Consider the following 144,179-nt stretch of genomic DNA (forward strand, 5'->3'; position numbering starts at 1 on the left):
CGGTCACACTACACCTCTTCAAATCCAAAAGTTCAGGCTGACCGCAGTGAAGCATGGGTCAGATACAGGAACCAGCCTTGGCCCACAGAAAAAAGTACCTTTGTTCTCAGTTGCATCAACGTTGAGGAGGGGATGTGAGGAGCAGAGGAGACAATGCATCGTCGACAATCCCTTTAGCTGTAGGTGATGCACTGGTTCTGATCTGGTCAAGGCAGAGATACATCATCATCAAACCCCAAGATGTAGGCAATGAGTCTGCTCAGAGCGGGGCAGATTTGAAGATGCGTCGGAAATGGAGGTGAAGCACTACACCGTTTGTGATGCGATGCCCATCAACGTTGATGGAGCTGTGACAGTTCCGAGTGGCGCAATGGTGTAGATGAGGGGATTTCTGCTGGAGCAGCACTTTGTACCCAATGACCAAGGGGCCAGGACTAGATTGGCACCACTTGACAGGGCAAGACTCACAGATTGCAGAGTTCAGGTGCTGTAGAAGGTTTGTTGGAAGTCTTTGATGTCCCTGAGACAACAGAACAGGAGGCAAGAAGACAAGCCCTTGTAATCACTGTGGGTTCAAGTGGTGTAGGTCCAGTCCTTCTCACCCAGACAAAGATGGCAGCAGGCAGCAGGCAGTTCAGCACAGCAGAAAAAACGTTCTTGGAGAGCATTAGTCCAGCAGAGTGGCAGTCCTTCAGCAGCACAGCAGTCCTTCTTCCTGGCAGAGTAGCTACACGTCCAGAAGTCTACTGAGTTGGTAGGGTCAGATGTCCAGTTTGTATATCCAGTGGTGACTTTTGAGTGCGGGAGACTTCAAAGGGAGGCTTTGAAGTGCACAGAAATCCCTTCTTCCTACCCTGGCTCCAGCCTCACTACAGGGGGTTAGGCAGTCCATGTGTGAGGATAAGACACAGCCCATTTAGGTATAGGTTTGAGGCTGTGCACAGCTCCCCCTTCCCCTGCTCATGGTGGCACATCAGGATGTGGATGGCCCATCAGTCACACTTAAGCTCCCTTTGTGTGTGGCGGTCTAGAGGGAATTTACAAGGCCCAGCTTTCACCCACCTCAGACGCGTATTGGAGACAGGTAGCAGGCATGCAGGGCCTTAAAGCAGATGCATGCCCACTTTCTAAATGTGGCATTTTTAAAGTTGTAATCATAATTACAATGTTGCCATTAAAGGGGATTTATGATTACAAGTCCATAGGTACCAAACATGACAGATATACTCCTTTCAATCAGGAATTGTAATGTATTCAATGTAATAAGAAATCCCTAATGTTAACCTATGGGAGGGGTAGGCCTCACACTTGTGAAATAAAATGTATTTGGGAGTTTTTCACTACCAGGACATGTAAAACTTAGAAGTACATGTCCTACTTTTTAGTTACACAGCACCCTGCCCTAAGGGCTACCAAGAGCATACCTTAGGGGTGTCTTATATATGAAAAAAGGGAGAGTTTAAGGCTTGGTAAGTTGTTTTAAATGCCAAGTCGGAATGGCAGTAAAACTACATACACAGGCTCTGAAATGTCAGGCCTGAGGCATATTTACAGAGCTACGTAAGTGGGTGGCACAATCAGTGCTGGAGGCCCACTAGTAACATCTAATTTATAGGCACTGAGCACATATAGTGCACATTACTAGGGACTTATAAGTAAATTAAATATGCTAATTGTTGATAAACCAATGTCACCATGTTTAGGGAAGTAATCACATGCACTTTAGCACTGGTTAGCAGTGGTAAAGTCCTAAAGCCAACAAAAACAGTTCAGCAAAAAGTGAAGTACACAGACAAAACATTTGGGGGAAGACTACCATAAGGCTGACAGGTCTAACAATATCTCAATGCATAAATTGACGTTTAGCCCGCTTGAGAAAGTTTTTTGTGTAAACTGTTCCTGTGGCCTCCTGCTGACTGGACAACCTTTGCCCAAGAGTTGCGTTTAAATTGTTGATAACAAGTCTCAAGAAGTGATAACTCCCTTTCCTCCTAGAGCCACAATTGCACAGTGAAAGGTATGTCCCTTTTGATTTTGTGAGGCGCAGCTCTAGGCTGGAGGTGTCAGCAGTCCTCACATTACCAAGCAAATGGATATTGCTACGCCACTGCCCCAACTCAGCCAAGATTACCACATTCCTTGTTGAGTGGATGCGCACGCATAGTTATGTGGGCAATGGCCGTGGTAGCACTGCTGTGCTCAGGTCTCGCTCCTCATGGTCACATTGCTCTTGCTTCGCTGAACTTACTTCAGGCCTAATCACAAACCCCTTAGTCAAACGAAGCATGGAAGCCACCCTGGATGGCAGTGGTGATGATAAGGTGTCAGTGAGTAACTTATATGACAATGGGGATGTTTTGGCACAGCACATACTCCAACAGTGCAAATTAAAACCACTAAAAGTGACCATGCTGCTTTCAGTGCCTCACACTTTTAGGCACTAGGATTCTTTAGCAGTAAAGTCAATGAAATAGCTAGTAAGAGTCCCAAACATCACAGGCTATCCACCTTCTGATCCTGGTGTCCCAGACCTAGACCTCTAGTTGAGGAGTACAGCTCTTCCCTGCGAGACCATGGCAGTTTTAGTTTGTTCATTCTCCAGACAATAGGTGACTTTCCCTGGTAGTTGACTAGGAACAATCCTGCCCTGCTACTATAAGCAGGTGCAGCCTCCACTCCTAGTCCTCAGAAGCCTGCTGAGCTGGTGGTAATGGTACTCAGCACAAGATAGGGGTACATGTTGTACCCATCTATACCACAAAGCCCCACTCTGTTTTTTATGATTGTAGTGTGTACTAAGGAGAAAAGTCACAAACCCACAGAACATGCTATGGTCAGCTTGAGGCAGGAATGCATGCTTATCCAGAGCCATGAGGGGATCCCTCTCCATCCCAACTATAGTCTTTATTTTGTTTGAGAACATTTACATGGTATAATATGATATTAATGGTGTACAACGCCACATTTGGGGTGTGTTATTGACCTGCAATGTACTAGAAAATAGACATATAGCTCTAAGCTGAACAGCACTGTTGGGCCTGACCATTTATGCAGGTTTATCCCTAAACTTTTTGCCTTCTTTCCCCTAATTGTTATGGCTTGTTTTTGCTGACTTTAGAACTCTGGACACTTTATGCTCTCTGTCTAAATTGTGATTGCGACTGGTTATCCATCAGGGCCAGACTGGCTGTAGTGGGCACCGGGCATTCTCCCGGTGGGCCGCAAGGGTTGGGGGCCGGTTTTGGCCCCTGGGGGGCGATTTTGTTACAGGGCTGTTTTTGCAGCAATCTCAGCCGCTGTAACTAAATCAGCCGCAACTGGCTGTGGCAATCAGCTCAGCTGCACCCCCAACTCCCCCCCCACCCCGGGGGGGGCAGCTGAGCAGTTTGCCAGGGCCGGTTTTGGTTCCCAGTTATCCATGATTGGCATATTTGATTTACTGGTTAGACCCTATTAAAGTGCACTGTGCGTGCCCAGGGCCCGTAATTCAAATGCTACTAGTGGGTCCTACAGCACGAATTGTGCCACTCACATGAGTAGCCCTGACATCATGTTTCAGCCATGCCACTTCAGTGTCTGTGTATGCAGTTTGGAACTGCCATGGCGACCTCACTAATGCACCCACTTGCCAGGCCTAAACCTTCCATTTTATTACATGTAAGGCACCCCAAGGTAGGCCCAAGGTAGGCTCTATGGGAAAGGTGCAGTGTATTTGAGAGATAGGACATATACTGGTGTTTTTTACATGTCCTGATAGTGACATACTGCCAATTTAGTTTTTCACTATTGAAAGGACTATCTCTCCCATGGTTTATCATAGGAGCTGCCTTGTAACTTCCTACACGTGTAACTTCTGATTGGGAAGAGATAGAGATTTGGAGTTTGGGGTCCCTGAACTCACAATTTAAAAATACATATTTTAGTGAAGTTGGTTTTTAAACTGCATGTTTGAAAATGCCCCTTTAGGAAAGAGAGTCTTTTCTTGCTTTACCATTCTGTGCCTAAGCCTGCCTGAAGAATCCACGTCTGAGTGAGGGTGACAGTTGGGCTGCTTGTGCATTCATATTAGACAGTCACAAAAAGGGAGCTCAGGTGTGGCATGCATATCCTGATGGCCCATCACCAGATTGAGATAGAGTTGTGGGAGGAGTTGTCACTGGAACCGGAATAGGGTTGTGCCTGTCCTCACACAAAGCTGTCTCCACCCCCTTGTTATGTGTCTGGAACCAGGTCAGGGAAAGGTAGGGTCTTGTGCACTACAAAAACTTTCCTTTGAAGTTTGCCTACTTCAAAGGCAGAAACTGGTATAAGTACTGTAAGTACATTCTTTATTGTTTGATTATTTAAAATCTTACAATATTTCCAATACACAATCATATTCAGTTTATATAGTACGATACAGTAAAAAAATAAAATAGACAATTTTGTCCTTAAAGTTGAGATGCTTAGATCTTAAAAACATTATTCAAATTTAAAAATTATTTATTTGTTTATTTATTTATTTATTTTAAAAAAAATCCTCATCTATTTTTCTAGTTCAGTAGTTATTATCTTTAAAAATTTCACAAAGGCAACGTTCGTGACTATATCATTTGGATGAAGACACATTTTCAGTGCCTGCCTGCATGTTCTTATACCCCGGAGATTGAGGTGAGGTTTGAGTAATGCACATCTTTCCCTACGTAGTCCAGGACAGATACATAGGAGGTGGACAATATTTTCTTCTCCACCTTTGCAGAGTCTGCACAATAGACTGGAGTTAGTTTTTTTCCATGGCAGAGCGTGACTAAGGCCTGGCAGAATTCCAAATCTTGCGTTCATAAACCATTGTTTACTTCTTTCGGACCATGGTATCTCCAGGTATTCTTGTACTTTCTTTTTTTCGTATCCATTTATTACTGTCCACGAGTGTTTTCTTTTTGCCAGCACGTTTTTGTCATGTAAAAGTGATAGGTAGTTGGTTGTTCGATTCACTATTTTTTTTAATGATCCATTGTTTATCATATTGTTCCATATGGGCATCAGCGAGAACTCTTCTAATGCCTCGTGAAGATATCTCCAAGCAAGTGATTTTTTGTTGTTTTTTACTTCTTGCCAGAGTATTTGTGGAATTTGATTGTCATGGTTATTCTTAAACCTATACCACATTTTAATAAACTGACCTTTTCTTGCTAACTCTTGATTGTTCAAACCGAATTCCAGTCTCATTTGTGCTGGCGAAGCATTGTTTGGGAGGTGGAAGAGAGATCTATATACTCTAGAAAGTACCTTATTAATTAGTTCCGCATCCATACCCATTAGTGCCTCACTTCCATATGTAATAGTTGGGAGCAATTTAGCTCCTATGATTTTCAACAGTGGCCCATATGTTAAATTCCCAAGGGATTTTTGTGCTATCTTAAATGCTGCTGTTAGTTGGTTGGCTTTCCTTTGGATGTCCTGTTTCTGAAGGAGATAAGTTCCCTTCTGGTCAAACTGTACTCCCAGGTACTTGTACACCTCTATTTGTTCAAGTTGATTGTTTCCCATGAACCATTTATTTTTTTGTCTCACATTTTTGTTCCTAGACACCACCATAATTTTTGTTTTGGTTTCATTAATAACTATTCCATTTTCATTTGCATACAAAAGTGTTCTGTTGATTAAGCGCTGGAGACCTATTTTAGTGTGACTTAGTAAGATTGCATCGTCCGCATACATCAAGTTGTATATCAGCTTATCCCCCAGCTTAGGAGGACGTGCATTGAGGTCATCCAGGTTGACTGATAAGTCTCCTAAAAATAGATTAAAAAGGAGGGGGGCCAGTACACATCCCTGTTTCAGCCCTTCAAATGCAGGAATTTCCTTTGTTAATGATTGACCATCCCCCATCCTTACTCTTACCCAGGTTTTGTTGTGGAGCAATTGTATAAGATTTAATAGCACAGCTGGGATGCCTTTTTCCAGAAGTTTTTTCCACAATAAGTTTCTTTGCACATAGTCAAAAGCAGACTTAAAATCAACAAAACATAAATATAATGGCAGTTTTATCCTCAGTGATTTTTCAATTGTTAGTGCTAATGCCATGATGTTTGTCATTGTTCCAAGCCCTTTAATGAAGCCAGTTTGATTAATTGGCAAAATATTATTTTCTGTTACCCATTCATTTAGTTTGTTTAATAGTACTCCAGCAAACAGTTTGGCATCTGTGTCTTGTAAGGTAATAAGTCTATAGTTCTCAGCAAGAGACCAATTACCTTTCTTATATATGGGAGAGATTAGAGATCCTCGCCAGGAATCAGGGATTTTTCCCGTCTCTATCACTTCTTTGAACACTTTTACCAAGTACGTCGACCAAAAGTCAGGATTTTCTTTGTATAGGGCAAATGGTATCCCATTAGGGCCTGGCGCCCCATCTTTCTGCTTCTTAATTAATTTTATTAAGTGCACTTTAGAAATTACAAATTGTTCTTGCATCTCGTCGCTAGCTGTACAACTGTTTTGCATGCTCACAGTGATTTTTGCTGCACCTTTGTTGCTTAGATGTTTTTCTAGGAACATTGCCCATTCTTGTTCTGTTAATGTTGATGAAACTACCAATTTGTTTGGCCGTACTAGTTTGTTTATAATTTTCCAAAATTCTCTCGCATTAGCCTGCTTACTTGCATGCAATAGTTTGGACCATAATTCCTGTTTTGCTTGATATTTCTCATTCCATATAAGTTTTTTTAGGTGCTGGTTCAATGTTTTTAAGTTAGTCAGGGTCTCTTCACTAGTCGATGTGGAATTTAGTTGTCTTCTTATCCTATTCCTTGCTCTTTTTAACTTTGTTATTGTGTATGGAAGATTCATATATGAGTCTTTTTCCTCTGCTTCACGCTTCAACCTCATATTGCTTGGGTTACTCGAGGATTGGGGTTTCACTAGTTTTTTAGTACATTCCACCCACTGGTCAACTGCTGACTCCTTCCTATTTTCAATGAAGCAGCTCCTTATAATATTTTCGACCGTTTCGTTCATGCTGTCCTTATTGAAATTAGTCCAAATTAATTTTTTGTAGTTTATCGTTCCAGTGTATCCTGGCACAGTATAGTATTGTTGGTTAATATTGTTTGTAATATTGGTGGTTATTATCTGCTGACAATGGTCACTGTCTTCGACTTTAACCAACCTATAAGAGATTATGTTTTGAAATATATTCAATGAGACCATTGTATAATCAATCCTGGAGCTTGCATTATGGGCTATATATGTGTATGCAGGCGGTCTATCGTCTTTAAATTGACCATTAAGGACTCGCAAACCGAGCGCTTCCATATCCTTGATGAATGTCGTACCTATTTGGTTTCGCCCCTTGTTGCTCGTAACTCCTTGAAGCTCTTGCTGCGGTATTGACCATTGTTGGTCCTGGGATTGTGATACATCGTCCCTTATAAATGGTATTAATAGGTTCAGATTAAAATCCCCAGTCATCACGTAGTCTACTAAAGGATTATTTATCATTTGTTCCAATAGTATAGTATTAATGGTAGCACATATATCAGTTCTGCTTGCTTTTGTTGGCTGGATATATACATTGATCAGAATTATTGACCTATCCTTTTGCTCAGTATTTTTGTATTTTAATTTTACTATGAGAATGTTTTTACTATTTGTTGCAATGTTTTCATGTTCTGCTTGCAGACTGCAGGAGACAAAAGTTGCTAACCCCCCACTTGATCGACCGTATCTGTGATTTTTGCTTGCATTTTCACAATAACCTACATACCCATTCAGTGCAAACGGGTGGGGTTCCCAAGTTTCTTGTAGAAATAATATTTAACATGGTATGGGTATACACCTTATATGTGCGTTGGATAGTTTGGGCCCTACTCCATTTATGTTCCATGAACACATTCTGAACTCAATTGCTTTTGGTTCGGAGATGGGACTTTTAATACTTCATTGTTTATCATTGTTATGCAGAGCCTGCACAATCCATTTTTCGTTTATTCCTGATGTAATTTCATTTGCGGAAGGTGGCGGTGCCACTCCTGACGAACTAATGGATCTACCCCGAGCATTCCTAAGTACAGTTCCTTTTTGTTTGGTAATTTGCTCTGTTTGAACCAGATTTGCCTCTTTTATGAATGGAATTGGGTACACTTTCGGGGCCTGCTTTGTAATAACTATCCCCCAGGCCTTAAATGTCGGAATTTCTTTTAAGATTTGCTCCGCTATTGGCATTGAATTAACCGTGACCAGTGTCATTTCTTGGGAGCTGTTCTTATCAGTAATAAATTCGATGGAGTTGATGTCATCGTTCTTGATATTGATTAATGCTGGGATTGATTTAAATAATCTGAGGATGTTCCTTCTATTCAATATGTCGTATCTGCCTCTGGATTCATATTCAGGGTTGAATATCAGTTGAATATTCTCAGCAACTACTTGATTTTCTTTACATGGTTTTACCGTTATTTGATTTTTTTATATCTAATTGTTTTTTCTCCTTCTCGTTTCTCAATTACTAATTGATCCCAATGCGGAGATTTAATTTTATGCTCTACTATAGCTTCTGAGTTCCGTCTAGGTACGTTGTTCTTGATTTCCCTCAGGCATAGCTCTGTGTTTCCATTGTAAAGCCCTTCTTGTTGATCGCAGGATTTACTCATTGTTTTTAGGGACTGAGGCATTCCATTCCTATGACCCTGTTTAGAATCGTTCACCAGGGCTTCAACTTTCTCCATTCTATTTTGTTTTTTAACTGGAGGGTTCGTTCTAGCCATCTCATTTAATTTTATTTCATTTTGTCCATTTTTATCCACATTATGTAACAGTTGTTCCTGCAATGGTTTTTGTGTGAAAATTGAGAATACTTTCTTAGGCTCCTTGGTGGAAAGAGGAGAACTTTTTCTTTCCTTACTTGGTTCTTCTTGTTGCCATACTTATTTTTTTGTTATACCATTAGATTTTATTGTTTCCTCATGTTCCTGCTGATTAGACTTTATTGTTTCCTCGTTTTTATGTTGGGTAGATTTTTGATTTTTCCTTGCTTTGCGTAGTTTTTTCTTTTGCCTTTTTGACATAGTATAACCGTATGAATCTTGTCTCTTACAATCATATTCTTCTATTCCTGCTGTATTTATATCTTCTTCGTGCATTGCATTCCTTTGGTTGATTTCAGAAAAAAGGTCACTTACATCTTGTGTTTCTTCATTGTCCTCTGATAACCTCACTATAATTTTTTCTTCTTTGTTCGTTTTAGAGGTGGTTTTTTCATCCTCCATATTAACTATATCCCTATCTTTATATTTCCTGGTACCCACTTCCTGCCCAGTTTCTTTCTTTAGAGCATTTTTTGTGTCCTCTATTATAGTATGCAAGACCTCCGGTATTGCTGCAAGTTTCTCCAATAGGGGGGAGCAGATACATTCCATGTCTGTTTTTTGTTTATCATTTTGGACTCTGGTTATCAGATTGTTAAGCTGTGCGAGTTTGTTATCTATCCCTGCAACTGCTGTTGCCATCATTGTGAGGAGATCAATCTGAATGTCCATCTTGTTCGATTGATAATTTAATGCCTCTAGGGTTAGCGTTGATGTTTGATAGAATAGATCCCATTTTATTCCAACAGTTGGCATGTCTGTTCCAATTGGGTTGTTTTCAAGAGGAGCTTCATTTATAGGATCTGATAGAGAAGCAAAGTCTGTCTTATGGATGAAATTTGCCTTTGAGGGCACATTCTCTCTTGTGGTGTTATTTTGCCACATTTCCAGCTTTTCTTGGTTTCCATAATCATTATTGTGAACCAGTGTATTAACCAGTGTATTAATTGGTCCGGTATGAGTATCGTCATTGTATAACTGAGGTTTCTTCCTAATTTTTACATTTACTTCCAATGGTATTACTGTCAGTTTTGATTCCATCATGCTGCTGGCAGTAAGTAGATTTTGTTTTCCTAGCATTTCTGGATCCTTTAGGTTAGCTAGATCGACATTATTTGAGTCTGGAGTGGTGGTTACATTTAGGATATCGTGATCATTAATTTGGAACTCATAGTCCTTCATTTGTAAAACACAATCTCCTTTGAGGGGGGTGCTTTCACTGATTTGCCTCTTGTGTTTTTCAGTTGACATTGGGTTTATTGGGTTTATTGACGTTTGTAGATTGTCCTTTTCCATATCCTTATGCATAATAATAAGAGCACCAGCCGGATCTTTCAGGAACTCAAACTTATCCGGTATTTTTCCTGATTTTGCAAACATTCTAGCTATTGGTGAGATTAAGGTTTGATTTTGTCTTAAAATACTGGCTTTCACATTTGGCTGCTGTAGTTTCTTTGTACGTCTGTCAGTTGTCCCCGCTGTTCTCACTTTGTCGGAGCGCATTCTTACCTTGTGTTTTATCCTGTTTAATCCTTACTGCGCACTATTTATTTCCTTTTCCGGGTCCTCAAACTCAGGGATAACACACTTCCAATTTTTTTCGTCATTGCAAACGTGCAGCCTGTGCACTGCAGCCACAACGTTTATTGACACAGTGCTTCTCACGCTTGCATTAGACCCACTTGCAGCAAGATTCCCACTTGGATGGTATAGAGTTCCGGGGAGTTTTTTTTTTTTTTTTTTTTGCAGTGGCGTTATTTTCCCGGTGTGGATCTCTGCGTGTCTCCACACTCGCACACTCACGCCCAAATACAACAATTAATCCACTAGCCCTCAAACTCACAATTCTAGATCTTTTCGTCCTCTCTCTGGGCGGGCTTGCCCCCGGTATTAGAGATTATCGCAAGGAAGTGAGTTTGTATGAGTTTGTATGGGGCCGGGTTATAAGGATACCTCCTCCTAATAACTGCTTTGCATTGCCGCACTTCTATGCCTTCTATGCCTTCCCCCCCACACCTTGGGCGTGCCCTCCCAAGCCCGTCTGCCCTATCAATAAGGGACAGCTGCCGTGAGGAAGGAACAAGGTCCAGAGCAAGGAGGATGGCTAAGCAGCAGCAGTTAAAACAATAAGGCAGCAAAGCAAGAGACCTTACCTAGTGCCCAGTGTCCTCGTGTGCTATTAGTCTTATTCACTAGCATTCACCAGCACCAACACACCTCTTTACCTCTTTACTTCCTCTGTAGGTCCACAGTAGGTCCACAGTACTATCAAATGATTCAAATGATTCAATCGCCTTGGATCAGTATTAGCCTTGTAACAACAGTCACCTTGGTACAATAGACCTCCTCCCAGTACACAAGTCCACAGTACAGCACAGCAAGCTGCAGCAAGGCAAGCAGCACAAGCCCCTGCTGAGTCAGGAAGTCAGCTGGTCGGCATCTACGAAACTGTAATTCCCGACCACCCGGCAATGCTTATTGGAGAGGGGTGCTGCCGGCTAACTTGCCCCCTGAGGGGAACTGGTACAGCTGCCGTGGGTTGGGCAATTAGGGGGGTCAGACCAGCACCAGCGCGCCCACGCCGCCGCCCGGTTCCTGGACACCAAGCCTGCCCTAGTGCCCTAGTGCCCTAGTGCCCTGCAAAGGAATAGATGCCCGGACGCCTGGGACGCCTGGTGGATGCCTGTGGGCAGAGAGCGACTCGGGTGCAAAACCGCTGCAGCAGTGTCACTGAGGCGCTGCCTCGGTTTTCCGCGGACTCCCGCGGGTCCTGTATCACGAGAGCCGCACGAAAGACAGACTTACTGCGGGTCTGCGGATCTGCGGGTCTGAGGGTCTCTGTGGTTTTTCGGAGTCAGATCCGGTCCTGCACGGCTTTGGTTGTGGGTCAGATCGGCTCAGCCCCGCGCCACCCCACGCCACCGCAGCCGTCCGCTTCGTGGCTCTCTGACTCTCTGGTCAGACTCGCTGCTCTCGCTCTCGCTGCTCTAGCTCTCTAGCGCCACCATCAGTCGAAGGGCTCCGAATAATGCAATAGTCTCAGAACCAAGTCAATGGAATATGAATGTTGGCATAGTGATTACAATAAGTACTGGATATGTAACACTATAACTTCAGAACACTTCTGGACTAAGAGGAGATTTTGCCAAGAAGAAGAGCTGGATGCTTTAGGAGGGGAACTGCCACTCTGCTTGTCGCTTTGCTGTGCTGGCCTCCTGCTTGCTGCTTTTGTCTTGGGCAGCGAAATGGCTGGAATTTTGCTTTCTACTTCCTGCTTGCCAATGTTCTCCAGGGGCTTGTGTGTGCTGGCATCCTGTTAAGAAGTCTCAGAGCCATCAAAGACTTCATCTGCAGCCTCTCAACTCCTCTGCTGGGAGTTCTGAAATACCAAGTGGTGCCAATTCTAGTTCTAGGTCCTTGGAGGTGGCTGTTTCTGCAAAGAACTAAGAAAAATCATGCACCAAATTCCAGTACCACTTTTTCCTGACAGCACCGCAGTGTGGCTGAAAAATCAACTTATCACTGTGGTGCAGCTGAAGAATTGACACAGCGCTTGCCGTGCAGTTGAAAGGTCACCGCAGCCGGAGTCCAGAGTACCGTGTCTCTGACGGTTCACTGACAGAATATCGACACCCAAAATATCCCCATACAACAATATCGAGTTATAAATATCAATGTCAAAAACATCGACATCCTATATTTATAAAGGTAAGTACATAAATACCGGGAACAAATATCGAAGTCATTAATATAGTTGTACAAAATATTATTTAAATAAAATATCTATCTGTATATATATATATATATATATATATATATATATATATATATATATATATATATATATTCACTGAAAAAACCATAGGTTATAGACCATATATAGTTAGGAATTAGCATTTACAAAACCTTGAAAATTCACTGAAAAAACCATAGGTTATACACCATATATAGTTAGGAATTAGCATTTACAAAACCTTATTTTACTCACACAAAACCATTGAAATTCGCATATATAGTTAGTTGCACTAACTATATATCGCGCACCCGCAATCCACTGCTGATCATGTCACATATTACATCATTCATGACATGGTCAGTGACATCACTGATGACATCACTGATGACATCTCAAATGACATCACTGATGACATCACTGATGACATCTCAAATGACATCACTGATGACATCACTGATAACATCTCATTTGAAATGACTGATCACATCACTGATGACATCATTCATGTGATAATACGATGAACTTCTTCAGACTGTAATATAACCTTATATACACTCAGTGTAAACAGACACTCACAGACTGTCACTCATCCATGGAGTTACTCACACACCTAGTCAGTCATGCAAAGAATCAATCACACCTCCATTTCCTCAACTATACAGTTATACACACCTTACTTATTCAAACATATACTAACACATATTTACTCTCTTATACAATCCCTGATACAAGCTCACAATGATCCATACAGCCACTCACACATTCACTGGCTCTTATGCACAGTTATTTATATATGTCAACTCTCACATGTACTGTGTTTTACATATGTACTTACTTTGACATGTAGCACTGAGATATCCATTCACTCACCAATACACTCATGCACACAGTCAACCGCCCATACAGCTGTTTCCACGTGCACTTTTGAACCCATACATCTAGTGAATCAACTGCTCACACATCTATGCACAGAGTCATACACCTCCCAGCCACCCACACACACACTCAGTCTCCCATACAAATTCTTGGGCAACCAATTAATAACCCATATAGTTACTCATATAGCTACTGATCAACACATGCAGCAGTTTACAGAACAACAGACATAATGATGCACAAATTAAGACAGTTTAGTCACTAACCCATGCACTCAGTGAGACACATTTAATCACTCACTCATACAGTCAGTCATGCACCTACCAAATCCTTCATCCAGACACTTATACATCCACTCATTCTTCAATATGTAAGACATATTTTAACTTTACAGAAACATACAGTCACTGGATGTTGTCATCAGTGATGTCATCAGTGATGTCATTTGAGATGTCATCAGTGATGTCATCAGTGATGTCACTGACCATGTCATGAATGATGTAATATGTGACATGATCAGCAGTGGATTGCGGGTGCGCGATATATAGTTAGTGCAACTAACTATATAAGCGAATTTTGTGTGAGTAAAATAAGGTTTTGTAAATGCTAATTCCTAACTATATATGGTGTATAACCTATGGTTTTTATATATATATATATATATATATATATATATATATATATATATATATATATATATATCCCAACAAAATTGCCTCGCAACTTAAACCGGGACCCAGAAGGGCGGTCAGTGTGACTGGCGCGGGGCTTCCAGTTGTAAATACCATCAAATCCCTCCTTGAAGCAAAGAGGCACACCAAGTCTGGCTGGATTGTTGTAATTTCATTTAATATGTGGAACAGCACGAAGGCAGTAGGCGTCCTTTCCCTAACGTTTCTGCTTCTGCAAGCCTTGGTCACGGGTGGAGTCTCTGACTTTCAAATGACCCAAGTGATTCTTTTAATCACCGCAGGTCGTATTCTTTTGCAGCGAGCGAAGGGGGAAATAAGTTGACATTATTTAAAGGGAAGCGCTTCAATCTGCGTGTAACTTTCCTCTTTACTTGTCTGTGACACTAAACCACACCCTCCCGAAAGGAGTGCACATGCGCAGGGGGGGCCGTTTACCGTGGGGTTACTTGCCCTCCCCGGTTACCCCTGTACTCCCTATTAACCACGCCCTCCTGTTGGAGTGCGCACGTGCATTAGGGCCCGTTTACCGTGGGGGCACACCCCCTCCCCGGTTACCCCATTACGCCCTATTAACCACGCCCTTCTGTCAAAGTGCGCATGCGCAGAGGGCCCGCTTACCGTGAGGGTACTTTGGCCCCCCCAGTTACCCTGTACGCTCCATTAACTCAATTAAAGGGGGCCCTTGCATCTCTGCGCCGTTTACTGGCGTCATTGTGCACGCGCAGGCTGGCCAAACAGCCTAGAGAAATCGTGACTGTCTCCCCCGCACCCATGTATCCAACAGGCTGTACCTGCCCCTGGAGTTCTATGAGAGACCACTTGTCTCTCCCTTTGGGCGACCCCATTCAAGAATGGCGCCGCCCCCTAAGGACCTTAAATTAACTGCTCACCAATCATGACCTTACCGCCTGACCAAGGAATAGTAATAAATACGACGATTGATGACCTGAAAACGGGAGAAAGTTCTAAGAAACTTAGGCCTAGATGTAGGTAATTTTATTTTACCACTTCTTAAATACCGAATTTTACCGATTCGGTATTTAAGAAGTGGTAAAATAGAGGGGGGGATGTAGGTATTACAGATTCGGTAAATACCGAATCGTTAAGATTCGGTATTTACGGATTCTGTAAATACCGATTCGGTAATGCCCATTGATTCCTATGGGCATTGAAGCCCATAGGAATCAATGGGCATTACCGAATCGGTATTTACAGATTCGGTAAATACCGATTCCAGCAAGGGTGCAGGGGGTGTCACTTTGACACCCTCTAGCACCCCAAATACAGGCATGTGTGCCATGTGGCACACAGACATGCCGTAAGGGCATGTCTGTCTGTCACATGGCATAGGTGCGCATGCACACATGTACAAGCACACCTGGATTCAGTATATTACCACCCAATTGGATTGGGTGGTAAAATACCGAATCTGAAAGGCCTTTGGGACTCAGAAGAGTCCCACCTACATCTAGAAGTTACCGAATCGGTAAAAATACCGAATCGGTATTTTACCGATTCGGTAAATTTACTGAATCGGTAAAATTGGCCCCCTACATCCCAAAAACCCATTTACCGGTCGGTAACGGCCGAAATCGGCCGTTACTAGCCGGTAAATGGCCACCTACATCTGGCCCAAAATGTATTACTCAGACACTTTGTCATACATAAACACTTGTAACCAAATTGTGAAAACCTTCATAACACACAATAACAATCATCTGCTGTAGGGGATGGTGGGTGGATAAATTAATTACAGCCTCCTAGAGGCTGGAAGGGTCGGGCCGTGGCGCGCAGGAGTCAAAGAGGCCGACTCCCGCGCTGCACGGCCTTCTAACCCTTCGCAGGACAGGCCGGATGTAACCGGACTGGCCTTTGTTCCCTTCGTGACCTGGAAGTGATTCAGTCAAGTTGACAAACAGATTTTCTTTTGTATAAAAGCACCCATGCCACACTTTCACTTTAATAGCAGATACGCCCCTTTCTTTAGACGCTGCTTGTCAATGAATATGAAAAGGCTACATGGGCGCTAGTAAACAAACAAACAAAAACTAGCAAGTAAGCACGTCGGCTATAGGTAAAGCGGCCCGCCATTAGTAAATAAAATGAAAGCGGGTGGCGTACTAGGATGTAGCGGATGGAAAAGAGAAAAATAATTAAACAAAATAGTACTCACAGCCAAGTTAAAGCAGACCGTGTAACAAGACAAGTTTAGGTCGTTATGGGAGGTAACAAATGCAGTCAAGGCGGTATGAAGGAGGGACTAACAAGCCTAATAACTACTCGGAAGCCAGCGTTTACGAAAGACAATGAGACAAGCCAATTAAAAATGTGGGCGGACAGTGGGCGGGGCTTCAAAGCCGTACTCCAATACTGCATGCCTCCCATGCAGGGCCGGACTGGCTACCGGGCAGTTGTGTGTCCTGCCGAGCAGGGGGATGGTTTAGTTGATGGGGACCTGTGTGTGCAAAACGAAATTCGTTTTGCTTTTTTTATTTCAAAGCGCACGCACGTCCCCATCAACGAAATAGGCCCACACCACAGAGAAATCATCCCCCTGCTCGGCAGGACACACAACTGCCCGGTAGCCAGTCCAGCCCTGCTCCCATGCGCTGCCCAGGCTCGACCTAAAAAAGAAAAGTATGTTTACTGATTAGTAAAAGTATCAACGCATGTGACCAGATTGCCTCCTATTGTTTACATTTCATTGCACGCCTCGCACAAATAAAATGTGTGTTGCTTATTTAATGTGAAAATAAGTAAAAAACGTTATTTTTTTAAATCTCCGCATATTGCAGTGGTCCTTTTCAGTAAATCTGGTTACATATGACTGTCATAGTGGTACTTCTCTTCTGTATATTCTTTTTTGTTTGCCTGGTTGGTGTATCTTTTCCTTCTGTTGAAAGACGAGTTGCAATAGTGGTTTGGAAAAATGCCTGGTAAAGAAAAGGGTCTGGGTTACGGTAAGTAATGGGAATCCTACAGTTTAGGTGCTGGGGTCAGTTTAGGTTCACCAGGGACCCATTTGAAACATAATCCCAATTTGTCTGTCAACTCCCATCTGCAGCAGATTTAGGAACTTTAGTAAGGCATTATTAATATTATTATTACTATATTAAATGTATAAGGCGCACAGCTACCCGGAGGTTTCCCGGCGACCCAGGACAGATTGCAGACAGAGCAGACAGCTTTTTTACTGGCTGAATAGCCAGGTCTTGAATACTTGTGATCAAGAACAATTTAGGAACATGATAATTCTCATAGCGGACCTGAAGAGCATACACAAATTGACATACATGTACCAAGTATTCCAAAAGTATATGTTTTTTATTTATATTATTTTATAAATTAGTCATATTTAAAAAAAAAGAAGAGGGGTGTTTTCAAAAAATACATACAAAATGGCAATGACCTCTGTGTCAGATGATGCAGAATTATTTGCATGATTAATTACTTCAATTGTTTTGTTACAGAGGATATAGTAATTTGTTTACTTTTTCTAAAGTTCATCAAACATTTACTAAATCCTATACAAAGTGCAAAATGCTACAAAAAAAATGAGAACAACATGATTTTAGGCATGGCTTTTCTATACAATAATTCCTACGCACGTTTCGGCTGGAGCCTTTATCAGGATGCCACATACATATGTGATTAGAAAGCTTGTTTTCTCAGAAAGGATCATTTGGCTTCTTAGATATTTCTACAGGAAACCGTTATATCATTCCTCAGGGAAATTCTGTAGACTCAAGACTGAACGTGATGGATCAACCATACATATATATATATATATATATATATATATATATATATATATATATATATATATATATATATATATATATTCACTGAAAAAACCATAGGTTATAGACCATATATAGTTAGGAATTAGCATTTACAAAACCTTGAAAATTCACTGAAAAAAACATGGGTTATAGACCATATATAGTTAGGAATTAGCATTTACAAAACCTTATTTTATGTTATGTTATGTTATGTTATGTTATGTTATTAGTATTTGTATTGCGCACGGCTGCTTCAGCGAAGGAGCGTCCAGTTTGCTCGGCGGCCGGCCCACGTGGTTGTAGGCCCGTATTTGTATACTGACATTTTTGCAAAAAAGAGTTTTCGAAGGAAGTATGGAATCAGCGTCATAACAATCGTCTAGGTTGGTAGGATTTTAGAATAATGGCTGTTATTCCCAAACAATAGAAGACAGATAATGCAGACCCTTTGCCTGAATTTTGGATTGATTGAAATTTGTATCCGTCACACCTGCCCTTTTTCCAGAATTGTTAGAAAATGGTCGACCGTAGCTTAAGGTATATGCCGAATGTAAGGTGTGGTATTTTGTCCCATAAAATAAGACTAATTGAGAAACAAATACACGAAGAGGGAACTCGAATTTAGAGACAAACAAAATGAAACATTTTTTGGCATCATAAGAAGGGGAGGATATGTTACACAGAAAAATAATGCGAAAGGGATAGCCAAGATCTGTTGTATCACACGTTCCTGCAGCTATTCTGATACATGGTAAGTAGAAGCTTTTTCGTGTTTGCGCGCGCTGACATCCTCTGAATGCTGTATCCCCCCCTTTCTTTTCTCCTCTGTAGGTTACATCGGAGTTCCGACTGAAGAATGGAGTGGACATGGACCGCACCGTGCTCCATGTAGGGAAAGACATAGACAAGCGCTGTGAGATATTGCATGGAGTGCAGACCATCACTGTGAACGTGAAAAATTGTATGGTGTGACTGTGCGTACATGCCCTGATTGTATGGTATGAATGTGTATGTATTCCATATGCCCGGCCGATAAACGTTCTGTTTGCGCAACTGCCGCGTTAGAAAACAACATCGTGACGCGTCGCGTAACCGCGACGTATCGCGTTGTCGCGTAATGCATCATATGACGCGCCGCGTTAGCGCACCCGGAAGTGCTCCGGTGCGCGAGGCGCGAAGCGCAGCTTCCCGGAAGCGATCCGGGGCGCGGCGCGGAGCGCGTAACGTAAGCATAACAGGTCATGTGACTTGTTAATAAAACTTTTCATTGGTTCATTTCACTTTTGGGTTCCTAATGATGTAAGGCTAGGTCATGTGACCTAAAAATAACACTTTTCATTGGTTTAGAACTATTTTTTGTCCCAAATGATGAAAACCCCTCCTTGTTTCCTCACTCTGACTTTCATCTTTCTGAGAGGAAGACCTTTTTGGCAAGTGTTGTAGCTTCAGCTGGTGCATCCCCACCACCACCACCACCTCCTAGGAAGAGAGTACCACCTCCTTAGGTGGTGGTTGAGCAAGAGGTGCCCCCCCCACCTTCTTGTTGCCTGATTCGGCCAGCTCAATCGATCGAGCATGAGACTCTGTTGTGATCTGAAGAACCGCTGCCTGCGGTGCCTCCCAGAACCGCTTGACGGAGGCCCCCGAGGGGCGGTGTGGTGGCGCGGACTGGGAGGGGGCGCTTGGCTCCTGCCCCCTCCCCAAGTCTCGCTCGGCCAGCTGAGTTGCGCCCACTCTTGCGGCCTACGACATGGAGAGGCCGGGGCATTGACTAGGCGGGGCCTCCGGCCGCAACCACAGCGCCAACGATCGCTGCTGACGGAGGGGAGCCTTGCCGGTGAGAGCCACTGATCTGAAGAACCGCTGCCTGCGGTGCCTCCCTGAACCGCTTGAAGGAGGCCCCCGAGGGGCGGTGTGGTGGCGCGGACTGGGAGGGGGTGCTTGGCTCCTGCCCCCTCCCCAAGTCTCGCTCGGCCAGCTGAGTTGCGCCCACTCTTGCGGCCTACGACATGGAGAGGTCGGGCGTTGACTAGGCGGGGCCTCCGGCCGCAACCACAGCGCCAACGATCGCTGCTGACAGAGGGGAGCCTTGCCGGGGAGAGCCACTGATCTGAAGAACCGCTGCCTGCGGTGCCTCCCTGAACCGCTTGATGGAGGCCCCCGAGGGGCGGTGTGGTGGCGCGGACTGGGAGGGGGCGCTTGGCTCCTGCCCCCTCCCCAAGTCTCGCTCGACCAGCTGAGTTGCGCCCACTCTTGCGGCCTACGACATGGAGAGGCCGGGGCGTTGACTAGGCGGGGCCTCCGGCCGCAACCACAGCGCCAACGATCGCTGCTGACGGAGGGGAGCCTTGCCGGTGAGAGCCACTGATCTGAAGAACCGCTGCCTGAGGTGCCTCCCTGAACCGCTTGACGGAGGCCCCCGAGGGGCGGTGTGGTGGCGCGGACTGGGAGGGGGCGCTTGGCTCCTGCCCCCTCCCCAAGTCTCGCTCGGCCAGCTGAGTTGTGGCCACTCTTGCGGCCTACGACATGGAGAGGCCGGGGCGTTGACTAGGCGGGGCCTCCGGTCGCAACCACAGCGCCAACGATCGCTGCTGACGGAGGGGAGCCTTGCCGGTGAGAGCCACTGATCTGAAGAACCGCTGCCTGCGGTGCCTCTCTGAACCGCTTGACGGAGGCCCCCGAGGGGCGGTGTGGTGGCGCGGACTGGGAGGGGGCGCTTGGCTCCTGCCCCCTCCCCAAGTCTCGCTCGGCCAGCTGAGTTGCGGCCACTCTTGCGGCCTACGACATGGAGAGGCCGGGGCATTGACTAGGCGGGGCCTCCGGCCGCAACCACAGCGCCAACGATCGCTGCTGGCGGAGGGGAGCCTTGCCGGTGAGAGCCACTGATCTGAAGAACCGCTACCTGCGGTGCCTCCCTGAACCGCTTGACGGAGGCCCCCGAGGGGCGGTGTGGTGGCGCGGACTGGGAGGGGGCGCTTGGCTCCTGCCCCCTCCCCAAGTCTTGTTGCCCTGGTGTGGCCTGAGATCGCCCCCGACATAGGCGGCCGGCTCCCGGGGTCCGGCGGAACTTTTTGCCTTTTGGTGACTCTTCCATTCTGGACCTTGTCCCACAATCCGTTTGACCTGAAGACACGTCCTGCGGTGCCCTTGCAATGCGGCCTGGTCCCTGAATGTGTGCAGGGGGACGGTATTGATTGGATCAAGATGGCGGCTTCACACAAAGCTGACTCAAGTGTTGCTGCTGATGCTACGCAGACAAAAACTGGTTTTCAGTTTGTATATTCTTCAGGATTTTTCCATCCAAGGCTGGTTGAGAGTTTGTAGAACGATGGCTTCAGATTTTCAACATACTACTCTTCAACATTCTTCATAAATGTAACAATGTGAGACTCACTAGTAGAACGGCCGTTTATCTTTCCTTTCAAAATGCTGCCAACAATATTTTCTGAATGGAAGACACCATCTTGTAGACTAAAGGGCTGCGTCAAGGGTGGTATTGCCCAGAATGTCTTGTTTTCTAGTGCTCGTATTGACGAAGCCAGAACTGCCGAAAGGGATTCTGGTCCTGCCGCTACTTATTGGAGACATTGAACTATACTCTGGACCTGCCTGGCCTCGACCAAAATGGCGCCAGTATGGGAGCAACTTGCAACTCCTTATGACGTTCTAGTTACTTAGCCTTGACGTTATGGGGGATGTATGCGGTCTTTGTGCACATGGCGGGCGGGGAAGGGTACTTACTGGGAATACGGACAACCCTATTGATGTCGATTTTTCATTATTGATTATTGATTATTGTGTTAATAAAGCTTCGAAGTAATGTTACCCAAGATACTCGCCCATGGTGTGCGTATGGACGATTTTATTGTAACTGATCCTGTTATACTTTCAATTATAAAATCAACCTTCACTGATCCTGCAACCGTTTGTCACGTTTAGTTTTTTCAATTAAATGGCTTGCTTGTTACATACTCCTTTACCCCTGGCTTTTGAAAGACACCATCTTGTAGAATAAAGGGCTGCGTCAAAGGTGGTATTGCCCAGAATGTCTTGTTTTCTAGTGCTCGTAATGACGAAGCCAGAACTGCCGAAAGGGATTCTGGTCCTGCTGCTACTTATTGGAGACATTGAACTATACTCTGGACCTGCCTGCCTCGACCAAAATGGCGCCAGTATGGGAGCGACTTGCAACTCCTTATGACGTTCTAGTTACTTAGCCTTGACGTTATGGGGGATGTATGCGGTCTTTGTGCACATGGCGGGCGGGGAAGGGTACTGACTGGGAATACGGACAACCCTATTGATGTCGATTTTTCATTATTGATTATTGTATTAATAAAGCTTCGAAGTAATGTTACCCATGATACTCGCCCATGGTGTGCGTATGGACGATTTTATTGTAACTGATCCTGTTATACTTTCAATTAAAAAATAACCTTCACTGATTCTGCAACCGTTTGTCACGTTTAGTTTTTTCAATTAAATGGCTCGCTTGTTACATACTCCTATACCCCTGGCTTTTGAAAGACACCATCTTGTAGAATAAAGGGCTGCGTCAAGGGTGGTATTGCCCAGAATGTCTGGTTTTCTAGTGCTCGTAATGACGAAGCCAGAACTGCCGAAAGGGATTCTGGTCCTGCCGCTACTTATTGGAGACATTGAACTATACTCTGGACCTGCCTGGCCTCGACCAAAATGGCGCCAGTATGGGAGCGACTTGCAACTCCTTATGACGTTCTAGTTACTTAGCCTTGACGTTATGGGGGATGTATGCGGTCTTTGTGCACATGGCGGGCGGGGAAGGGTACTGACTAGGAATACGGACAACCCTATTGATGTCGATTTTTCATTATTGATTATTGTATTAATAAAGCTTCGAAATAATGTTACCCATGATACTCGCCCATGGTGTGCGTATGGACGATTTTATTGTAACTGATCCTGTTATACTTTCAATTATAAAATCAACCTTCACTGATCCTGCAACCGTTTGTCACGTTTAGTTTTTTCAATTAAATGGCTCGCTTGTTACATACTCCTATACCCCTGGCTTTTGACCCTTTCCTACGCGCGGTCTGTACTACCGCCCTCGGGCGATCTATGTAATGAACAGACTACCATTGCCAAAACACAAGGGAATGCATCTCAGAGAGATAAGTCAAGTACGTGGTAGATAAAAACATTTTCGTGTTTATGCACGCTGATGTGCTTTGAACGCTGCCCCCCCCCCCCCCTCATCATTTAGATTACCACCGCCCATTGCACAAAAGCGTACCGGGCGCTCCCCACGCAAAAAAAACGTTTTTTTTTTTGTTTTTTTTGCCCCGCGGGGCCCTTTTAAAGCCTCCACATCAAACCTAGGGGGTCAGGGAGGATCTACTATGCCCCCTTATGGTCATTTCCCCCTTTGTTTTGGCCTCCTCTTGTCTCTCGATCCTACCGAGAGACAAGATGGCGGCCGCTCCGGACTGTTTAGAATGTTGACAGACACCGGAGAGACAATCAGCTTCGCTTCGCGAAGTTCCGTTACGCGTCAAGTACGCGAACCGGAGCGCTACCCGGAGCGCTGTTACAGATATATATATTTTTTTGAACGTTCATTTATCAAAATCCACTGGAGCACATATATTGAGACCTAGCAAAGGCACATCGGGCTACCAGTCCCTACAATTTTGCCAAGTTTCGTGCAAATCCATTCAGCCGTTCGAGCTAAAAGTGAGGCCAACCGCCCTATGGAAATTAACATGGGAAAAACGCGTTTTGGGACCCCCCTTTTTTCTCGGCCCCCCCTTGACGAAACCCCCCCAAATTATATGAGGCTGCTCAGAAACAAAATGTTCCATTTTCCTGAAAATTTCAGCCAATTCCGTCCACAAACGCCAAAGTTATTAGACATAAAATTTTCTAAAATCCCATAGAGAAAAAATCCTAACTATAGATACCTACTGGCGACCGCCAGTAGGTAATATATATATATATATATATATATATATATATATATATATATATATATATATATATATATTCACTGAAAAAACCATAGGTTATAGACCATATATAGTTAGGAATTAGCATTTACAAAACTTTGAAAATTCACTGAAAAAACCATAGGTTTGAGACCATATATAGTTAGGTGAATATTTTAATCATACAAAACCAATGAAATTCCCATATATAGTTAGTTGCACTAACTATATATTTCGCGCACCCGCAATCTACTGCTGATGATGTCACATATTACATCATCCATGACATGGTCAGTGACATCACTGATGACATCACTGATGACATCTCAAATGACATCACTGATGACATCACTGATGACATCTCAAATGACATCATTGATCACATCACTGATGACATAATTCATGTGCTAATACGATGAACCTCTTCAGACTCTAATATAACCTTAGATACACTCAGTGTATACAGACACTCACACACTGTCACTCATCCATGGAGTTACTCACACACCTAGTCAGTCATGCAAAGAATCAATCTCACCTCCATTTCCTCAACTATACAGTTATACACACCTTACTTATTCAAACATATACTAACATATATTTACTCTCTTATACAATCCCTGATACAAGTTCACAATGATCCATACAGCCACTCACACATTCACTGGCTCTCATGCACAGTTATTTATATATGCCAACTCTCACATGTACTGTGTTTTACATATGTACTTACTATGACATGTAGCAGTGAGATATCCATTCACTCATCAATACACTCATGCACACAGTCAACCGCCTATGTAGCTGTTTCCACATGCACTCTTGAACTCATACACCTAGTGAATCAACTGCTCACACATCTATGCACAGAGTCACACACCTCCCAGCCACCCCCATACACACTCAATCTCCCATATAAATACTTGGGCAACCAATCAATAACACATATAGCCTCTTGTATAGCTAATGATCAACACATGCAGCAGTTTACACCACAACAGACATACTGATGCACACATTCAGACAGTTTAGTCACTAACCCATGCATTTAGTACGACACATTTATTCACTCGCTCATACAGTCAGTCACGCACCTACTAAATCCTTCATCCAGACACTTATACATCCACTCATTCTTCAATATGTAAAACATATTTAAACTTTACAGAAACACACAGTCACTGGGTGATGTCATCAGTGATGTCATTTGAGATGTCATCAGTGATGTCATTTGAGATGTCATCAGTGATGTCATCAGTGATGTCACTGACCATGTCATGAATGATGTAATATGTGACATCATCAGCAGTAGATTGCGGGTGCGCGAAATATATAGTTAGTGCAACTAACTATATATGGGAATTTCATTGGTTTTGTATGATTAAAATATTCACCTAACTATATATAGTCTCAAACCTATGGTTTTTTCAGTAAATTTTCAAGGTTTTGTAAATGCTAATTCCTAACTATATATGATCTATAACCTATGGTTTTTTCAGTGAATTTCAAAGGTTTTTTAATAGCAAATATCAAAAGCTGTAAAATGTATTCTTCTTTTAATCGTAAAATATATTTTATATGTTTTTAATATAATTTTTTTATGTATATATATATATTTTTTTTAATTATTTTTTTTTGTTTCGCTACCGGTCCGTGCACCGGGTAGCTTCCCGTTAGCTCAATTTGGTGCCGCGACCCAGTAAACGTTCCGTTAGCGCAGCTGCCGCGTTAGAAAACAACATCGTGACGCGTCGCGTAAGCGCGACGTATCGGGTTGCCGCGTAATGCGTCTTATGACGCGCCGCGTTAGCGCACCCAGAAATGTTCCGGAGCGCGAACCGAGGCGCGAAGCGCAGCGCTCCGGCTGCGTAGCGGGACGCGTAACGTAAGCGTAACAAGTCATGTGACCTAAAAATAACACTTTTCATTGGTTTAGAACATTTTTTTTCCCCAAATGATGAAAGCCCCCACCTTTTTTCTCATTCTGACTTTCAACTTTGTGAGAGGAAGACCTATTTTCTTTATTAAGAGATGGCTTCATTAGTAGCTGCAGCTGGTGCACCCCCCCCACCACCACCACCACCTCCTAGGAAGGAAGGACCACCTACCCAGTTCCTTCCCAACCCTGAGGAAGAGGAGGAAGAAGAGGAAGAGGAGGTAGAAGAGAGAGTTTTTTTGCCTGAACAGCCCCGGAAATCCCACCACAAGGACAATTTCATTTGGCAATTTTTTTCATTTCCTGAAGGGCAAAAAAAGTCAATGCCCGTCATGTGACATGCCTGATCTGCAAAGCAGTTCTGACCTGATGGACAGATAAAAAATATAGTTATGGGAACTATACCATGCATCGCCACATGCAAAGGTGGCATCCAATAAATTACAGCGTGGCTGAGGTGCGTGACCTCCGTGAAAACCCACGAACTCCTGTGGCCACCACCTCAACACAGGAAAGTCTTTCGGGACCAGAGGCGAGGGAGACGGTCCCCAATAGCCAAACCAATTTTCAACACATCAAGCTAGTGTGTAGATATTGTGGGGGACTACTTTGCTACGGGGAGATGAGTGTGATTTTAATGAACAGAGCATATGAAAATCACAAGTGCTCAAAACGCCCCAAAAAGAGATTTTTTTTTTTGCCCCTGTTGAGCCGTTTCTAATGCCTGTTTTTCGTTGTTCCCCCTCAAAAAAACCAAAAAATAAATAAAATTGTTCAAAAAATACAAAACAAATAAAAAATGTTCAGAAAAATAATACAAAAAATATAAAACAACAAAAACAATAAAAAAAGGTTCTTTTCAGAACTACATCCCATTTATAAAAAAATGCTAAAATGTTTAGCACTCTTGCATTTTCTTTTTTTTTGGATTCGCTTCCTGGTTCGCGCGCCGGTACGCGAACCGGAAGCGAACCAAAAAAAAAATTAAGAGTGAATATAAGGGAAGGAGACAGAGAGAATAATATTAAAAGAAAAACAGCTAGAGGGAGTAACACAGAGATACTGTATAATAGATAATTATACAAAGAAAAGTTATAAGAGGGAAAAATTGAGAAAAAGAAAATAGAAAAGGAAGTGAAAAAATAAATATGCCCCATGCTGGCTATAAAACTCTAGCAGTACATATCAAGAAACCTAAATGACTTCAAAAAACGTTTTTAAACACATCAAGTAAGCAAATTATTCTCCCTAAATTTTGTAAATGCTAATTCCTAACTATATATGGTCTTTAACCTATGGTTTTTTCAGTGAATTTCAATGGTTTTAAGTAATATACACACACCCTCCACACATACCTCACACACCCACACCTCCACCCACACCCAAACACCCCACACACCCACACACACACCTTACACACCCACACCCCCACCTACACCCACACACCCCACACACCCCTACCCACACACACCTCACCCCCCACACACACACACACACCTCACAGACACCCCCCACACATCCCCCACACACACCTCACCCCTCCCCCACACACACACCTCTGACACACACCCCACACCCCTCCCCCACACACACACCTCACCCCTCCCCCACACCTCACACAGACACACCACACACACACCTCTCTCACACACACACACTCCTCACACACACCCACACACACCCCTACACACACACCCACATACACACCCCACACACACACCCACACATCCTACACACACACACCCCACACACATACCACCCCACCCCCCCCCCATCCCCCCACACACACACACACCACACACACACACACACACGTATAAGTAATATAAGTAATGCAGTGTGTGTGACTTACAGGGAGTTACTGGGTGGAGGTCGGAGTGTGGGTGTGTAAGGTGTGTCTGTGGGTGTGGTTGTGTGGAGTGTTTTGGTGTGGGTAGAGATGAGGGTGTGTGAAATATGTCTGAGAAGTGTATGAGTGTGGGGTGTATATGTGTTCGATGTATGTGTGTGTATGGAATGTGTGTGTGTTTTTGAGGAGTGTGTGTGGGAGTTTATTTTGTATGTATAAGGTGTATGTGTGGTGTGTGTGTGGGGTGTATGTTACAGGTGTATATATGTGTTGGGAGGGGGATGAGGTATATGTGTAGGAGTAAGGTAAATAATTAAGAAAAAAATGAGTAAAGAAGCAAAGGAAGGGAACAGAGGGTAAGTGCAGTAAAGAATAGGGATCAAAAGAAGTTGAATAGGAGAGGGTAAATAATGAAAGGGGAGTAAACATGGAGAATAAGAATAAGTGGGAGAAGCAGAGTAAAAACACAGGAGTGAGGTAGATTGAGAAAATGTTAGTGACCTTAAAGCAAAGGGTGATAACAAACTACATTTTTTTAGTCATACTTACCATAAAATAAATGTAACTATAATTTTTTTTACTACAGTTGGTATCTGTGAAAGAGAGAAGAAAAAAAAAGTTATAATTAGTAAAATATGTATTTTAAATTAAAAGATACAAACGAAGAGCTAAAAACATCATAACACTCTATTTAGAAATAAAGTTAGAGTGAAGAACACAGAAAGGGAAATAAACTAAGGTAGAAGGACAAAAAGAGGCAAAAAGAAATAAAAGGAGAGCAAATTACAAAGAGTAAGGCATATAGATTCACTAAGAAAAAGAGAGAGAAGTACAGAGAAATGAACTGAAGGTAAGAAAGATATTAAAACAATGTGAGTTAGCAAAACTAAATCAGGAAACAGAAGTAACTAAAAAGATAATGACTGAGACAGAAAACAGTCTAATTAAGGATGCATTTAGAAGAATGAGGAATAGAAGATAACTGAGAGTAAGTGAAGAACAGTCATAGAGTGAAAGGATGAAGGGAGACAGAATAATATACAACAATTGAAGGAAATGGACTGTGGAAGTTATGAGGTAGACACACTAAGAGAAAAACGGAGTGAGGTGGAGTACAATGAGTGAGAAAAGAAAAAAAGTAAGTGAGTAAAAAAAAGCAAAGAGAGGAGAACACGACTAAAACAGTGCTGCTGAGAGAAAATAATTTGGTGATGAAAGTAAAGAGAAGGACATTGAAAGAAAGCAAATGATGGATAGTAATGGAACCAGAGTAAAAGAAATGGGATGAAGAACGACAAAAGAGGAGCAGTGAAGTTGTTGTAAAACAAGTGACAGAAGGTAGATAAACACAAGTGAAAATAACACAAGTAGAGTGAGACACTGAGCACAGAGAAGTAGTGAACGAAAAATAGAGAGAAGAGGTCAAAAGTAAGGAGCAAACAAAGATAAGCGAGGGAGAATGGATGTCAGAGAATGGGAATACAATTTAATTTACACAATCCAAAGTATAGAATAACTTCTACAACATGTTACATAGTTTATTTTTGCTGTTCTCAGAATATATTGAATTTCACTTAAAGCAGTGAGTTCAAATTACTCATCATATGACAGCGGGGAAAAAAAACACAATCTAAAAGATTGTGTTTTAAAAAAAACCTTATATACTGACAAATGACAAATGTACGCTAATCTTTGATTGACTTACTTTTCCATGAGGCCAAATAGTAAATCATGGAAGTCCTTTTCTCGTTGCATAGTATTTTGCTGTTCACTTAGAAATCCATTTAATCAACTTTCTACAAGAAAAGCTCCAAGAACATCTGAAATATTTTCTAAATTTTAATATACTCCTTTTTTTCAGTCATGACTCTTTGCTCATTCCTGCACCTCTCCATTTGGCCAAATAGTGTCAGATGTATGAGTGTATATCAGTACTCCTCCCGTCTTCATAGGCCAACTACCTTTACCTAAATTTTGGCTGTAAAAACACTAGGTATGAATTTATAAAGCCAAAAGGCAAACGTTGTTTGAAAGTCAAATGAGTGTCGTTACATTGGGTCCAACCTTTAGAAGTTTTTAAATAGCATGTGTAATGCCCTGATGTTGTAGAAGGACCATCATGAAAAATAATAGCTACAGTTGCAAAGGTTCTTCCTGATATCGATAACTGAGAAGCCACAACATTTTTAATAGAAGTTGTCAATTTAGTTCCATCAGGTCTACATCGTTGGAACATTAAAATGACATAGTGACCATAATTTTGTAGAAATAATGTGGACAGCATTGCAGACTTACATTGGGTACACACCATATTGTGATCCGCAGCTTTAACTAGATAATTGAAAGACACTGATTTGCAGTCTGGTAAAGTTAAATATATAAATCTTTCAGACTCTATTCTAGTAGTACTTGATGAAGCACAGTTATCACAGTCATGTTGCCATTGATAAGAAAGCCCAAATAGATTTTTTATATCTACTCCTTCATCTTGTAATACATCAAACATATATATTAAAAATTCCTGACAATCCTGCTGAATATTTTGTGAAAATTGATTTTGACCTGAACATATATCTAGAAGATTTCTAATTTCTGAAACACTTTCTATTTTAGCTCTATCACTACTACATTTGTCTAACACAGAATTCAATAAACAGCACAATGTTTGTTCCCGATTTTCAACAATCTGTCTTTGTAAATTTTGAAGAAAAAAAACAACATTAACTACTACATTAGCATAGCAGTTGACACCAGAACTGTTTTCAAACTGAAATCCAACAACATCTTCAACAGAATCCTTTTTGTTTCTCTTTACAATTACACTTTTACCTACTTTATGCCTTTTTGCTGATACCTCACTGCAATTACTCTCATTTCTTCTTTTTCGGCCTACCACACGTTTTTCAATCAGAGGATATTGGGGCAAATGTGGAGCATACTCTCTTCTTAACCTATTGTATTCTTTTACACAATCTAAATCTGCACAAATCTGTGTTTCATCAAACTCAATCAAGTACAATCCTGCTAAAGTTCAGACTCGTGATAATGCCACATATGCCATACCCTCTTTAAACACAGAACTTCCAATGTTCACCAAAGCGCTATCTACACTTAAACCTTGAGACTTATGAATTGTCACCGCATATGCCAAACAAATAGGAAACTGTATTCGGCGAACATATAAGTCTTTCACGAGCAAAAATCTAGCTGAACAACGACAAATTTGTTCTATTTCATCAATGTCATTAAATTTAATTTTTAAAATTTCAATTCCATCTCTATTTTTGTAATTCACAAAACCAACAACATGACCCATTGCTCCATTTACCAGACCTCTTTCAACATTTAAATTCCTTCTTAAAATGACACGACAATTCAAACACACATTCAGAGTCTTTTCAAAACCAGCAGTTTTAGATATAGTCTTCTCTAATTAATCCAATTTTGATTTCAAATTTTCAGACAAAATAATTGTTGCTCCCATATGCTCTATTTTATCTGTAGCTTCCAGTTTCACTATCTCTTCATTTTCTAACTGTAACATTTTGTTGTTGAACATGGAACATTCTTTCAGAGTTGGCATCAAACATATGCCAGATTTCTTCTCGTTAATTTTCTTAAAAATGTTCTCTGGAAGAATGTTTTCATTTGGGTACAAATTTGAAATTAATCGTGCATGTAAAGCTTCTTTCCCTTGCTGACTTACTTTTCCAATCCTTACATCTTGTAGAATATTTTTATAATCTTCATCCTTTGCCTGCCGCATATTTTGAAGCAGTTCTGCATATTTAAAGTTTAACCATATATTAACATTTCCAATACTCCCTAAGCACTTCCTGGTATCTTCATGAGTGAGTATTTTGAACACAGGTTGTCCTTTCACTGGAGTCAACTGCAGAAGATCTCCAAAAACAATATATGTTTTTCTCCAAATAAGACATCATAGTCTGTTCTAAGAATTTCTTGCATCCTCAAATGCACAAAAGCAAGCATTATATTTGACACCATGCTTACTTCATCAATGATAAGAAGGTTCATTTTCTTCAGGACTCTTGAAACTTCGGAACACGCATCTCCAGATAGCTTGTGATACTCCAATTTGTTATCATGCTCCACTGGCAGCATCAGTAAACAATGTAAAGTAATCCCTTTAATGTTATGTGCTGCCAGCCCAGTTGGAGCGGTAACAACACAAGACAGCGGTGATTCAGTCCTTTTCTGCAGATAAGTTGCAATGGCTTTAATCAGAAAACTTTTTCCAGTTCCCGCTTCTCCACTCACGTACAGTTGGACAGGCTTAAATGATGTACATGAGCACTCTTTTTTCTCATGACTTCTCCATGTTCAATCTGTTCTGTGACTTCGTCATATATCTGTTTCTGCTCAAGGTTTAGTTGTTTCACCAAATCTTGTAAGTTAACTTCATCGTCTTGAGCTTGTTCCATAGCTCTTTCCACCTCATCCATGGCAGTAGCAGCTTCATTTTGGATAATTGGTCCTCCTAGTGGATCCTGACTCAATGAAGCAGAACTCTGACTGCCTTGAGAACTGTCTCTCGCAATCTCTGCAGCAATTGTGGCTTCTTGCTCTATTTCTTCATTCAACATTTGCAGATAATTTGGAAAAACAGGACATTCTATGGTATCCTTCGTTGCATTAAAGGAGTCTTCATAACAGAGAAAATCTCCAAGAAGTTCCTCTTCTGTACGCCATGGCTTAAAGAGTTGCAAAAGAGCTAAATAATAAAATTCCCTTTTCTCTGGATTTTCACAACTCATTTTTCGATGATTAATCAAATGGCCTTTTCTCTGCTTCACTAGACATCCTTCACACCCAATGATAGCATATATTCCATTGTTGATATCTTCTCTGATGGTTCTCTTATAAATATAGTTTTGCAGAACTTCATAGAGACAAGCGTTCTCAAGGTGAGGACTTCTATTTGGATAGTATGTATCCAACATGTTTGTCTTCAAAATATCTGTACTTTCTGGTTCTTTCTCCGCCAAATACTCTATCTCTTGTACAGATTTCAAAACTCGATTTCGTGTTGCAGCAAGACCTAGACTTATCCAAATGATGCTTCTAGATTTGGCATAGAGACTTGCTGACGACAATCGATCAGAACATTCATACGCTCCAATTTCTCAATCCGACAACATCTTCAGACTGTAACTGTATAATTTCTTGCTTAGACTCTTTTCATGTGAAATGTCCTCCCACATTTCCTTTAGTTCTGTCTTTTCTTTTTTTGTGATGTAAGACGTCACATATCGAGCCACAGCAATAGAGTTGTCAGCAACGAATTGAATATCCATGTTAGCATTCCACATGGACAAAATCACTGGGTTGTAGTCGTTGATGTACTTGGACTCTTCATCTCTTTTTAAATTGTATGTATTTTTTGGTGATTTCCTCGTCACAGTATGTCGCAGAGAAGACATCAAATTATTTACTCTTCCTTTAGAAATCACTGGTCGTGGAAAGCCGAAACGACATTTTGTGTAGAACTTGTCCTTGTTTCTGAATTTTCGACGACAGTACTTTCCACAACGATGGGATTGAAAACGTAAAACTTGTTGCCTTAAACTGTTTTCTTCCGTAGTTTTCGGAACAGCATATGTTGAATACTCTTCAATGAATCTCATCACTGTCTCATCCGAATCTGTTCCAAATTTGGGTGCATCTTTAATCCACAACAACATATGTATATGAGGAGCACCTCTCGCTTGATACTCCTTTCTACAAAAGAAATCCAAAACCTCTCCAAGGGGAGGATTTTTTTTGTTGGTAATAAAATACATCATAGCTTCAAATCTATGATTGAAATATCTGCATACATTCACTGGATCCAAAGAACACAGTTCTCCAGGTGTTTTGAATTCTATATTTTGTATATTAGCATTGGCCTCTCGTAGAAATTGAAGTAAGTCGTCCCATGCATACTCGGCACAGCTAAGAGTGAGGAACCATGTAGGGGTTCCTAAGTTTCTCAGCATACATTTCAATTCCCCATGGCGACGGTACCAATACTCGTTGGTACCACGCTGACATGCCATGAGATTGATTAGATGAGATTCCAAAATATTATCTTGCAGATTCACTTTCTCCATAAAGTCCCTCGCCGAAACATTTTGCAGATGTCCTCCACTTTTCAGTATATGGTTTTCTGCAGAAGAAAGCCCAGACAAGTCACTTTCATACAGTAAATGAAACAAATAGGGAATGCATTGACGAAACCTTGGATCTTCAGCATATAATCTTACAGTTCGATATTCAGATGCAGGAATTTGAAGTGGTCGATCGTCATATCGTCCACCTCGACCTGTTGGAAATAGCTGTGGAAAACAACGAGCTTCCAAACTTTCTTCCTTTACACAAATAGGACTTCCTTTTGCTGCTTTCATTTGAAACAATTCAATTGCATTCCCCATTACTTCTTTGGAATGCAAAGCATGAACAGTATAATGTTCATATATTTCTTCACTTCTAGACACATCAACTTTTTCAATTTGGCCGCCTGAACAATCACTGTCTTCATCTGCAGCTGTTTCCTCTGCTGCAACACATACATCTTTGTAAAACTCATTGTTTTTGACTAAATACAACGTTGCCTTTTTGACTTTCCTAACATCCACTAAATCTTGCCAGATTTTTTTACTCTTTGTTGGAACCCCATTAACTAGAATAACTAAAGGTTCCTCTTCTACTTTTTCTATACCAATTGTATCAATATTTTTTTTCAAATCTAGGGGTAAATAAACAACTCTTCCCTTTAATCCTCTCTGCAAATCTGTAGGAGGCAATTTCCCTATCTTAGGCTCCATGCGAACAATTGCCTGAAAAGGATGGACACATTGAATCAAAATAGACTCATATGTGTTTAAATCCATCAATTCACGGGGAATGTCTACCAACTCCAGATTATTATGAACAGCTCTAGCAGGCATTCTGTTTTGATTTAATTTATCATAACAATATTTACAAATACGCTGATCAGAACTCAAATCAAAACAATTCTCCACCCACAAATATGTTGCAAAATCCTTCCACTCATAATTATTCATCTTTTCACTTTTTGCATATAAATCAACTAACCTAGTCTGAATCTTATAATGAGTCCGTCGACAACACACACAAGTAAAATTCGGCCTTTCACTTGATTTCACTTTAAACCTGGTAATTTCCTGCTCAAACTTTTCTGTATTTAAAATCTGTACATTGTCTTCCACATTACCTTGAATTACTGTCTCAATTTCTACACTGTCCTCTTGCTCACAAAAATAACAAATCTCAATTTCTTCACAAATCTTCTTCACATCTAATTCTGTTCCATGCAAAAGAGCACTGTTTAATTGTTTAAGCTTAAGTGCTGGACTTTTTGCATAATAAAACATTCTCACTAATTTCCTCATTTTGGTATGATGCACTGCTAACATCCTAAAATGATGAAAAACACTCTGACAGACTTCTCTAGAAAGACAAGCCAGTGAATGGCCTTGCAAACCTGTGATTCCTCTCACTCTGCAAGGATCTAAGTCTTGCAACAACTTCACTTTCTGCTTTATACTTTTTTTACTATATGTACGTAAGAAATTACAAAACAAATCAATTGATTCCTGTCGCACACTACAAATACTACTACACTTCCAAGTGTACACTGGACCCTTAGTACGTCTCCCTAAAACTCCATCAGATAACACCTCTTCTGGTTCTCTAGGCACAAGTTTCTCTTTTTCAATCGGACAACCGTCTTTCACTTCATACGCTCGACCACCGGTGTCAACTGCATGCACTAAATCATTCTCCTGGAAGTAACTCTCCTCATTAAAAAATGGCTCACAACTTGAACTGTGCATCCATTCTCCAGACAAAACTTTACAAAAATTAGTCTGATTAATTACTCTTTTCCATCTACTGTTTGATTTGAAAACATCAATTGTCTTGTTAAGTGTCCTAATTCTATTAATTACTAAAATAAATAATTTTTTCTTAACTTCAAAAGCCTGATCAACAATCTTCTCTACACTTTTCTTTTTCTTATAAAAAGCAGCTCTCTGTTTACCTTTCCTAATGTTTTTTAACAAATTTAAAACCACTCTATTACGAAACATTCGTCTACGAATGTCTCTAAACTGATTCTGCCTTCTATTCCTATACATATTATTCTCTCCTGCTCCAGTTTTAGGATTCTTTGAAGTTCTCTCCTTCCTTTTCAAATTTACTATCTCATTTTCTTTTTCTACAGGCTGTCCATTATTTTTTCGGGATGTACATATGTTACGTAAAAAAGACTTAGTAGTCTTACCAGGAGCTTTGTTCCTGTTTTTTGAAGTATCTGTTGTGGAAGAATGCTGTAATTCCGTTGCTGTTCTTGATTTTTCCTGGTTACGTAGTTTCTTTGTCCTTTCCTTTGTGGGCATCTTTGCTTTTTCTTCAAATAACGATTTCAATCTGTGTTAAAGAAAAACAGTAGCACATTATAGACCACTATTACCAAACAACAAAGCAATGACAAAAAGCAAACGATCAATACAGGGTTTCAGATCAGGTGAGGATTCTCCAGTGGTGCACACAAGGTGAGGCCTGTATTGAAAACTATAATAGAAGACAGCTCTGTCCACAACTACAAAAAAGATCAGACCTATGTCTAACTCCACAGCACTCTTATACACTGGCTTCACCACCTATGCTTCACAAGAAAATATTGAGTTATATAGTTATATAGAATTGTATTTTATAAAATTGTGAAGCTCCATGAGAAAGCGTTTGCCTCAGTCTTATTCCTGTTGTGAGGCAGGTGCAAGATTTTGCCTCAGTGTTATCCCTGCTGTGAGTCAGATGATTGTAAATAGGATATGTGCTGTGTTTCCTAAATGTGATGTCAAAAACGATTTTGGAGAAAATGATTGGTTTTTACATTTTTGATTATAATGTGGCGCAGAGGTTTAAAAAGTGACGCATCTACCTACATGCATCAATTTATAAATATGGAGCAAAAAGGTACTTGTTTGGGTTTTCCTGGGGAGCGTAGTTGGTGAAGCTTGTGTCTAAGAGTGCAGTGGACTAGGCTTCATGAAGCATATACCTATCTGCATTCTTAGACGCAGGTGTCAATTTGATTCTTTACATTGATGTTAGCTGTGTTTTAAATCAGTGTAGGAAGCATATTGAGTTTGTTTGCATAGAGGAATTGTATGTTGTAAAATTCTGAAGCTCCATGTGAAAACATTTGCCTCAGTCTTATTCCTGTTGTGAATCAGGTGCAAGATTTTGCCTCAGTCTTATCCCTGATGTGAGGCAGATGATTGTAAATATGATCTGTGCTGTGTTTCCTAAATGTGATGTCAAAATCGTTTTTGACATCACATTTAGGAAACACAACACAGATCATATTTACAACCATCTGCCTCACAGCAGGAATAAGACTGAGGCAAACGCTTTCTCATGGAGCTTCACAATTTTACAAAATACAAATCCTCAATGCAAACAAACTCAATATGCTTCCTACACTGAGTTAACACAGCTAACATCATTGTAAACAGTCAAATGTATTTCTATTAAACATGCACACATTCTTTATTTCTTTTAAAAAATGTAAAAACTATTTTTATGCTTCATGAAGCCTAGTCCACTGCACACTTAGATACAATCCTCACAACCTAGGCTCCCCAGGAAAGGCCAAACATGTACCTTTTTTCCCCATATTTAAAAAGTGACCAAGTATGCGTCATTTTTTAAACCTTTGCACCACATTATACTCAAATATGTAGAATCCATTTATTTTCCCCAAAATAGTTTTTGACATCACATTTAGGAAAGACAGCACAGATCATATTTACAACCATCTGCCTCACAGCAGGGATAATACTGAGGCAAAATCTTGCACATTAAGCTTCACAATTTTACAAAATACAATTCCTCTATGCAAACAAACTCAATATGCTTCCTACACTGTTTTAAAACACAGCTAACCTCATTACAAAGAGTCAAATTGACACCTGTGTCTAAGAATGCAGACAGGGATATGCTTCATGAAGCCTAGTCCACTGCACACTTAGATACAATCCTCACCACCTAGGCTCCCCAGGAAAGCCCAAACATGTACCTTTTTTCCCCATATTTAAAAAGTGACGCATGTATGCGTCATTTTTTAAACCTTTGCGCCACATTATACTCAAATATGTAGAATCCATTTATTTTCCCCAAAATCGTTTTTGACATCACATTTAGGAAAGACAGCACAGATCATATTTACAACCATCTGCCTCACAGCAGGGATAATACTGAGGCAAAATCTTGCACATTAAGCTTCACAATTTTACAAAATACAATTCCTCTATGCAAACAAACTCAATATGCTTCCTACACTGTTTTAAAACACAGCTAACCTCATTGTAAAGAGTCAAATTGACACCTGTGTCTAAGAATGCAGACAGGGATATGCTTCATGAAGCCTAGTCCACTGCACACTTAGATACAATCCTCACCACCTAGGCTCCCCAGGAAAGCCCAAACATGTACCTTTTTTTCCCATATTTAAAAAGTGACGCATGTTTGCGTCATTTTTTAAACCTTTGCTCAACATTATACTCAAAAATGAAAAATCCATTTATTTTCCCCAAAATCGTTTTTGACATCACATTTAGGAAACACAGCACAGATCATATTTACAACCATCTGCCTCACAGCAGGGATAAGACCGAGGCAAAATCTTGCACATTAAGCTTCACAATTTTACAAAATACAATTCCTCTATGCAAACAAACTCAATATGCTTCCTACACTGAGTTAACACAGCTAACATCATTGTAAACAGTCAAATGTATTTCTATTAAACATGCACACATTCTTTATTCCTTTTAAAAAAATTTAAAACTATTTTTATGCTTCATGAAGCCTAATCCACTGCACACTTAGATACAATCCTCACCACCTAGGCTCAACAGAAAAGCCCAAACATGTACCTTTTTTCCCCATATTTAAAAAGTGACGCATGTATGCGTCATTTTTTAAACCTTTGCGCCACATTATACTCAAAAATGTAAAATCCATTTATTTTCCCCAAAATCGTTTTTGACATCACATTTAGGAAACACAGCACAGATCATATTTACAACCATCTGCCTCACAGCAGGGATAAGACCGAGGAAAAATCTTGCACATTAAGCTTCGCAATTTTACAAAATACAATTCCTCTATGCAAACAAACTCAATATGCTTCCTACACTGAGTTAACACAGCTAACATCATTGTAAATAGTCAAATGTATTTCTATTAAACATGCACACATTCTTTATTCCTTTTAAAAAATGTAAAAACTATTTTTATGCTTCATGAAGCCTAATCCACTGCACACTTAGATACAATCCTCACCACCTAGGCTCCCCAGGAAAGCCCAAACATGTACCTTTTTCCCCCATATTTAAAAAGTGACCAAGTATGCGTCATTTTTTAAACCTTTACACCACATTATACTCAAATATGTAGAATCCATTTATTTTCCCCAAAATCGTTTTTGACATCACATTTAGGAAAGACAGCACAGATCATATTTACAACCATCTGCCTCACAGCAGGGATAATACTAAGGCAAAATCTTGCACATGGAGCTTCACAATTTTACAAAATACAATTCCTCTATGCAATCAAACTCAATATGCTTCCTACACTGAGTTAACACAGGTAAAATCATTGTAAAAAGTCAAATGTATTTCTATTAAACATGCACACATTCTTTATTCCTTTTAAAAAATGTAAAAATTATTTTTCCCCCCAAAATCGTTTTTTACATCACATTTACAAAACACAGCACAGGTCTTACGTAGAAGCATTCCATATCACGACTAAAAATTCACAATTTTACAAAATACAATTACTCTATGCAGTAAAAACTTTTTACCAAGCATTATCAAAAAGCATGACACAAAGCAACATGTAAAGACCACAATTTCCTTCCAAATCTTCTCCATAGAGTATACAAGTCTCTATGTATATTAAATGAATCATAACTCACCTTTACAAATGCTTTGGGAGATTCAGAACAGTGTCAGATGAACATACCTTTTGCTCTGCTAAAGAAATATTGGTGTAATATTTCTTTAGCAAAGCAAAAGGTATGTTCTCCAGGCACTGCAAACCATAAAGGCACAGAAAACCTCTAATTCTACACACATATTGCTCATGGTAACCAATCAAAACTCTTCCCTCTCTATTTTCAAACCAACACCCTTCCCCCCCTCAGCCCTTTCTACCTGTTACCATAGCAACTCCCTCCTCACTGAGCTCCCAGGGTTAAAAATGTATTCTACAATGTTGCAAATCACCTCTGCAAGGATGTTTGACCTGCAAATACACCAGCGTATCTGGTGTAAGGTTTCTTTAGATAACTTTTTTTTAACCATTCAAATTACTTCTTACACAGAACACAACCATGCACCCTAACTTTCAGTTTTCACCTATCTCATTCTACCAATCATTGCTTGTGAGCACTGAAACTCCACAGTTTTTTTTTCCAAACTCCTATTATTCCAACTGCCATTTCTTTTCCACACTTCATCTGACAGCACCAGAATCTCCTCTGACCATGTATTCTGTCTGGATTATTGGACATAGCTATATCCACTGGGCTCAAAAGTATGCTAGTACCAGAAATTTACACAACCTTGATTTATCAAACGTGAACATAAAATGGATTGGCCACAGAGGATTAAAATGTCACCAATTGATTCCATTGGTGAAAACCTTTTTGCATTTGCCACACCCTCACCTGTTAATTTTGCACTGTGGAGGAAATGACTTGGGCACTTTGACTGGAGTAGGTCTGGAAATGCTTTTAAAGGACACCTTTGAGCAATTGATGGCACTTTTTCCACAAACTGCCTTGGTATATTCCAATATATGCCAAAGGCAGAAATGGAAGTGGTCCAACCAATTTTGTCCACAATTTGAAAAAGCACGGAAACATGTGAATAAATCTGTTTCTGCTTACATGAGAGACTATGGAATAGGTTCAATATACAACAACAACTTGCGTTACAACATGCAAGATATTTACAGAGAAGATGGTGTGCACTTCTCAGATGAAGGGAATAGAATATCCCTCCTCAATTTAAGACTGTGCATTGGTACCTACTTGTAGGTACCTAAATCAGCCACAGAACCCAAAAGCCCTTTTCAGGGCTACCCTGTCTCTGATCACTCCAAATGATTATCTTTTTCTAACTTTTTTCACTATTTTTCACCTTAGTACGCTCCCCGGTATGCTTCCCGGTGCGCGTACCGGGCGCCCCCCCCCCCCCCGCGAAAAATAAATTAATTTTTTTCTTGTTTGCCTATTTTGGCCTCCTAAGACCCCCTCAGAAAACCTAGAGGGTCAATGAGTGCCTACAATGCCTCCTTATACCCATTCCCAACGTTGTTTGTCCGCCATTTTCTGTCTTAAATCTACGGAAAACAAAATGGAGGACTCCCGTAGCGCTGCCGGTACGCGTACCGGGGCGCGCATCGGGAAGCGCTCCCTTAAAAATTTTAAAAGTTAATTTACATAAAAACCACTGGAGACACTTTCACCAAATATAGAATAGCTCATACTACATACCAGTCCCTACCATTTTCCCAAATAAAGTGGAATTCCATTGAGCCATTTGGCCTGTAGCCCTGTCTAAATATCCTGAGGTAAATTACATTACAAAAACACATCTGAAGTGTTAGAATTGACAACCAATGAAAATGTTACTTTCATTTTCTATGTTTTTTTCTCCTGACATTTGATTGGTTATGTACATGAATATATATAAAGAAAGAGAGGGAAACACAGCCATTTTGACTACAACTACCTGAGGTACATCTTGAAAGGATTTTCGCATTTTGTCTTCTTCACCTCTCTGTAAAGTAAGTTGATAATTTGTAAGGGGCACTTTAAGTTATTTTTTAAAAACATTTTCTGATAGTTATTTACTGTCCCTCTGCTATACTTATAGATATAAAAAGGCTCCTCTGTTATATTTATAAATTAACTTAGGCTTCTCTGCTATAATTATGAATTTACTTACGCTTCTTCACAGGCACTTTTTAATATTTCTACTTCCTGCCTGTTACCATACATTGCCCAAAGTTAACTTCACTATTAAAAAATCGAAACTACCTGTCTGAACTTAAACCCAACAGTGCCATATTTCTACTGATTTTTTTTAATGCAAATTTCAGCACAAAAATGGAAGGAGAACAGAACATTTCCTTTGATATTGTCCTAGAGATGAACAATGAGGAAATCTCTGTTATAGTTATGGATTGAATTAGGCTTCTCTGGTATAATTATGAACTTACTTAGGCTTCATCACATGCACTTTTATATTTCTACTTCCTGCCTGATACCATACACTGCCCAAAAATAACTTCACTGTTAAAAACTCAGAAGTACCTGTCTGAACTTAAACCCAACAGTGCCCTAACTCTACTGATATAGGTATTTTTTATGCAATTTACAGCAAAAATGGAAGGTAAAGAGGAGAGCAATACAATTTCTTTTGAAATTATGGATAGAGATATTCTTAACGAAGACTTGGATTTCATGGATGAGTCTGAGGATCAACAACTAATTGACTGTCTTGAATCATTTGAATCATGTAATGAAAATTTGGAGGACATTCCGGATGATGTAATGTTAGAAGTGTTATTAAATTATGAACAATCTCAACAATAAATGTATATTTAATAATCATAAATTGTTCGAGACATTATTCATTATTATATGTAATTCATAAACTAGTACCAAATTGATTATAATATAAACTCAGACTTGTGCAACTTTTTTATGTTATAGTATACTGTGCAACTTTTTTATGTTACATAGTAATTTTGCTCATAGTTACTTCCTTTCTCCCACTATATTATCTCCAATGTGTATTTGACATCTCTTTTTCAACTCCTGCCTCCATGTTGTTTCTGCTTCCCTGACAGACTATGGTATAGATTCCATATACCACAATAACTTCTGTAACAAAATGCAAATTATCTACAGAGGAGACGGTGTACATTGACTTTAAGACTCAGCATTGGTACCTACATGTTGGTACTTAAAACACCCAAACAACACAACAAATCTATTCAGAGATACCCTACCTCTAAGCACTTTAAATTATTATTTTAGTGTTTCACTTAGTTTTCCCCATGTGTAGGCGTGGGGGAGGTGTGTGTGAGGGATGTGCGGGGGGTATCTGTGAGGTGTGTATGTGTGTGTGTGTGTGTCTACGGGGTATGAGGTGTATAGGTGTGTGGAGTATATGGATGTGGTTGGGGATATGAATATGTAAGGTGTGTGAGTGGGTGTGACTGTGTGGGGTGTTTGAGTGTAAGTGGGAGTGTGGGTGTGTGAGGTGTGTGTGGGGTGTGTGTGGGAGGTATATGTGTAGGATGTGTATGTATGTGTGAGATGTGTAGATGTGTCTGTGAGTTGTCTCTGTGAGTGTGGGGGGGAGATGTGTGTGTGGGATGTGTGGGGTGTGTCTGTGAGATATTTGTGTGAATGTGCATGTGTGTGTGTGTGTGGTGGAAGGGGGGTGAGGTGTGTGTTTGAGTGTGGGTGTGTGGGATGTGGGTGTGGGTGTGGATATGTAAGGTGTCGATGTGGGGGTGTGGGGTGTTTGACTGTGGGTGGAAGTGTGCATGTGTGAAGTGTGTGTGGGGAGTGTGTGGGTGTGTGGGTGTGGGGTTGTGTGCATGTAGGTGTGTGTGGGACACACTTGTAGGTACCTAAAAAAAACACAGAACCCAAAAGCTCTTTTCAGTGCTACCCTACCTGTAATTACTCAAAATGATTATTTTACACTATTATTTTCACTATTTTTCACCTAAGTACGCTCCCTGGTACGCTCCCCGGTGCGCGTACCGGGCGCTCCCCCCGCGAAAATTGATTTTTTTTTTTGTCCCACGGGACCCTTTTATGGCCCCCACATCAAACCTAGGGGGTCAGGGGGGGTATACCCTGCCCCTTTTTGCTCATTTCCCCCTTTGATTTTTGCCACCTCTTCTATCTCAATCCTACCGAGACACAAGATGGCGGCCGCTGCTGACTGTTTCGAATGTTTACAGACACCCGAGAACCAATCAGCTTGCCGTGCGCAAGTCGCGTAGCGCGCCCGGAGCGCTCCCCGGTACGCGTACCGGGGCGCGCTTACAGATATATCATTTTTTTTAAACATAAATTACTCAAAATCCACTGGAGCACATATCTTGAGACATAGCAAAGGCACATCGGGCTACCATTCCTTACAATTTTGCCAACTTTGGTGCAAATCCATTCAGCCGTTCGAGCTAAAACTGCGACAGACCGCCCTATGGAAATTAACATGGGGAAAACACGTTTTGGGACCCCCCTTTTATCTCAGCCCCCGCTTGACAAATCCCCCCCAAACTTTCAGGGAAGAAGCGGAGAGCCGCGAGGCAAATTTGCTGAAAAATTCAGCCTGATTGCTCAACCGGCGCCAAAGTTATTTCAAATAGAATGTTGCGATTTCCCTATGGAAATCGATCCTAACTATATATACCTACTGGCGATCGCCAGTAGGTAATATATATATATATATATATATATATATACATATATATATATATATATATATATATATATATATATATATATATATATATATACATACATCCACAGCAGTCTCCCACCACACCGCCACCGCGATAGTAGAGACCACGCAAATCCAACGTATTTCTTCGGCAAAAGGATATTTATTTGAGTAGAGTCACTAAATCTGACGCGTTTCAGGCATCCGCCCTTGCTCACAGATCGTCGGGTAATGAACCATACACCATTTAAATACATTTTTTTCACAGTTTTTTTCATCACATTTTTTCAAAACACCCCACGTGATAATGTAAAGCAAGGACACACTACAGGCTATGAACATAATAGTCTGTCTTCTAGTTATTCGTAGTTCCTCGTTGTGTTGAAATTCAAATGGGTAAAAAACAATTATTACATATTAAATCCATATTATTCTCTATCCGCTGAGCATTTGTAAGAATAAAATTGATAATGTGCTGAAAATTTGTATATATTTATATATATATATATAAAAGCATAAATGCAATGACCATCCAGAATACTGTGTAGATTGACACAAATATCGCATGTGCAACAATAGGCAATTTATATATTGGTGCAAATCCTGCAATAAAGTGCAAATAGATAATGTGCAAATTGCGCATCAATATGTAAACAGAGGAACAATGTGCAAATTAGCAAATGTAAACCTCAATCCTCATAACCGTATAAGGAAATGCCACAGTAAACTGCAAGTTTCTCTGCATAAATGCATAGAAGGTCATAAATATAAACTCACTGTAAGATGCTGGAAAATGAGAAAATAAAAAAACCAAATCCTGCTTACACTAACAGCCACATTAGAAAATCAACATGTTTCAAAAACTCAGGATTCAAATAGAAAAAGAACCACAACATCAAGGGTACTCTCACGAAAAGAAGACAAGGAAAAATGTGCATGCCAAAATGTCTATGTCCAAATTAAGAAGTGCCAAAAAGAGATAAATCCTAATAAATGAAATAAATAAATGAAACGGTGAAGGTATAAAAAAAAGGTGTAATATGAAGGCGAAATTCAGGAATTAATGAGCATAAAGACGGTTAGGCAGAGCACTCCACATAAATTTATCTTCCAAAAATAGCTAAATTTATAAAAATACATGTAAATCTTCTGTAGTATTTAACCCGTTAGGGAACCTGCTATCTAATTCTAGAATCATCTGTGATTCAAGTCTTCTGAGCATTTTGTCTCTCTCCCCACCTCTGCGTGGCTTAGGAACTGAAGCGATGACATAGTAATTAAGGCACTGTGGATTGTTGTTGTGTATGGCTTTGAAGTGCCTAGCCACCGGGTATGTACCATCATTATTAACGATAGCCCGCAGGTGCTGGAGAATCCTGACATGCACCTGTAGCCTAGTACTGCCAACATATCTAAGGCCACAGGTGCATGTAAGGACATAGACCGCAAATTCAGTTTTACAGTTAAATGAGCCCTTGATGTTGGTCATAACTGGGCTGAACGGTGTAGAGTATTGGGTGGTGTTTATCCCAAATTTACACGCCCTACAGTTGGAGGAACGTTTAAATCCCGGCCGGGATTTCAACCATTCTTCTTTTCTTTCAAGCTCAGGAAACTCACAACTTATTTGAGTTCTTAGAGAATGTCCCTTCTGAAAGGTAATAGTGGGGCCATCTGCTAGTCTAGGTGACAGGACTAGATCAGTTTTTAAAATGGGCCATCTTTGCTTCATAATGGACCTGATCTTTCTTTCCTGTTTACTAAAGCTGGTAATAAGTCTAGGAGCTTGGTCATCCATACCAGAGTCAGCTTCTAAAGGAGTGCTCTGAGTGGACAGTAGCAGTGACTCACGAGTTCTAGCATTGGTCTTTTTAACTGCTTGTTTCAGTATGGATTCCTTATAGCCCCTGCATCTAAACCTATCCAAGGCCTCATTGGTGCAGATTTCCAAATCCGTATCTGTACTGCAGATCCGTTTGAGCCTGAGAAGCTCTCCAAAAGGAATGTTATCAATAACATGCCTGGGATGGGCACTGCTGGCATGTAAGATGTTATTGCCAGCAGTGCTCTTTCTATGCAGTTTTGTGGCTAGATGACCATCATGAACAAATATTTTAACATCAAGAAATTCTGCTTCAGAATTGCTGATGGCAGATGTGAACTTGAGATTCTCCTGATTAGCATTAATAGACATTAGGAAGGTATTAGCACTGTCAGAATCCCCCTCCATAAAACAAAAACATAGTCTATATAACGCATCCAATGTACCACATGTTTGTCAAAGCTAGCCCCATGTGTGCGTCTGAGGACCTGCTCCTCCACCACCCTACGTGGAGACACGCATAGCTGGGGGAGAAGCAGGCCCCCAACCCAACACCACGTTTCTGGAGATAAATATCATTGCCAAATAGAATAAAGTTATTATTAAGACACCATGTTGTTAATTCAATTATCTTTTTATTGTGATTATAACAATTAATAAACCTTTTACCAAGAAAGTGTTCCAAGGCGTTTAGACCAGTTGTATGTACAATACTCGTATAGAGCGATTCAATGTCTAAAGTAATAAATAATAAATCATCAGTCCATGGAATACCCTAAATTTTTCTGATAAAGTCTCCGGTGTCCTTAATATAGGTTGTCAAGTCTTTGACTACATCTTGCAGAAAGTAGTCAATGTATTCGGTAACATGTTCTGCAACTCCAGCAATTGCCGAGATGATAGGTCGGCCGGGAACTGGGACAACTTTTTATGGACCTTTGGGAGGAGATAAAGCTTGGGCAACACAGGAAATTCCACATGTAAAAATTCAAACTCATGTTTGGAGATCATCCCCTCTCTTTTCCAATTATATATATAATTAAATAATAGTGCATATTAAATATATTAAATAATAATATACATTTTTAAAAATTAGATTTGATATACATTTAAAAAAAGGTAACCAATAAACTTAATTTAAAAATGTTAAACACACATATATAATAATTAATATATTCCAGCTACTCAAACCTCCCCTTTTAGCGAGAAGGAAGACAACACTCACGGGGAAATCAATATCAATGGCGTTTATTTCCCATTGATATTGGATTTCCCCGTGAGTGCTGTCTTCCTTCTCGCTAAAAGGGGAGGTTTGAGGAGCTGGAATATTCACGCGGAGCACCTACACGTCTAAGCACCCACCTGAAGAGTGACTTGTAACTTATGGTGCAAATGGAGCGATAATAATTAATATATATATATATATATTTACTTTCAAACCATGAATACACTTTTGTTTTTAATGTATTTTATAATTTTAACATTATATAAAAAATTTACAAATAAATATATAGAAATATACATATACCAATAACTTAAAATCTATTTTAAAAAATCTATTATAAATTAAAACATTAAACTATTTAAAAATCTTTCAACTTAAATGCCCCACTTCAGTCAGTGCACCAGTAGGGAAAGTGTTGGATAGCGGGGTGGTAAAAAATACTATTCCTACTCCAGTGAGTGCAACTGTAGGAAAAGTGTTGGATAGCAGAGGGATCAAATCTACTATTCCCACTCCACTCACTGCAACAGTAGGGAAAGTATTGGATAGCGGAGGGGTAAAAATTACTATTCCTACTCCAATGAGTGCAACAGGTGGGTAAGTGTTGGATAACGGAGGGGTAATAAATACTATTCCCACTCGCAGTCAGTGCAACAGTAGGGAAAGTGTTGGATAGGGGAGAGTTAAAATGTACTATTCCCACTCCAGTCAGTGCAACAGTAGGGAAAGTGTTGGATAGCAGAGGGGTACAATTTGCTATTGCCACTCCAGTGAGCGCAACAGTAGGGAACGTATTGGATAGTGGAGGAATTAAATTTACTATTCCCTCTCCAGTCAGTGCAACAGTAGGAAAAGTGTTGGATTGCGGAGGGGTAAAAGTTAGTATTCCCACTATAGTCATTTCAAAATTAAAAAAACCAAAATATCAACAATTTTTTTTATCAAAATATATATAAGTATGTTAAAAATGTAAATACAAATATGTTTAACTACTAGGACCACAATGAATTTTGTCCCATTGGAGAATCTCATTGGAGGAATGTCAATTAATTCAGGTGTGGAAGTCCTAGAAGCCATCTGAACAAACTGCCCCTAGTACCTGTGATCAAGGTGTAATGCTGAAACGTGTTGGGGAGGAATACATGATTTTTATAATCAAAGAGATTCTATCAAAAAAAGTGAAAAGTGATAATATTTATATTGGTTTTGGTTTTTCTAAATCGTGCTAGGCTCTCTCTTAAGGGTGGAAAGACGAGAGCACAATGTGCTTTTTAAAATACCCCTCACACACTAAAAAAATCCATTAGTGTCATGCTTCATCATAGGGGTCTTCCCGCCCCTATAACGGGACGGGGCGTGCTACAACCAAACGAAATACGCGGGAGCACTTATATTGTGACAGTGGCTATGTGTAAGTGCACGGGTGTCAGTGAAAGTGTAGGGACTTCAAAAAGTGAATATATAAAAAAAGTTTAAAAATTCCCTGGCATAGTAGAAAAAAATTAATTTTATTCACTTCTCTAGCTGGGAACATTAAGAAGGGGTTGTGAGGTAGAGCATTAGCTAGCTACCTAGTCGACATGTTTCGTAAGCAGTCCCCTACTGCTTACTCATCAGGACCAAATAGCGATCCCTACTTGTATGTACTCAGTTCTACAGAGATATGCCTACTGTCCTACAAACAGTACAGCAAAAATAAGCTGACTGTTTGTGCTTCGGGGCATGAGTTGGCCCAATGAAGCAAAAAATTGTACAAATAGTGCCAAAAAAGGACCTGTTGTGGTCTCTGTGGAGGAAAGAAAAAGAGAAAACCAACATATATGCGTAAGTTGACATCGCAATCCAAATGGTAAATGCAAACAATTGGTTGTGTACCATCATGCCTTATATATCTAAGGCGATCATGCCCCTATATGCAATGAAATAGGGAAGCATATCACATTAGTTGAGACCAGCTGTCTGTCGCTAGATTTGAACAGGGACCTCAAAATGTTCGGTTCCACTGTCTTCTCATCATACACACACACATTCACGACTCCATACATTTCCATCGAACAAGCAATTAAAAAGGGAAAAGGGACCTCCTTCGCCTTAGTTTCATGAAAACGAAGGAAAGAAAACGATAGGCGTTTTTGAGACTTCGTTAATAATACAATACGTACTCTTTTCAGTTATTCTTAGTGCCCCATGGGCTTGCAGGCGAGGGGTGTTCCGCGCGGTTACTGTAAAACAAAACCTCACCTTGGTTTCAAATACGGAGCAAAATCAGAGATCGTTGTTTGCCCCCGTGACCCGTTTATTAAAGACTCGAGGTCGGAGTCTATTACTCACATGTCCGGCGAGAGAAAGAATCATTATTCCCACCCCCGTGCTGCTCCGAGGAATGCCGGGCTTGTATGTCTCCTGTTACTTAAGAGGCGTTCATTTCCGCATTGTCATTGGGCACTTCTGTGTAGACTAGAGCGCCAAACTCCCCAAGATGGCCACCACCCAATGGCACAATGTGAGGACAAAAGCGAAAGTCTTTCTACACTTTCTTTCGCTAGATCGAAGGGACCTAACATATTGATTTTTATCGCACAAAATGCACAATCACCTATTAGGAGGCTGGCAAATTCCTAATCAATGTGTATAGTCGTGTTGCGACACTTGTTTGTTTATTTAAAAAGCTAAGGTCGTTCCACGCCCCATTGCATTAATTATTTCTATTCCTGCAAAGCTCAGAAATTGAAACCCAGGGTTCATAGGGTTTTTTTGGCCCATGGTCTGTATTGTGACAATAATAGAATTGTCGGAGGAAAAGCACACCTCTTATTTCCATGGTTGTTTTCGGCCGCCTGTATTGTAACATTATAGAGTGTTGAAGGAGAGTAAGACAAGGCACATGCCCTTGGTGGGGTAGAGGAAAATGTCTTGGATAGTGATTTATCAGATATCAGTTGGTCCACTTCAGAGGAGGTGCATTATAGTTGACCCCAGGGTATGTCGTCATTCAGCCCAATTTTATGTGACTGAATGCGAAACACCCATCTTTGTTCCTTCTCCAACAGGAATCTTTCATTGCTGACCGTTTCTATCACTGTCCATTGGATTTCTTCTGGTTTGTGGTTCTTTTCAAGAAAATGGTTGGTAAGTTTAGTACTAGATTTCCTGCATTTTATGGTACTCTTGTGTTCGCCTATCCTGATCTTTACTGCCCTGCTCATCATTCCCACATATTCAAGTTTGCAGGGACAGGTGATCATATATACGACGTTCACACTGTTGCAGTTACTGAAACTTCTCTGTTCCCAGACGCTGCCATTATTAAATGTTAGCTTTTTGCTCTTCTTGGTTAGACCACAAACTTTACACCCTCCACATGGGTAGTGACCTTGGACAAAGTTCGGGTCTCTTTGTGCACTGTTATTGTTCGATTTAGGTCTTGTGTGGACTAAGACGTCTCTCATACTCTGAGCTTTTTTGTGTGCAAACATAGGTTTCGGTATCTGCAGACCTCCACTGTTCAGAATCTTCCAGTTCTTGTTAATGATTTTAGTCACTAGATTTGAGCTGGTATTGTATGTGGTTACACAAATAGGTCGCTTCTCTTCAACTTTGGGTATCTTCGCATCCAGTAGGCTTTCGCGGCAATTATTTTTTGCTCGTGTGTATGCCTGGTTGATGATGCGATTGGGGTACATCCGTGCCTTAAGTTTCTTTTTCAGATCCTCCGATTGTTTTCTGAAATTTTCAATCTCTGTACAGTTCCTGCGTAAACGCAGGAACTGGCCATATGGGAGGTTATCCCGTAGGTGTCTAGGGTGAAAGCTATTGTACATTAGAAGACAATTCTTGGAGGTACTTTTGAAATGAGTTGTGGTCATCAATCTCCCATTTTTCGGAAAAATGTTAAGGTCAAGGAAAACTAAATTGCTCCTGGAGGTTGTACTGGTGAATCTCAGGAAGTCATCCTGTAGATTCAACCATGACAGAAACTGTTCGGAGTTCCTTTCATCTCCATCCCAGATGATAAGGATATCATCAATGTATCGTTTCCACAACTTGATATTGGACTTGAAGGGATTGTTTGAGTTCAGTATTTTAGTCATCTCTAGATGGTGCACGTACAGTCCAGGTATGCTAGTAGCAAATGTGCTTCCAATGCTGGTACCGTGTTTTTGTAAGTATATCGTGCCATTGTATTCAAAGAAATTCTCTTTCAATGCCAGAGAACAGCAATCCATCACCACATTGCGCGGTGTCTGATATTCCCAGAAGTCTTCAAAGAGCACATCTTCGATAATTCCTAAGGTTGCTTGATGTGGCAGGCTGGTGTACTGACTCTCCACATCACAGCTAATTAATAGCTGGGTGTTAGGATCGAAGGCCACCTCTTCTAGCAAATTCAGAAGGTCCTTGGTATCTCTCAGATAGGTGGAGGTCTTTTGAACCATTGGTCTGAGAAAGGCGTCAGCAAATCTAGAGACAGGCTCCAGAATGGAACCAATACCGGAGACAATTGGTCGCCCCGGGGGGTTTTGCATGTCTTTATGGATCTTGGGTAGAGTGTATAGATAGGGGATTTTAGGATCCTTTTGGCAAAGGAAGTCCCCTTCTTTTTTCGAGATCCAATCGTGTGCCAATGCCTCCTCTACCATAGTGCCAATCTTTGTTTTTATTCTTTCCGTTGGGTCTATGTGAAGAACTTCGTAGTTTCTTGTGTCCTGTAGCAATCTCATACATTCGTTGTCATATTTCTCTATGTTCTGTATGACAGTTGCACCGCCCTTGTCGGCAGGCTTGATTATGACCCTCTTGTCATTACTAAGGTCTCGTAATGCTTTCCGTTCTTCATTCGTAGTGTTATGGAAGACACGCTTCTCTAGCGGGTTTATGTTTTCCAACTCCATCATTACCGCCTTCTCAAATGTCAGCAATTCGATTGGAAGAAGATGGTCCATGGGGGTAAACCTAGACTTAGGTCGCAAATTGGTATCTCCATGCTCTGTCTCATCCTCCTTGTCTTTAAAGAAAACCTGCAATTTTAGGCGTCGCATAAATTCCTGTACCTCTTTGCAGAGATGGAATTTGTCCATGCTTGCTGTGGGTACATATCCCAAACCCTTTTCCAAGACTCCTTTTTGTTGCTCTGTTAGTTCGATGTCAGAAAGATTCACCACCAGACTCATTTCTGGTTCTTTGTGGCGCCTGTCATGCTCCTTGTTGATACTCGGGGTGTTTGTTCTTCTTCTGTATTCCAATGTACCGTGGTCCCTCTCCGGTTCCTCCCCTTCGTCCGTCCTTGGCGCGCCCCTAAAAAAGGAGCCGAAGGGTCATAATACCCATATTCTTGTGGTTGGTATCCCCAAGTAGGGAAAGGTCCCTGTGGATGTAGAAAGGGGGGTGGTCTATACTGTTGTTGAGGGGGGTACATCATGGGAGGGTTGAAATTGTTCCATCCTCTTGTGCCTCGAAAATTGGGTCTACGAAAATTCCTCCTGTTCCCCCGATATCCTGGACTTCTATTCCGACTGGAATTTGAGCTGTTGGATCCTGAATCAGATGTCTCGTCATCTGTGGCGTTGCCATTCGTTGATTTATAATCATCCTTAATATAAGGGTAGACTCTTTCTTTTGTCCACCGACTGTTATCTTTTTCGAAGTCCAGGATATCGGGGGAACAGGAGGAATGTACCCCAATCGCATCATCAACCAGGCATACACACGAGCAAAAAATACTTGCCGCGAAAGCCTACTGGATGCGAAGATACCCAAAGTTGAAGAGAAGCGACCTATTTGTGTAACCACATACAATACCAGCTCAAATCTAGTGACTAAAATCATTAACAAGAACTGGAAGATTCTGAACAGTGGAGGTCTGCAGATACCGAAACCTATGTTTGCACACAAAAAAGCTCAGAGTCTGAGAGACGTCTTAGTCCACACAAGACCTAAATCGAACAATAACAGTGCACAAAGAGACCCGAACTTTGTCCAAGGTCACTACCCATGTGGAGGGTGTAAAGTTTGTGGTCTAACCAAGAAGAGCAAAAAGCTAACATTTAATAATGGCAGCGTCTGGGAACAGAGAAGTTTCAGTAACTGCAACAGTGTGAACGTCGTATATATGATCACCTGTCCCTGCAAACTTGAATATGTGGGAATGACGAGCAGGGCAGTAAAGATCAGGATAGGCGAACACATGAGTACCATAAAATGCAGGAAATCTAGTACTAAACTTACCAACCATTTTCTTGAAAAGAACCACAAACCAGAAGAAATCCAATGGACAGTGATAGAAACGGTCAGCAATGAAAGATTCCTGTTGGAGAAGGAACAAAGATGGGTGTTTCGCATTCAGTCACATAAAATTGGGCTGAATGACGACATACCCTGGGGTCAACTATAATGCACCTCCTCTGAAGTGGACCAACTGATATCTGATAAATCACTATCCAAGACATTTTCCTCTACCCCACCAAGGGCATGTGCCTTGTCTTACTCTCCTTCAACACTCTATAATGTTACAATACAGGCGGCCGAAAACAACCATGGAAATAAGAGGTGTGCTTTTCCTCCGACAATTCTATTATTGCACAATACAGACCATGGGCCAAAAAAACCCTATGAACCATGGGTTTCAATTTCTGAGCTTTGCAGGAATAGAAATAATTAATGCAATGGGGCGTGGAACGACCTTAGCTTTTTAAATAAACAAACAAGTGTCGCAACACGACTATACACATTGATTAGGAATTTGCCAGCCTCCTAATAGGTGATTGTGCATTTTGTGCGATAAAAATCAATATGTTAGGTCCCTTCGATCTAGCGAAAGAAAGTGTAGAAAGACTTTCGCTTTTGTCCTCACATTGTGCCATTGGGTGGTGGCCATCTTGGGGAGTTTGGCGCTCTAGTCTACACAGAAGTGCCCAATGACAATGCGGAAATGAACGCCTCTTAAGTAACAGGAGACACACAAGCCCGGCATTCCTCGGAGCAGCACGGGGTGGGAATAATGATTCTTTCTCTCGCCGGACATGTGAGTAATAGACTCCGACCTCGAGTCTTTAATAAACGGGTCACGGGGGCAAACAACGATCTCTGATTTTGCTCCGTATTTGAAACCAAGGTGCGGTTTTGTTTTACAGTAACCGCGCAGAACACCACTCGCCTGCAAGCTCATGGGGCACTAAGAATAACTGAAAAGAGTACGTATTGTATTATTAACGAAGTCTCAAAAACGCCTATCGTTTTCTTTCCTTCGTTTTCATGAAACTAAGGCGAAGGAGGTCCCTTTTTAATTGCTTGTTCGATGGAAATGTATGGAGTCGTGAATGTGTGTGTGTATGATGAGAAGACAGTGGAACCGAACATTTTGAGGTCCCTGTTCAAATCTAGCGACAGACAGCTGGTCTCAACTAATGTGATATTCTTCCCTATTTCATTGCATATAGGGGCATGATCGCCTTAGATATATAAGGCATGATGGTACACAACCAATTGTTTGCATTTACCATTTGGATTGCGATGTCAACTTACGCATATATGTTGGTTTTCTCTTTTTCTTTCCTCCACAGAGACCACAACAGGTCCTTTTTTGGCACTATTTGTACCATTTTTTGCTTCATTGGGCCAACTCATGCCCCGAAGCACAAACAGTCAGCTGATTTTTGCTGTACTGTTTGTAGGACAGTAGGCATATCTCTGTAGAACTGAGTACATACAAGTAGGGATCCCTATTTGGTCCTGATGAGTAAGCAGTAGGGGACTGCTTACGAAACATGTCGACTAGGTAGCTAGCTAATGCTCTACCTCACAACCCCTTCTTAATGTTCCCAGCTAGAGAAGTGAATAAAATTAATTTTTTTCTACTATGCCAGGGAATTTTTTTAACTTTTTTTTATATATTCACTTTTTGAGGTCCCTACACTTTCACTGACACCCGTGCACTTACACATAGCCACTGTCACAATATAAGTGCTCCCGCGTATTTCGTTTGGTCGTAGCACGCCCGTCCCGTTATAGGGGCGGGAAGACCCCTATGATGAAGCATGACACTAATGGATTTTTTTAGTGTGTGAGGGGTATTTTAAAAAGCACATTGTGCTCTCGTCTTTCCACCCTTAAGAGAGAGCCTAGCACGATTTAGAAAAACCAAAACCAATATAAATATTATCACTTTTCACTTTTTTTAATAGAATCTCTTTGATTATAAAAGTTCCGTCAGGAGGGTGACTCTATCAGTACCTCTACTGAACTTGTATTGCTCCGTATCATGCTCCAAAGTAATCTATGGGGCAGAAGTATGGGGCTTTGTGAACACCACTAGAATCCAACAGGAAGAAAACAAATATCTGAAATCTATCCTGAGGGCACCACCCAGCACCGCTGGAATCATAGCTCATAGGGAGCTAGGGAGGCCATACTTGGATGACCTGTTAAAACTTAGGCCAATTGTGGCCTGGCTAAAAATATGGGTTAATCCGGATGCGTATCTAAGCAGAGAAATTTTATTGGACTGCTTAGATAGGACCAATTGTATGCGCATCCCCTGGCTTAAATACGTGAAAAACACCCTTGAGGATTTAGGTTTTGGAAACCTCTTCACGAACCCTACAACAATTTCAGCCCAGCACAAGAAACAAGTAGGGGAAATTTTCCTAGAGCGGAAAATCCAACGCAGAGCTGAGGCTGAAGGAGTTAAAAAGACTGTGAGGGCTCATAATCTGGTGAAGAGCGTGGAGGGTATGGAGCCTTATCTGTACCTCATGCATAATGCACAGGATAGATTTCTTATGTGCCGTTTTAGACTGAATCTACTTCCTTTTTTGTTGGCTTCACCAGCAGGTTTCACCACGTCAATTGAGCAGAAGGGACCCTGCGGCTGCGACAACAGGTCTCCACAGGATTCCCTCCATTTTGTTTTGCTTTGTCCCTATTTTTCTATGCCCAGGCGCAGATTTCTTGTAAATATTTTAAAAAAAGCCCAACAGGAACATGCCAGGGATGCATTAGTCTTTTTGCAAAAAGCCTCTGATCCCCTAACCTTGTGTTGTATTATGAATTTTATTAAGGTTGCGGTCCGGTTAAGGATGACTAGGGGTCAGGAATGAAAGATTTTGGATTTTCTATTTTAAATTTATGGACCTGTATGTCGGTATTTCTACTTGTATTAATTTTGTATAAGGATCTTGATTAATGTTTAATGACCTTTTATCTTTGTATATATATATGTGCTTTTATGGTGTTTTTCAATCACCGAATAAAGATTCTTACAACAACAGTACCTCTACGCTCCTCTTTTGTTTTGGAGGAATACATGATTCCATGTTTTCACCTTGATTATGGAATACTTTACCAGTGCTTCTTGGGGCTATGTGGGAATCCATTTGTCCATAAATATATTTAACATTAAAAATAAAAAAATAAAAACATGTACTGTTGAATATATATGACAAATACCTACACATATTACATTAAATAAACTCAAAAAATAATTCTCAAACAAATAAATAGTTTATTTATTTCCTATCCTATAACACCACACATTTCACAACCCACATCAAATTATAAAGAATGTACGTCCATAACTAACATAATTAATAATCAATTAAACAAATATTAATTAAAAAACAAATTAAAACATATACAAATTGATTTACTTCCCACCCTTTACTCCTGCAATCTCCACAACCTACAGCTTAAACTAAACTGTAAAAAAACGAATTACACAATTAAAATGTATTTTTAATTAAAAACTAATAGTATTTAACACCTAATTATAAAGTAAGTAAAAATAATTTACTCCCCACCCTTTACCCCTATAAAACCAAAACCCACACACAAAATAATTTAAACAATTACCCTAATTAATCATCAATTTATTATTATTAATGATCAACTAATTATTAATTAATTAAACATAAATTACTTCCCACTTTTTACCCCTAGAAACCCCACAACCCTCACCTGAAACTAATCATGCAATTGCCCTATTTAATTTTCAATTAATTAATTATTATTAATTAACAAATAATTATGAATTATTTAAACATAAATTTCTTCCCACCCTTTACCCCTATAAAGCCCACAACCCACACCTAAAATTAATTACACAATTTCCATATTTTATTTTCAATTAACTAATTAATATTAACTAACAACTAATTGTTAAATAATGTTTAAAAAATTACTTCCCATCCTTTAACCCTATAAACCTCACAACCCGCACCTATAATTAATTACACAATTTCCATATTTAATTTTCAATTAAGTATTAATATTAATTAACCAATAATTATTAGTTAATTTAAAATAATTTACTTCCCACTCTTTACCCCTATAAACGCCACAACCCGCACCTTAAAAAATTACACAATTACCATTATTAATTACCAATTAATTAATATTAATTAACAACCAATTAATAATCGTTTACAAATAAATTACTTCCTACAATTAACACTATAAAATCTCAATTAAATAAATATCAATAAATAAAAAATAATCATTAATTTATTATAATTCAATTACTTCCCACCCTATTCCCCTATAAATCCACATTGCACCACAGAACAAAAAAAGTAAAATGTAATTTAAAAATAATTGATAGCTACTAAAAATGTAACACATATATTAAAAAACATGAACAATACTTATGCAAAAAAGAATACATCACATACATTTAAAATATAAACTAAAATACATAACACTGTTTAAAAAAATCGATATTTTAAACAACTATATTTTTGCAAATTATATTAATGACTTCTATTTTTTTTTAACGTATTTCTTACCTTAAATTCGGTATTCTTTACCACGATATTGTTGATGTTGATATTTATGTGTCACAATATTTCCAACTCGATATTTGTGTAAGTCGACATTTCCAACTCGATATTCTGTCTGCATTCCGTCTGACATCCGAGGCACTCATTCTGACTCTGACGCAGGCCGTGCTGTACAGTTGATGAAATCGAGCCATCACCTGCTTTGCGGCTGGAAAATCGACACAGTGCCTGTTTCACCCCCACCTCCTTTGATCCAGCGCGTCTGGATTTTTGACACATTGCAAGTTCTTCATCGACATTACCCTGTAGTAAGGAAAAAAGGTCATGTGTACAGAGATCACAAATCACCTCCCCTGTGCTGCAGTAAGCAATTGACGCATCACCGCCCCTGAGAGGAAGGAACCAATGCATTGCTTTGCTTTTCCAATGCCTCACCTCCCCTGAGCCTGTTTTTGTCTTTGATTTTGACGCATCCCAGGTACTTTGTGATAAAAGTGATCCATCTATAGTTTCCTACGAACTGAACTATTTTGAACCTTTTAAAAGTGGTATTTTGAGTTGTGTAAGTGGGATTTTTGTCATTTTGGTCTTGTTTTATTCAGATAAATATTGGGGTTTTTTCTAAAGTGGCGTGGTGACCTTTTGTAGTGTTTTCACTGTGTTACTGTGTGTGTATTTGTATTTGTAATTGTTATTTATAGAGCGCATTATGACCTACAGGTCACTAAGCGCTATTAGAGAGAGCACCTATCCAAGCAAGTGGGTAGATGTCAAAGGCTAGATTGTGCCCCAGGCTTCTGAAAAAAGAACTGTCTTTAACTTCTTACTAAATTGGAGGGGGGCCTGTTCCTTCCGTACATTCTCCGGGTGGTTGTTCCAGATTTGGGGGATAGATGTTGAGAAGGCTCTTCCTCCTATGGAAGACAAGCTGAAGCGGGGGCAGACCAGTACGCTGACCTCTGCAGACCAAAGCACCCTACTAGGAATGTAGTTGACTAAGCGGTCTTTGATATATCTCCTGGCTTGGCCATAGATGGCTTTATGTGTGATGCAGCTGCCTTTAAACTTAGTTCTCTGCCTGACAGGAAGCCAGTGCAGCTGACGCAGCAGGGAGGGTGGCGTGAGCTCGTCTGGGCACTCTGAAGATTAATCTGGTGGAATCATTCATAATAACCTGTAATCTGGCTAGCAGTTGTCCCGGAAGGACGATATACAGGGAGTTGCCATAGGCGAAGGTGAGACGAGGGGCAAGTTTCCGCAGCTGTCTCAGCAAGCCGACACCTGTTCCCTCTACTGCCAACACCTATTGGGTCATGGAGAGCTTGGCATCAATTTTGATGCCCAGGCTTTTTACGGCCAAGGCCGGCTCCGGATAGGTGCCGAGCTTTTGTGGCCAGAAAAGATCGTTCCAGGGATTGGAATCTGTAGTGACGGCCAGTACCTCAGTCTTATCTGGATTAATTTTAGGGAATTGGCCATCATCCAGTTGACAGTACATTTTAGGATGTTTTGAATACTTGAGTAGGCAGTCGGCGAGCTGTCTATCTGGATGATAATTTTAGTGTTGTCTGCATAGTTATAGATCCGGCGCTCCATATGGTTCAGTGCAGCTTTCAGGGGCTGGAGGTAGGCGTTAAAAAGGAGAGGCGCTGAGCCCTGTGGTACCCCACACAAAAGTATGCCTGGGTCGGACACATGATCAGATAGCTTAACTCTCTGGGAACGGCCCCTAAGAAAAGATGTAAACCACGCAAGGGCCGTGCCCTGGATTCCCAACTCTGAGATCCATGACAATAGTTGGTCATGATTGACCGTGTCAAATGCCGCGGATAGGTCCAGCAAAACCAGGGCACATGAATTTTTCTTGTCAGCCCTCAGTCTTAGTCCATACAGTACAGACAACATGACCAATTCCGTGCTATGGTGGGCCCTGAACCCTGCCTGATTACATTGTAAGAGGTGGTTATCTTCTAGATGGTGTGACAGGGAATATAGCACATGCTGTTCTAGTACTTTAGCCAGGAATGGCAGCTGGGAAATTGGCCTGAATTTTTTTAGATTCTTCGTGTCAGCCCCAGGTTTTTAAGGAGCGGGATGATGCGGGCCTCCTTAAAGTTAGCAGGGACGTGCCCTACCTCCAGGGATTGATTAAGGAGCGAGAGAACCTTGCTTTCAATCCCGGGAAAAGCCACATTAAAGATCCTTGGCGGACAGGGGTGATCCTGACTTCACCCGCCCTATTAGGAGAGATAGGGAGTCATTGGTGAGCAAGGGGAAGGTGGTCAGTGGATTATCAAATGTAGGGTGCAGGAGTGTTGGCGCTGCAAAGGAACGTGGGGGTGAGATGAATTTCCATCAAAATGTCCTTTACTTTCATTGTGAAACAGGACTGGAACTTATTACAGTCTTCCCGGCAGAAGGAGGGCTTCTGTTCCTTATCTTGTCTTAGCTCTTTCAGGATCCGGAAGGTCTCTATTTGTGTGTTGTCATCAGCCGAAATCTTTGCTTCATAGAATTCTGATTACCTTGTAAGAATTGCCTTTTTATAGACTGCAAACATTGAGTGGTAATCTGACCGGGCACATGGGTCATAGGCTTTCCGCCAGGCTCTCTCGCACTGGCGAAGAGTTTGTTTCATATATCTTAAAGCATCATTGAACCAGGCGGCCCCTTTACCATTGTCCCGTATTCTTTCCCTGTGGGCTGGAGCTACCGTATCAATGGCATTCTTCAGCCTTGTCGACAGGGCGGTGCTTTCTACATCAAGGTTTCCCTGTATTGTTGTTGAAATGGCAGATTCAGATTTATGTAGAATAGTGACCAGGTTTTCAGCTCTGATCTTATTCCAACTCCGCAACACTTTACACTCCGGAGGTGGACTGGCTGTTTGTTTAGTGAGTGGGAGCCGGCCATAAATTACATAATGGTCCGACCAAGAGCAGGGACTAATAACTATAGGGCTGGTAAACGGATGGGATGACCAAACCAAATCGAGTGTATGGCCCTTCTCATGAGTGGGCCCATTCACTAGTTGGTGGAGTTTTAACAAGATCAGCGCCTCTTCCAGCTGTTTGGCCTGGCTGTCTTCAGGCGTCTGCTCCCAGTGGAAGTTGAAGTCCCCCATCACCACCATACATTGGTACCGTGAGCCGAAGTCGTGGACTAGTTCAGTGAAGAGTTCAACGAACCTGGGCGACGTTTGAGGAGGCGATACACTATCCGAATGGCCAGACAATCAGTCTGGGAGCAAAAGTTAGCCCCCAGTACATCAGCCCCCTTGATGCTTTCTGCACAAATAGTCTCAGCCTTTAATTGGTGTTTGTAAAGGATTGCAACCCCCTCCTAGAACTGCCAGGTCTGTTGTGGTAGAGGACCGCATAGTTCGGCGGCATAGCGGTTACCAGGTCCAGGTTGAGGACTCTTCAAGCCATGTTTCTGTAGTACCTAGAATATCCAAAGTGTCATCTTGAAGGAGCGAAAAAGCCTCAAGGTTATGTTTCTGCAGTGAGCAGGTGTTGAGTGTGGTAAACCTGAGTCCTCAAGGGCTAATGGGGCAAGACGGCCTAGAGTGGGATGTTGTATGATTTAGGTTCCCCATTCCCGTTTGTGGCCTCAACAGCCCTTCCAACCTGAGTGGTACCATTACATTGTTGTTAAGTGGCAACATACCTTGATTTAGGAGCAGGAGTTCCTCCATGGAATACAGGAGGCGGGGGCCAGGGGTCCTGGCCCCTGGTCCCGGTCGGGTGCAGACGGGCGCGGACAGGCGCAGGTGGGCTTGACTTTGGCGCGCCTACAGTGCGTGCGCTGAACGCTTGCTTCAGCTTGGTTATGAAGCCTGGGACTCCTCCCACCCACCACTCAGCCCTGCTGTGCAAATGTATGTACAAATGCTTTACACATTGCCTCCAAGATAACCCTGTCTGCTGGTGCAGCACTACCAAGGGGTGAGCAGGGGTTATCTTATCTGTTTAATCCCCTTACCCTGACTATAATAAGGGTCCCTACTTGGACAGGGTGCAAACCACTGCCAGATAGAGACCCCCATATTGAACAAATACAAAGGGCCCGATTCCGATGTGGTTAGGAAGGCTTCCTAAACGCATTTGCTCCTTCCGAATAGGATCCGGAACGTGTCTTCCCAACCCAATCAAAAAGGTTTCCGACTGACCGAGTACGATGCGATTTAGGTGTTAGGAATATCCCAATCTGAATCTGACGGCATTTGGAATGACCGAGCCGAAGTGAGCAGAATCGTACGTCTCTACGGGCCGCGTTTCTGAACTCCCGATTATGATGCTGGATTTGGACAGACTTTCCGAATCGTGCTGTACGACTCGAAACTGCAGTCTGAATCAGACTTTGGGGGCCCATAGAGGTCCCCCCTGCACCTGGAGCCTTCCCAATTGGGCCTGTGTGGGTACCCATGGGTCCCCCCTTATCAGCCATGTACAGTTTGGCAGGCACCAGGGGGTGCCCGCCACAGGGTGCCCAATTTTACCCAGCCACCCCTTTCTTCAATGGGAGCCTATTCATTTGGTCGGAACATTGGCTTCCATTGAAGTCAATGTGAGTACAACCAAATGGAAGGATCGGGATGCATCATACTCGATTGGTCAGACTCACCTGATCTGAGTCGGTCGTAAACCATTCCCAAACCGATTCGGTCTGGAAGATTTCTAAACCGCATTGGAATCGAGCCCTCGGTCAGAAAAACTCATTCCTGATCCGATTCGACAGAGCAAATGTCATTAGGAGGCCTTCCAAACCGCATCAGAATCGGCCCCAAAGTCTTTCATCATACTCTGCAGGAGTCCACCCAGGCTGTTACTTTAATATATTTCTAATTCTCTATATTCCTTTGTATTTATTCTAAATATTTTGTTTTGCAGATGGTGCTGTAGTTTCTTATTGAATTTGAGCAATTCTATTTCTTGGAGATATTTAACAATATCTGCTTGTTTTGGGTTTCAAGGCCTGATCATGACCTATAAATCGCCGGAAACTAATGGCAAAGACACATCCGTCATGAAGACAATGTCCTTAGGTTGATTCTAAACCAGAGGAGTTTCCATTACCATGCTGTTGTAGAACAGTATTATTTCAACAACAAGTCTGCTTTTGTGGAACAGAGGAGATATAGCAGATGCCACATTTGGAAATCAAACTTTTTTTGCTGCAAGAGAAACACAAAATGATTATTACACAGCAATGTTTCTCATTCATATCATTTCAACAATTTTTCAACAAAAGGCAAAATCACCTTAAATTACTCAATATATCAACAGAACATTAATTACCATCACACATCTTCATTATTACAAAAAAGTTTATCCACAATTAATATGAATCAAAGTTAGTCACAAAGTTACAAAAAGGTGCAATGTGTCTCAAGTGAAAAAACCATAACAAAAAGGACGTTAATAACAAATAGAGAGTGAATCAAAAATGCCTATGTGTTTGTCACAAACAACTTCCGAATTTATGATAATTCATTGGCCATAGTTGCAGAGTCATTTGTTAAGTATTATTCATTTATGGGTATGAAATTCTGTTCAGGGTTCTTTGGATGTAGGGCCAACTGCAATAGTCAATATGGTAGAGTTAGGTACAAATGAGTTGTCAATACGCATGCAGTGCGTACATGGTAAGGTAATTACCTGAATATTCAATGTCCTATAAATGGAAGAGGTGTGGTGCAGCGGCCAGGGTGCCTGACTCCGGACCATGGGGTTCACAGTTCGATCCCAGCACTGGTGGCAGGTTAGCCCAGCACCATGTGACTCTGGGCAATAGCTCACTTAGGGCCAGATGTAGGTGGCCCAATATCGGTCGGTAACTGCCGAAATTACCAAATTTCGGCCGTTACCGACCGGTATTGGGCATTTGGGATGTAGGTGGCCTAAATTGCAAATTTGGTAATTTACCGATTCTGTATTTTAAGGAATCGGTAAATTACTGATTCCTTAAAATACCGAATCGGTAAATAACAGAATTTGCAATGTAGGGAGCACTCAAATGAATGCTTTTCCCATTTTAGGATTCGTTATTTAGCACCAACTATAAGTTGGTGGTAAATAAGGAATAGCTTTGAAAATGCAAATCTGTGCATTTTCAACTGTGCCATGTGGCAGACATACATGCCCTTAGGGCATGTGTGCCACATCTGCACACAAGCACGATTCAGGGGTGCAACAGGGTGTCAAAGTGACACCCTGGCACCCTTGAATGTTTCCCCCATTTTACCGAATCGGTATTTACCGATTCGGTAATTGCCATTCATTCCTATGGGCCTCCAGGTCCATAGGAATGAATGGCAATTACCGAATCAGTAAATACCAATTCGGTAAATACCGAATCTTACCGATTCGGTAATTTTTACCGAAAATGTATCTACATCCAATTTACCTATTCTTAAATACCGAATCGGTAAAATTCGGTATTTAAGAATAGGTAAATTGGGATTACCTACATCTGGCCCTTAATCTTCCCAACGGCCGCCCGCGCCAGGACACCTCTCCGGAGGTAGATGTGCGCTTTATACATGCTGGTATTATTATTATATAAGAATGACATGACTGGTCTAAATAATAATTGGGTGACCCAAGGAAGTGCTCACCCTCGTACATTGGTGTCAAGCTTTGTTTCAAACTAAATGTGGATAAACACATTTGAAAATTAGGCACAAATGGGAGAGTTACTATGGCAATCATACAGTGTTCAGCTGAAGGTCTTCTTTGTGATACTAAGACAGGTATATTTCAGAATTTCTGGCACTTGCAGTGCTGGAGTATACATGCACATATGAGTACCAAGCCTCAAAGTGCTCCTGGCTTCTACCTCTAGATGTACAGCTGCACCTATGGCCATGATGGTGAAACTCTAGGGGGCGAACAAAGCAAACACAAGGAGAAACTTTTCAGACGCTCAACCCAGTGACAGATCTGGGTTGAATCCATCATCATTCTTTAGCTCACTTCGCTACCTCAGTGCAGACCCAGCTATATGCAAATCAGTCTTGACCCTGTGCCTCATGGGAACAGTCCAGCCTAAACTGCCAAGCCAGGTCTTCCCTGAACAGGAAACAAGCATCCTGGGACCAGTTTCTGGGTAACACCTTCATCAGCCATGCTAGCTTGAATCCAGTGGAAAAGTGAGCAAGGAAAACTCTAGAGGGATCATTTGCTTCTCCCCTCGCAGACAACATGCAGGGGAATGGAAGGAGGGCTAACATCAAGTGGAGAGACAGATGAATACCTACAGCATTGTTGGCCATTCAACAGGTTCTGATAGGTGGAGGTGGGAGGAACTGGCCTACTGTAGTCATAGATGTACCAAGGAACACAGAAGCAAATAGAGATATGGTGGACTATGCAACAGGAAGGTGTTACAGTGGGCTGTCCCGATTGTACATTAGTATACAGGCCTGCCAGCAATAAAGCTCAGCTACACTGTCTTGTGCACTTTGAGAGCTAACATCTGCATCTTGAGGATGTAAGCTACCAATAACTTTTCTAAAAACCACTGGGATCATCCTTTGGACTTCCAACACTATACCCATGACCAATGTGTTAGTACAAACTGTTTTGCATGTCCAACAGAGCTGCCTCTTTTGGATGTTCAAGAGTCACTCCTAGCCAACCCCAAATTGTCCTACCTTTTGCAGTCTCATATGGCTGCAAGGTCAGCAGCTATTAACCTTTTGACTTTTAAGGACCTCCTGTTAATCACTGGTGTACATAGGGACAAGCAGAGATGTTTTAAAGCATGGGCAAAGTGGGCTCAGGCCCAGGGTCTCAACCTTTCAGATAGTTAGCTCTGTTCTGTAGAATATTTCTCTGATAACCATGAAAAATTCTTTAGCAGATTGTTTTAAATCCTGTTTTCCTTTAATTTATTTTTAATGTGGGAGAGTCTATTACAGACATTTTGCAGAGAAATGTGTTTGTATCTTGCAACAGCTATAAAAAAAAGTTTATTTTAAATCGAAACAGGACCTCACACATGAGAAATGGGAGGGGGCCACAGAGATTATATGTAGTCACGTTAGTGAGGTGCTGCTCTGTTACAATATTGAAAACACTGGACACTTTCCCCGAATATTAGTCGTAAACACATTTAGAATTTGGATATGGGTGCCTGTGCACTCTCAGTGACTTGGCCACAGAGGTCTTGAAAGAGCTGAAATTGGATAATAAATTCAAAGCAGGTCAGAACAGGGGCTCTCAAAATACATTTAGCCCAGGGCCACCAAAATCCTTTAGACGTCCCTGGGGACAGGCCTATACATTTTCTACAGTTTGAACCTCAAATAGAAATGTAAACTACAGAAAAAAGGTATACTTCAAATATACAAATTATACAATTATTTATTCAATTGACAAACCAAACAATATACAAAAATCAATGTTCATTTTAATGGGAAGGTTGAAGGTTTTCAAACTGTGGTTTTAGTTGTAAAAGACGAAATAACATTCACACTCTAGCAGTCAGTTCACCCTGTCTTCTTTGCTCTTAATTAATTATCTCTTTTTCAAAAACAATGGCCCAGAGAGACTCATTTTTAGGAGACTGTATGCGTGTCTATCAACGGGGTCAATTATCAATTTACATTCTCTTCTCATAACAAAACACACAATCCAATTTCTGTATTCTTGTATTTCTTCCTGACTTATCACCTAGGTACAAGGCATGTCATGTCCTAGTGATACTAGTACACACGGCGTAGTGTGTGAACAAGGTGCAAAATGTGATTATGTACAGGCTAAAACAACTCTTCAGATAAGAATCCTAGTCTTGAAGCATAAACAATATTTTATCAATAAATCAAAAATATGCCACTGGGTATCTACAGGCCAAGATTAGGAAATCCTTTGATTGACGTTTTGTCCCCACAATTATTCATTGGTTCTCATCAGGACAAGCCAACTCACTAGTTAGCCCCCCCCCTAGTCAATATTAGTCCTGGTGTGTATAGTAATATACAGTATGGGTCACTATTTCAATAGCATCAATCAGTCACTCAGATATTCATTCCTCTTGGACTAAATCATCAGATATTTTTTTTATATAATATATTTTTATTGGTATTTTCACAATACAGAGATATAAAAGGAACACTGTGACACTCAACATAAAGACAGTTAAACCGGGCATGTCAGTGGCTGTACAAGGTTTATATTTGAGTCTGCCCCGCTATTCAAACGAGGTAACAGAGTTCTGGGATGGCTTCCTGTCAAGTCAAAGAACTTTATTTCAATTCGCTTCCGTAGTATAAAAAGTGCAAAAATGCATTTCGCAGCGCACCTAATAGCGAAACAACCTTAAGAACCGTACTAAAACTGAATAAAAATAGAAGTCTCATAAAAAAACTACAAATTGTGCAAAATAATAATTTCCTTAAAAGTAGCGTTTTACCAATGCATAAAATTAAAAACGTGCAATTCATCTTCCAAAACGCAGGACAAACAACTATCAATTCATATTCTTGCATGGCTTCCAGTCACTTCTGTGTCCTCTCCAGAAGTGTTGTCACTTGGAGTCGCCAATCATCCATATTAGATTATGTTTTATGTACTTGTGTTGCAGCCACAGCTCAATTTAAGGATACCAACATATTTTTTTAACCGTCAGTTTCAAGTTCCTTCAAATTTACAGAGCACTGTAAGCTTTTCAATTTTCCATTTTCATTTTTTTTGTAGATATACTTTATTAATCTGCTAATATTGATTACTTGCTAAAAAATTGCAGGACCCCTAAGAAGGAGTAACGTAACACCCAGGGGCTGCACACCACAGCTTAAGAAACTCTGGGCTAGGTCATATTGCCTGCATATAATGTTACTAATCATGACTATGCAGGGACATCTTAAGGATTTTCAGGGCCCCGGGCCAAACGTATTTGGGGGCCCCTGTTCGGAAAAGCTTTGAATATATGAACCAGTTTCAGCTCTTTCATGCCCTCTTTGGCCATGTCACTGACAGTGCATAGGCACCCTTCTCCACATTTTAAATGTGTTTGCATCTAAAATTCAGGGATATTGATGTGTGTTTTCATTATTGAAACACAGCAGCAGCTCACTAATATTACTGCAAATAATCTCTGTGGCATCCTTCTATTTCTCATATGTGAGGCCCTGTTTTGATCTAAAATAAACTTTTTTTATGGATGTTGCATTATACATAAACACAACATTACTCTGCAAAATGTCTGTAATAGACTCACACATTAATCACATTAAAAATAAATTAGAGCAAAACGGTATTCAAAACAATCGGTTTAAGAATTATTAATGGTCATCAGGGCAAGACTTTCTGCAGAACAGAGATGGCTCTATCGGGGCCCCCTGAAAGGCTGCGCCCATTTTGCCAATGCCTTAAAACGTCTCATGTTTCCACACATAACTTCACACATTGGTGTTGCGGAATAAGTGTGGCTAACCAATGGTGAAATCATCAGTGCAGCTAAGTACCCTGCTGGCTCCGCACTTCTGTCACACCCATGTGTCCAGTGTCCACCTGCGCAGGCATGAATGAATAAGTGAATGAATGAATGAATGAATAAATGAATGAATGAATGAATGAAAAGGTTTAGAAACAGAAAAAAACAAAAAACAGGTCATGCCAATAGCCATCGTCAAAGAGAGAGAAACTCAGATCAAAGTGACAGTAGGATCATTAAGTGACTAGATGAATTTTAATAGCTTTCCTATGAAGCAAAAAATTAGATTGTGAGCAAACTGAAAGACAGTTCCAGAATTGGGTACAAGATGAGAAAAGGAATGGACACCCAGCCGGGCAAGATGGAACTTGGGAACAGTTAAAAGTTGCAGAAATGAAGATCATAGTGAGCGGGTGGGATGGTCAGGTTGAAATCTGTCCTGGAGAAAGCGAGGCCCTAGACTGTCTAAAAGCGTGATGACACTGACAAGAGTCTTAAACAAAGATGGTTTGGCTATTGGGACCCAGTTTATCCTGGTTAAGTGATGTGAAATGAAAGCATAGAGGGGGAGATTAGAAAGAGACAGGCAGGAGTGTTCTGAGCTAATTGAAGTTGGGCCAATAAATATTGGGGTAGACCACAAAAATAAAATTCCCATAGTCCAGGCATAAGAGAATAGCTGCATAAACTGCGGTTTACTCCAAATGTGTAGGGAGAAACTTCCATTCAAGTAAAGTGGGATTACAGTCTGACCAGCCCCACCTGACTTGTAATCAGCCACAGTGAGATAACTTTTTTCTTTATCACCTGATCCTCCTTGATATGTCAGTGAGTTGATTTTTCTGCTGGTCACTGCGAAATGTGTCTGGAAGTAGATGAGGACTATGTGCCAGTTGTTTGGGTTCCAAGCTGAGGGCATAAGGGAAAATCAGTCCGATCGTGTACTATGTTCTGGAGAAGTGGCCCCTATGTAGAGGCTTACTCATAAGAATAAACATATCTTTATACCCCTTCCCCTTCCATGTTTCATGTGGATGTATGATGTTACAACGCAGGCTATTACAACGCCTGCCTTTACAACGCGGTTTTTACATCGCAATCCATTACAACGCATAGCGCTTTGGGGTGCTGGATAGTGAATAGTTTAATTTACTATTCCAACTCCAGTCCCTGTGGACACTAGGGAAGGTGTTGGACAGTAAATTAAACTTATTCCCTATCCTAGAGCGCCCCCCAGCGCAATGCGTTGTAATGGTTTGCGTTGTAATGACCGCGTTGTAATGGTAGTGCGTTGTAATAGTTTTGTTGTAAAGGTTGTTCACCGTTTCATGTGATGTTCTCTGTTGTGAACACAAATCAGTAGCATTCGTGATGAGTCCCTTTACTGCTACATTCTATTTTGAAGTTCTGTGTCACCCATCCCAAAACATATATGATCAGTTGAAATTGGTGTATTCATTCAGTGGCACATTCGAGCATTAGCAGATGATCACTTAAAGATTATTTCAATAGAGAATTCAAGAAAGTAGGTGATGGCTAGGTGAGCTGCTAAGTTACGTGCAATGTGAGAGGATATGGCCTAATGGCTAGAGCGACTAAAGCGATCAACCTTGAGGCTGGGGAACCGGGTTCGAGTCTCGGCAGGAACGCTCAAAATCCTATGATTCTGGGCAAGTCACAATTTCCCCTGTATAAAAAAAATTTATGTGTCAGTCTGTAAAGCAACTGGTTCTCGGTAAAGTGCTCTGATGCCCTCGGGTCGAGTTTGCGTTATATAAAACTCCAAACAAATGAAACCAGAATGTACTTCTCCATGACGAAGAGAAAACGGCAAGTGCATTTTGTCATCTAGGCTTCAGGGATGAAAGAGGCAGTTATGTTCAGGTCTATCCCTTTCTTCCCCAAAGCATTTAGGCATTTCGGGCCCCATTATGATCGTTGGAGTATCGCCACCGCTGGCCGGGCGGTTGCGATCCGTCCGCCCTCAACAGCCCATTTACCGACAGCCACATTAGCAGTGCGGTGGGTACCGCGGTGGACGGAAAGTCCATCCATCACTTTTCCCCCGGTCGCATTGCGGGGCGGGCAGAAAAGGCACACAATATGGTGGTGGTGCCTTGCAGGCACCGCCATCCATATTATGATGCATGCGGTGTGCATGCTTTTCCATGGCGGAGACTCCGCCATGGAAAGGCATGCGCTGAATGACATTAGGGGCCTCCGGGGTGGGGGGGCTGCACTGGGGGGTACCTATGGTACCCCCCTTCATTGCCATACACAAGGTGGCAGGCACCACGCAGTGCCTATTAAGTTGTGCATGGCAATGCACAACATGCTCCCTTAACATTGCGGTGGGTGCTGTTTACAGCACCGCCTGCGGCAATGTTAATGACAGGAATGCCATCCTAATTGGCCTTGCGGGACAGCCGCAACTCTGGCGGTCATTCTGTTTTCAGCTCGCCATCATGATGGGGCCCTTAGTTCTGCGAGAGTAATACAAAAATAGTTATTAGAATGCTTTTCTGAAGAACCACACCTGTGCTCTCGTTTTCACATGGATATACTGGATTCCAGGAATAATGATTTTCTGTTATTGCAAGAGCCATTTTTGGGCTTCAAATGTCTAGCATCCCCCATCAGTGTGGTTCTGCAGGGATGATCACACATTTTCCGTGAAGACCGAGAATGTATGGTTAACAGCCAGAATCATACATCCTACGGCCCAACCTTTTGGACCTGTGCATATCGTTTTTACACTGTGCTACTGCTGGTTACAGTGGTTCAAAAACTTTTAAATCAAGCTTGACGAATCTACAGCTGATTCAAAATGTAGAGTCGTCGGAATGGAGAAAGTGGAGAAATATACTCTGCTTTCAATGACATGACACACTTAAGAATAAATACCGAATACAGTGTGATGTCTAGAGCAGAAAATAACTATACAGTCAGCCAATGGAGTCAAGCCAAGAACTGCATTGCAAGATAGTTAGTTCTCAGTTTCTGTTGCCATTTATATGATTAGGTTAATATGATTAGTGAAGGCTAGCTGGGAAACCCTGAAAGTTAGAATTGTACTATCACCTGGTTGCAGTGTTGGACTGGTCTATAGGGCATTCTGGCAGTGCCCAAAGAGCTGATCTGACAGGTCAGTATGTGGAACAGTTTTTGCCTGCTTGTCAGTCAGTTTTATGGTCTGGTTGGCCGGTTTGGTTTTTGCTGTTAATTTCCCTGATATTACCACAAACATTGGCTGCTGTAAGCCCAAACAAATGAAGTATCTCATAGCTTGCAAAACACCTATATGACATGTTTTACGCACTCAAAACTGGCCGATTTGCAAACGTGGGTGACTTTTTTTAGCTATTTGATTCGCTAATGGTGGCCATTTTTATGCTGACACGCAGGACAGTTTTCTCTCCCACTCAAACCCAACTTGATATTGCACTGTAGCCGGAACAAGGAGAGAACTTTAGGCATTTTTAGAGTTTCGTAGTGGGACTACCCCATCACAAAGGTGTGGGTTGTCCCATCCGCCATATCAGAAGTGCATTATATGCCTATGGCACTTGAAAAACAGCGGACAGGATATCTGTCACTTTTCAACTGAATGTCCCGCCCTCCAAACTCTAAATAATGGCCGACGCATTTCAACAAAAGTACATTTGGCTTATGAGGTTCTAAAGGGGATTTGCTACTGTAGTGTTAGGTTCTCTGGGGTAATTTGCTGGTTGAATTCTAAGCATGAAATTCAGGGATGTTCCTACAGCATTATGCTACAACATCAACGTTTGTACATTGTGATTTAATGCTAAATCTATATAGCATTCGTCATTCATTTTTTCTCAGTTCCCATCCCCAGACTCTGAGTTGTAATAAAGCCTTGATGTCCTTTCCATTATTGCTGGTGCTTCTGAAGAGAAGCAGTGAGCTTGCTGTCTCCCCTACCACAATGTAAGCAGTTTGGTAACGTTTAAGAAGCCACTGTTCTGCTTTTGTGTTTTCGATCAAAAGTGATTTTTCTTTTTTAAAAAGAGTCTCTAAAGTCCCACCCAAGCCTTTGAGGATAAGGAAAATAATCATAATAAGTCGTTCCTTTTTATCTATTTAGTTTACATTTAAATTGCAGAAATTCCAAGCTGTCTCTATCAGATTGTGCTTAATGAGCCCAACATAGGATTTTGTTGCCCAGCTTTTCCAAATATTGCATTTTCCGTTTACAGAGATCACATAATTTCCCCAGATGCCTGCATTACTATGGTGATGCATGTTTAGAGTTTTCTCTTCATCGGTTACGTTAATATTCTTTTCGGATTTTGATCAATTCAGCAAGCCATGTGGCGCTTTGGCTGAAAGAATGAATACATGAATGTAAACATGTCTATGCCGCCGCTCAGTGCGGTAAGGCATCTCTAGATGTTGATCATCGCCACAGCCAGAACTTAATGGGGGAGGAAAATCTTCAGGCCTGTCAAGAAATGTCACTTCAGCAGTTTTCTATATTTTATGATGTACTTAGCTTTGTCTTAAGAGAGGTGGGCAATTAGATAGCTAGGATTATGATACATATTTATTACCAAAGGGGCATCTGGCCCTATTTATACCAGCATGTGCATGATATTGATGCACCTGGGTACACCGATGCACATGCGGTGGGTAGCCCTATGAGTGTGCAGTGGGTAGACCAATGCGCATTCGGTGGGTAGACCGATGCGCGTTCGGTGGGTAGACCCATGCGCGTACGGGTTCACACACACACCAGCGGTTCCTCCATGGGTAAGGGCAGACCGAGACAGAAAATAAGCTAGGGCAACAAGGTAAAAGTGGCCCCAACTAGTAGGTCACATAGCTAGAAAAGTGGCCCACATTTGCAAATTGGGGTAGTTTTGAACTTGTAAAGACGTACTGTACAGGTGTCCTGTGAGGAATGGGAGACTGCATGCATTTGTGCTTGCTGAAGGCAGTGCTTGTAATACTATTAGAGAAATCAACAATAAACCGGCCCACCAGACCATAAAACAGGGCTACAGACAAACACTGGCCCGTCAGGCCAGTGCATCAGGCATTGCCTGGTTGCCCTTCAGGTCAGTCTGACCCTGTCCATGAGAATCATTGCTGTCACTCTCTGCTTTCATCATTGTTGGGTATTTTACCGGGCCACCTTCAGGGCCAGAGTCCAGGAAGCGTCTGCATAGTATTGACTCGCTACATGTGTACCACCTCCAAGAGAAAATAACATAAACTATTCCACTGTGGGAGGTCTAGAAGATGAGGAGATTAAAATCTGGAACTTGCACATGTTTTTTTGATTTGACCAGTAACAATTGGTCTGAGGATCACAGATTTCTGGAGGGTGTGCAGAAGGTATCGCTGTATAGCATTTTGAGGAAATGATGGGGGTGCGAGATGTTGAGAAGATCAAAGTTGCAGTCACAATTCAGACATGTGTTGAGTAAAAAATGTAGTTAAGGTGAATGGAGGTGATGATGACATAGAAGAAATGTCCACGAAAAGCTACAAAGAGAGCATTTTGAAACCTGAATCTTATGGAACAGAAGGGTACAAGGGAAGCGGCACCTACATATTGTTAGCAGTAAGACAACATAATTGTCAGTGATATATGTTGATGGAGATTACTTGCTCTATCCTGGTGGGTACTGTTGCTGTTGATGTGCTGTATCAGGCTCTGGATGTGTCATCCGTTTTTGGGCCAGGCTAGAATGTGGGCTTAAAGGTACCTAGAGGTAGCAGAACACTAGACCTGGGACCTCCAACTCACAGGCCAAGATTATTTTCCTTGGATAATAGGAAAGTTGTTCATGTACAATTGTGCTGTAAATCTCTAAGTATGAATGATATTCAAGAGAGGGTTTATGAAGAGGTAAAAAGTGCAGGATCAAGATAGAAGCAGGGGACTTTTGAGAAACTGAACAGAGATACCTCTAATCTTCAGAAGCCATTTCAACATTTAGAATGAAGCACAGTTTGGAATGTAGTGGTGATGTCCCAGAGTACAAGGACAGTAAGGCTATCTCCAACTGCTTACCTCTGGGCTTTATTTGAGCTGGTGGTTGCGGGTGGGGGCCACTGGCACTGATTTTTGAAGACTGTTTTTCTAGATACACAAGGGGGAGAGTCGGAGGAAGAGAATGATCTGAAAACCACCGCAAAGGGAGAAAAAGCAAACCTGCAAGAGTGAGAAAAAGGGGAAGAGGATGTCTGTTAGTGGATTAAAGAGTCCTGAGGTGGCTTGAAGACTATGCGGCCTTGGTATTTGCAGTGCTGACATTAAATAGTGCCAGGCTTCTGAGCCCAGCTTTGGGCAACCACACTCAAAGTCAAGTCAAAAACCACTTTATTCGATTTAGTTAAAAATCATAAAAGCATACTATATTCAATTTAAAAGGGCGAAACGATTTCATGAAAAAATTACATACAGCAGTAACAATTATATACACAGTTTAAAAGCAGCTAAAAGAAGAAGTAATTATAGGCTTTAAAAATTACATAAACAAAGAACACATTTCATCCTCCAGAACGAATCGCCTTATTACATTTGCAATCGTCTCCTCCTAGTCCTGACAGCAGCAACAAGATAGTTGGCCACACTAAACATAACTAAAGGTGAATCCAACATTTGAAGATACAGGAGGGCTGGTTTTGCCTGATAAAAAGCGTTGTCCTTCAATAAGGGCTTCAAATACTTCTGTCTGGGGATAATGTAGAAATGGCAAAACAGCATTAGGTGCATATTATCTTGCAATGAGAAATTATCACAGTTACACACAGGTGCATCCTCCTGCTTATACCAACCTTGACTATCACAAAGAACTGTATAAATCTGGTTGAACCGGAATTTTACCAGCAGCCACCTATGAAAAGGGATGTTAACTATGGCAAGATACGGTTGTATAGCTAAACAGGTAATAGTCAAAAAGTGGGCTCTAACCATGGGCTTTATAAGTTGGCATTCCTCTCTCTCCAAGATTTTCAATTTAGAGAAATTAAGCTTTACCCAATCTAGATCAGATTTTTTTAAACCCAAAGGGGCAGAGAAAATCTCGGGTCGACCAAGTTCCAAAGAGCATTTATGAATATAGGACAGCCAAGCAATATCTTTAAGTTTATCCAATTTTAAGCAGTCCGTCAGTATTTTATGATTTAGACTTAGGTTGTTATTGGTCCAGGTCCTAATCCATAAAAGAATAGGTGCCATTGAAAGGATATCTGTAATATACCCTAGACCAAGCTCCTGATGGACTGAGAACGTGGCTGTCGATTGGGGGAGCCCTAATATAGCTCGAAGGAACTTATTTTCCTCCCTTTGAATGGTTTCACTATTCACATAGCCCCACAAACCTGAACCGTACCTGGCTATTACCACAGTTTTTGCCCTGTACAAGCTTAATAATGCACCGCTAGGCTTCCCCCCAAGTCTCCTAGAGAAACTTAGAATTGCATTTGCTGAGCTCCTAACCGCTTTAGTTTTAGCTGTAATTTGGGGAACCCAGCTGCCCTTAGTATCATAAATTACACCAAGATAAGTAAATATTTTGACATTAGTGATCACTTCATTATTACAGAAAAACGGTTTAATATTGTTTTTGACAGCCCCAAATGCCATAACATGGGATTTGGAGTTGTTTACCACTAAGTCAAGTGAAGACATAAATTCGCTAAAAGTATTTAAGAGTCTCTGCAGACCTAAGTTTGTCCGAGCTATCAGGGCAGCGTCGTCCGCGTACAGGAGAACAGGGATGCGAGTATCCCCTGCACGCGGTGTGTCCAAAGTAGCAGCTAAAAGGTTTTTCTCTAATGAATTTATATAGAGAGTGAACAGCATGGGAGCGAGGATGCAACCCTGCCGTACACCTCTGCTCGATTTGAACCAAGCTGTGCGATTTCCTTCTTGGTCCATTCTAATCGATGCCTTTAAGTCTTTATGAAGTTCGGCCAGAAAGTGAACAAGAGGAGGGTCGAGTCCCAATTTTAGCAACATGGACCACAGCCGAGCTCTGTTTACTAAATCGAAGGCCGTGGACAGGTCCATAAAAGCAACAAAAATTGACCCCTTTGTTGCCGTTGAATATTTTGAGATAATCAGATGAAGATTTAAACATTGGTCCTCTGTTCCTCTTCCTGAACGGAACCCATGCTGGGCATCTGTTAAAATGTTATTTTCCAAAGACCAGTTGTTAATTCTTACCAACAAAACTTTGCCCAGGACCTTCATGGAAGAATCCAGCGAGGATATAGGTCGGAAACACTTAGGATTGTTTCTTTGTCCCTTTTTAAAAATCGGGACTATGATAGAGCATGCCCAAGTTTTTGGCAAGCCCCCGTTGACTACGCAGTTAAAAACATTAGCTAGTATCTCCCCCCACATCCCTGGGTTTAGTTTATATAGATCCAGAGGAACCCCGTCTGGGCCGGGGGCTTTATTTACAGCTGAGCCTTTTATCGCAACCTCCACTTCAGTTTTACTGAATTGTAGCCTGGGAAGGGAAGTTGAGAGACAAGGCATAGAAAAAGTCTCAACCGTTTCATTTGACCCATATATTTTAGAGAAATGTTTTAACCACTCCGCTTCAGGGATATTTACTTCGAGGTCTATGTTGTTTGATTGAGCAAATAAAGGATTGTTGATTATGGACCAAAATTTCGAACTTTGTTTGAGGGTAGTAGAATCCATTAAAGAGTCCCATGCTTCCTCTTTTATGGCCTTTTTCCGAGTCTTGACCGCCACAGCATATTTTTTCCTCAATTGTGCCACCAGTGACTTGTCTCTCGGTGAATTTTTAAGGGCTTTCAGCAGAGCGGTGTGTGCCTTGGAGCATGTGTGATCAAACCAACCAAAAGCTGGGTCAGGTCCCTTCTTTGGTCTAGCTGTAAGCTCTTTGTCCACTCTGGCACAAATAGCCTCAAATGCACTAACTACCTCCTTCCCCCCCTATCTAGATCCCTACATGTCACAAGTTCTACGGCCATATTATGCTCAATTAGGCCTAAAAAGTCCTCTGGGCAAACTTTACACCATTTGAGGCGCCTTCCCTGGTCTTTACTCCTTACATCCTTCACAGAGGTGGCCCTCAAGGCCACTTTGCTTAGACCAATGGAAGCGTCCATAACTAACGAAACCGGATTGTGGTCACTAAACCCACTTACAATGGCATTATAAAACAATACATAACGGAGAAGGCCCGGGGACATAAAAAAGTAATCAATGATTGATTTACTTCCCCTTGCGTTATATGTGACCACACGGTCCTTCAGTTCAGAAAACCCTGGTTCAAATAAATCGTTGACTGATAGCAAATTTTCCATTGCCACACCCTTGGGGCTGTGCTCGAAATGTGGCAAAGTCGTATGATCAGGACCCGTATCATCCTCAATGTGACAATGTGACCCACACAAATGAACATTAAAATCTCCCATCAGTATGAGTTGAACAAAAGTGGTTTGTTTTGACATATAATTGGTTAAAAACGAAGATAAGTCTTCTAAAACAAAATTTGCGGGGCCCCCCTGCGTGGAATTATAGCAGTTAATTAGTACTATCTTATTATTATCTGCCAAAAGGATTTCCACCAACTGGAAGTAATATGAAGAGCTGGGGATTTCCTTGACAGTGCCTGCTACTTTAACTGAAACTAAAAACTGCAGCCCCCCTCTATCCCTGCCCGCCGGGGACCTCTGTGCTTTGACAAAGAACGATGCATAGCCATCCACCCAGAAAGCATTGTCTCTTGCCCAAGTTTCCTGCAAGGCCACTATATCATGTTCTTTTAACTTTCGTAGCCAAAACGGGTCCTCCTGCTTAGTCCGTAAACCCGCAATGTTCCAGGAAAGTAGCCTTATATTCCCCCTGGCCAGATCTAAATGGTCATTAGCGACTGTGTTTACGATATTACAAGGTGGATCAATAAAAGCATGATCATTACAAGGGGTATTCGGGCTTATATGCATGTGCTCTAGTCAGTCAGAATCTATTTGATTTGCTAGAGCCGAAAACCTATTCGACAGGAGTAAGTCGTTGGTAGGGATGTTCCTTGCAGGATTAACTGGGCCACCAACCCTTGATTGCTTTGTCACCCATTGGTCAGTTTGTAAAGGCGAAATAAGTTTATCTTCAGCCCAAACATTTTCAGTGTGATGTGACATGATATTTTCTCCACCACTTGGCCTATATACTCGGGGATAGGAAAAGCCAAGGGGCATTGCACGAACACCCTTACCTACTGGGTCCAAAGGGGAACTATCCCAAAAAAGACGGCTGGAGACATTCCTGGATTTAAAGTTAACTATTACACAGTCCCCTACTACATCTTTTTTGGTTGTGCCCACCCAGTTAACCCTTCTGCCTGTCAAAATGTTGTCTGCGATGTTACCTTCTCCCGTGCAGTTTGCATTACACCATTTTTTGATGTGGTTAAGGAGGGTTACATGATGTTCTACCTCCCCATCAGCAAGTTTAGGCACATTAACCAGAATAGCTACAAAAGGTGTTGCATCAGGAGGTAAATTTACTGGGGGCACCCTTCTCACCCGAACCCCCTGTGCACCTCTATACCTTACTAGTGGTGTTACACTAGGTACATCCTCCTGCATGAGAAAAGATATATCCTTGTCAACTTTCCCTTTGCTTTGGGCAGGGTTATCAATGGCCACTTTAGTAACCATGGTGGCTTTGGTGGTTGGTGGGCTGCCAGCCTTGGGGACAGAAACCTGCACAGCTGTTGGGCATGACGCCACTGGTAAAGATGATGAAAGGGCCCGAGTATTTAGAACTTCATTAATACGCTCACATTTTGCCAATAGATCCTTAACACAATCCTTCAAAGTTTCAGTAATGTCAGTGGCAATCTGAATTAGGGCTGATTCAAGCCTATCTGCAAAAAGTTTTTCAAGTAAAGACGATATACCCTCCTCAGTAACATACACTGCATGTTGAGTCCCCGGCTGGCTGCTTGCTGTGTTTCCTAAATCACCCGTAGCCACCGGTGTAGACGGTATCACTGTATCAGGCAGTACCGGGGTCGGGAGAACAATAGGGAATTGCGGGAGGATGGGTCTGCAGGACTCGATTATAACCCTAGGTTTCAACGGAATACAGTTAGTGGTGGAGGTATATAGTGTATCAGCGCCCACTGGGGTGGTTTCAAGACCCAGCTCACACTCTTACTCTGCAATCTGCGTAGATAGCTCGTCTACTTTCTTTGTCAGGTACGTAATGATGCTGGTGGTATACTTGGGCACCTTTGCTTTCCCTTAGCTACTCGCCGATGTCGCCAGTTTACGCTTACCCATGATGTTAAGGACGTGGCCCGTCCCGTTCCTGGTCGTCCTTGGACGGCCTTAGACGGCCCGCCCTCTGCCCGGGCTCCGCCCGCGCGCGTCCCGCGACGCGGAGGGAGCGTCTGCTCTTTGTAGCGCCTCCGGGCGTGAAGAGTGCGGGAGGCAGGAAGTGCCCGCAAAGCTCGCTGGGAGCTGTAGTCTCCAGGCGTGTAGTTGGAGCTGAGGCGGCGAGACTACAGCGTACCCCACCCAGGAGCTGTCGCTGGAACTGGAGCTGCTTGCGGCGTGTAGGCGTGCTTTGCCGGTAAGCTCCTGCTGAAAATGACCCCCCGCTCCACCGAGGGAGCGTCTGCTCTTTGTAGCGCCTCCGGGCGCGAAGAGTGCGGGAGGCAGGAAGTGCCCGCAAAGCTCGCTGGGAGCTGTAGTCTCCAGCCGTGTAGTTGGAGCTGAGGCGGCGAGACTACAGCGTACCCCACCCAGGAGCTGTCGCTGGAACTGGAGCTGCTTGCGGCGTGTAGGCGTGCTTTGCCGGTAAGCTCCTGCTGAAAATGACCCCCCGCTCCACCGAGGGAGCGTCTGCTCTTTGTAGCGCCTCCGGGCGCGAAGAGTGCGGGAGGCAGGAAGTGCCCGCAAAGCTCGCTGGGAGCTGTAGTCTCCAGCCGTGTAGTTGGAGCTGAGGCGGTGAGACTACAGCGTACCCCACCCAGGAGATGTCGCTGGAACTGGAGCTGCTTCCCGCGTGTAGGCGTGCTTTGCCGGTAAGCTCCTGCTGAAAATGACCCCCCGCTCCACCGAAGGAGCGTCTGCTCTTTGTAGCGCCTCCGGGCGCGAAGAGTGTGGGAGGCAGGAAGTGCCCGCAAAGCTCGCTGGGAGCTGTAGTCTCCAGCCGTGTAGTTGGAGCTGAGGCGGCGAGACTACAGCGTACCCCACCCAGGAGCTGTCGCTGGAACTGGAGCTGCTTGCGGCGTGTAGGCGTGCTTTGCCGGTAAGCTCCTGCTGAAAATGACCACACTCATTTGTACATACATTAAACACAGGCTTACCTATTAATAATGAAACAGTTGCAGTGAGGCTGAAGAGTATGAGCTGACCACTGCAGCCCAACCATGGCTATCTTGCACTATCTAACCAAAGTGCTTGGGGGTCATTTTCCTTACATGTATTCTGGCTCAGGTCACTCACGCAACGCTATTGGAAAACTTGCTTGAAAAGACGGGGTTCTTAGTCTCATTACCTGGGTATTAGCTTAACTGACGTGAGTTGAGGAGAGTGATAAATCAGATCGTCATGCAGCTGCAAGATCTTTATTCATTACATTCATGAATAGTTAGCTCTGTGCCTATAGAGAGCCGAGGTGTTGAGTCTTACCAAATATACTTCGATAAAGGGAAAACAATAACTTTCTTGAGAACATGTACCATATTATTTTTTTGCAGTGAAAGGTTATTGATTCTTGCAACAATAGATGAAGATTTGTGCGGGAAATATTTTAATATCATTTTAATACATAGATCAGCAGCACTAGGAGTTAGCTGTACGTTGTCTAGTGAGCTCTTTATCTTTATGGGTCAAATGTGAAATGGCAAAAGGCCAATGGCATACTATTCTGACCATGACATTATCAGAATCAATGTTTAGATTAGAGGGGCAGATTGCTTGAGAATAAACAACCTTTAGGAGGAACTTAGTTATGTATACATCTACTCCCATCTGATGGAAATCTAGAAGTTTGATTGTGGCATCAAGATGCCTTCTAACACTCTTCATAGGTAGGTCCAAATGTAGACTAGTCATTTGTCGGTACTTGTACAATATTAGAGTTTAGAAAGATGTGGTCACTTGGTTTGTGGGTGCAATGTCATTATGTGAGTTGGGTAGGTAGGTAGCATTGTATAATACCTGTGTATGCTCTACCATGCAAGTTAACCTCCCTGTATCTTACATAGTGCCGCCATTGTCTATCACAAATCAAAAGCTCTTAAGATTACTATAAATACAATGTAATTCACTATTCATGTATTTTGTACCATACAGATTTTATATGGCAAAATCTCTGGTCCAGGTGATGAGGACCATGCACGTATGGTGGACACACAGTGTGTTGCCTATAGTGGGCCTCTGATGTCAGTGTTATTTGGTCAGGTGAACTCAGCCACAGGAGAAAAAAGAAACCCCTCTTTGTGTCATCCAGCCACTCATGCCATACACTAGGAGAAACCACAAGGAGAAATCGTGGCTCGTTTAAACCAGAGTGACTCCATTCACAGCACCAGTGCCCAATTGTCCTAGCAGGCTCCAAGCATTCCGCACCTGGACTTGGACCTCTACTCTCTCCCAGGGGAAAGACCTGAGATGGGTACCACCACTGGCATGGTCATTTGTGCTCTCTCTGTCACTGTCTCAACTGAAATGTACCAAGGCCAGCCCTCTAATTTTAATGCCCAGGAACTGATGAATAGTACAGCAATTCCTATTCTCAGTGACCATCTCATAGCAACCCAAGATCCTAGCTCAGCCAAAGAATAGAGGCTGTAGGAGTGCTCCAATGTTCCAAGTCTATCTTGAGTTCTCTACAGACCAGCATCCACAGTTGTTTTTGAGGCTTAGTATCTTTTCTTCACTCAGGGTTTGATTGTCGGTAAAAAATGTGGCCGCATATTTGTGGGTAGGGCTGTAAAGAACACCAGGCCATTATAAGGAGGACCAAAGATACATGAGCACGTGACACAGGTTTGTGTTGTGTTGAAGATGCACTTTTTGCTTTTTAACTGTAATTTTATTAATGTCAATCATGTATTGAATAATGATTAAAACATTGTCTTTTATATGTCATTAAATGTGTATTTTTAAACAAGAACTATTCTTATGTCAAAATGGAATTTATCAATTTGATATTAAACATTTCCAGTTAATTCTTGCACTTTGGTGTTTACACTGAGTCTATTATCACCACATATATAAATCAGACTGTTATATTTAATTAAATGTAAGTTGCCTATGAATTTGTTTTTTACTCTACAGGTTTGTGTTAGTACATATACCCCACCAATATACTTTATCCTTTCTAAAGGATCCTTCATCTATGTACTCCAATGGTATGAGTCTAGAAGCACTTAAATCATTACCCCTTATCATGTTACGCCATGTGACTAGACTGATAGAAAAAAAGGTTATTAGGCATTATGTATCATCAATGGATGATGCGGATGAAAAATCTAAGAGAAGTGGAAAGTTTAGGTAAAGAACTGGAGAGGTTTTAGTTTCAGTTACAAAATTGAAAAGATAGAAAGAACAGAGATAAACTGTTGCTCGGATATGTATTTACCTTGAACAATGAAAATACAAGAGTCATTTGGCAAAACAGGAACAAGTTGGTTTAGTTAAACCCAGCAGCTGGGAAAGTATCGACAGAGTAGCATCTGAAGAAAGTTTCTCATTGTACAGAAGTTTTGGCTGACCATTTAAATGGTTAGTGGGGTACAATAAACCAATCAAGCGTTCTGGGCCTAGCCATAGACAACAAGGCCAACTCCTAATAAGGGGGACACAGGTGGCTCTTGTCCTCAGGGTGAGCTAATGCGGGCCAGAATGTATGTGTCCAAATGTCTGGCATGGGAAGCACGTGATCACTATCTGTGGTGCGCATGATGTGTCCTGATTGCCTGAGTGTTCCTAACTGTAACTGGCATCTATCTTTGTGGTATTTGGGAATGTGCACCTTTGTCCAAATATGTTTTATTGAGGCCAATTTTCTTGAAGCTGTTTTTGGTGTACCTGCCTATCTGTGGGATTGATCAGGGTTTTCCCTGGGTGTGTGTTTGTCTGAGGGCTAAGTGTAACCCCACTTGTGACCTGTCAATCGGTAGGCTCAGCCTTGGGTCGCAGGACCTGTTTGACCACGTTTCTCTGACTCTGGGTTGATGGGGTGGTTACGTTGGGTATATCTGACAGCAATGATATGAGTTCACTAAATTGACTACAATTAACATGGTGGTCACTTATTTCATTTTCACCGACATCCTCAGTATTGTGCCTACAGTTGTCATAGATTACATCGATATTGTCTGTCTTGGTATTAAGATTGTTTTGCATGCATAGATTAGTGCACACATTGGCATTGATTCTACTGGTATTGACATTGTAATGCATGCATAGATTATGGCATACATTGACATTGTTTCTAATGGTATCGACATTCTTATGCGAGAACATTTTATGATGTGCATCAACGTTGCATTTATTGATATTGCCGTGGTCAGGCCTGCATATGTCATGGTCTGTAGTGGCATCATATTCATGGATATTAACTAAATGATAAGGGGAAAACATTTATAGGGTACAAGAGGTTGAAGGCGTAAGGAACAGCGGGATGTAAACACTGGGGGGCATGAAAAAAAAGAAATGAGGGTCATAGGGGTGAGAAACGAATGTGATAGTCCAAGAGCATAGCTTTCAAAGTGATGCAAAGTGATTTCAAAATGATGCAAAAATACTGTAAGAAAATTATTGATAGCTTTGCTAGGTAGTCAATGTTGTTTTTCAGAGAATATATGATGCCCAAGTTCGCTTTCTGCAGCAATGCTTCCTCAATTTTCAGCTCTCAGTTTGAGCCATTTCACACAGACCACTAGAATGTCATCCTGAATCCTGCATGTTTTTACACATTTACACAGGGAACTTTTTCTTCTGTTCATTGGCCCTGCAGTTGTGCACAATACAAGTGCGTTCTTTTGTTGTTTGCGGATTCCATTCTGTTCTCTTTCTTATTACAGGTAGGCAAATAGCCTTCAGGTTGTACCTCTTTCGGACCTGACACTAGAGGAATCATTGGAAGCCTATGTGATAGACCACATACTGGTATTTTCAAGCCTGTGTTTTCTGTCCAAGAAAGCATTGTCTACTTAGCTTTCAATTTTATTTATTTGGAAGAAGAATACAGAGGAAATTACTTTGTTGATAGAAAATGCCGATTCAATGTTCTTGTCTTTGAATTAGTCACTTCTTCTTCCCCAATACATAATTAAAAAAAAATAATCATGGCTACCACTTTAAATTATGGTGCAACGCCAGAATTACTGCGGAGCTGGTTAATTTTTGGTGATTTTGTGCATGTGACGCACTAATTTTAAAATGGCTCGGAAATCTCTATGATCCAAGGTATCAATGTAGTATATCACTGTTTTGCGATAATCTAATAGTGAATCATAAAAATTAGCTGTTAGATAAACGCAAACACAAAGGTATGTACATTTGGCCCATAGTCTTTAAACTTCAGAGGCACAGCTTTGACCCTACTCCTTTTACTCCTCATCACTTCATTCGCCCACATTGTTAACTCGTCAACTAAAGAACTTTTAGCTTCAAAAGAATTTTCAGCGCTGAAAGACATTTCATCTCCTTGCTGAAATTTGATATTGTCATTGGTATCAGAAATCCAATTACTCCAGTCATCCACACTCTAACCATCAACAACGACATCTTTCATGATACCAACTTGCTCATTAGGTAATCTCACACTGGGCGTTTTAACTCCACTGTCCATTATCCTTCAACAACACAGCAGAATTGGAAGCTCTAACAACTTTGGTAGGGCCTGTACATTTCGATATTACTTTAACAACCTTGTACAGTTTCTTAATCAAAATCTAATCACCAACACTCACCTGCTTCACACTTCTCCCACTCACCTGCTTCACACTTCTCTCACTCACCTGCTTCACACTTCTCTTCTGGTCAGTATAAGCCTTAGAAATGTTTTGCTAAGCTACATCTTTCGAAATCGTTTGTAAATACAAACTGTAATCACAAATACCAACTTTATCTTTCAACCACACTGGATTCAAACAGGAAGGTTGCCTCCCTCTCAATAAAATACAAGATAAAACACCAGTGGCACTCTGTGGAGTGAAGTTATAACTCCACATCTTCTTCAAACACTTGGGTACACTTAAATCATTGGCAGTAGCTGTTTGTACACCCTCTTTCAACATATGGTTTTCTCTTTCAACTAAACCCTTTGACGAAGGACTGTAAAGAGGTGTTCTCAGATGCTTGAGTGCATACCTTTCCAAAAACTGTGTCACCTGACATGAAACAAATTGGGTCTCATCATCAGTCACCACTGTTTGTGGATAACCTTCCACCTGAAAAAGATTCTCCAAACTCTTAACTACACTATCAGTGTCACAGGATTTCACAAAAGAACAATACACCCATTTTGAAATATATTCCACAGCCACTACCATGAACCTACATTAACTAATCAAAATGTTATAAGGTCCTTCAAAATCCAAACCTAATTTTTCACACGGCCTACCTGCCCATCGTGTAGAAACGAATGGATTGTTGATAAGTTTCGTGTGCTAATAAGACATTAAAAATTCTTTACAGGTTTCAACAAATGTTCTGACCTGAGCATCCATACCTGGCCACCAATAGAACTGCTTGCTTTTACACACAGTCACTGACATACCCATATGCCCAACATGAGCCAAACAAAATATTTTGTCATGCAGCCAAAATGGTGGAACAACAAGAACATGCCTAAGAATTCTGTTATTGACAGTAGAGAGTTCTGATGCTATTTGGGAAAAACCCTCATTCCACTAGACAACACTCTGTCACACGGCCAACCTTTGACAATAAAATCCGTACCTTTGCACAAAATGTCATCTTTCTGATAACACTCATTCCACTCATTTTTAGAAATGAGTGGAATGAGTGGCATCTACAAGTGGCATCAATGGCTGTAGATGGAGACTCTCCATCTTGACATTCACCACAAGGCTGATCAATTACAACAGACTAACGTGAAAAGCAATCTGCTCTAACACTTTTCCAGCCAGGTAACAATTTTTTTTCAAACTTAACTTCTTACAAGCAAGATAACAACCTTACAATTATGGATGAATCCTTATTGGAATGGCAGCTTCTTAACATATGTATTGGAGGTTTATGATCTGTATACATATCAAATTAGTACCCCAAATATACAAATAAAATGTTTCAATGGCCCATGAACAGGCTTATGCCTCTCTTTCAATGGTACTATATTTACACTATGTATACGCTCAGCATCTTTCAGCATACGTGATGCAGTGCTAAACTGGTTTACCTCATTTCTCCAAAATCAGACACAACAATTCAAGGTCAACAACTCCCTGTCCAAACCCATCCCAGTACCTTTGGGAGTCCCGCAAGGGTCCTCACTATCCTCGACATTGTTTAATCTTTTCATGGAACCACTCACTGAAATTCTACACGCGTCTATCGTGCAATATCACATGTACGCTGAGAACACACAACATACCTCAAGATCCACACCTTAGAAGACATCAAATTGCTTAATACAACACTTAGGAATACCCAGACATGGCTGGCAGAAAACCATCTCAAATTGAATGCCCTAAAAACCGAATTCCTTCTAATAGCTCCACCTGCCCAAGTCCCCAAGACTGGATCAAACATCTTACGGCATTCAACATTTAACCAACCATCGTGGACTCGGCGAAATCACTGGGAATAACTCTTGACAGTAACCTCAATATCAATATGCAAAAACACATCAGCAATGCTACAAAGGGAGCAAACTTCCAGATAAACACACTGCCGAAGCTGAAACCCTTCCTGTCATTCAGTAAAGAAGGATACTTTTATGCGGTATGTAGTACATATGAGATATTCCCATTTATGAATCAGTGTGGTTTGAATGTATGTTGCTTATAGTATGGTGTTGATCCTATCTGTTCTTATTCCATTAGGTTCTTGCCGGCAGAAATATACAGATGGTTATTTGTATGGATTACTGTCACTGAAAGAGACAGTTTACCGCATAAAAGTAAAGAAGTATAGGGGAACATGGCGGCAGGCTGACGTCTGCCGTGGGAGCTCCAGACCGGGAGGTGGTTTCCCCGAAGAAAATGCTGCAATAGAGTCGCCTAAACGGTGAGATGATGCAGATATCTTGCTTTTTATTGCAAGCCAACCCCTGATGGGAGTTTTCTTTTTCTTTATTTTCGGAGAAGTAAAACGAAGAGAAACGAGGAGAAACGGCGTCTCAAAACCCCCGGATACACACCCGGCGCTAGGACCGGGCAGTTCCAGGCACAGGAAGGCGGGGGAGTGGCGAGCGAGGCAAGCGCCTGGGCGGTAGGCTATGGGCTGTGCCAGACAGACATCCGGATCCACGGTTGGTACAGAAGGCAGAGAAGTGGCCGGTGCAGTGGGACAAGTAGCGGCAGCAGGTACTGGTTCTTCGAAGGGGAGGAGGAAGAGTGCCGGTGATTCAGCGGGGGACCAAAAGGACCGGGCGAGTATTTGGAGGCATGCTAGGAGGCTATTGGCGAGAGTAAACCTCAGATCGCCTCTGGCTCGCAACTTTTTTTCTCACCCCCTATCGTTAAGAAAGGGGTCCCAGGGGGCCCAGGGGCCAAACTGTTCTGTGAGCTCTGCAGGGCAAAAGATAAGCGGGAAGGAGATAACATGCGATGCAGGCTGGGTGAAAGCGGAGAGAAACACGAGTAGGAGTCCTGTGGTTCTGAGTTACATACGGCGCAAGGGTATGGACCTAGGAACAAATCTAGACATAGATCATCCACACTCTCAACCACACTCTCACTCATACCCACAGCGCAGAGTGGAATCAGGCAGAGCCCACATGATTGACGCCTTAGAGGGTTGCCCGGTTGGGGAAGAGTGTAAAAATAAGAACAAGGATAAGGGCAAGGACAGGGAGCCCTCCCACGTGCCCCCAGTCCCACAGGTCAGGAATAGGTATCAATTAAGATCCAGACTTGCGCTGCAGAAAACGGGAGTTGAATGCCCGAGCCCCGCAAGGGTTGTGGTGATACCGATTTCCCCTAAGGAAAAGAGGAGGGACAGGAGGAGCAACACTTCCAGGACAGGGGAGGCGAATAAGCAAAGGCGGAAGCCCCCGAAAGCGCGTTGGACATTGCTAAAGCCCACTCCATCTCTGAAATCCTATTTCAAAATTATGGAAAAGGTGGTTGACCCTAAAGTGGGGGGGGACAAGAAACAGCCCGGGGTGGGAGATACGGACAACACCCCAAGTGTTCCTAGCTCTGGCTCCCCCGGCCCCCTGCCGTCGGACGACCTTAATGCAACAGACGCACCTAGTACCCTTAGCTTACTCAATCAAAGACCACCCAGCATGCCGAGTATATCCTCCTCGATACCTCTTACAAATAGATATACCGTGCTGGCAGAAATAGAGGATGCTCAGGCACAGGAGGGAGAATCAGAACAAACAGAAACAGATGGAGCAGAGGATATATCTGTAAGGCAGAAGTTCCCTCACGCAGCTCAAGCTAGCTCTTTAAACCCAGTAACTACACGGGTAGTTGAAGCTAGGTCTGGCAATGTAATAACTGAATCAGCAAGCCCGGAAGCGGGTCTGTCACAGGTCGAGACTCTTCTTCTTACTCTTAGAGAAGACCTTTTGACAAAACTCGACAAAAAATTAGATACATCTGAGGCCAATCAAAAAATCATTCACGAGCAGTGCGCCAGTCTAGAACTGAAATTGGTCGATGTCTGCAAACGTACGGGGTGTTAGAGGAAGAAGTTAATTTACTAACAGGGGCCTCAAAAAGACATGACAGGGACATTGAGACACTAAGAGTGCAGAACAGAGCTCTACAGATGGACGTGGAAAGACTTGAAATTCATTCAAGAAGAAACAACTTGAAATTCTTGAAAATACCGGAAGGAGTGGAAAATGGGGATGTCAAGGGCCTAATATGTAAAATTCTCAGAGAGGGTGTCCTCAAGGATAGTCCAGACATCAACCTAGAGGCCGAGATACTAAGAGCGCACAGAGACCCTTTTAGGCAGCGTTCGGGGAGGTCAGGTCCGAAGAAGATCCTGGTAAATTTCCTGACCTTTAAGGTTAAAGAACTAATCCTGAGCAGAGCTTTGCAAGAGAAATCTCTACAATTTGGTTCAGCGAATTATCTTATTCGATCAGATGTGGGTAAGGTAGCAGCGCAGAGGCAGTGGGAGCTAGGGAGCCGGATGCTGGACTTGAGGAGTTTGGGGGCGCAGGTGCAGATGAAATTCCCAGCTTTCTTGAGAGTGGTCTGGAAGAATAAGACGCATAATTTCACTTCAACACAAGAAGTCGATTCCTTTCTCACCCTAATGCGAGAAAGTGCATGTTAAGAAAGAGAAATATAAATCCCAAAAAATTCTCAACAAATCTGGAGGTGGGTGCCCTTGGGTGACAGAAGCTATAGCATAGGTCGTTAAGGCGGCTATAAAAGTGAAGACTACAACTAAGGGTACAGTCAGAAATTAAGTAACACATATATTAAGGTGAATAAGTGGGGACTGGGAGGCATAAGTAGCTTTAAGCAGAATTTGTTTAGGGGGGAGGGAATGAAAGGAAAAAAAAAAGAGAAGGAGAAAGGGGGTAAAAAAAGGGAAGGGAAAGGAAGGGAAAGGAGAAGGAAAGGGAAAAAAAAAGAATAAAAAGGGGCACCTAGGTATTTTTGCCAATTTTTTTTTTATATCGGAATCTCAAAAAGTTGGCGTACTCTCGAAGTCCAATTTACCATAGGGGATCACCACCCAGGGGTCTGGAGAGCTCTCAATTGGTGACATGTTCGCCAGAAGAATCAAGGGGGGGGTTCCTCAGGGGAGGGGGGTAGGAGGGTGGGGAGTAGGGGAAAAAAAGAAAAAAATTAATCCTCATATATGTATGAAATTAAATTGTACTCACGCGGGGAGCTGGCCTAGAATCCCCAAAGTAGGCATAGAGCAGCATGGTCAACGTGATATGTAGAATAAACTAATAAGCTGGAATGTCATCGGGTTAAGGGATAGGAAGAAAGCGAGAAGGATTATTGATTTTCTGTTTAATTCAGGGGCCCATATCTGTCTACTCGAGGAGACGCATCTAGAGAGGGAAGAGTGTAATCTAATATTCGGTAGATGTAGGTGGATCCAGGATGTCGTCTGCTCGGAACAAGGAGGCAGTACGCGAGGGGTGGCAATATTTATCAGAGCAGGCACAGGGATCAGGCTTATTAAACATGAGACAGATAATTCAGGTAGGTGGTTGGTGACATCATTGATTGCTGGGAGTACCCCTTTTACGTGTGCAGTCTATTACGGTCCGAACCTGGATGCTCCTGGGGCTCTGTTGAAACTCAAAATCAACCTAATAGAGACAGAGGGTCCCATTATTCTTGGAGGTGATTTTAATTTAATCTTTGATAGAGAACTGGATCGAACCTCAAGAGTGAAATTTACACCCCCCAAAAAAACTAGACTGGAGCTGAAGAACATAATACGGGACTTTAACTTGATAGATATTTGGAGGTTTAGAAATCTGGGGAAAAGGGATTATTCCTTCTACAGTAGAAGATATGGACATCACTCTAGGATAGATTTTTTTTATTGGATAAAACTCTTACATCAGTAGTTGACTCTATATCATATATTCCAGCAATTCTGTCAGACCATTCAATTGTGCAGATGGTGATCAGTCTGAAGCAAAAAATGCAGCAAAGGTGATGGACATTGGATCGGCTGCTGCTATTGCAAGAGGGGGTCAGACAGGATTTAGTGACCCAGTCGGAGGAGTACTTCAGGGTCAACATTGGGACAGAAAGTAAACAAACGGTCTGGGACACATATAAAGCCTTCTCCCGAGGCCTCTTAACAACCCTGATGATAAGGAGGAACAGATTGGGGAGAGAGAGAAGGGAAGCAAGGATTTTGAGAATCAAATTCAAAGAATCAGAGTTGCAAAGGGCATCAGTAGATGAGTCCGATAATAGACTATCCCTTCAGAAGGAATTGGATTGTCTGCGGGCAGAATATCAAGCGGTGATAGATAAAGCTTTGAAGGAAAAGTGGGATACAAGCAATTTGCAACATTTCGCATATGGCGAGAAGTGTGGGAGACTCTTAGCGTGGAAAGCCCGAGCAGACAGAACAAGGAATCAAATAGACAGTCTAGTATTAACAAGCACCGGGGAAAAAACAAATGATGACGACCTCATTAGGGAAGAGGCAATGAGGTACATGCAGTCTCTATACGGAACCAACCCTTCTCTGAGTAGGCAGCAGGCAGAAACATGGCTGGTTAATGCACAGCTCCCTGAGTTGGTAGATTCAGACAGATCTTTTCTCAGTTCAGAAATAAGGGAAGGAGAAGTGAGGACTCAGTTGTTGAAGATGGTCAAGGGCAAGGCCGCAGGTCCAGATGGGCTTCCAGTGGAATTATAAAAAGATCGTACAAGAGCAGGTAATAGGTGTTTTGACTGTATTGTTTACCGAAATTTTACTTCAAGGGGGGCAGGCTCCAAGATCATGGGCTGAGGCTATAGTTACATTACTATTGAAGCCAAATAAGGATCCGAGTAGGATAGAGTCTTATAGGTCCATCTCTTTATTAAACGTAGATTATAAGGTATTCGCAGGGGTGTTGGCAACTAGACTAGCCAAGGTAGTAAAATCGGTGGTACATTGCAATCAAAGGGGATTTATTCCGGATAGGCAACTCAACGAGTTGACCTTTCAAGTAGTTGCCGGGATAGATGTCGCTCAAGAGAAGAAGTTGCCCCTGACCATTGTGGCAGTCGACGCCGCCAAGGCCTTTGACCAGGTAGACTGGGACTACCTTTGGATGACGATGGAAAAATTTGGCTTCCCTAAAAGTTTTATAACAGCCATTAAGCTACTATATTCGGCCCCAACAGCAAATGTCTTAGTAAATGGCTCCCTGACGGAGCAGATATGCATTACGCGTCAGGGCTGTCCTTTATCCCCCTTTTGCTTGATTTATATATCGAGCCTTGTGTTTGTATGTTAAGAGCAGAACCATTAATCAAACCCTTTAAGATCGCTGACATGGAATTGAAGTTTGCATTGTATGCAGATGTTTACGGCAAATCCAGAAGAAGCAATACCCAGATTATTAGATCTCGCCGAAGGGTTTGGTAAAATCTCTGGGTACTCTATCAATGTAGAAAAAACTGAAATATTGGAATGGAATCAGCAGATAGACTCGGTAGGGAAAAAAAATAACATGAGGTATTTGGGAGTCCATCTAGCGAACAAGATAGAAGATATCTCAAAAATTAACTTAGATAGAGTCACTAAAGACATAATTGCTTCACTACAACGTTGGTCCTCTCTCCCTTTAAATATCTATGGAAGAGTGAACCTCTTGAAAATGATAATCCTTCCAAAAATCACTTTTTTGTTTAATGCTATCCCTTTATCTTTTCCGTTAGCTTTAATTAAAAAACTACAAGGAAAATTAGGATCATTCATTTGGAATGCCAAAGGCCCCTGAATAGCTTGGAAAAAATTAAGGAGAGGTCTAAAGACAGGAGGGCTTGCTTTTCCTGATTTACTTTTGTATTGCCAAGCTTTCCACTTCAAGCATTTTAGAACCATGGCTGGTCGATTGGACCAATCATCGATGGGTTTGCTATTCTCTGCCTTGTTAAAAGATGTCCCTCAGGGATCGAGTTTCTGTCTTTATAAGTTAGGGGACCCAAAATTCTTCAAAAAAGTGAGGTTGAAGATTTTGGGGACAGCTTTGAAAAATTGGGTATTTGTGAGGAACAAACTGAACATCCCTTATTATGCGTCACAGGCCCCGATATGGGATTCTCCCGGTCTTCCAGCATGCCTAAATGACCTTTTATCACTACCACTAAAACAGTCTGGATTGGAATGCTGGGGGGATCTCCAGGAAGATGGACAGCTCTTAAGCTGGGACATGCTCCCCAACCTAACAAGGGGGACCTTGGCCAGGTTTAAATATTATCAACTATCAGGTTGGTAGGCAATGAGACCCGTAAGACCCGCGGATAATAATCCCCCTAATTCCAAATTTGATGCGGTGACGAGGGGGGGCAAGTGGAAGAGTCAAATATCTTTCTGGTATTCAGCACTGTTAGAGGGTGAGGAGGTGACAGAGGCTGAAATTAGCAAAGTATGGAGCAACGCTATAAACCCGGCTAGTGGGTCCTTTATGGAGCTTTGGCACGACTCTTTCAGAATGTTAAACGCTGTAATTAAGCCAGCAGCTCTGAAAAGAAACCATCTGTTTACAATGTATAGGGTCTATATAACACCTAAGAAATTGGCTAAATACGCTAACATAGATTACCACTGTCCGAGGTGTGGCTATCTGAAAGCAGATGATGTACATATGTTCGTTGATTGTCCCGAATTAGAGGAATTTTGGAGTAAGATAAGGGAATTCTTGGAAGATGTCCTTTCAATGCCTATATCAGTTTCAAAGTTTACTATAATATCAGGGCTTATCACGACCTATCAGGTAAACGATCTCCCCACGAAATTTGTTTTTTACATCATCTTGCTGGCAAGGCGTGAGATCTGTAGGGTGTGGAAGGATCCAACTGCCCCTACCTTTGCTAATTGCCTACGGCAGATCATGATAACAAGTAAATCAGATATTGCATGTGATCCCATGAGCGAGACCAATGTTTGGGAGGCCTTGGTGGCATGGCAACTTCGGTGATTGGTATTCCAATGATTTGTCTGGAGCCCTGTTGGTTCCCTGGACTCCTAAATGTAAATGTAAATGTACAGGAATTTATATAGCGCAAATCACCAAGCGGTTTCTAAGCGCTTGCTTAGGGAACCCGTCCTGGTATTCCCCTGTGAGATAACCCCGGCAGGGTATCCGCAAGGTGAAAGCCAGGCATCCCGCCGTGAGGGGCCGTTGTGGAGATTAAGCAAGCTATTGCCCAGAGTCGCAGAGTGTGAACCCGTGAATCGAGTAGGCACCGGAGCGAGAATTGTCGAGTCCATGGACATTTTAGGACTCAAGACCCCCCCGAGCCGGGAATTGAACCCTGGTCCCGGGCTGACCTCTGCTTCCAGGTCTGCCTCCTCTAACCAGTGAGCCACACTTCTCCACGACTAAGTAGCATGGGTGCCCAAAGTAGCATGGGTGCCCAAGGATCGGCGAAAAAAAAAGGAGTATGGAGGGGAAGGCAGTGGCTACTTGAGGGTGCAGGCTTACCACTTTGCTTTTGGCCGTAAACAACGAGGGTCGGTACAGAACGATCAATGGTGCATGGAGGTGCCAGCTTCCCATCAAGAGTTCCATTCGTGATATATGAGGATTACCAAAAAAAGTAAAGAAGGATAGTTTAGGAGATATGATAAGTCATAGAAGGTAATCTCTTTGATTCCAAAGTCCTGCCTATAGGAAATATACTTCTTTTGTCACTGTAATGCCTTTGGAAATAAAGCATGAAATATGTTTCTTTCATGAGCCCAATGGCTCTTCTTAATGTTCACAATGAACGCTAATCCAAAATATCCAAGAAAAGTACTGAAGGTTGTAGTCTCACATACTTAAAAGAATATGTAGTAACGGTTGATTCACCTCGGTTTCACTCTGTAAGTCTAATGATAGCAAAAGTAGCACTTCAGCCTAGAAGTCACTTCAACACAAATGAACGGCTGGACAACAGACCTTGAGCCTCCCAACACTGCAGGATGCAACTCTGATTACCCCCGCACTGGCGTTGAGATACCAAATACTTCTGAATTGAATCCTGGAGGACGCTGGCCGTAGATGCGGCAAAGACTCCTTGTCTTGTTGCGTGTGTATACAGAGCTCTGCAACCACACGCCGAATGGGCTTTGGAGACGCAGAAGCGAACGTCTCCTTCCACGCAACATCTCTGATGAACCCTGCACCTGAATCAGCTGATGCAGGTCTCCTACAAATTACGGGAACAAGAATTACGCATGCTGATTACCATGCGTTAACTTCCTTTATACCCATGAGCCTCTTTCTTTGCATCATGGGATTTGTAGTTCTTTGAAAGAAGATGCCAGATATGGCATGGTAGGCGCTTCGGCCCACATTCCCTGACACAAATGGCATTCTTCAATAGAAGTGTGCACCATAAAGTACTACAAAAGTAGTCAGATGTTGTGACTCTTTTGCCAAAGGATTTTGATGATAAACAGAATGTAGATCCATAGTTGAAAAAAGTTACAACCCCCTAAATTCACTACTTTATAAATAAATAAATAAACATGTCTTTTATATGAGGAAGTGGCGATGTTTGGTCCAGAGCAGATGTTGGTCCTGGCAGGCGAATTGGCGTCAAGGGTTGATGGCGAGGAGGGTGCTGGCGTTGTAGCGGTGGAGGGTCTGAGAGGAAAGGGCCTTGGTTCTGGGTGCAGTCCAGGGGCAGACCAATGCAGACAGGCTTGCCTATTGCTTGCCTTTGGCACTGGAGGCTTACATTACAATGCAGGCATTACATCGTAATGCCTTTACAACGCAACTACAACAATGCAGGTGCCTTTAAATCCCATTCCATCCCACGCATTGTGAGGTTAGTAATGTCTTAAGTTTTAGGGTGGGTATGGGTTTCAGAGGTCAGAGATGAAATTTGGGGTGTATTATGGGCTAAAATGTTAAATTTGGGGTGTCTTTTGGGGTAAAATATTTTTACTTCCAGGGTGTGTTTTGGGGGGGTCAAAGGTGAATTTTAGGGTAAAGGGTGTGTTTTAGTGTGCAAGGGTTAGTTTTAGAGTTGTACTCACTGAAGTGGGATTAATAATTTTTTCATCTCTGCTACCCAGCACTTTCCCTACTGTTGCAATATATGAAGTATTAGAATGCATTGTAATGGAATGTGACATAATGGTATGTGTTGTAACGTCATATATACCTTTGGCACACCAGTGGTACGCCCAATGTGCATGGGCGCACAGCGCCCACCATAGAGAAGTACTGCAGGCGGACTGGACAGCTGGGAGGTGGGAAACGCAGGAAAGGACACTGGATGGGGCGAGGACGCGGGGGGGTGTGAGCAGGTGTTGTAAATATTCAAATGAAAGACATCTTACCTCGAGGCCGGGTTCCGTGTCTATATTGCTCCTGTTCTCCTGAGTCTGCTTGAAAGCAGTGGTGTGATGCTCTTCCGTCATTGCGGATGAGCCGCCACTGGGGGGTGTATCACACCAGGTGCTAGGCCTCGGGGACTCGACCCCTGATCCTCCTCTGCTACGCGTCCACCTTTTCCTTAGTTGGACATTGACACCGTGACGCAATAAGCTGCACTCGCTCCAAATCTGTGACTCAGCCAGCAGGAGCCTTAGCCAGGTGGAATTTCACAAGCCTGGGTACAGCAGTCCCTACCAAGTCTGCTGGGGAACCCCACGATGCAGGTGATGCAGCAGGGCCCCCTTAGGCGTGAAGTTGCAGCACTCCCACCAAACATGTTTAGCGCAGCTCAGGGGCCTCACCCTCCACTGCCTCCGGCCAGTGCAAATTCATCCAGCCTGTGATGCAGAGAGGCACCGCCCACCGTTGGTCATCCCCTCCGTGCACCCCGTGTAGTGGTGGATCGTAATATGCGATGCTGACCTCCCTACATTGGTGCACACGCCCACCTCTACCATTCACAGCTCCAAGGGGCTCAAGGCGGTCTTCTCACACAGGTCAGCAACGTGTCTCCGTGCGCCCTGCCAGACATTACCACCAGATCCGGGCGATTGCAGCGCCTCAATGCCTACCGCCACGGCTCACCGCCTCCACAGCACCTCCGCATCCCACGTCAGGCTCCAAACGCAGGCCCAGAGAGGCATGCAGGCTCCAGACACAGGACCAGCCAAGGCATCCAGGCTCCAGATGCAGGACCAGCGAGGACTCGGGGCCCCAGGGACTGCCTACGCTTTCAAGGGTTTGGATGCCATGGTGTTGCGAAGAGTGCGCAATGAGAAGTGTTGCATCACTGGTGTTGCACTGCGATGCACCTTTTTTCATGGATGTAGCCCTGCATTTCCTCTTCCCCTGGGACTCTGGCTGGCATCCTGGATGTTGGGGGGCTTGAGGGGGTTGTTGGTATGTGCTGCACTTGGCCCTGGCTGCTCCATTCTGCATTACATTGTTTTTTTGCCTATTTTTCATTGGAAGGTATTTTGGCTGTAAAGGCAAAATAAACCTCACGTTGGGCCGACTAACGGGTGTTTTATTGCTGCTAATGGGCATTTAGTTGGTTTTCGCCCGCTAACGCCGGTATTCCTATCGCCATCATGCTAATGTTACTGGCAGTTTTCACTGCTGATCCGTGAAGCTATCGCCATGTAGCGATGTCTTGTGAATACGTTTCTAATAAGGCAATAGTTTTCAGCAGTAAGAAAACCAGTCCTTGTACATATGCCCCTTAGTGATGAATTAGTATAGTGAAATATGAAAGTAATTTGAGTGGTGGATAGGTTAGTGTGTTATTTGGATTGAGAAGGGTAGGGGAGGGATAGAAGAGGGAAAAAGGTTTGCATTTATATAGCGCTTGTTACCCCTGATGGGGTGTTGGAGAGCTTTTTTGGCGAGTAGCACGCTACTCCAGAGCCCATAAAGGATTAGTATTGAATTAGTATAGTGAAATATGGAAGTAGTTTGAGTGGTGGATATGTTATTCAGTTATGTGTAGAAGTTTTCAATTACAAACACTATCTTTCCCAATGAAATATAACATGCATTATTTTTCTTTGCCCAACTATTTCTTGGCGTACAAAAAAGGGCATTCGGGACTGGCGCAAATCTTTATTGGGAATTAAAGCAGAGGGACCAATAATTGAATGGGTACAAAATCCAAGCCCTTCTCTCGCCCCTCACTGCGCCCATCGGCACAGAGCCAACTCATAACTCCATTCTGTAGTGTACTTTAATCCAACAACCTTACACAAGCACTACATTAAGAAAGGCAAGTGCAACCGACCAAAAAGAAACAAAATCATGCTTACATAACATGAAAAAATAACGCAGGAGGCTTCCTTAAAACGTCGAAACGTCTATCTAGAACCTTCCAAGGCGGCATTAGCTACCGTTATCTTTCTGCCTCCGACAGAATAGCCTGTCCCGGTTATTAGCATCTGCTTTGGGTAATCCGTCCGAAACCGGGGAAAGAAGTGTCAGATCAGAGAAAGCGGGGTTTGAACGAACAGGGCTAAGAAGGTGGCTCAGATTTTTAATGATCGCTGTCTGCTTTCTCCGGGTGTCACACGGAACATTTCTAAGCCCGGCGTGTGCCATAAGCTATACAAATAGTCGTTTTTGGGCTGTTTGTTGGCATTCATATGATGTGTGTCTCGTCGGCAGAATGCCCTGAGTGTTTGACAAAGGCGGTCTCTCTTCCTTTTTTAATAGGGATCAGCAGAAATAGGAAAAACACATAAATGCAGCAGATCTTTTTTCTTGCTCTGCCCTCTCTCTTCCTCCTTCCGTCTAAATCTTTTTACTCTGCAGTCAAACACGCTCCCGGATAAAGACTTTATCCAAAAAAGAGAACCCTCTTTAAAGTTATTTCAAAATTCTCTTCCCGGCTTTGGAAAATCTGTTTGTTTGAGGGCAGAATTAGATGTGACCAGCGTTTTATTGTGACATAAAAACCATATTTCTTCCCTGGGAGATTAAAAAATAAAATCGGTTAATAAGAAAAGCTGTCAGCAACAGAAAATGGCTGACATAATCCGTTTATCCTGCTAGCAATAAAGATATTGGTCCTTGGGAGTCTCTCCTCTCTCTCATGTTATTTCGCCCAAAACATTATCTTCCCAGCATTCTGATGGATTAAGAAGTCATGTGGGAGATAGGGGGGGTAGGACAGATGCAAAATTATATATATATTATCCATTCTTCACTTCTTCCTTTCCTACTTTCCACTTGCCCTCCACTCCTCTCTCTCTCTGTCACTCTTCTCTCTTCCACAGCTGAACTCTTCCCTCTTCCTATAATCCCACTTCTCCTTCCGCCCCCACCTATTTTCTTTCCCACCCTATTTAACCGTACACTACATTTATTTTACATTTATTTTTATTCTCACTCATTTCTCTTCAAGCTCTGATACTCCCTGCTCCTTCGTTCCCTGCCTATTTTATCCCCTTTCTTTCCCTCTATTTCATATGTAGTACCACCATCCGTTCCTTGTCTTCCCGCGAATTTTATGAGTCTTATTCTTTTTCCTCTCTCCCTCTCCCTCTTTATATACGTAATTTGCTCCACTGCTACACTTGTTGGTCTTTTTAACATCCATACGTTCCAATCTCATTCACTCTGTTTCCAGCCCTCTATTTTCCTCTCCCTACTTTTCTCTCATCCTACATTTACTATCGCCTTGCTATTTTCTGTTTTCCTTGTCTTTTGTGCCGAGCTACATTGTCTCCAGACTGCACGTCTTACCTATACTAACTTTGTCACTGTCAAATTCTCGGCCTCTCGTTTTAAACTGTGGTGGCCAGCTCACTGCAGTGGTTCTTAAGGCCCGTCATGATGTTGACAAGCTAACATATGAGACCAGAGTATAAAGTGACACATTAATACATTAATTTCAGTTCAAAATGGGACATAACATGGATTCATGGCACACACCAGTGCTGTCCATCATTGGCAAATACGTTGAGTGCTGCGAGTTTTTTTCAGTTACCACTGATTATCTGAATGATTCTGATTTGGATTCAATATATATAAATACATCTCATTTGGATATGTTAAATACACGACATGGTTTTGTCTCATGTAGGCCAACATTGGGTTACTGTCATGTAAAGAAGGGCTTTTTTACCGGTAAAAACCAATAGTAGATATAAGGGGAATCAAGTTTTTTTGCTGAAGCTAGGTGAGATGTGATATGCAGTGGTGAATGGAGCCAGCATCATTAGCACAAAGATTAAATAACACCACAGTATTTCCTCCTTCAAGGCAAGTGATTTAGCAGCTATGGTTTTCAAGTCTAGCAACAGACAACTTTATTCGTCAGAAAGAACTCATGTCATCAATATCTTTTTAAAAGTACAATAGGAAGGACAAGGAGAGAGAGGGTTTGGGTAAGCTTCTTTCCTCACTGATTTTCATGTGCTTATCATAGTTTGCATTAACTGTCCATTAAAATCAAGAGATTGGTTATATTATCTTATTTGTGTCACCATCATGTTTTGGATGATGGAGGTCGATTTGACAATTTGTTAGGCTGGAACCAGTGTGTACCCCTTTACTAACATGAAGCAATTTTAATTGCTGAGTTCTTGTTTTTTGCTTAATTAGAGACTTCCCTTAGATGACACTAGAGATATCTGGGCAGTTGGTGCTGCGGTATGCAGCATTAAAAAAAAGTCTTTTGATTGGTCAATGGGGCATTTTCTCCTGTACGCCCTTTTGCTACCCCAGTGCCGTCATGTGGTACTGAAACAATCTGTTGACTGGCTGCAACATCTGAGAAAATATTACAGTTGTCATCAAAAGTCACAGGCACTTTGACCCTGAGTCCTGAAAAAGTTTTGAAAAGGATCTATAAGGGGGCAACATGAGCACATCCTGACCTCCAGGCTCATTTGGGGTAGCCCGTAGGGACTGAAACAAGTTGTTAAAATACTAGGGCCTCATTATGAGAAATGACGCATACCTGCGTGAAAGCGGCGATGCGTCACTTCTCAGTGCGCTGTCCTTGGGACATACCTGATGTGTCATATTTAATGTATGACGCATCATGTCGCAAGGAGTTACAGATACGTCAGTATTTCTGACGTATTTGTAAGCGCAAAAGTGACGCATTGCTGGAATGTGTCACAAAAGTGACGCAACTCCAGCAATGTGTCATTTCAGGGGCAAGCCCATGTGAAAGGGCTTGCGTCAATCTCATGCCTGCTGTGAGGCAGGCGCAAGATTTTGACGCAACAGCGTCCTAGAAATGATGCAGTGAAATCTCATAGATTTCACTGCGTCACTTCTACGAGGCTTTTTGCTGGGGGACGCGCCCCCTGCATACTTTATACCTGACGCAGGTATAATGTAGCGCAGGGGTTTACAAAGTGAGACATCTGCTTAGATGCGCCACTTTGTAAATAGTGCGCAACAGGAGGCATGTTTTACGCCGCCGTTGCGTCACAAAAAGTGACGTATCGGAAGCGCAAAACTGACGCAAGGCCTCATAAATGAGGCCCCTAGAATCCTGTTTTGTCACCAGTTCTGTGGTAGTATCATGAGATCTAGGGTGAAACCCGTATGGTATTGCAGTTCTGAATGTGTGCATCAGTATGTCTGTTGTTTTGTAAGCTGCTGTATGTGTTGATCAGTGGCTATATGAGTGGCTATATGGGTTATTGTTTGGTTGCCCAAGTATTTGTATGTGAGGCTGAGTGTACGTGTGGGTGGCTGGGTGGTGTGTGACTCTGTGCATAGATGTGTGAGCAGTTGATTCACTAGGTGTATGAGTTCAAGAGTGCATGTGGAAACAGCTGTATGGGCCGTTGACTGTGTGTATGTGTGTGTTGGTGAGTGAATGAATATCTCAGTGCTACATGTCCAAGTAAGTACATATGTAAAACACAGTGCATGTGAGAGTTGATATATATAAATGACTATACATGAGTGCCAGTGATTGTGCAAGTGGCTGTATGGATCAATGTGTACTTGTATCAGTGATTGTATAAGAGAGTAAGTATGTGTTAGTATAGGTTTGAATAAGTAAGGTGTTGTGTGTATAACTGTATAGATGATGAAATGGGAGTGTAATTGATTCTTTGCATGACTGACTAGGTGTGTGAGTAACTCCATGGATGAGTGGCAGTGTGTGAGTGTCTGTATAGGTGTATGAGTGCATATGATAGTGTTGTATTGATGAGTGACTGTATGTATGGGTGAATGAGTGGATGTGTGTGTAGACCTAGGAATCAGTGAGTGTGTGTGTAGTAACTGGCATTGGTGTGTCAATGGTTTCAAGAATGGTAGTCTGTATTTAAGACTGAGTGTATCAAAGGTTAGATTAGAGTGTGAGGAGGTGCATCGTATTATCACATGAATGATGTCATCAGTGATGTGATCACTGATGTCAATTGAGATGTCATCAGTGATGTAATCAGTGATGTCATTTGAGATGTCATCAGTGATGTCACTGACCATGTCATGAATGATGTAATATGTGACATCATCAGCAGTGGATTGTGGGCGCGCGAGTTATAGTGAGAACAACTATCTATAACTTGGGAATTTCAATGGTTTTGTATGAGTAAAATGTTCAGCTAACTATAACTGGTGTGAAACCTATGGTTTTTTCAGTGAATTTCAAAGGTTTTTTAAATGCTAATTCCTAACTATAACGAGTGTTAAACCTATGGTTTTTTCAGTGAATTTCAAAGGTTTTTTAAAAGCTAATACCTAACTATAACGAGTTTGAAACCTACGGTTTTTAAAGTGAATTATTACCTTTTTTTAATAGCTATTTTTTATAGCTATTAATTATTATAATTTTTTTTTAAATTATTCTATATTGTATATTTTTGTAACATTAATTTTTCAATGTATTTTTCCTGTGTTTGTTTTTAACCCCGGAGCGCTCAGGGTGCGTGCACCCGTAAACGCATCCATACACGTAGCGTGAGCGCTATTCCCGCGAGCGAAAAAATATATAAATATGTATTTAAAGTAAATAATAATGCAAGACATTCAGTAGCATACTCATAAAAGTAGTATTTTTGATTTTTAAAAACCGTATTTTGACTCTAAACACATTTCCGAAAATCAAGTAAAACGTCATTCATACGCGCCGCGTATGCGCCCCCAGAAGCGCCTCTGTAAGCGCCTACGTACTTGCCGCGTTAGCGCACCCGGAAGCGCTCCGGAGCGCGTAGCTTAAGCGCGTCAAGCCATGTGACCTTAAAACAACACTTTTCATTGGTTCATAACAGTTTTTTTCCAAATATTGAAAGCCCCAACCCATTTCCCTCACTACCACTTTGAACTTGGAGAGAGCAAGAGCTGTTCCCTGGTTCTTCTGCAGCATCTTGTCTTTTTCCGAAGAATGGCTGGAAGACAGTCAACCTCCAGTGACTCTGATGAAGGGTTTTTGCCTGAGAACCCTCCTCAGCGAAAAATCAAAGAACATTTTATTTGGAAATATTTTACCTTTCCAGAAGGTGAGAAAAAGGTGAATGCGGCGAAGGTGTGCTGCGAAATCTGTGGCACCACCTTGTCACGTGGTGACCCAACAAAAAAGTACAGCTTTGGCAACGCCACCTTAATAAGGTATGTCGAGAGGAGGCACCCCAATAACTTTGCGAGGGAGAGCGTCAGGGACCTGGCACGCAATCCCCCACGAGATGGCAGCAGCACCTCCACTGGAGGAGCAACACCCTCTGGGAGAGCAGGAGCTCACTTGATTCCCAATATCCAGCTGGTCTTCAGAGACTTGAAGATCGTCTGCAAGTAGTGCGACAAACTGCTCTGCTATGGGGAGCAGAGAATTGAGCTGATTGTTCGGAGAAAAGAAGAACACCGCTGCTCCACCCACCACTAATTTTTCCCCTTTTTTTGCTCCTGGTGAGCAGTTTTGGATTCCCTGGTTTTGTTTTTCTCCCCCCAAAAAACCAAAAAAAGTATAAAATTGTTCTGAAAAAGTATAAAAAAAATATAAAATCGAAAAAAGAAGAAAAAAAAAGTTATTTTTAGAACTACCTCCAATTCTCCAAAAAGAGCTATATTCCTTATATATTATATTATTCTTTTTTTCAATGAATGTGCACTGCATACATGAATGGATAAATTGACTGAATGAAGGGTAGAAAGTGACCGAGGGAACAAATGACAGAAGGGGAGTGAGTGAGTTGATGACAGTGAGGGATGGAAGGTGAGTGAGGGTGAGTGAAGGGGAGTCACAGAGTGAGGGGATAGAGGGAGTGAGGGTAATATAGAGGGAGTGAGGGAAGAGGAGTGAGGAAGTGAGAGGACAGAGGGACTGAGAGAAGGAGTGAGTGTAGTGGAGTACGGTGAGAGAGGAAAGGAAAATGAGTGAGGGAGCAAAGGAAGGGAAGAGAGGGGAAGGGAAGTGAAGCAGGGGGACTGAAAGAAGGTGAGTGTGGGAGGGGGGTGAGGGGAAGGGGAGTGAACATGGGGAATGAGGATAAGTGAGGGAAGCGGAGTAAGGGAACGGGGGTGAGGGAGGGTAAGAGAAGAGCAGTGAGGTTGAGGAAAGAGTGGTGATGGAGGGTGAATAAAGGCAAGTGAGCGTGAGACAAGGGGAGTAAGGGAGTGAGGAGACAGAGGGAGTGAAGGAAAGAATGAGAGAAGGGGACTGAGTGAGGGAGCATAGAAAGGTAAGTGAGGGAGTGTAGGTGAGTTAAAGGGAGTGAGTATGAGGGAAGGGGACTGAGAGAGTGAGGGGATGGAGGGAGTGAGGCTAAGAGAGAGGGAGTGAGGGAAGGAGAGTGAGGATGTGAGAGGACAGAGGGAGTGAGAGAAGGAGTGAGTGAAGTGGAGTAAGGTGAGTGGCGGAAGGGGAATGAGTGTGGGAGCGAAGGAAGGGAATAGAGGGGAAGAGGACTGCAGCAGAGGTACTTAGAGAAGGTGAGTGGGTATGAAAGTAAAGGGAAGAGGAGTGAAGGATGGGGAATGAGGGGTAGTGAGGGAACCGGAGTAAAGGAACGGGGTGAGGGGGGTGAGAGAAGGGCAGTGAGCGTGAGTAAAGAGGGGTGAAAGAGGGTGGATAAAAGGGAGTGAGGGTAAAACAAGGGGAGTGAGGGAGAGAGGGGACAGAGGGAGTGAAGGATGGAGTGACAGAAAGGGACTGAGTGAGGGAGCAAAGAAAGGTAAGTGAGGGAGTGTGGGTGAGTTATAGGGAGTGAGCATGACGGAAGAGGAGTGAGAGAGTGAGGGGACGGAGAGAGTGAGGCTAAGAGAGAGGGAGTGAGGGAAGGGGAGTGAGGAAGTGAGAGGACAGAGGGAGTGAGAGAAGGAGTAAGTGAAGTGGAGTAAGTGAGTGAGGGAAGGGGAATGAGTGAGGGAGCGAAGGAAGGGAAGAGAGGGGAAGGGAAGTAAAGCAGGGGGTCTGAAAGAAGGTGAGTGTGGGAGGGGAGTAAGGGAAAGGGGAGTAAACATGGGGAATGAGAATAAGTGAAGGAAGCGGAGTAAGGGAACGGGGGTGAGGGTGGGTGAGAGAAGAGTAGTGAGGTTAAGGAAAAGAGTGATGAGAAAGTAAATTTTGTTTGTCAAACTTACCTTACAAGTTATGTAAACTTAATGACATATTTTTAATAAATTTAATATCTGTGGAAGAGGGGAAAAAAAAGTTATAATTTTTATAATATATATTTCAAAATACAAGAGACAAGGCAGGAGATTAAAAGTCATAAAAGGGTACTAAGAGATAAAGTAGGAGTGAAGGACACAGAAAGGGAAACAAAGGAATGGTGAAGGACAGAGAGAGGGAAAAAGAAATAGAGGGAGAGCAAATTACTAAGAGGATAATGAGGCAAATAGATTCAGTGACAGAGAGGAAGAGAGGGAGAGAGAAATGAACTGAAGGTAAGTAAGACACTAAAGGAATGTGAGTTGTCAAAACTAAAGGATGAAAGGGGAGTAAGGAAAGGGGAGTGAGTGACAGGGAAGGGGGAGTGAGTGAGGGTGCATTCACAACAATGAGGGATGGAAGGTGAGTAAGGGTGAGTGAAGGGGCGGGAGAGAGTGAGGGGACAATGGGAGTGAGGGTAATATAGAGGGAGTGAGGGAAGAGGAGTGAGGAAGTGAGAGGACAGAGGGACTGAGAGAAGGAGTGAGTGTAGTGGAGTACGGTGAGAGAGAAAAGGAAAATGAGTGAGGGAGCGAAGGAAGGGAAGAGAGGGGAAGGGAAGTGAAGCAGGGGAACTGAAAGAAGGTGAGTGTGGGAGGGGAGTGAACATGGGGAATGAGGATAAGTGAGGGAAGCGGAGTAAGGGAACGGGGGTGAGGGAGGGTAAGAGAAGAGCAGTGAGGTTGAGGAAAGAGTGGTGATGGAGGGTGAATAAAGGCAAGTGAGCGTGAGACAAGGGGAGTGAGGGAGTGAGGAGACAGAAGGAGTGAAGGAAAGAGTGAGAGAAGGGGACTGAGTGAGGGAGCATAGAAAGGTAAGTGAGGGAGTGTAGGTGAGTTAAAGGGAGTGAGTATGAGGGAAGGGGACTGAGAGAGTGAGGGGATGGAGGGAGTGAGGCTAAGAGAGAGGGAGTGAGGGAAGGAGAGTGAGGATGTGAGAGGACAGAGGGAGTGAGAGAAGTAGTGAGTGAAGTGGAGTAAGGTGAGTGACGGAAGGGGAATGAGTGTGGGAGCGAAGGAAGGGAATAGAGGGGAAGAGGACTGCAGCAGAGGTACTGAGAGAAGGTGAGTGGGGGGATGAAAGTAAAGGGAAGAGGAGTGAAGGATGGGGAATGAGGGGTAGTGAGGGAACCGGAGTAAAGGAACAGGGTGAGGGGGGTGAGAGAAGGGCAGTGAGCGTGAGTAAAGAGGGGTGAAAGAGGGTGGATAAAAGGGAGTGAGGGTAAAACAAGGGGAGTGAGGGAGAGAGGGGACAGAGGGAGTGAAGGATGGAGTGACAGAAAGGGACTGAGTGAGGGAGCAAAGAAAGGTAAGTGAGGGAGTGTGGGTGAGTTATAGGGAGTGAGCATGACGGAAGAGGAGTGAGAGAGTGAGGGGACGGAGAGAGTGAGGCTAAGAGAGAGGGAGTGAGGGAAGGGGAGTGAGGAAGTGAGAGGACAGAGGGAGTGTGAGAAGGAGTAAGTGAAGTGGAGTAAGTGAGTGAGGGAAGGGGAATGAGTGAGGGAGCGAAGGAAGGGAAGAGAGGGGAAGGGAAGTAAAGCAGGGGGTCTGAAAGAAGGTGAGTGTGGGAGGGGAGTTAGGGAAAGGGGAGTAAACATGGGGAATGAGAATAAGTGAAGGAAGCGGAGTAAGGGAATGGGGGTGAGGGTGGGTGAGAGAAGAGTAGTGAGGTTAAGGAAAAGAGTGATGAGAAAGTAAATTTTGTTTGTCAAACTTACCTTATAAGTTATGTAAACTTAATGACATATTTTTAATAAATTTAATATCTGTGGAAGAGGGGAAAAAAAGTTATAATTTTTATAATATATATTTCAAAATACAAGAGACAAGGCAGGAGATTAAAAGTTATAAAAGGGTACTAAGAGATAAAGTAGGAGTGAAGGACACAGAAAGGGAAACAAAGGAATGGTGAAGGACAGAGAGAGGGAAAAAGAAATAGAGGGAGAGCAAATTACTAAGAGGATAATGAGGCAAATAGATTCAGTGACAGAGAGGAAGAGAGGGAGAGAGAAATGAACTGAAGGTAAGTAAGATACTAAAGGAATGTGAGTTATCAAAACTAGAGGAAAGGGGAGTAAGGAAAGGGGAGTGAGTGACAGGGAAGGGGGAGTGAGTGAGGGTGCATTCACAACAATGAGGGTTGGAAGGTGAGTAAGGGTGAGTGAAGGGGCGTGAGAGAGTGAGGGGACAATGGAAGTGAGGGTAAAAGAGAGGGAGTGAGGGAAGAGGAGTGAGGAAGTGAGAGGACAGAGGGAGTTAGAGAAGGAGTGAGTAAAGTGGAGTAAGGTGAGTGAGGGAAGGGGAATTATTGAGGGAGCAAAGGAAGGAAAGAAGGGGAAGGGGAGTGAAGCAGAGGGACTGGGAAAAGGTGAGTGCATGAGGAGAGAAAGGGGACGGGGAGTTAAGGATGGGTAATGAGGATAAGTGAGGGAACCGGAGTAAGGGAACGGGGGTGAGGAAGGGTGAGAGAAAGGCAGTGAGGTTGAGGAAAGAGGGATGATAGAGGGTGGATAAAGGTGAGTGAGCGTAAGACAAGGGGAGTGAGGGAGTGAGGACATAGAGGTAGTGAAGGAAGGAGTGAGAGAAAGGGACTGAGTAAGGGAGCAAAGAAAGGTAAGTGAGGGAGTGTGGGTAAGTTATAGGGAGTGAGCGTGATGGAAGAGGAGTGAAAGAGTGAAGGGACGGAGAGAGTAAGGCTAAGAGAGAGGGAGTGAGGAAGTGAGAGGACAGAGGGAGTGAGAGAAGGAGTGAATGAAGTGGAATAAGGTGAGTAAGGGAAGGAGAATGAGTGAAGGAGCGAAGGAAGGGAAGAGAGGGGAAGGGAAGTAAAGCAGGGGGTCTGAAAGAAAGTGAGTGTGGGGGGGAGTGAGGGGAAGGGGAGTGAAGGAATGGGAAATGAGGGGTAGTGAGGGAAGTGGAGTAAGGGAACGGGGTGAAGGAGAGTGATAGAAGGGCAGTGAGGGTGAGTAAAGAGGGGTGATAGAGGGTGGAAAAAGGTGAGTGAGCGTGAGACAAGGGGAGTATAATATATATTTCACTATACAAAATACAAAATAACTTGTACAACATGTTATATGGTTTATTTTTGCTGTTCTCAGAATATATTGAATTTCACTAAAACCAGTGAGTTCAATACTACTCATCATATGACAGCGGGAAAAAACACACAATCAAAAAGATTGTGTTTAAAAAACTCATACAACGTTTCAATAAATAATGTAAAACTTAGAAAAAACATATCTTAACTCATTTTTGATTCACTTACTTTTCCACGAGGCCAAATAGTATATGGAAAGTCCTTTTCTTTGGAAATTACTCAATAGTACTCTTAAACTTCCATTTACCCGACTTTCTGAATGAAAAGCTCCAACATGTTTTTGATCATGTAACAATAGTTATATTTCCACCTCTGGCTCACTCATGATCAACATTTCCTATAATACTGATATCACTCACTATGTGATACACTTACACTACCTCTATGACAACTACAAGTTTTTTATTATCTTGATCACTCTCACTCACAAAGTAATTTTGAACAGCAGACTAAGCTTTATTAACTGCTCCAATCTTCATAGTCCAATTACCTTTCCTAAAATTTCGGTTGTAAAAACACTAGGTAAGAATTTCGTAAGTCAAAAGGCAAACGTTGTTTGAAAGTCAATTGAGTATCATTACAATTAGTCCAGCCTTTTTGACATTTCAAATAAGCTGTGTAATGTCCTGATGTTGTCGAAGGACCATCATGGAAAATAATTGCTGCAGTTACAAAGGTTCTTCCTGAAATTGATAATTGAGAAGCCACAACATTTTTTATTAAAGTTGTCGATTTAGTTCCATCAGGTCTACATCGTTGGAACATTAAAATTACATATTGTCCATATCTTTGTATAAATAATGCTTATAGCATTGCAGATTTACATTGAGTACAGACCATGTTTTGATTTGCTTCTCTAACTAGATTATTAAAAGACACTGATTTGCAGTCTGGTAAAGTCAAATATATAAATCTTTCAGTGTCTATTGTAGTAGTAATTGAAAAGGAACAATTGTCGCAGTTATGCTGCCATTTATAAGAAAGGCCAACAAGATTTTCTACATCTATACCTTCATCTTGCAAAACATGAAGCATATACATTAGAAATTCTTGACAACCTTGCTGAATATTCTGTGAAAATTGATTTAGACCAGAACATATGTCTAAAACATGTCGAATTTCAGAAACACTTTCTATTTTTGTTCTATCACTACTACATTTCTCAAACACAGATTTCAACAAACAACAAAATCTTTGATCCCGATTTTCAACAATCTGTTCTTGTAAAGTTTGGAGAAAAAAAACAACATTAACCACTACATTAGCATAGCAGTTGACACCAGAACTGTTTTCAAACTGAAATCCAACAACATCTTTAACTGAATCCTTTTCCTTTCTGCTTACAATTACTGGTTCATCTACTTTTTTTCTTTTTGCTACAACTTCACTACAATTTTTCTCATTTCTTCTTTTTCGGCCTACCACACGCTTTTCAAATATAGGAGATTGAGGTAAATTTGGAGCATACTCTCTCCTTAACCTATTATATTCTTTTACACAATTTAGATCTGCACTAATCTTTGTCTCATCAAAATCAATCAAGTACAATCCAGATAAAGTTCTGACTCGAGATAAAGCAACATATGCCATACCCTCCTTGAACACAGAACTTCCAATATTCACCAAAGCACTATCTACACTTAAACCTTGAGATTTATGAATAGTCACCGCATATGCCAAAGAAACAGGAAACTGTTTTCGGCGGACATATAAATCTTTCACAAGCAAAAATCGAGCATAACAACGACTGAATTGTTGTACTTCTTCAATTCCATCAAATTTAATTTTAAAAAATTCAATTCCATCTCTATTTCGGTAATTCACAAAATCAACAACATGACCCATTGCTCCATTTACTAAACCTCTTTCCACATGTAAATTCCGTCGTAAAATTATACGACAATTTAAACATGCATACAGAGTCTTTTCCAAACCAGCAGTTTTAGATATTGTCTTCTCTAAAGAATCCAATTTTGATATCAACTTTTCTGACAAAATAATAGTTGCTCCTTCAAGCTCTATTTTATCAATAGCTTCCAGTTTCACAAACTGTTGATTTTCTAACTTTAACATTTTGTTGTTGAAGATTGAACATTCTTGCAGAGTTGGCAACAAGCATATCGCAGATTTGTTTTCAGCAATTTTCTTAAAAATATTCTCTGGGAGGATATTTTCGTTTGGAAACAAATTTGAAATTAAAAGTGCATGTAAAGCTTCTTTGCCATGCTCACTTACTTTTCCAATTCTTACATCTTGTAGAATATTTTTATAATCTTCATCCTTTGCGTGTCGCATATTTTGAAGCAGTTCTGCATATTTGAAATGTAACCATATATTAACATTTCCAATGCTTCTTAGGCACTTCCTGGTATCTTCATGCGTAAGCATTTTAAACACTGGTTGTCATTTCACTGGAGTTAGCTGCAGTAGATCTCCAAAAAGAATGATGTGTTTGCCTCCAAATAACACATCATACTCTGTTTTAAGAATTTCTTGCATTCTTAAATGCACAAAAGCAAGCATTACATTTGATACCATGCTTACCTCATCAATGATAAGAAGTTTTATTTTCTTCAGGACTCTGGAAACTTCACAACAAGCTTCTCCAGATAGCTTGTGGTATTGTAATTTATTATCATGCTCTACTGGCAGCATCAATAAACAATGTAAAGTAATCCCTTTAATGCTATGTGCTGCCAACCCAGTTGGAGCGGTAACAACACAAGACAGCGATGACTCAGCTCTTTTCTGCAGATAAGTTGCAATTGCTTTAATCAGAAAACTTTTTCCAGTTCCTGCTTCTCCACTCACGTACAGTCGGACAGGCATAAATGACGTACATGAGCACTCTTTTTTCTAATGACATAAACCATGCTCAATCTGTTCTGTGACTTCATCATATATTTGTTTCTGCTCAACGTTTAGTTCTTTTTCCAAATCTTCTAAGTTAACTATATCCTCCTGAGCTTGTTCCATGGCTCTTTCCACTTCATCCATGACAGTGGCAGCTTCATTTTGGATAATTGGCCCTCCTAGTGGATCCTGACTCAATGAAGCAGAACTCTGACTGTCTTGAGAACTGTCTCTAGCAATCTCTGCTTCAATTGTAGCTTCTTGCTGTATTTCCTCGTTCAACATTTGCAGATAATTTGAGAAAACAGAACATTCTATGGTATCCTTGCCGTGGTTGCATTGAAAGAATCTTCATAACTGAGAAAATCCCCAAGTAGTTCTTCTTCTGTACGCCATGGCTTAAAGAGTTGCAAAAGAGTTAAATAGTAAAATTCCCTTTTGTCAGGAGATTCGCAACTCAATTTTCGATGATTAATCAAATGGCCTTTTCTTTGTTTCACCAGACATCCTTCACATGCAATTACAGCATATACTCCTTTATTGATATCTTCTGTGATGTTCCTCTTAAAAGTATAGCTTTGCAGAACTTCATAGAGACAAACGTTCTCAAGATGACTACTTCTATTTGAATAGTATGTATCCAACATGTTTGTCTTCAAAATATCTGTACTGTTTGGTTCTTTCTCCGCCAAATACTCAATTTCTTGTACAGATTTCAAAACTCGGTTTCGTGTTGCAGCAAGACCTAGACTCACCCAAATGATTGTTCTAGATTTGGCATATAGACTTGCTGATGATAACCGATCAGAACATTCATATGCTCCAATTTCTCGATGCGACAACATCTTCAGACTGTAACTACAATTCCTTACTTAGACTCTTTTCATGTGAAATTTCCTCCCACATTTCCTTCAGTTCCATCTTTTCTGATTTTGTGATGTAAGACGTCACATATCGAGCCACAGCAATAGAGTTGTCAGCAACATATTGAATATCCATGTTAGCCTTCCACATGGACAAAATGACTGGGTTGTAGTCATTTATGTATTTGGACTCTTCATTTCTTCTTAAGTTGTATGTATTTTACAGTGATTTTCTTGTCACAGTATGTCGCAGAGAAGACATAACATTGTTCACTCTTCCTTTAGATATTATTGGTCGTGGAAATCCAAAACGACATTTTGTGTAGAACTTGTCCTTGGATTTGAACTTTCTACTACAGTATTTTCCACAAAAATGGGTTTGAAAGCGTAAAACTTGATGTCTTAAATGGTTTTCTTCTGTACTTTTCGGAACAGCACATGTAGAATACTGTTCAATGAAACTCATCACTGTGTCATCCGAATCTGTTCCAAATGTGGGTGCATCTTTGATTCATCACAGCATTTGTATGTGAGGAGCACCTCTTGCTTGATACTCCTTTCTCCAAAAGAAATCCAAAACCTCTCCAAGCGGGGGATTTTTTTTGTTTGTGATAAAAGACATCATATCTTCAAATCTATGATTGAAATACCTGCATACATTAACTGGATCCAAAGAGCACAGTTCTCCAGGTGTCTTGTATTCTATATTTTCAATGTTTGCATTTGCCTCTCGTTGAAATTGAAGTAAGTCTTCCCAAGCATACTCAGCACAGCTAATAGTGAGGAACCATGTAGGAGTTCCTAAGTTTCTTAGCATACATTTCAATTCCCCATGACGATGGTACCAATACTCATTAGTACCACGCTGACATGCCATGAGATTAATTAGGTGAGATTCCAAAATACTGTCTTGCAGTTTGACTTTATCCATAAAGTCCCTTGCCGAAACATTTTGCAGATGTACTCCACTTTTCAGTAAATGGTTCACTGCATAAGAAAGTCCAGACAAGTCACGGTCAAACAGTAGATGAAACAAATATGGAATGCATTGACAAAACCTTGGATCTTCTGCATATAATCTTAAAGTCCGGTATTCAGATGCAGGAATTTGAACAGGTCAGTCGTCATATCGTCCACCTTGACCTGTTGGAAATAACTGAGGAAAACAACGAGCTTCCAAACTTTCTTCCCATACACTAATGGGATTTCCTTTTGCTTCTTTCATTTGAAACAAGTCAATAGCATTCCCCATTACTTCTTTGGAATGCAAAGGATGAACACTATAATGTTCATGAATTTCTTCACTTCTAGAGACATCAACTTTTTCAATTTGCCCAGCTGAGAAATCACTGTCCTCTTCTACAGTTGTTTCCTCTTCTCCAACATATACATTTTTGTAGTAGAGATTGCTTTTTACCAAATACAACGTTGCCTTTTTGACTTTCCTAACATCCACTAATTCTTGACAGATTTTCTTACTCTTAGTCGGAACACCATTAACTAGAATAACCAGAGGTTCCTCTTCCACTTTTTCTACACCAATTGTATCAATATTTTTCTTAAAATCTAGAGGCAAATAAACAACTCTACCCTTTAATCCTTTCTGTAAATCTGAAGGAGGCAATTTCCCTGTCTTAGGCTCCATGCGAACAATAGCCTGAAAAGGATGCACACATTGAATCAGAATAGACTCATAGGTATTTAAATCCATCAATTCAGAAGGAATGTCTACCAACTCAAGATTATTATGAACAGCTCTAGCAGGCATTGTGTTTTCATTTAATTTATTATAACAATATTTACAAATACGTTGATCAGAACCCAAATTAAAACAATTTAACAAGTTGCAAAATCCTTCCACTCATTATTATTTTCCATTTCACTTTTTACATATAAATCAACTAACCTAGTCTGATTCTTATAATGCGTTCGTCGACAACAAACTCAAGAAAAAGTAGGCCTTTCACTTTAATTGACCATAAACTTTTTAATTTCATGGTCAAAATTTTCTGTACTTGAAATCTGTACATTCTCTTCCACATTACCTTCTATTACTGTATCAGTTTCTGCACTGTCCTCTTTTTCGCCAAAATAACAAAACTCAATTTCTTCACAAATGTTCTTTACATCTAATTCAGATCCATGCAAAAGAGCACCGTTTAACTGTTTTAGCTTAAGTGCTGGACTTTTTGCATAATACAACCATCTCACTAATTTCCTCACTTTATTATGATGCACTGCTAACATCCTAAAATGGTTAAAAACACTCTGACATACTTTTCTTGAAAGACAAGCCAGTGAATGCCCATGCAAACCTGTTTTTTCTCTCACTCTACAAGGATCGAACTCTTGCAACATCTTCATCTTTTGTTCTAGAGTTTTCTTAGTATATGTACATAAGAAATTGCGAAACAAATCAATTGAATCCTGTTGCACACTACAAATACTACTACAATTCCAAGTATACACTGGAGCCTTAGAACATCTCCCTAAAACTTCACCAGCTAACACCTCTTCTGCATTTCTAGGCACAATTTTTTCTTTTTCAACCGGACAACCGTCCTTCACCTCATATGCTCGACCACTGGTGTCAACTGCATGCACCAAATCATTAACCTGAAAGTAACTCTCTTCATTAAAAAATGGCTCACAACTTGAACTATGCTTCCATTCTCCAGAAAAAACTTCACAAAAATTAGTCCGATTAATTACTCTTTTCCACTTACATTTTGATTTCAAAACATTGATTACCTTATCTAGTGTACGAATTCTATTGATTACTAAACTATATAAAAAAAATCACTTCAAAAGCCTGATCCACAATCTTCACTATACTTTTATTTTTCTTGTAAAAAGCAGTTTTCTTTTTATAATTCTTAACATTTTTTAATAAATTTAAAACAATTCTGTTATAAAACATTCGTCTACGAATGTCAATAAAATGATTTCTCCGTCTATGACTATAGACAATATCATCTCCTTGTACAGGTCTAACATTTTTTGGGGGGCTCTGCTTTTTCTTTGTATTTACAGATGATTTTTTTTTCTTTGAAACAATATCAAGATGTTTTTTACATTGCGCTAATTTCCTAAAAAAATCCTTTGTTTGCTTACCAGGAGCATTCTTTTTTTCACTGAAGATTGTGTTTTGGGTGAATCTTCTAATTGTGTTTTCTTGGACAATAAAGCATGTTTATAACTTTTTCTTCTTCTTTCCTTCGTCGGCATATTCTTTTATCTTTCTATAGATGATTACAATCTGTGGTAAAGAAAAAATAACATATTATAGACCACTACTAACATACTACATAGCAATGACAATAAGTAAACGATATAAACACTAGTTTACAACATAACTAAGTTTATAGCACAGCAACTGTCTCACAGCAACAGTGCAGTACAGTTTCATTATTAATCTTACTCTCTGCTTGCACCATCTCACTCTTTGCGTGTGTCATCTGACTCTCTGCCTGCACCATCTCTCTCTTTGTGTGTGTCATCTCTCTCTTTGCGTGTGTCATCTCTCTCTCTGCCTGTGCCATCTCTCTTAGCGTGTGTCATCTCACTCTCTGCCTGCACCATCTCTCTCCTTGTGTGTGTCATCTCACTCTCTGCCTGCGCTATCTCTCTCTTTCCGTGTGCCATCTCACTCTCTCCCTGTGCCATCTCTCTCTTTGCGTGTGTCCTCTCGCTCTGTTTCTGCCCAATCTCTCTCTTTGTGTGTGTCATCTCTCTGGTTGCGTGTCTCATCTCAATCTCTGCCTGTGTCATCTCTCTCTTTGTGTGTGTCATATCTCTCTTTGTGTGTGTCATCACTCTCTTTGTGTGTGTCATCACTCTCTTTGTGTGTGTCATCTCTCTCCTTGCGTGTGTCATCTCACTCAGTCCCTGCACCATCTCTCTTTTTGTGTGTGTCATTTCTCTCTTTGCGTGTGTCATCTCACTCTGTGCCTGCCCCATCTCTCTCTTTGTGTGTGTCATATCTCTCTTTGTGTGTGTCATCTTTCTCTTTGCATGTGTCATCACACTCTCTGCCTGCGCTATCTCTCTCTTTCCGTGTGCCATCTCACTCTCTGCCTGCGCCATCTCTCTCTTTGCGTGTGTTATCTCGCTCTCTTTCTGCCCTATCTCTCTCTTTGTGTATGTCATCTCTCTGTTTGCATGTGTCATCTCAATCTCTGTCTGCACGATCTCTCCCTTTGTGTGTGTCATCTCTCTCTTTGTGTGTGTCATCTCTCTCTTTGTGTGTGTCATCTCTCTCCATGTGTGTGTCATCTCACTCAGTCCCTGCACCATTTCTCTCTTTCTGTGTGTCATTTCTCTCTTTGCGTGTGTCATCTCTCTCCTTGTGTGTGTCAACTCACTCAGTCCCTGCACCATTTCTCTCTTTGTGTGTGTCATATCTCTCTTTGTGTGTGTCATCTCTCTCTTTGTGTGTGTCATCTCTCTCCTTGCGTGTGTCATCTCACTCAGTCCCTGCACCATCTCTCTGTTTGTGTGTGTCATTTCTCTCTTTGCGTGTGTCATCTCGCTCTGTGTCTGCCCAATCTCTCTCTTTGTGTGTGTCATCTCTCTCCTTGTGTGTGTCATCTCACTCAGTCCCTGCACCATTTTCTCTTTGTGTGTGTCATATCTCTCTTTGTGTGTGTCATCTCTCTCTTTGTGTGTGTCATCTCTCTCCTTGCGTGTGTCATCTCACTCAGTCCCTGCACCATCTCTCTTTTTGTGTGTGTCATTTCTCTCTTTGCGTGTGTCATCTCACTCTGTGCCTGCCCCATCTCACTCTGTGTGTGTCATCTGTCTCATTGTGTGTGTCATCTCTCTCTTTGCCTGTGTCATCACACTGCCTGCCTGCGCTATCTCTCTCTTTCCGTGTGCCATCTCACTCTCTGCCTGTAGCATATCTCTCTTTGCGTGTGTCATCTCGCTCTGTTTCTGCCCCATCTCTCTCTTTGTGTGTGTCATCTCACTCAGTCCCTGCACCATCTCTCTCTTTGTGTGTGTCATTTCCCTCTTTGCGTGTGTCATCTCACTCTGTGCCTGCCCCATCTATCTTTTTGTGTGTATCATCTCTCTCTTTGTGTGTGTCATCTCTTTCTTTGCATGTGTCATCTCACTCTGTGCCTGCCCCATCTCTCTCTTTGTGTGTGTCATCTCTCTCTTTGTGTGTGTCATCTCTCTCCTTGCGTGTGTCATCTCACTCTCTGCTTGCGTTATCACTCTCTTTCCGTGTGCCATCTCACTCTCTGCCTGCGCCATCTCTCTCTTTGCGTGTGTCATCTCGCTCTGTTTCTGCCCCATCTCTCTCTTTGTGTGTGTCATCTCTCTGTTTGCATGTGTCATCTCAATCTCTGTCTGCACAATCTCTCTCTTTGTGTCTGTCATCTCTCTCTTTGTGTCTGTCATCTCTCTCCTTGTGTGTGTCATCTCACTCAGTCCCTGCACCATCTCTCTCTTTGTGTGTGTAATTTCTCTCTTTGCGTGTGTCATCTCACTCTGTGCCTGCCCCATCTCTCTCTTTGTGTGTGTCATCTCTCTCTTTGTGGGTGTCATCTCTCTCTTTGCATGTGTCATCTCACTGTGTGCCTGCACCATCTCTCTCTTTGTGTGTGTCATCTCTCTGTTTGCGTGTGTCATCTCAATCTCTGTCTGCACGATCTCTCTCTTTGTGTCTGTCATCTCTCTCTTTATGTGTGTCATCTCTCTCTTTGTGTGTGTCATCTCTCTCCTTGTGTGTGTCATCTCACTCAATCCCTGCACCATCTCTCTCTTTGTGTGTCATTTCTCTCTTTGCATGTGTCATCTCACTCTGTGCCTGCCCCATCTCTCTCTTTGTGTGTGTCATATCTCTCTTTGTGTGTGTCATCTCTCTCTTTGCGTGTGTCATCTCACTGTGTGCCTGCACCATCTCTCTCTTTTTGTGTGTCATCTCTCTCTTTGCGTGTGACATCTCACTCTCTGCCTGTGTCATCTCACTCTCTGCCTGCGCTATCTCTCTCTTTCCGTGTGCCATCTTACTCTCTGCCTGCGCCATCTCTCTCTTTGCGTGTGTCATCTCGCTCTGTTTCTGCCCATCTCTCTCTTTGTGTGTGTCATCTCTCTGTTTGCGTGTGTCATCTCAATCTCTGTCTGCATGATCTCTGTCTTTGTGTCTGTCATCTCTCACTTTGTGTGTGTCATCTCTCTCTTTGTGTGTGTCATCTCTCTCCTTGTGTGTGTCATCTCACTCAGTCCCTGCACCATCTCTCTCTTTGTGTGTATCATTTCTCTCTTTGTGTGTGTCATCTCACTCTGTGCCTGCCACATCTCTCTCTTTGTGTGTGTCATCTCTCTCTTTGTGTGTGTCATCTATCTCTTTGCGTGTGTCATCTCACTGTGTGCCTGCACCATCTCTCTCTTTTTGTGTGTCATCTCTCTCTTTGCGTGTGCCATCTCACTCTCTGCCTGTGTCATCTCACTCTCTGCCTGCGCTATCTCTCTCTTTCCGTGTGCCATCTCAATCTCTGCCTGCGCCATCTCTCTCTTTGCTTGTGTCATCTCACTCTGTTTCTGCCCCATCTCTCTCTTTGTGTGTGTCATCTCTCTCTTTGCGTGTGACATCTCACTCTCTGCCTGTGCCATCTCTCTCTTTGCGTGTGTCATCTCGCTCTGTTTCTGCCCCATCTCTCTCTTTGTGTGTGTCATCTCTCTGTTTGCCTGTGTCATCTCAATCTCTGTCTGCACGATCTCTCTCTTTGTGTCTGTCATCTCTCTCTTTGTGTGTGTCATCTCTCTCTTTGTGTTTGTCATCTCTCTCCTTGTGTGTGTCATCTCACTCAGTCCCTGCACCATCTCTCTCTTTGTGTGTGTCATTTCTCTCTTTGCGTGTGTCATCTCACTCTGTGCCTGCCCCATCTCTCTCTTTGTGTGTGTCATCTCTCTCTTTGTGTGTGTCATCTCTCTCTTTGCGTTTGTCATCTCACTGTGTGCCTGCACCATCTCTCTCTTTCTGTGTGTCATCTCTCTTTGCGTGTGACCTCTCACTCTCTGCCTGTGTCATATCACTCTCTGCCTGTGCTATCTCTCTCTTTCCATGTGCCATCTCACTCTCTGCCTGCACCATCTCTCTCTTTGCGTGTGTCATCTCGCTCTGTTTCTGCCCTATCTCTCTCTTTGTGTGTGTCATCTCTCTGTTTGCGTGTGTCATCTCAATCTCTGTCTGCATGATCTCTCTCTTTGTGTTTGTCATCTCTCTCTTTGTGTGTGTCATCTCTCTCTTTGTGTGTGTCATCTCTCTCCTTGTGTGTGTCATCTCACTCAGTCCCTGCACCATCTCTCTCTTTGTGTGTGTCATTTCTCTCTTTGCATGTGTCATCTCACTCTGTGCCTGCCCCATCTCTCTCTTTGTGTGTGTCATCTCTCTCTTTGTGTGTGTCATCTCTCTCTTTGCATGTGTCATCTCACTGTGTGCCTGCACCATCTCTCTCTTTTTGTGTGTCATCTCTCTCTTTCCGTGTGCCATCTCACTCTCTGCCTGCGCCATCTCTCTCTTTGTGTCTGTCATCTCTCTCTTTGTGTGTGTCATCTCTCTCTTTGTGTGTGTCATCTCTCTCTTTGCGTGTGTCATCTCACTGTGTGCCTGCACCATCTCTCTCTTTTTGTGTGTCATCTCTCTCTTTGCGTGTGACATCTCACTCTCTGCCTGCGGTATCTCTCTCTTTCCGTGTGCCATCTCACTCTCTGCCTCCGCCATCTCTCTCTTTGCGTGTGTCATCTTGCTCTGTTTCTGCCCCATCTCTCTCTTTGTGTGTGTCATTTCTCTCTTTGCGTGTGTCATCTCACTCTGTGCCTGCCCCATCTCTCTCTTTGTGTGTGTCATCTTGTGATATGTTTCCTATGGGAACTATATCAATATTCCTATTTCTGACCCTTGTCCGGTTAATAATTCACTAATGGCCATACAACGGCACAGAAACCCGTTTTCTGATTAGGTCATAGCGCATGCTACCACGTTAGGCAAGCACCATTCCTCCAGCCCCCATAGAAAGCATACCGAGTTCTCAAAACAAATTAAAACCTCCAGCAACCTGGGAAATCCCCCGCAGCTATTGTTTTGATTTAACCAAGAACTCCAGTAAAGAATGTACGAACGACCAGTTCTTATGACATCCTTATTGACGTATTTATGTCCATCCTTACGTCAATCTCGGCACCTTTCAGGTATAAATATTACCGACATTGCCCTAAGCAAACACACGGTGGTGGTGACGAGATTGGAGCAGCGATACTTGCCGAGGAGCCCAGCTGATGCAGGAAGCCCACGGACGCTGCCCCTCCCTTTTGACGCGCTGAGAGAGAGACGCTGCCTTTTCTCTTGCCGAGAAATCCAGCTCCGGCGTTCCTAGCCGCCCTTGCGGGCAACTGGGATATCGAGTCCTGAGATAGAGATACCAGCCCTCCAGCCTTCTAAATCCCAGGTACTGAACTGAATAACCCCTCACAGAGAATTCTTGAATCAGATCCTTGGCAAAGCAAACTTAACTAAAACTGCTACTTATCTACTCCCGCCCACGTATTAGGCTTAGGTCAGGTACACCGGGGTAGGCGTAGTTAGAAGCACCAGTTGAGTACGATTAGTCAATGTATATATGTATATAACTTTTATCCATTTTAAGTATTATATGGCTAAGAAACCATATCAATGCTTTTACAGTATTATTTTATAATTCTGTTTTTACTGTATGCACTTTACTTAACTATAAGTATTGCAATGATAGCGATTCATTTCTCTTGTACGAGAAAAGAGACTGATCAATAAATAACACCTTTTTGTTGAACACGCCCGTCTCTTCCTTTTCTCTACAATCTGGTGAAACTAAGAATGCACGTACTGACTGAGTAAAATAAGTTGTCTTTTGTTTTCACACGACTCTAGAGATATACTCTTGATTAGGGGAGAGCAAAGTTGTCATGTTCTATGGTTGTCAGAAACGAAATCCCTTCTTGTCTATCCAGGGAGGTTAAACTCCTCCTTGCCTATTCGAGAAAGTTTCTAGTGAACTCTGAGCTAGCTGGCACACACATAACTTTAAGTCTAATATCGTCAGTAGAAGACCTAGTTAACCAAAGTCCTACGTCTATACTATTGAAGATATTATTCCAATGCGCAGAGCCTATTGGGAAAATAGGAACTACACTACATGGCGCCCAACGGTTTGGATAGGCGATAAATCTAAAGTAAGTCATTAGAGTAACTCAGTCGTGCTTTTTCACACAGACCCCTTTTCCCATAATACTCCAAAGACGTCTGGAGTGGGTAAATCCGCCAAACTTCGTAGGAGGAGACTCCTATGTATGGTTCTTGGTTTATTCAACGTTGAAGGATACACTGTTCCAAAATATTGTGCATCTAATCTTTGTTTCCATAGAAACCTGATCTGCAAATAAACAAAATAACCTTCCTGACAGTAAAATGTCAGAAACTGAAGAAGAAAGGGAGACAGCTAGAATAGCAGCTCAACTCCTAGCGAATGACAGAAGTCTCCTTCAGCAAGACCCGGAGGCAATACTCATCCCGGTCAACATAAGAAAAACTATAACCTTAAAACTTATAGAAAATGGACTAACACCGAGAGGTGGTACAGTCATATTCGTAATTGAGGCACACGAATATCGGCAGACAGAGGTATTCTACTCATGGATAAACTTTCCAGCAGCAAACGCTGTAACAAAAGAGTTCCACTATTATAAAATAGAGGAACCACCGGATATCTACACTCCTTTCGAGGAAGTGGAGATACCACTCAAATACCAAGAGCACCTGCTTTGGTTTAATGGCGCCCTAAAACATAATAATCACATCACCAGGCTCGGTCCACTAGGTAGACCAGGAGCAACGTGGCCGGTCCTAGCCGGATACACACCACATCCAGACATTGAAGAAATGTCTGCACCAGATCTTTTAGCACAGCTAAAACAACTAATTAAAATACACAGACAATTAGTCCAATATATAATGCGGACTTCAACAGTCCAACCAGCTATTAAAATTCCACAGCTGACCCCTCATCAGGGGAACACAAATAAAATTACACCACAGAACATACAGTCCTGTCTAGGTAAAGTACCCTCAAAACGGGAACAAATTCCATTCTGTTTAGCACAAAAAATCACTCAAATAGAGGCGGTATTTCCGGATACCACCGCTCTTGAGAAACACAGGATTCTGACTATCTGTCTCCCAATGGGAATCGCACCACATGTGGAGGACTGTGACACTTGGGGTACAGTCTTTGCTTCCGTTTACACAAAAACACATGGTGTTCCATCCATGTCAGTAATACCAGATGTGCTAAAACAAATTCAAGATGAATACGGTCCAGAACCTGCTTTAACTCTTGGTATGAAATTACTAAAAGACTTCAAGCAGGTCTCTGCAATATTACTAGCCAATATAAAGGGAGAAGCAGCAAATGTGGCAATCCGCCAGAGGTTGAAAGAGACAGATATAGCAGACCAACCATTTGAAATTACCAGAATCATAGAAAAATCCTATGAAGAACTAGGAAGAGATAGTTTGGGTGGAATACCTGTGAAACCCCAACTAATTGAAAATCCTGAAAAGGTATTTATTAAAAATAATCTAAACACTCAAACAAAGAGCTGGGATGGAAATAAACAATCCACCCCTAAAGAAAAAAGATTCCAAACCAGAGGAAGGTCTCCTCGGCGGAGAGAAAGATCTCCGGACCAAGGACGCAAGTCTCCCCAAAGGGAGCCCTCTGTGAAAAAATACAACCTTAGAAATAGGGATAATATAAAGAAACCTGATAGATATCAAGATATTGATACACGTCCCTCTCAATCTTTTCAGACTTCCTCGCAGAAATCGGAAAAAGGAGGACGATCAGAACACAGGGAGGAGCACGTCAAGTCCAAAGACAAGGAACCTGCTCATCAAAATAAAAAATTACAATTTCCAAAGAAGAAGGTAGCCAGTATTAAAGTAATCAACCATGCCGAGAATACTGAGGACACAGCTGAAAAACGGAGAATGGGCTCAGACAATGCTAGACAGCGCAGCAGAAGTGAGCATAGCTCGCAAGATCCTGATGATTCATCTGGAGACAGTGGACACGAATGAATACATTCAGGTGGAAACTGCAGATACCAGAGTTAGCAAACCTCATAAAATATATGAAATAACATTGCGTATAGAGGGGGATAAGACTAGGAAAATAAGGGGTCTATTTTGGGATAATCTCTCTAAAGGCTATGACATCCTTCTAGCTGAAAAAGACCACCAGAGTTTGTCAGGGAGTGCCCTCGTGGCGAAGAAATAATTATGCCTGCCTTCTCTAATCATATTCCAATACATAAAAAGTATGCACTTGCAAGAAAGTGGGCAGTAGCCCAAGCTCCTGCATTATATAAAAATCATGTGAGATGGGATGAGGACTCTCCTCCTCACAAAATCCAGTTAAAATCACACCCTACTTCACAGAGGTAGTACCCAATTAAGCAAGAAGCTAAAAAACAGGTAAAAGAGATCCTAGATCAGCTTGAATACCAGGGGGTAATTGAAACTTGCACCTCACAAATGAACAATCCTTTGTTTCCTGTCTCCAAACAAGATGATTCATATCGTCTTGTTTTGGACTACAGACACTTGAACTCATGTTGCGAAACTTTTGCAGTGCAAAACTCACACAGTGCAGCACTAATGAATAACATAGTGCGCAAAAAATACAAAACAACATTAGACATCTCTAACGGATTCTTTTGTCAAAATATAGCACCAGAAAGCAGATATTTGACCGCGTTCTCAATAAATGGCTCGCAAAAAAGTTTCTGTCGTTTACCACAGGGGTTCAAGAATAGCCCAGGATTACTCTCAGTGAGAGTAACAGAGTTACTACAAATATATGATGACGAGGCATTATCTTATGTCGATGACATCTATCTAACAGATGATGACTTGGATACTCACTTGAAAAGAGTGAACACCATAATATTTGGGTTCGCAGCAGAGGGTTACAAATTCAACTTTAAAAAGTCAAGAATTGCCCATCTAACTGTCCTATTTTTAGGATATGAATTATCAAGTGAAGGCAAAAGCCTGGCTGACAATTTCCTAGAGAAATGTGCTGTAATCCAAGCACCAAGAACACTAAAAAACTTACAATCAATTCTAGGTTTCCTAAATTTCGGAAGAACTTACATTATAAATTATGCGGAGAGGGTTAAACCCCTCTATGATTTAATAAAACCAGATTTTAAAAGAATCAACTGGACTCAAAAACACACAGAAATTTTGAGATCTTTACAAACAGACATGTTAGTTAAAACAAAACTACAAACACGTGACAACACACGCAATCTTGTGATTCGAGTCATCCCAGGAAGATGCGGATTCAAATAACCTGACCTCTAATGAGGGAGAAACGGTACCAATAGCATACAAATCACACTTGTACACAAAAGCTGAAATGAAATTTAGCCCAACGGAAAAAATCCTTACCGCTGTACAGACTGCTGTAGCGAAAGAAAGAGCCCTAGCACAAGGTAAACGAATAATCATCGTGACACCAATACCTGCCCTGGAGGCGGTAACAAAGGCAAGCATTCCGAATGCTAAAGCACTTCATCCAAGATGGATACAATGGGCTAATTCCCTTGCTGCAACAGACGTGGTATACGAATTTGATCCTAATTTAAAAACACAAGAATTTCTCCAATATGAATTTGAATGTCCTCTGCCGACAGAAATTCTGCCTCTAGAACATTACGGCTGTATAATATATACGGACGGATCAGCACAACCCGCAGTGGGGAGTAAGCAAGCTTACAGTGCTGCGTGCGCGATTGTTAAAGGTCGCTGGCACGAAGGAAAATTTAGACCACTTGTAACTAAAACACAATCTCTAGAAGATTGTACAGCTCAGCGAGCTGAACTACTAGCATTCAAGATGGCGCTTGAAAATACCGATCGAGAATTCCCCACACTCATAGTGTGCGATTCATATTATTGCGTTCAGTCTTACAATGAATACTTGCAGATCTGGGTTCAGAACGGTTTTAAAGATGCAAAAGGTGGCACAATCAAGCATAAAATGCTTTGGGAACAAGTAGTTCTTTTACAAAAAGAGCTACAAAAGACTCACGTGATACATACACTGAGTCATCAACGTGATGGCATTCACGTTGCAGGGAATTCATTGGCTGATGAAGCAGCGAAGGCAGCTGTGCAGACGGCTTCCGTAGCTGCTATCACCCGGTCAAAAACAAAAATAGACAGCGAAATATTACAGGCTGTCAGCGCTACAGTAAAAGATGCGATAGAAACACTCCCGAAAGGCTTTCCAGTAAAGTACTCATACATAACTGATGCGAATAACGTTCCATTTGCTCGAATCCCTGGAGTGGGGGATAGGGCAATTCCAAACATGGAACATAGGTTAGGACTCATTATAGCGGCACACGAAGGGCTTGCTTCTGTACATGCTGGCGTTTCAGCCACAGTATCATTATTAAAACAGAGATACTGGTGGCCGAGAATGAGAAGACAAACTAGGAACTATGTTCTAGAATGTGAAATATGTCAAAGAATGAAGGTATCAACAGTGAAACGACCAGCCCAGACGCCCCTTCTAATCTCAGATAAACCATTAGCGTGTGTTTACCTGGACCACTGCGGTCCCTTACAAAGGGATGGTAACTATAAATATATCATGGTCGCAGTGGATTCATGCACGAGATTCATATGGATGTGGCCCCAGCGATCGGCTGACGCCAGAACTGTTATAAAAGATTTGCGAGTCTTTATCGGCACATACGCAATTGGCATGCTGCATTCTGACCAAGGTCCTGCTTTTTGCTCTCTGGCTTATAAGGAGGCCATGACCAGCATGGGCATTGCATTGCGGTACTCTTGTCCCTTTCATCCTGAGGGAAACGGAATCGTGGAAAGAAAAAACCGTGACATAAAGCAATCTATAACAGCAAAGGTATTAGGTTCGGGAGCTGGGTGGGTCAAACATCTAATAAGTGTCCAACGTAGTCTAAACAATCTGCCAAGAAATTCTCTGAGAGGTCTCAGTCCGTACGAACTATTGTTTGGGACTAGAATGTTAGTCCAGGACTTAGATAGTCAGACTTCAGTGGTTAAAGAAAAATGCTTTGATATCAAAGATCGCTTGGCTATTTTACAGGACTTAAATGAAACAAGAAGAGACCTGAGCAACATAAAGTTGAAACAACAGCCAACAACCACTGAAGAGAAACCACCTGTCCCAGCAAGGCCTGTCTGGATTCCAAAAATCGGGGATCTGGTCAGAGAGAAGATCGCGGTAAAGAAGGAATTTGGGCCTTCTTACAGAAAAGCAGTTCCTGTCTTGTCTGTCAACGGGACGAGATCAGTAGTATTACCGCCCCTTGCTGGTAAAAAGGAGAACCGAGTTGTATCCATCGACCTGGTTAAACCACAATCATGTGGCCGATAACAAGTAGTAGGCCAAGTGGACTCCCAAGAAGTAGCAGAGCACCAAAGTTTGCTACAAATACAGAGGTTCAAACTGAAAGACTAATCACATTTGATAAACCTACAGTGAAACAACAAGGACTATGCAACAAAGCAATGGAACCTAAACCTCTTGAAACCCAAATCAAAGCTTTACATCAAGAAACTCCATCCTACAGTGATGTAACCATAGACTATGCTAATGAAACAAAGCAAATTCTAAAATCAAAAAGTAATCCAGAAGCAATTGAAACAATTGACAGAACAGCATCCGGCTACTTCATCAACTTCGATGATTTTTCTGAGGATCTGAATGAACCTAACGATCATCCAACGAAAAGAACTTTTAAAGACAAAGCAAAGGAACTTTTTCATCAACTAAAAGAAACCTATCTGATTTCTCCATGGATTGAATTTTGGGTGGCATTTGGTGCATTTATCCTCATACTTTGGCTGATCATGGTTCTATGCTTGGGACATTTCATTGAGGGAAAATATGCTAAAATGGACACAGCAAGCCAGAATATCAACTTGGTCCTTAAACCACACACATCTTCACACGTCGAGAAAAGAGAACTTTCGTCTGTAAACTTCACAGCCAATCCTATACCCGGCGGGGTAGCATGGGACAAAACTGAATATGAAATATATGGTCCGGTTGAACTCCTGAAGTATCCACACCAATTTAAGATTTCATTGAGTGACTTTGTAAAACCAAGCACATTTGCTGATGATTGGGACTTTGAAAGTATTAATAATATGATGTCTGATCTAGTGATGTCAGCTAAATTTACAGAACATGATTATTTACAAGGTTCATCTAATTACGATCAAATGTTTTGCTATAACCATTATGGTAACCATTATCTGCATAAATCTACTCAGCCTAGAAATGTTTTAAATTTTAACCAATGGGAACATTGTGCAAATCCACCAAAAGGCAGTTCAAAAACATTTTATGATAAATATTCATACTTTTCAGGGTTTAACACAAGTAATGCAGAAACATTCTATTTCAAATTGTTAAATAAGACAGGAGTGAAAACCATGCTTACAAACACAAAATTGATATATTCAGACTCATTTTTTGATAAAATGAATACATTTGGTTTTGATTTCTGGAACAATAACATTGAAACGAAAACGATCTGGGACACAAAAGATTGGCAAGTGCAAGGTATAGAATCATTATTTAGAGCCTGCATGATCCCAGAACAAATTATATTTTTGAATGACACAATTCAGCAGACCACCTGTCTTGGTCTAGCCAAAATCAAAGACTTAAACAAACCGTCTATTCCAAAGCCAACAATGGATAGTAATAGCACCTCTGATGTTGAGATAGACGTAACCAGTATTTTAAACCAAAACAGAACACATCCTGAATGGAAACAATGGTTGATCTGGCCCACAGACACAAATAACTGTCAAGACAGGTTCCTGAACAAAATACAGGGGTTCACATTGACCAGGCCAGACCCAAGATACTCCCAGAGACAACATCCAGGGATTGTAACTACTTACAGTGTGGGAAAGCTCTGCCTTCAATGGCTACATACATCCACACTGGCAGAAATTAAGCAACACTTAACTTTACTTAAAGAAGGTCCTGACTTGCGCGATTTCATTATGGGACCACGCAAACAGCGTCAAAAACGTTTCATAGCGGCCTCTATATATGCAGCTTATAACGAATCTTGGAAAGAAACTCAAATTGAGACAGCAGAAAAAATACGGGAAATTGACCGTGTTAATTTGGAAAAATCACTTTCTGTTGTGGACAATGGGTTAATGACTCTGTCTTCCATAATATATTCACTGGACAGTATTGTGTCTTCAGCAATCGATATAATAGAGCAAGACTTACTGATGTTACAACACGGTCAGTCTCAATTACGTTCTATTGTACAGCTTGGCTGGACGTTACAAAATCTGCGTTCAGGCTATGTGCCTTGGCGTTTAATCAACACAACATCACTGTTTAATATCTTTAACCTTACTGATAAACAAATCAGTTTGGCACAGAAGGGTGCTGACTATACAATTCTGAGCATTGAAAAACTTGAGAGATTATCATTGACAATGTCAGAACGACCTGTCATTGAATGGATAATACATGGGATAATAAATATTCCGATAACAACTTTCCAGTTTCAATACTGCCAAAAATATATACAGGCAGGCCAGTATGAAAGGTTGGGTAAAGGATACATTAAGTCGACATGAGACTTGCCCTATACCCACACATGTGTTAGTAATAAAGGACAGAGTGTATTTCTTAGTGGCAATAATTGTGCAAAGTCACTAAGTGGTATACTTCTGTGTCAGGGTTTAAGTTTGCATGGGGCCTGTGAAGGGACTTCAAATAACCTTTCATGTCACCAGCTAGGCACACCTGCAACACGAATAGAACCATTCTTTAGGAGACTCTCGAACGGGAGTTACATTCTAATTGTAGATCGCAGATGTTGCAGCCTAATGCCCGGAAAACCTTATCTTGTAAGCGTGACTACCAAGGTCATGTGCTGTGAAAGAGTATTGTTCCCGAACGATACTCCAGACAGGGAGGCAAGGTTATGGCCCAGTTTTAATTTCTCTTCTATTCAAATTGATACTTTAAGCAGAATGAAGACGGTGCTCCTACAGACGCCAACCGGGTTGACGCCATCAAAAGAAACGTATGATCTCCAAGTTGCAAGGACAACGGCAGAGATTCATTCACTACTATCTACGAATAGCCCCCTACACTTCGCAGAAATACTAAACAAAATCTTAAATATTTCTGATAAAAGTGGTATCGCAAGTGTATTTAAGACAGTTTTTTCAGGAGCTTTGACCCCATTCAAAGCCATCCTTGGTATTTTTCCAAACTTCGTCCATTCCCTCTTTGGCGGACTACCTCTCCTGTTGGGACTAGTAGCAGGCGTCCTATTTTTGCTACTTTTGCTTCGATATGGCAAACCGTGTCACAGACATGACTCCATCAACAATGGAAGAAACGATCCTAGCAATACGCTACCGGGACCCCATAACTAAAGTCCTTGGACTAGCACGGCTACGAGATTTAAATATGACCTGGTTTCTTTCATTCAGACCTTTGTGGCAGACTTGTGTTATGCCTGTATTAAGGTGCTTGCTATGCGGCGAAGAATGCGTGTTGGACACCTGTCTCACACTACAATCAGAAGTGCCATTGGATGCAGAGACTTTGTTGAGTCCAGTAACGGCTCATGCATTGTGCTGTCCCCAGCGGCTACCAATCCTGATGACTGCATTCGTGGAGACTTCACCACTGCGATTGAAGGGTAGTGGAGTACAAGATGAAAGCAGCATCGATCAGGTACGACCATCTGTCAGCTATGCTGATCATACCATCAATGAAAGCAATCATGCTCATGAATGCATGGTAGCGTCATTTTCCAACCTTGTCGAACTCTCACCAGAAGCTGTTGACTGTTTTTTCGAACATCTCAATGATATGATGTTTTCACCGGAACAGAGAGAATGACTTTGAGCAAAAGTTGCACACAGCGTTCCCTGAACTCTGAATTTGGCCTTCAATTTTGATAACGAAGCAACTAAGATTTTTTTTCGAGTCTGCTCCTGCAAACAGGAACTTTTTCTCCAACATCCAAAATATTTACCTTTCAGGCACTTATCTTCTGCTTAAAGTGAACTATTCTTAGAGAACAGAAACTTCTACTTTAGATAACTCTAGGGAACATTACCTCGACCTCTAGGTTATTTATACATACGAATGCATTTCTATGTGATGAAATGGTCTCGCACTTTTTCTTCTGTATTAAGAGCCATTTCATGAGTTATTTTCGCAAATCATTCATGCTGTTATAAGAAATATGCATCCCCTTTTTGAATGATTACACTGCTTACATGCATAAAGTAACTATATTCATTTTACATGTATTACGCTAATATGCAAATTAATGTATTTTGGGGCGGTTTAAAGATACATACAAATATTAGTTATGTTTACTATGCTTAGGTTAGTAAATATGGCCATAGATTCCGTGGAGTGGGTGTGATATGTTTCCTATGGGAACTATATCGATATTCCTATTTCTGACCCTTGTCCGGTTAATAATTCACTAATGGCCATACAACGGCACCGAAACCCGTTTTCTGATTAGGTCATAGCGCATGCTACCACGTTAGGCAAGCACTAATCCTCCAGCCCCCATAGAAAGCATACCGAGTTCTCAAAACAAATCAAACCTCCAGCAAACTGGGAAATCCCCCGCAGCTATTGTTTTGATTTAACCAAGAACTCCAGTAAAGAATGCACGAACGACCAGTTCTTATAACATCCTTATTGATGTATTTATGTCCATCCTTACGTCAATCTCGGCACCTTTCAGGTATAAATATTACCGACATTGCCCTAAGCAAACACACGGTGGTGGTGACGAGATTGGAGCAGCGATACTTGCCGAGGAGCCCAGCTGATGCAGGAAGCCCACGGACGCTGCCCCTCCCTTTTGACACGCTGAGAGAGAGACGCTGCCTTTTCTCTTGCCGAGAAATCCAGCTCCGGCGTTCCTAGCCGCCCTTGCGGGCAACTGGGATATCGAGTCCTGAGATAGAGATACCAGCCCTCCAGCCTTCTAAATCCCAGGTACTGAACTGAATAACCCCTCACAGAGAATTCTTGAATCAGATCCTTGGCAAAGCAAACTTAACTAAAACTGCTACTTATCTACTCCCGCCCACGTGTTAGGCTTAAGTCAGGTACACCGGGGTAGGCGTAGTTAGAAGCACCAGTTGAGTACGATTAGTCAATGTATATATGTATATAACCTTTATCCATTTTAAGTATTATATGGCTAAGAAACCATATCAATGCTTTTACAGTATTATTTTATAATTCTGTTTTTACTGTATGCACTTTACTTAACTATAAGTATTGCAATGATAGCGATTCATTTCTCTTGTACAAATCGGTTACCTCACATTAAATTCACAAGATAGCATGTTCATAGTCTCCCAAGATGCACTCGCCGTTAAGAATGTCACTTAACCACAATCTTTTGGCTAGCATGGTTATGTTAGGTTATAACACACTCGGCAATAGGATAGTGACCGCTCCGGAACCCACAATCACCTGTGTTGTTTGTGTACTCGTTTCAAAATGGTTGATCCTTTTCAACTTTTTTAAAAATACGGAATGTGTGCCGTGAACACCGCTTTTTACAGCTATAAGGAGAAGCATGCTGAATTCTTTAATAACGGTCTGACATGCGATGGACGTTGTTCACACTTGTAAATATGTATTATATTTTCTTTTCTATTTTTTCCTTCTATCCTCATTTTTACAGACGCTTCAAATAACAAAACAGGCAACTTAATAACAAGTCCTGATGATGATTCCGGTTCATTAGGAGCCAGGGGATTGAAACGTCGTCGACAATCTAAACAATTCTGCAGTATATCGATTGTGACTATTTTATTGCAGGAATTGTATGTCCAAACTTGCTTTACAGTTGACTTAAATGCAAGGGACAGTTGGCTCCCACTTCTTTCTTGCCTGAAATTGTTTGTTTTCCCTTTTTGTCTCTATTCTTTTCCTACAACGGCTTGTTAGCTCACTCTTGGATAGGTACAGGCTTGTACCCTATCAAAAGTTGTATTTGACCCCCTTCATGGTCTCCTTAATTCTTGTTTATACTAAATAAAATTTCCAGGCCCGGCTGGGTCCTGGAATTACCATATACAGCACTGATTCAGGTCTGTATTACTCCTTGTATATGTCATTACATTATCCTACGGACCCTTGTTCCCTAGAATAGATTGTCTGCCCATGGTCCGAAGGTATCAATTGGGTTCCCTTGTTATAACTGAAAAGACTACATGGCTGACAACACGCAATGTGGGATTCTACAAATGCAGTTTCTGCTCCATGTGCCGTTGGGCAAAACATAACACGCAACAATTTCAAGGTACCAAAGGGGAACTTTACACCATTAGGACCAACAAAAACTGCACAACAAGGTTTGTAGTTTACATCATTGAGTGTATGTGCAAGAAAGTATATGTAGGCAGCACAATTTGACCACTCAAGGACAGAATAGCCGAACACATGAGGGCCATCCAAAAACAAGATCCTAAATATCCAGTGGCACTACATGCGGCCGCATGCCAGGAACAAATGATGGACAAGAGGGTAACTTTCTTTGGAATTGATACAGTACAACCAGGAATTCGGGGTGGTAACAGAGAGCTTAAATTGAGGCGCCTAGAAGCTATGTGGATTTTGCGCCTACATACAGTAGAACGGGGCCTCAATTTTGACCAGGAGCTCCAGTAGTTTTTAGACGACCAATTGAAATACTACCACTATTGCCATATGCATCGAATAAACATGTGTGTTCCCAAACAGGGCTAGGGTGTTTTTGGAAATGAACATCACATTCGAGTACTGTCTGCATTATTGTGCTCAAACAGAAAATTTTTCCCTCATATCAAATGGAAAGCTATTCAATCCATATGTGTCCAATTACGATTGTGGTCTTTCAAGATGATTGACCTAAAATGTTATTTACTCAATGAGACTTCCATGAGATATTAATTATGATGTAACCGTAATATCTGTAACATTTGTCGATTCACTTTATATATCAACATTGTTTTTCTTAATGATGACCCAATGCTATTGACCACTGTCCCTAGCTCTAATAATACTGTCACGAAAGAGATAAAAACAATTGCCCTCATCAGCCACACTACTGTGGTCTGTGGAGAATTACTATTGTGATTGTTATGATTCACTATTAACATACATATTGTCACACAAAAATGCACGCAATTCGTGCATGAAGTTGCCTTGTATTATCTCTGATGTTTTCAGTTTTACTGTAAAAATGTTTTTCATAGTACACTACTTATCGCATGCAAAAATGTGACCATCGCTTGGATATGTGCCTCTCTGCGCACCACGTCTTGGCATGAACATGTAATATGCACTGCATTAAAGTCACCAATTCCTTACTGCTTAACGCACCTTGCCCCCTTTTCAACAGTGTTATACAGATAAAATATGTTTTCACCGGTGACAAGCACCACTAAATATTTCATCGTACTCGAAACAATGTTCATCATGATTAACCAGAAGCACTTCTCGCTCTAGTCATTTTCATCCGGGGCCTAATCACTTAATTTAAACGCTTCCGGGTGACGGATCACTTGTCCGAACCTGGAACAAGGCTCATTCTGAACTCAACGGAGAACACGCTCCAAATAATCCTCCCCGCACCCGTTAAGCCGTGATTCCGAGAAAGAGCCGAATTAACAGCGTTTTCTTTTTAGAATAGAGATGCTGCGAGAGCTACTTCTTGCATTTTCATAACACACAGACACGAGAGCCGCACGACTTACGCTCTCTTTTATGTGTTTGCTCAAAAAAAACTTTATTTTAGGGCAAGGAAAGGACGGGGAGCCTCCGCACCCGAAGACCCACATCCTCTGTCCTACAAGGCGGGTTTACTTCATACTTATACACGAGGTAATGTCATGAACATGCGGCGGTTTTTGGATTTTTAATTTCTGGTACACCGCGAATATATCAATTAGTCCACTCTCAATATTTGACGCCCATTTTTTTTATTATATTTCTAGTAAATTCCTTATATCTTGAAGATACCAACGCCGTTTACGTCATCACAAATTTACGTGTTTTTTATCGAACAACCAACAAGCGAAATTACCTGGAGGTGAGACACTAATCTACCCCTTGCTGCCACCTCTAAGAGCAATATCAGCTGACAAGCCCTATATCAGATCTAGCTAACCTTTCTCCCCCCTCCTCTTTTTCTTTCATTCTGTCACGGGCACTCATAGAAACGTGCAGATTTTATCTGGACACACTTCTGATTACCTAGTCTTGAGCGGGGCCGGGTTGGAATTATCACCGGCCTAGCGGTGAGTTTCTTCCTTGTAGCTTAAACCAATCCCCTAAATCTTTCCTTATGTGTTGAACTAAAATGTTAACTTCCACCACCTAACTCAGGGTGGATCATAAGGGCCGATCTAGTTTTAAATATTATGTCCCTTTTTCCTTCCTTGTTTTCAATTCATTATTACAGACCTGGAGTGCGCTACCTCAATCATTCAGGTATGACGCACATCTTCTCCTTCATGAGGGAAGTACACTTATATTATAGTTGTTATTCCGATCAGCATGCCCCAATGGGCACCCGCTTTTCGATAATTCTTTTTAGCACTGCATTCACCAGGATGTCCTTGTCTGAAACCGCACTTATACCCATTGTTCTCCACAATCTTTTTAGGGAATCTCAGCTTTCCTGCACTTCTTTCATACACAATGTCACTAGGAATTCAAATTTGGCACTATCTTTCACACACTCTCGCCCACAATGGTATGTGGGGTCTTGTCTTAAGTTTCCACTTCGAATTGCCCCATGTCACCTTGTTCAGAGTTTTTATATGGCACGGGACCATCACTAAGTCATATCACATATACAATGAAGATGTACATTCTTTTTATTGTTGTATGCTCCATACATATTGTTTGCATCCTTCCAGCCCTGATGAGTCGCGGAATCATTACATTCCCACGCGACGAAACACGTGTCGGCTGGCCATCAAGAATATTAAATGAAGACTGAATCATAAAGACATTGGTGTTCTCTCTGACAGCTGCAATTTGTTCTCTTTAGGTGTCTATCAGGGCACAGAATCTGTATTCTTTCTCTTTTGGGTGTATGCAATAGGCATTTGTTTGTTTATGTGCATAAAACATAACTTGGTCATGAAAATCGCTCGGTACTATCAATTGGGGAAGTGCTTGTTCGTTTCCTAGCCTATATAAGAGACCCTTTTTCTCTATGAAACAGGGGTAGGTCAGTTTTTTCCCGGGTTTTATTGTCCTGGGCGTTCTGCCAGGCCTGAGCAAGAGAAGCATCATTTAGTTGGGCGGTTCGGAAGTTGAAGTCTGTAGCCCAAGGCTCGGGGACTAGTAGACCATGCATGGACGCACCGACAAACCTATTCTTTTGCAGTGATTCGGTCATCAGGGTGGAAAAACATGCGTTGTCAGTACCTATAATGAGAGATTCGGGTAATTCAGGAAGTACCCCTAACTCGCACTGTAACTTTGTACCTTCCTCGGTTGTGATTGTCACCATTGCTAAGAGCTAGGTTCGGACATCCCCATGTACACACTTTATCCTAACTGTACGGCCTATCAGGATATAAGAGGCAGGGATAAGATTTTTCCTGACTACAGAATGACGACATCCTGAGTCTAGCAATGCTCGTGTTTTCTGTTGGTTAAGTAACACACTTACGTAGAATGTGGGTCCTGTTTCTTGAGCATACATGATGGCGTGGGGCAGGTAGCCTACTTCAGAGCAGGAGGTTCGGGCTTACTTAGGCGAACCCGAAAAGGGGGTTCCGTTATAGTTCTAGGATTTTTATTTATATTTTTAACAGGAGTTATACTTTTGTTTGTCCTTTCCATTTCCCTGGGATTAGAGCGTGATTGAGCCCTGGCATATGAATTGGCCATCTCTATAGCCTGTTCCAGAGTTAATTCTGCATGCTGCCTAAGCCACCTCTGTGTCCCATATGGTAGTGCTTCAAGGAATTGTTCAAAATATATTTTTCTCATGACTTCATCCATGGTAGAGTCCTGGGGTTTCAACCACCTATCAGCTGCTTTAACTTATAAAAAAGTGTTTTAGGAGCATCGGCCGGGAGTCCTCTTTCTTGTCTGAACCGTAGTCTATGGCTCTCATCATCTACTCCCAGTCGATCTAAGACGAACTGTTTTACATGACCATACGTGGCTGTCCCATCCTTATTGGCCAACTGATAAGGCGCTTGGGCTTCCCCTGACAAAAGAGGGGCTAGGTAAAAAGGCCAGTGTTCTCCCAGCCATGCACTGGCTCTTGCCACCCTTTCAAAGTAAAAAAAAAATGAAATGGGATCATCTCCTGCGACATACTTTTGAAGCGGAACAACAGCTCCTGGAGGAGCAGCAGCTCGGGTCTGCCCTATGGTTGCTAGGAGCTGTGTCTGTCCTTCCGCTAATTTTGTTAAGTTTTCTGCCTGCTGTTGTATGGCTGCAGTGAATGCTGCTCTATCATTTTCTGCTTGGTCGGTGGACTGTCCCATGACCCATTCCAGTTTGGCCTGTCCCTCACTTAATTTTGATTTATCAAGGCCTCCATCTTAGCAGACGGAAGACTCCTATCTGGCTCGCCACTTGTAACCTGTGAGGGTTAACAAGGAGGGAAGGAGCCAATAGCAATGTGGTTTGTTCACCAAAGGTTTATTTCGCCTTTTAAAGGGTTATGAGTTTTTACGATAACAGATACAGTCTTGACTAGGTGGTTCTGCCAGAGTCTTGTCAATCTTGCTTGTTCCTGGTCCTTCGGAGTCAGTTTTCTCGTCACCGTGTTCACCCCAAAGAGAAACAAAGGAGAGGTAGTATTTAGATTACTGCTCTAAATTTACCAGAGTTATGGGGCAGGGAGTGAGGGTAACGTTTGTGGGGAAAACCATCACCATTGTACACAACAAAAGAACAAAGTTATGGTAGCGGCGAGTTTCACCCCAAGGTGTGAAGTGACAGTGCCCGAGGATTAAAGTGAGTGTTTGTTTGACAATGCTATAAGACGTTCCCCCCACTTTCCGTTACCCGCCCCCCCTTTAAAAGACAGTAGGACCCGGAATCTGCTCCGTACCTTGCTTAGCCACGCATCTCCGTGAGTGTGGCTGGGCGAAACGTATTGTCGGTGGCCTCCTGGCTTTTCCGACGACGACGGTTTCGGCTCCTCTTCACGGTCGGGAACTCCCTCCGCGTCTCCGGTGGTTCTCAGCTCCGTTCTACTTCCTATTCCCTCCTCGATGCTGCTTCTGGCTGCTGCACACCTCGGTTCTTCCTGGTCTGCCTTTTCTTCTGTGGAAGTCGGCATTGATAGGCCCACAAATTCTGACGTCACAGGCACAGGGGTAGGCGTCAGTTCAGGGAAGTCCATGCTTTCCTTAAAGGGCCCGGTCCAGTCCTGTGAAGGAGACTGACAATCAGTCACGGGGATACTACGGGCGATCCCGTGACCCCGTGACAGCAACATTATTTATTTTCAAAAGAGAAAAAATGAAATACAAAACATTAACTAGGCCATACTAAAACTGCATGCCACCCACCTCAATAAATTTTAAAAATCAAATCAATTACAAATAAATCCTGGGGCATGCCCTCTATCAAACAAACAACACCCTTAGACGACAGTTTTTGAACTAACTTGTGCAATTATAAAGACAATGTCCTTAAATCCAATGGCATACATTCAGCAGACAAAGAGTGTGATCCTTCTAGCTCCAAATCCAAAGGAAAGGAAACGTAACCAGGAAATGGATAAAGCACTGAGAAGAGCCTGTTAGACAGGAACAGGAAGTTGGAGTCTCAGAGGCATTTCCTCCTTGCTGGAAAAAGAAAGTAAAGTCTAAACAAAGCTCTTTTCGCTAAAAAAGAACTTGAACGGTCCATTGGAGAACAATATTAACCCCAATATGTCTTTTCGAGTTGATTTAGCCCCTTCTCAAGGAGAAAATCTGCTCTAGGATGCAGCCGGGGACACTGGCGAACGCTTGCGCTTGCTCTCTTCAGAAAAAAAGGCATGGATGTCGCAGGGGCAGCCTAAAGCTGCGCGAGTGGCCGGCAAGTCTTGCGACTGCTCATGGGCGGTCGGTCGGCAAGTCTCGCTGATGCTCTAAGGCGGTCAGCAAATCTCACCGGTGCTCGCAAGCAGTCAGCAAGACTCGTCATGCTCACCAGCACATGCAAAACTTCGGCTCAAGCACGTCAAACGAAAATAAATTCCGCTACGAGGTGGAATGCGGAGTTTATCAGGAACTCTGCAGCCTCCACAGAATGAGGAGTTCCCAAACTCTGCAAATCCCGCGAGTGGAGCGGAACTTAATTGTCAGGCCTAATCCAGACAGTCAAAGCTATAAGAATGGCTTGGGGGGCAGGTGTTAGTCATTTTTAACGTACAGTTAATTGAAAAACAACAATTGTTGTGCTCATCTCTAAATTAGACAAACAACGCCACCATGTGGAAGACTGTCATAAGTGCCAGTGTTGACCATTAAGTGGTGCTGCAGAGCACCAGAAACCACCAGCTCAAATTAAGCTCTGGGTTTTGGCCTACTTGGGCTTCATGGGTGAGGAGTAGCTTGAATCTTATTGCACAGAGAGCACTGACCAATACACCTGTCCCACTTTGGCTGTCTCGGGTAGGAAAAACAAAGAAGTGAGGGATGAATTGTGTGAATGTTTTTTTTTTTTAATGTATTCTTTATTCGGTATGTAAAAATACCATAAAAGTAGCAATTTATCCAAAACAAGTTACAGGTACAAACATAAAAAGATTTAGTAATTCATCCATCGGTCTAAAATCCACATAATACAATTTCAATAAATAGGTTAAAAGAAAATTAGTCAGTCAGTCAAAAGCTTTTATTTCAGTTAAAAACCATAAAAAGACAAGTTACAATTCATAGGCTAATTTTTTTTTTTTAAACAGAAGTACAAGTTAAAACTGTTTAAAAACATCACATAGGGGGCGTGGCCGGGCAAGATGGCCGAGCAGACGTGACCTGCTTCGGCTCCCGGTCCGCGCGGCGCTCAGCTGGACCTTTTCAGCGGTCCGGCGGCACGGACTTCGCCGTTCTGCAGCGATCTGAGCGGCGGAATGCCCAGAGAGCAGTAAGCAGCACTTGCCCCGGCGGTGGGGGCCCCGGAGATCCGCTTATTTCGCACCCGTCCCGGTGCAGGCTCCTGCGGCCAAGATGGCGGCCGGAGAGTAATCCGGGAGGATCGCCGGGTGCCCCGATCGATATTGGAATCGCTCCAGGGGGCTGATTGTGGACTACCGGAATATTCAGGTGCCGGGATGGCCCCAGGGCTACACGTTTTCTGCCGGGCTGGCCCGGAGACACCCAGAGACGGCGCCCCCGATGCCTGACCCTAAGATGGCGGCCGCCGGGACGAACTTGCTACCACTGAAGCACAAGGAGCTCTGTGGGACCCCTGCATCCTAACGCTCGCCTCCTCTCCCTGCGCAGTCCCCGCAGGCCCTGCACATTCGACCGAGGTATGCCAGCAGCCTAGCAAAAGCGACGATTCTGGAAGTAGAGGCGAGCTTGCGGGACTGGTGCCGGGGAGCGCCGGGAGGGAGCGGGGGGCCACGCTGAGCACTCTAACGACCCACGACGCTAGTGAAGGAGAGGGGAACACCAGCTGCGCCGCAACCGCCAAGCCCGCTGAACTCGCCGAGACCCGTCAGAGGCTTCTTACTGACGCTAGTAGTGCTAAAATTGCGATCTGGGAGGTGTGGAGGTCGAGCAGTCGTGAGTGGTGACTTGGAGGGAGCGCCCCTACCCCCTATGCCGCCGCCGAAGAAAGGCACGACTAGAGGATCTGGCAGGGTCTCGGACTTCTTCGCTCCAACTGACGCCAGGCCAACGCTCCGAGGCTCCACGGACAAACCCACCATGGCCCTCTCCAAAGCGGACCTTCAATCCCTCTTTAAGGACTTCAAGACAGAATTGAGGAAGGAACTGAGCCAGGACATGAAGTCCTCCATCGACCAACTTCGCTCAGATATCACGGAGCGCATGACCTCCCTACAACAGGACATAGATTCTGTGGGTACGAGGGTACTCGATCTGGAGGCTGGCCACCAAACGCACACTCAGGCCCTGGGGGAATGCCAAGACGACATCAGAGGCTTGAAGGAGCAGCTACTACTGGCGCAGCTAAAGTCCGAGGACTTGGAAAACCGCGCAAGGCGGGAAAATATCCGCATCAAAGACCTGGAGGAAGGTGCGGAAGGCCCCGATCTGGAGGCATTCGTGGAGGGCCTCTTTGCGGAGATCCTCCACCCAACGGTGATTAAAATAAAACTGGACAGGGTGCACAGAGTGGGCCCCCCCCCAAAGGGTGACCGGCGGCGTCCGCGTGATGTCCTGGCGAAATTCCACTCGTTCAAGGTGAAGGAGAAAGTTCTGCAGGCTGCCAGGGCGAAAGACTCCATTTCCTTCCAGAATTTTACATGCACCGTGTTCCAGGATATTGCCCCATCCACGCTGGCGAGGCGGCAGGCTCTCCGACCCATCACTTCCAAGCTCCACGACGACGGGATTAAATATAGGTGGACATACCCCTTCGGTCTGAGCTTTGAACTCCACAACAAGCGACATCACCTCACCTCCCTCGGAGAAGGGTTGCGCCTCCTGGGGCTTCCAACGGAGGAGGGCGACCCGGTGCCGGAAACATCCAAGTCCCCGCCGAGGGATGCAGCTTCCACCTCAGCCTGGACGCGAGCGACGAAAAAGAACAATGGCTGACGGCCCGCGGAGCCGCCGTTTTCTTCCTTCCCACCTCATGGAACGACTGCAACGAACATGGCGAGCCACCTCCGCTCGTTGAGGACTCTTCCAGGCCGAACGAGCGGACGGGGACAGACTTATCCCCCTGAGTGGCCGACGTTATGCTGCATGGACCGAACTGTAAGTGCCCACATGTTCCAATGACTCTATCATTCGACCGCTGTGTTGCCGCGCGGTCCGGGCCCCAAGGCCCGTAGTTCCCACCGACCTATGTGTGGGAAGGGCCGCCCCAAGGGGTGGCCGCACAAGGGTTCACAACTATAGTTATGGTTGACCGGCTTGTTAATTGTTTGGGGGAGGGGAGGGGAATCTGGTGGTGGTTACTTCATTTTTCATGGGTTGGCAGGAGCTGGACTGTGGGGGAATCGGGGGGGCGGAGAGCATGGGGAGAACGATGGAGCTCTTCAATGGACTATCTGGGGAGAGGCGCCTATGATGGAAACCGGGAGGATGTCTGGCATATGGGAGGAAGGGAGGGGCGCACTACTAGGTGGTGCCCTTTCATGTACCCGAGTGATCTTGTTCAGATGGTCCCCCAAGTGCACACACTGTCATGCCAATCACAATAGGTACATGGAATGTAAAGGGGCTTAACTCTCCCCAGAAGAGGCAGAAGGTATGGAAATACGTTTTAGACCACCATATAGACATTCTGGCACTACAAGAAACACACTTGGCGAAAACTGAGGATTACCGCCTGAAACACAAGGCATACCCCCTCATCTATAGATCCTCTGCTCCCACCAAGCACAGGGGGGTGGCACTCCTATTTCGTCCCTCAGCTCACTTCCAGCCTCTAGATACTCTAAATGATAAAGATGGCCGTTGGCTGATGATTAAAGGCCGACTGCAGGGGAAGTTATGTACCTTTGTGACGCTGTACGCCCCCAATAGCGGACAGAGAGCCTTTCTGACTACACTACTGGGTAAAATAACAGATTTTGCGGAAGGTCCCCTGTTCGTGCTGGGTGACTTCAATCTAGTATGGCAGCCCGCTCTTGACAGCACGCATGCTAACCGCTCCGGCCTGGGGTCTTTCCACCCAGATACCCAAGGGCTCATTACTGATATGGGGTTATTGGACACCTGGCGCGCCCTATACCCGCACACCCAAGACTATACCTACTACTCCCACGTCCATCGCTCCTACTCCAGGCTGGATTACATCCTAGCTAGTCAGTCCTTACAGGGCAATCTCCGAGAGGCCAAGATATTCCCCATATCGGTCTCTGACCATGGCTTGTACTCTATTTGCCTATCCTGGTTTGGTAATGCCCCTTCACCGGCGCGCTGGTATTTCCCGGCCTCTCTCGCTAGAGATAAGGACTCATGCACCCTCTTGAGGGAGACTATTCGGGATTTCTACGAACATAATCACCCGGAAGACACCTCAGAATACAACACATGGGACGCCCTTAAGGCGGTGATCCGGGGTAAGTGCATTGCCCTTAACTCCGCCCTGAATAAACGTAGAGCTAAAGAGAGGGAGGACCTGAAAGACGAACTTACATCCATTGAACAGGCCCACAAACTCGCACCAACTAGACAAACACTCCGGAATCTCACGGCCGTCAGGGGCAAACTCAGGGCTATTTACAACAACCGTGCCGAGTTTACCCTTCTGAAACTGCATAGCCTCTCCTACACCCAAGGCAATAAGGTGGGGAAACACCTCGCGAGGCAGCTGCGAGACAAAAGGGAGCGGGAGTACATTGGGGGTATACAGGACTCATCAGGAGCACTCACACACAAAGACGAGGACAAAGCAAACCTCTTCGGAGATTTTTATAGAACATTATACACTTCTGACGCCCTGGACCCTGCTGCACAACAGGCCTTCCTCCAAACCCTGCCTATCCGCAAGTCTCCCCAGCTTGGAATGAAGAGCTAACAGCTCCAATCACGCTGGACGAAGTACTCTCTGCTATAAAAGCGTTGAAACCCCACAAAGCGCCAGGTACGGATGGGTACACAGCGCTTTTTTATAAAACTTTTGCCCCTGACTTAGGCCACCACCTAGTGCGGTTATACAACCAAATGGCTACCGATGGGGACACTTCCACTTCCATGGCCGAAGCGGTGATCTCGGTGATCCCTAAGGTGGGAAAGGACCCCACTCTTTGCGCCTCCTACCGGCCCATTGCCCTCTTGAATATAGACGCCAAACTCTACTCCTCTATCCTAGCTAAACGACTCAACAGCCTTATGCCACTCGTCATCCACCCCGACCAATCCGGCTTTATTGCGGGTCGCCAAACGCATGATAACACCAGACGCATTATTCACCTCATCGAGAAGGCACACAAATTTAACATCCCGGCTGTACTGGTCGGCCTCGACGCTGAAAAGGCCTTTGATCGCGTCGTTTGGAACTTTCTCCTGGCGACACTCATGGCGTTTGGCTTCTCCCCCAAATTTATCCAAATGCTCCAGGCCAACTACAGGCTACCGAGATCTAGAGTGGCAGTGAATGGGGTCCAGTCCGCTCCCTTCTTCCACTCCAGAGGTACTAGGCAGGGATGTCCCCTGTCCC

The sequence above is a fragment of the Lissotriton helveticus genome, chromosome 11 (assembly GCF_964261635.1).
Source record: "Lissotriton helveticus chromosome 11, aLisHel1.1, whole genome shotgun sequence".
Taxonomy (NCBI): domain Eukaryota; kingdom Metazoa; phylum Chordata; class Amphibia; order Caudata; family Salamandridae; genus Lissotriton; species Lissotriton helveticus.